Here is a 117,614-nt window from a genome sequence, read left to right as displayed (position 1 = left end):
ACATATATACGTGTATATATACATATATATACACGTGTGTGTGTGTGTATATATATATATATATTTTTTTTTCTTTTGGTAGAGATGACGTTTTACCATGTTGCCCAGGCTGGTCTCAAACTCCTGAGCTCAAAGCAATCCACCCACCTCAGCCTCCCAAAGTTCTGGGATTACAGGCGTGAGCCACCATGCCCGGCTGCCAAAACAAATTGCTTAACAGACAAAAACTACCAAAGTTTACCTAAGAAGAAATAGTCCTGAATAGCCATTATCTTTATTTTTTTATTTTTTATTTTTCTTTGAGACAGTCTTGCCTTTCGCCCAGGCTGGAGTGCAATGGCGCTATCTCGGCTCACTGCAAGCTCCGCCTCCCGGTTTCATGCCATTCTCCTGCCTCAGCCTCTCTAGTAACTGGGACTACAGGTGCTCGCCACCACGCCCCGCCAATTTTTTGTATTTTTTAGTAGAGACGGGGTTTCACCATGTTAGCCAGGAAGGTCTCAATCTCCTGACCTCGTGATCCGCCCACCTTGGCCTCCCAAAGTGCTGGATTACAGGCGTGAGCCACCGCGCCCGGCCCTGAATAGCCATTATCTATTAAAGAAATTGAATTTGTAGTTGAAATCTTCCCCCAGAGAAAATCTGTGTCAATACCTGCTGTACATAATCCTCAAGTCTATTTACCCTGGTAGATGGGGACAGCACCCAAACCACCTCCATCTGACATTAAAAAAACACTTCAACTCCTGAGCTAACTTTAAAATGTATGTTGTTATAAGAAAAGCTAAAAATAACATGCTACAAATTAAGAAAGTGTGCCAGCTAATTATGTTGGCACCAGAGAATTTGCTAAAAATGAACTCCAGGAATATTTTCAAAAGTGGGTCATCAGACTGACTGGACCCTTTAACATGTGGAAACTGGATCTAAAGAGCTGACTGAATTGCCTAGAAAAGAAACTACAGAATGATTGTATTTGTTGGGATGAAATAAAGAAATGTTAGCAGGCCAGGCGTGGTGGCTCACGCCTGTAATCCCAGCACTTTGGAGGCCGAGGAGGGCGGATCATGAGGTCAGGAGATGGAGACCGTCCTGGGTAACACGGTGAAACCCCATCTCTACTAAAAATACAAAAAATTAGCCGGGCCTGGTGGCGGGCGCCTGTAGTCCCAGCTACTCCGGAGGCTGAGGCAGGAGAATGGCGTGAACCCGGGAGGCGGAGCTTGCAGTGAGCCGAGATAGCGCCACTGCACTCCGGCCTGGGCGATAGAGCGAGACTCCGTCTTAAAAAAAAAAAAAAAGAAAAGAAAAAAGAAATGTTAGCTGGACCTGGTAGCATTCAGCTATAGTCCTAGCTACTTGGGAGGCTGAGGTGGGAGGATTGCTTGAGCCCAGGAGTTGGAGGCAGCAGTGGGCTATGATTGTGTCACTGCACTCCAGCCAGGGTAACAAAGCAAGACCCTTTCTCTAAAAAAACAAAACAAAAACAAAAACAAAAAAAACCTTTTTGACACGGAGTTTCGCTCTTGTTGCCCAGGCTGGAGTGCAATGGCGCTGTCTCACCTCACCGCAACCTCCGTCTCCCGGGTTCAAGCAATTCTCCTGCCTCAGCCTCCATGGGCCATAATTCTATGAAACTTGTAACGCTAATGCTAAATCAAGGGTTGTGAAAACACTGCCATCTTTATACAAAACCCAACCTCCAGCAGGGTGTGGTGACTCACACCTGAAATCTCAGCTCTTTGGGAGGCCGAGGCGGGCGGATCATCTGAGGTCGGGAGTTCCAGACCAGCCTGACCAACATGGAGAAACCCTGTCTCTACTAAAAATACAAAATTAGCCGGGCATGGTGGCACATGCCTGTAATCCCAGCTACTCAGGAAGGCTGAGGCAGGAGAATCACTTGAACCCGGGAGCTGGAGGTTGCTGTGAGCCTAGGCCACTGCACTCCAGCCTGGGCAACAAGAGCGAAACTCGGTCTCAAAAAACAAACAAACAAACAAAAACCCAACCTCCAAGTTCCTCCACTTAACATTTAAAAACTCTAGAAAGGAGGGTGGGTCGGCTGGGCGCAGTGGCTCATGCCTGTAATCCCAGCACTTTGGGAGGCCGAGGCGGGTGGATCACGAGGTCAGGAGATTGGGACCATCAGTTGGTCCCAATTGGTTAGATTGGGCTAACACGGTGAAACCCCATCTCTACTAAAAATGCAAAAAGTTAGCCGGGCAGGGTGGCACCTGCCTGTAGTCCCAGCTACTCGGGAGGCTGAGGCAAGAGAATCGCCTGAACCCAGGAGGCGGAAGTTGTAGTGAGCCGAGATCGCGCCACTGCATTCCAGCCTCCGCGACAGAGCGAGACTCCATCTCAAAAAAAAGAAAGGAGGGTGGGTCAATCAGGCACCACAACTCTGTGGCTCATCCCCCTCCCCTCCCCCTCTGTTATCAGCCACTCTCCCTGCTGCTCCTCTTCGAGTCCCAGGGGAACATCACTTCCTCCTTTTTAGACTCTGGCCCATCATTTCCCTTAGCATAGCTAAGATGGATTGGGAGATCCAAAAGGATGTTAGTTTAAATTTTTAAAGTACTGAACATACTCAGTAGCAATGAACACATCTGGTGCCTAGATTGGGTTTTCTAAATACTGTTCTCTGCTAAAAGGAATCAGAGCTTTCTGAAGACCTGGTTGATCTCAAGACTGGGGCAGACAAGGAGAAAGATTAGCCTGAAACATTTTTGTTGTGCCAGGAAATAAGGCAGTGCTGGGAAAAAAAAAAAAAAAAAAGTAATGTTGGCTGGCTACCGTGGCTCACGCCTGTAACGCCTGCACTTTGGGAGGCCAAGGTGGTTGGATCACTTGAGGTCAGGAGTTCGAGACCAGCCTGGCCAACATGGTGAAACCCCATCTCTACTAAAAATACAAAAATTGGCTGGGCGCGGTGTCTCACACCTGTAATCCCAGCACTTTGGGAGGCCGAGATGGGTGGATCACGAGGTCAGGAGATCGAGACCATCCCGGCTAACACGGTGAAACCCCACCTCTACTAAAATATGAAAACAAAAAATTAGCCAGGTGTGGTGGTGGGCGCCTGTAGTCCCAGCCACTCGGGAGGCTGAGGCAGGAGAATGGTGTGAACTCAGGAGGAGGAGCTTGCAATGAGCCGAGATCGCTCCACTGCACTCCAACCTGGGTGACAGAGCGAGACTCCGTCACAAAGAAAAAAACAAACAAGCAAACAAACAAACAAATTAGCTGGGCGTGGTGGCGGGTACCTGTAATCCCAGCTACTCAGGAGGCTGAGGCAGGAGAACTGCTTGAACCCAGAAGGCAGAGGTTGCAGTGAGCCAAGATCGCGCCACTGCACTTCAGCCTAGGCGACAGAGCCAGACTGTGTCTCAAAAAAAAAAAAAGAAAAAAAGTAATGTCAAAAGACATGGAAGTGCCGGGTGACTCATGTCTGTAGTCGCAGCACTTCAGGAGGCCAAGGTGAGAGGATCACTTAAGGGCAGGAGTTGGAGACTGGCCTGGGCAACATAGTGAGATCCTGTCTTCACACACACACACACACACACACAAAAATTTTTTAAAGGACATGGAAGCCAAATTAAAGGGGCTCCCTCTGGTCAAAACTGGAATAATTTGAGCATTAAAATAAGAACTGAAATTAATTATAATCTATTGAATAAAACCAAAGTCCATATTGATAATACACATGAATGAAAAAGGAGTGGGGAGGGCTCTTTTTTATAGTCTAATGCCAAATGACAAAAATGGAGGGAATGCTGGAGTTAGAAAATCAACATTGTGCAACCAATATGATAAAAATTGGCTAGGGGCCAGGTGCAGTGGCTCACACCTGTAATCCCAGCACTTTGGGAGGCTAAGGTGGGTGGATGACTTGAGATCAAGAGTTCGAGACCAGCCTGGCCAATATGGTGAAACCCCATGTCTACTAAAAATTAAAAAAAAAAAAAAATTAGCAGGGCGTGGTGTCATATGCCTGTAGTCCCAGCTACTCAGGAAGCTGAAGCAGGAGAATCACTTGAGCCCGGGAGGCAGAGGTTACAGTGAGCCGAGACTGCACCACTGCACTCCCGCCTTGGTGACAGAGCGAGACTCTGTCTCAATAAACAAACAAACAAACAATTGGCTAGGGTAAAATCATGAATGGATACTGATGCAGGGCAGGCAAGCCCCACAGTAGGGCTTAGCCCATGAGGGTCTGTGGCTTCACCCAGGAAAGAGGGCAAGCTGGTGGTAGGGTAGAAGAAAACAGCCTTATTGAAGTGGCAGTGTTACAGCTCTGTGACTGCTCTGCAGAGCAGGGCTACCCCATCGGCAGTGTGCTGACAGTAGCAGCTTAGGGCAGTTTAGCGGCCATATTTACACCTCCTTTTAATTACAAGTAGATTAAGGAGTGGTTTATGCAGAAATTTCTAGAGAATTGGTAGTAACTTTTGGGTCATCGGGTCATCACCATGGAAAAGGGTGGTAACTCCTAGGTATTGCCATGGCGATGGCACACTTGTGGGTGTGTGTCTTATGGAAAGCTGCTTCCGCCCCATTCCTGTTTTAGCTAGTCTTCAATTTGGTCCAGTGTCCAAGCCCTGCCTCTGGAATCAAGTCCCGCTTCCTACCTCAATACTAAATCTAGGTGGGGAAAGTATGAAGCTGGGCAGGGTTATTTGCATGATCTCAAAGTGTCTCCCCACAGATTGTTTACAAATTGTTACAAGTTCACAAGTTACAAAATAGTAACTATATATCATGGAGAAACCAGACAACATCATGAGCAAGTTTGACATTGATTAAATTAACATCACCAGTAAGGAGCAGGTAGACATTGTAGGGCTTGGGTAGGGCTTCCCCTTAAAAGAACACAACACAATTTATGTCATATTTCAGGTCAGATGCATAACCTAAACCCGGTCATGAGAAAACACCAGGAAAACACAAATTGATGAACATTCTATAAAATAGCTGGCCTGTATTTCTTTTTAATGCCAGTGTCATTAATGACAAAGAAAGGCTGAGGAACTATTTTAGATCAAAGGAGACAAAGAGCATGACAACAAAATGCAATCCATGCTCCTGAACTGGGCCTTGTACTGGAGGGAGGAGTGCTATCAAGGGTGTTATTGGGACAGTTGACAATGGTGGAATATGAATTTTATAGTGTCAATGTTAAATTTCCTGTATTTGATCATTGTACCATGATATACATTTTGTTAATTATAGAGACAGGGTCTTGCTCTGTTGCCCAGGATGGAGTGCAGTGGCTCAATCATAGCTCACTGCACCTTCAAACTCCTAGGTTCAAGCAATCCTCCCACCTCAGCCTCCAGAGCAGCTGGGACTATAGGAGCATGCCGCCATGCTGGGCTAACTTATTTATTTATTTTTTTATAGAAACAGGATCTTGCTGTGTTGTCCAGGCTTATTTTGAACTCCTGGAGTCAAGGGATACCTTGACCCACGTCAGCCTCTCAAAGTGTTGGGGTTGCAAGTGTGAGCCACCTTGCCTAGCCTGTACCATGATTTTTTTTTTTTTTTTTTGAGACGGAGTCTCACTCTGTCACCCAGGCTGGAGTGCAGTGGCATGATCTCAGCTCACTGCAACCTCCGCTTCCAGGGTTCAAGTGATTCTCCTGCCTCAGCCTCCCAAGTAGCTGGGATTACAGGCATGCACCACCACACCTGTCTAAACATGTACCATGATTATTTAAGAGAATATTCTTGTTGTTGAGAAATATGCATTATAGTATTAAGAGATAAAGGGTCATAATATATGCACTGACTCTCACATGATTCAGAAAAAAATGAGTATAATGCATTTAGAGAGAGAATGACAAAGCAAATTTGTCAAAATGTGAGAAATGGATAAATCTGGGTAAAGAATATATAGGAGGTCTCGGTAACTAAGAATAATGACAAGAATGCAACTTTTCTATAAGTTTGAAAATTTCAGAATAAAAAGGTTTTGACTATAGTCCTCTGCTGTACCAGCTGAGTTATTGAAGGATGCTATAAAAAAGGTTTTTAAAAGGCACATAAACAGAAGAGAAACAGTCAAATGAGGACTAGGGTGTATAAGGACAGTTCCAAGTGGCCAGTTGAATTCTGACTTTAGCTTGTTCTCTTTTATCTACTTTTTTTTTTTTTAGACAGAGTTTCGCACTTGTTGCCCAGACTGGGGTGCAATGGCACGATCTCGGCTCACCACGACCTCCACTTCCCAGGTTCAAGCAATTCTCCTACCTTAGCCTCCCGAGTAGCTGGGATTTATCTACTTTCTTAAAAGGGCTCTTACTCTCAACCTCAGAGAGCTGCTATGACATCATAGGTACCCCATCCAGCTTCTGACCTTCCCAGGTCCCGGCCTTCCTCCCTGTGAAGGGCAACATCTTCCTTCCCCAGTCAAGGGGAGGCTGGTCCCTGGATCCTAGAGACTAGGATACTTTGATTCCTTTGCTCTTACCGAAACCAAAACCAAATGACAACAAAAAACTATTCTAGAGTTTCTAAGGATCATGTCTGCGAGCCAGGATTCCTGATCCAGAGACAATGGCCCCGATGGGATGGAGCCCGAAGGCGTCATTGAGAGTAACTGGAATGAGATCGTTGACAGCTCTGATGACATGAACCTCTCGGAGTCCCTTCTCCGTGGCATCTACGCCTATGGTTTAGAGAAGCCGTCTGCCATCCAGCAGCGAGCCATTCTACCTTGTATCAAGGGTTATCATGTGATCGCTCAAGCCCAATCTGGGGCTGGGAAAATGGCCACATTTGCCATATTGATTCTGCAGCAGATTGAATTAGATCTAAAAGCCACCCAGGCCTTGCTCCTAGCACCCACTCAAGAATTGGCTCAGCAGATACAGAAGGTGGTCATGGCACTAGGAGACTACATGGGTGCCTCCTGTCATGCCTGTATCGGGGGCACCAACATGCGTGCTGAGGTGCAGAAACTGCAGACGAAGCTCCTCACATCATTGTGGGTACCCCTGGCCATGTGTTTGATATGCTTAATGGGAGATACCTGTCTCCTAAATACATCAAGATGTTTGTAATGGACGAAGCTGACAAAATGTTAAGCCGTGGATTCAAGGACCAGATCTATGACATATTCCAAAAGCTCAACAGCAACACCCAGGTAGTTTTGCTGTCAGCTGCGATGCCTTCTGATGTGCTTGAGGTGACCAAGAAGTTCATGAGGGACCTCATTCGGATTCTTGTCACGAAGGAAGAGTTGACCTTGGAGGGTATCCGCCAATTCTACATCAATTTGGAACGAGAGGAGTGGAAGCTGGACACACTATGTGACTTGTATGAAACCCTGACCATCACCCCAGGCAGTCACCTTCATCAACACCCGGAGGAAGGTGGACTGGCTCACCGAGAAGATGCATGCTCGAGATTTCACTGTCTTCACCATGCGTGGAGATATGGACCAAAACGAATGAGATGTGATCATGAGGGAGTTTCGTTATGGCTCTAGCAGAGTTTTGATTACCACTGACCTGCTGGCCAGAGGCATTGATGTGCAACAGGTTTCTTTAGTCACCAACTATGACGTTCCCACCAACAGGGAAAACTATATCCATAGAATCGGTCGAGGTGGGCGGTTTGGCCGTAAAGGTGTGGCTATTAACGTGGTGACAGAAGAAGACAAGAGGACTCTTCGAGACATCGAGATCTTCTACAACTCCTCCATTGAGGAAATGCCCCTCAATGTTGCTGACCTCATCTGAGGGGCTGTCCTGCCACCCAGCCCCAGCCAGGGCTCTATCTCGGGGGGCTGAGGAGCAGCAGGAGTGGGGAGGGAAGGGAGCCAAGGGATGGACATCTTGTCATTTTTTTCTTTGAATAAATGTCACTTTTTGAGGCAAAAACAAAACAAAACAAAACACTCTAACATTGCAACCCACTCAGGCGTTTCCAATGCCTTTATTTTCCTATTTGAGGGAAATATCATTTCCCCAGGCCAAGGGCAAGATGGGTGACTAAACCTGGAAATGGCCTCAACCTTCCTGCAAGTAGTAGATCCACAGCACATGGTTAATAATTTATGCTATTAAGGTTAGGCTACTAAGGCTATTAAGGTGTACGGTCCTAACGGACACACCTATGAATTAGATATACCTGTCAACAGAAGCCGGTCAGATCCATGGTTAAGAACCAGAATAAGATGGTCTGAGTTTAGTTTCTGACTCCACCACTTAGAAGTTGTGTGACTGGCTGGGTGTGGCGGCTCTGCCTAGAATCCTGGCCCTTTGGAAGGTTGAGGCTGGAAGGTTGCTTTGAGCCCAGGAGTTTGAGACCAGCCTGGGCAACATAGCCAGACCCTGTCTCTATTTTATGTAGGAGGCTGAGGTAGGCGGATCACGAGGTCAGGAGATCGAGACCATCCTGGCTAACATGGTGAAACCCCGTCTCTACTAAAAATACAAAAAAATTAGCCGGGCGTGGTGGCAGGCGCCTGTAGTCCCAGCTACTCGGGAGGCTGAGGCAGGAGAATGGCGTGAACCCGGGAGGCAGAGCTTGCAGTGAGCCGAGATCATGCCACTGCACTCCAGCCTGGGCGACAGAGCGAGACTCCAACTCAAAAAAAAAAAAAAAAAATGTTGTGTAACTGAGAGAAGGCAACTAGTTCCCGGAGCTCATGAACCATTCACTCAACAAAGTAACCACCTCATAAGCACCAGACACTATTTTGGGAGGTAGCAAAATGTAAGCTCTCTGCTCTCAGAGCTTACATTCCAGTTAGAGACAGAAACTTTAAAAATAAATAATTAAAATATAGCATATACTATTATTGAATCCAGAGATTCTGAGGCTGAATTTTGGGAAAGGAGGAAAATAAACATCAGTTTTCTAAAGTTAAAAGGAAAAAAAAAAAAAAACAGGTGATTAACTGATTTTATGTTCTGTTCTTCTGGCCTTCTCTTTAAAATATTTCTCAAATGGAGATTATTCAAGGAATTTGAAGATTTTATTTTTGTTTTTGCTTTCTGGCTTTGAGTTGAAAAGAAGCTTTTTTTTCTCTATATTTGAGACATTTTGCAAATACACAGAATCCTTTAAGAGTAGAGTTTGGAGTTTACATTGAAGGTCTCAAAAATTCTATTATTAGGGGAAATTAAAATACCATTCATAATGAGAATCACAATTTTATAGGGGAATTACTAGTAATTTATGAAAGGCTTTTTTTCTCCAAATGGTCAAAAGAATTGTGTCGGAAATTTGGATGTTCTTTTGCTATGGTTCGTACAGTCTGTATTTGCCTCTTCAAATAACTTTGGATGACTTTTACATGGCCACATTACTGTTTCCATAAATGATATTTTTAGGAACTGGAAATAACAGAAAGTTCTGGTAGACTTGCCACTTGTCCTTAATAACTTGTGTAGCTAAATATCTCTTTCCCAAAAAGTGAGTGAGAAGCAATACCAGCTAGGATTTTAAATGATAAATGGATGGGCTGGGCGCGGTGGCTCACACCAGTAATACCAGTACTTTGGGAGGCCGAGGCGGGTGGATCACTTGAGGTCAGGAGTTCGAGACCAGCCTGGCCAACATGGTGAAACCCCATTTCTACTAAAAATACAAAAAATTAGTCGGGTGTGGTAGCATGCACCTGTAATCCCAGCTACTTGGGAGGCTGAGGCAGGAGACTCACTTGAACCTGGAAGGCGGAGGTTGCAGTGAGCGGAAATCACGCCATTGCACTCCAGCTTGGGCAACAAGAGCGAAACTCCGTCTCAAAAAAAAAAAGTTAAATGATGTTTTTACGTAAGACAGTAAGAAAACCACAGGACATACAGTGGTTTGGTTGCTGGTTAGTTGTCTTTATTGTTAACTTTTCTATTGTTTAAATTTCAGAAGAAAAATCTTTGTGTGCATGTTAAGATTTTTCAAGATTGATAATTACATAAGGCTCTGGTCTCAAGATCCAATCAGTACCCATTTTGTTTCAATGTCACCAAAGTAAAATTGATTATAGGGTGACTCTGCTTTTTTCTTTTTTTTATATATACGTATTTTTTTAATTATACTTAAAGTTCTAGGGTGCATGTGCACAACGTGCAGGTTTGTTGCATATGTATACATGTGCCATGTTGGTGTGCTGCACCCATTAACTCGTCATTTACATTAGGTATATCAACTCTGCTTTTTTCTCTCCCATTAAAGGTTTTTGGGGAAAAAAAAATTGTTCCTCTCTTACACATGCTTTTTTATTTTACCTTTTTGAGACAAATTCTCACGCTGTTACTCAGGCTGGAGTGCTGATGCAATCACAGCTCACTGCAGCCTCAACCTCCTGGGCCCAAGCAATCTTACCACCTCCTCTGAGACAGCTGAGACCACAGGTGTGCACCATCATGTCTGGCTAATTTTAAAAAATTTTTCTTTTTTTAGAGATGGGGTCTTGCCACGTTGCCCAGGCTGGTCTTGAACTCCCAGACTCAAGCGATTCTCCCACATCAGCCTCACAAAGTGCTAGGATTATAGGCATGAGCCACCACACCTGGCCACATCTTGTTTAAAAAAAAAATAAAGATCCTCATTATTTGATTGAATGTTTTGTTTTGCTTCGTTTTTTGAGACAGAGTCTCGCTCTGTCGCCCAGGCTAAGGTGCAATGGCGTGATCTCAGCTCACTGCAAGCTCCGCTTCCTGGGTTCAAGCGATTCTCCCACCTTAACCTTCCGAGTAGCTGGGATTACAGGCGCCCGCCATCATGCCTGGCTAATTTTTGTATTTTTAGTAGAGACGGAGTTTCACCATGTTGGCCAGGCTGGTCTCGAACTCCTGACCTCAGGTGATCCACCCGCCTCGGCCTCCCAAAGTGCTGGGATTACAGGCGTGAGCCACCGTGCTCAGCCGGTTGAATGTTAATAAATTTTTAAAACATACCAAAAGAATGCAGTTGAAATTTTAACTTTATTATTTTCCTATTACAAAAGCAACACATATTCATTACATAATAAAAGGGAGGGAGCTCAAAAGATATAAAGAAGTCTATGGTTTTTTTCTTTTTTTGTTTTTTTAAAGGAGTCTGTTTTAAAATTGCCTATTATCCTATTCCAGGGAAAACTATTAACATTTTGCCATATTTCATTTTATCAGTCTTTTCCTATGTATTTTTGAACACAGCTCAAATATTACTCTATATAAAGACTTGTATTCAGCTTTTTCAACATAAATTACATTAAAGTTATTTTTATGTCAATAAAAATTATCTTTGTAAACATAATTTTAATGGCAAAATAACATTTCATCATATAGACATACTGTAATTTATTTAAACACTCTGCTAAAATCAAATATTTAGTTAGGAGAAAGTTAGTAGGTCAAAGCATATAAACATTGCGCAGGTCACTGTGGCCTAAAAAGGCTGTTCTTTTTTATTTGTTTTGGAACAGAGTCTCGTACTGTTGCCCAGCCTGGAGTGCAGGGGTGCAATCTCGGCTCACTGCAACCTCTGCCCCCTGCGTTCAAGCAATTCTGCCCCAACCTCCTGAGTAGCTGGGTTTACAGGCACAGGCCACCATGCTCGGCTAATTTTTGTATTTTTAGTAGAGACAGGGTTTCACCTTATTGGCCAGGCTGGTCTCGAACTCCTGACCTCAAGTGATCCACCCGCCTCGGCCTCCCAAAGTGCTGGGATTACAGGCGTGAGCCACTGCACCCGGCCTCAAAGGCTGGGAGGGAATGCAGTGACTCTGCGGGTGAGGGGTGGTATCAAGGCCGGCAGCAAGACAGAGAAGGCTCACAGGTCCTGGCCTAGCCGCTCCAGCTCGTTGAGGAGGAAGTCCATATCAGCACAGGTCAGTGCAGAGTTGGCCACAACCACACGGAAGAAGTTGCCCCGGGTCCCGTGGGGCTGGTAGCCAATCATCATGGAGCCCTCCTTCACCATGCGCTCCTTGAGCACGGGGGCCACCTGTGGGAGGGTGGAGAGGGATTCCAGCTGCAGCCTGGGTCGGCTGACAGGTAGGCTGGCTTCTTGTCCTGCCAGGCTTCCAGAGGTGCTTTTCCTTCCCACCCAGCCACCTTCTGGGTGTAGCACACATTGCTCAGACCTTGACCTTGGCCTCAGTTTACCTTTCTGTCATATCTAACCTGCTTGGCCTTCTCTATCTTCTGCTTTTCTCCCCATTTCTCCTGTCTCCAAGAAATCTGTCCTGTGGGACATTTTCTGCCAAATCTTGACTTTCTCTTGATTCCTAAGACTGCTTTAGTCTAACTTCAAGCCTTGGTCATCTAAGCCTTAGTCAACACCTTCTTCTCCCCTCTCTTAATTCCTGTAATATTTTTGATAATATTAATCTGTGCCCTGTGATCTAGCAAGTAATTTACAACACTGCCTTGAACACATTGCTTCCAAGTAGGTAACTCTTGCCTTATAATAACAACTCCATAAGGGCAAGAACATTTGTCCTTTCAGATCATCTGCAGCACCTAGTACCACTCTATCTTTAGGGACCAGGATATAACACAGCTCCTCGCCTCCAGATGGCACTTCTAGACTGGCTTTCTCAGGTTGCTGTGTCCCCAGCACGGGTAATAAGGCTTTTCCATGATCTTTCTGCCTCATATCTGTCCTGGGCCTGAGTTCCCAGCCCAATTGCCAGCACAAGGCTCTGTGTACTACACACTGGTAACTTCTCTGACTTCTCCTGTAACACACGTCGCTGCTTCTTACTTCCCAGAAACATACCTTCCTCCCCATCCCCACCCCTACCGAAAAGAGAGCGTCCACGCCTCAGAGCAAGAGACCAGCAAGGGGACCTGCCATGCCACTCCCAGCCAACAGGGGGCAGAAGCACATCAGTTGCATCAGCTCCCTAACGGGTAAGGAGAGCAGCACAGCACGCCTACCTTTGACAGCCTTTCGTGGTAATCTGGACTCTCCTGCTTCCCTCGCAGGCTGGGGGGTACGAACCAGAAACACACATTGACAAACTCAGGCTGAGAGGAATGAGAAAGAGGAAGGTGTGAGCTGAGAAAGGGGGACCGTTTTCCCTCTCCCTGCCCCTTTCCCCTCTCCCTGCCCTTTTCCCTCCACTAGGGCTTTAGTTGGGGCTTGGGGGCTGCAAAAGAGCTAGGCTGGGGCAGGGGCCACAAAATAGAAAGGGGTCCTACCTCCATGACTAGCTCAAACCCTTCCCGCTTCTTCATTTCCTCCACCAGGTACCTGTGAACAGAGAGTGAGAAACCATAGGCGGGGAGGAAAAGCAGAGATCCAGACAGAAGAGGCCCACGTAGAATGAGCCACAGAGAGACCGAGAGAAAAGTAATCCCGGGAGCAGGAAAGAGAGAGGGGCATGGACCCAGGAGAGGGGAACGGGGACGACCCCCCACCTCCTCCCGCCTACCGGGCAAGGACAAAGGCCTGGTCGATGCGCCGCTCCAGCCCTTGATCGCCCTGTGCCTTCCACATGAGCCACAGCTTCAGACAGTCCACACGGCGGCCACACTGCACCACCTTGTCTCCTGTGTCCAGAGCCACATCGTAGAACTTGTCCTGCTGGAAAAGGTAGCTGGCCTGGGACCCATGGCAGCGCTTGAGCAGGTTCTGTGTGGGGGTGAGGAGATTGTCAGACCCTACCCTCTCCACCGAGGCTTTCCTCCAGGGCTGCACTGTGGGGGTCTTAGCTCAGGATACCCTCTTCTTTCCCTGGCGCCAGATGGCACTGCTGGGACGGCTGCCTGCTGGCTCCAACCCCTTTCTTTGGGTTTCCTCCCAATACCCAGGGTTCTTCCCAAACTCTGATGGCAACCTCAAGCTAGAAACTCCAGGATACCTCTGACTCCAACTTCAAGCTGGAAACTTTTCCCTTTTAAGAGAGGCCCCTGGGGGAGTGAAGGAGCCTAATACAGGTTAGGGTGGTAGCTGAGATGCAGCTTCAGAAGGGATGGTAAAGAGAATAGAGAAAGGCCTGAACTTTATCTAAGGTGGGATAGAGAAGGCAGAGCTCCAGAGAGAGGTGGGGCTGGTGCAGGGGCAGGGGCAGACCCACCGAGGTATCCTGGAGAAGAAGTGCAGAGCATTGCAGGCCTGCTGCGAGGAGCTTGTGGGGATTCCAGGCCACAGAGTCAGCCCTGGATGGGGTGGAGCAAAGGCAGGTCAATGGCTCCTCCTCCAGCTGCCCAACCAGAGCCCTTCCTCCTTTTCCAGGTCCCCAGCAAAGGGGCTTTGGTCTCACCCTCACCCCAGCATCAGGAAGAATTGCCATGTCTGACCTCCCAGCTCCAATCAATCCTCTCTCCAGTCCCCCTCCCCTCAGCCTCCTACCCCAGCCATGTTAAACTCCCTAGTCCATGATGATTCTCTGGACCAATGGTTTGAAGGGCGGGATTTGGGAAGAAGGGGACTGTATGCACCTCTGGATCCCATCCAGGAGATGCCTGTGTGTCTGTGACAGCAGGACGCTCCCACCCCAGGCAGCCTGTGGAGCAGGAGGAACAACGTGGGCCTTGGCCTTGGCTCAGCCCACCCCACCGCACCCCCAAGCCGAAGTCCCACTCACATCCACATGCAGCCATAGCCCATGACGCTGGCACACATCAGCAATTGCCTCCAGGGGGTCAAAGGCCCCTAGCACAGTGGTGCCAGAGGTGGCACTGACCAGGAACGGCACAGCACCCTGTTGCCAAAATGTAGAGGGAGAAAGATGTAAAGTCATCTCAAAAGCTACTCAGAGCCTGATGCTGGGCCCAGCTCTAAGCTCTTTGCATGCCTAAAATGGCCCATTTCAACCTCACAACAATGTGTTACTGTCCTTTTTAATGTGTGGCTAGGGACACTGAGATTCAAAGATCCAAGCAGAAGCTGCAGAGATGGACTTCAAACCTAGGTTTTCATTTCCAAAGCTCATACTCTCAAAGAACTTGAATGTTTTACTGGAAGATCCAATGCTATTGAAAAAAATTTGAGTCAGGCATAGTGGCTCACACCTATAATCTCGGCACTTCGGGAGGCCAAGGCAGGATTGCCTGAGGCCAGGAGTTCAAGACCAGCCTGGGCAAAATAGCAAGACCCCATCTCTAAAAAAATTTTTTTGCTTAATTAGCCAAGTGTAGTGGGCATGCCTGTAGTCCCAGCTACTCAGGAGGCTGAGATGGGAGGACTGCTTGAGCCCAGGAGTTTGAGGTTACAATGAGCTATGATTTTGCCACTGCACTCCAGCCTGGGCAACAGAATGAAAGCCTGCCTCAAAAAATATAAACAAATAGGCCAGGCACGGTGGCTCACACCTGTAATCCCAGCACTTTGGGAAGCCAAGGCAGGTGGATCACTTGAGGCCAGGAGTTCAAGACCAGCCTGGCCAACATGGCAAAACCCCGTCTCTATTAAAAAATACAGAAATTATCTGGGTGTGGTGGTGCACGCCTGTAATCCCAGCTACTTGGGAGGCGGAAGCCGAGGCAGAGGCGTGAGAATCGCTTGAACCCGGAAGGCAGAGGTTGCACTGAGCCAAGATCACACCATTGTACTCCAGCCTGGGCAAAAGAGCAAGATTCTGTCTCAAAAATAAATAAATAGGCTGGGTGCGATGGCTCACACCTGTAATCCCAGCACTTTGGGAGGCCGACGCGGGTGGATCACGAGATCAGGAGTTCAAGACCAGCCTGGCCAAGATGGTGAAACCCTGTCTCTCCTAAAACTACAAAAATTAGCCGGGCACAGTGGCAGGCGCCTGTAATCCCAGCTACTCAGGAGGCTGAGGCAGGAGAATCACTTGAACCTGGGCAGCAGAGGTTGCAGTGAGCCAAGATTGTGCCACTGCACTCCAGCCTGGGTGACAAAGTGAAACTCTGTCTCTAAATAAATAAATAAATTTGAATAGTACAAAAGTTTATGCAGAAATTGAATTAGTAATTTTTAAAACTACTACAGCTGGATGTGGTAGCTCATGCCTGTAATCCCAGCACTTTGGGAGGCCAAGGCAGGAGAATTGCTTGAGCCTAGGAGTTCAAGACCAGCCTGGGCAACCTAGTGAGACCTCACCTCTTCAAACGAAAAAAAAAAACATAGGCTGGGCGTGGTGGCTTATGCCTGGAATCCCAGCACTTTGGGAGGCCGAGGCGGGCGGATCACCTGAGGTCCAGAGTTCGAGACTAGCCTGACCAACATGGAACAACCCTGTCTCTACTAAAAATACATGCCTGTAATCCCAGCTACTCTGGAGGTTGAGGCAGGAGAATGGCTTGAACCCGGGAGGCGGAGGTTGCTGTGAGCCAAGATCACGCCATTGCACTTCAGCCTGGGCAACAAGAGCAAAACTCTGTCTCAAAAAAAAAAAAAAAGAAAAAAAATAGACAGGTGTATAGGGGTGCACTCCTATAGTCCCAGCTACCTGGGAGGCTGAGGTGGGAGGATCACTTGAGCCTGGGAGATCAAGGCTGCAGTGAACCATGATTGCACCACTGCTCTACAGCCTGGTCAACAGAGTGAGGCCCTGTCTCCAAAAACAAACAAAAAAAATCTACCACAGTGGGAGTCTGAGGCAGGAGGATCACTTGAGCCCAGGTGGTCAAGGCTGCAGTGAGCCCTGATCGTGCCACTGCACTCCAGCCTCAGCAACAGAGCAAGACCCTGTCTCAATTTTTTTTAAGTTAAAAAGAAAAGAAAAGCCCAGGCAGAGATGGCTTTGCTGATGAATTCCATCAAACATTTAATGAAAAATTGGTAACAGATCACAAACTCTTCCAAAAGACAGAATATACAAAAATCAATTGTATCTTTATACACATTAGCAATGAACAATCTAAAAATGAAATTAAGAAAACAATTTCATTTACAAAAACACCAAAAAAGAATAAAATACTTAATCTATTTAACAAAAGAAGTATAAAGCATATACTCTGAAAACTACAAAACACTGTGGAAATTAAAGACCTAAATAAATGAAAATATGTTTCATGTTGATGAATGAACACAATTCCTATCAAAATCCCAGTTGCCCTCTTTGCAGAAATGGACAAGCTGATCTTAAATTCATATGGAAATTCAAGAAACCTAGACTAGCGAAAAACAATCTTGAAGAAAAGAACAAAGTTGGAGGACTCACACATCCTGATTTCAAAACATACTACAAAGCTACAGCTGAATCAAGACAATGTAGTCTACAGGATAGACATGTAGATCAGTGGAACAGAACTGAGAACCCAGAAATAACCCTCACATTTACAGTCAAGTGATTTACAACAAGGATGCCAAGACAATTTATTGAAGAAAGAATTGTCTTTTCAACAAATGGTGTTGGAACAACTGGATATCCACATGCAAACAATGCAGTTTGAATGCCTTTCTCACATCACACCCTCAAATTAATTCATATTGGATCACAGGCCTAAATCCCAGGGCTAAAACTATAAAACTCTTAGAAGAAAATATAGGAGTAAATCTTTGTGAGCTTGGATTAGGTTAAATATAACACCAAAAGCAGAAGCAACCAAAGAAAAAACAGATAAATTGGACTTCAAAATTTAAAACCTTTGTACTTCAAAGGACACTATCAAAAAAGTGAAAAGTCCAATAGCAAAGACATGGAATCAACCTAGGTACCCACCAACAGTGGATTAGATTTTTTTTAATGTGGCATATACAAACCATGAAGTATTATGCAGCCATAAAAAAGAATGAAATCATGTCCTTTGCAGCAACATGGATGCAGCTGGAGGCCAGTATCCTAAGTGAGTTAACACAGAAACAGAAAACCAAATACCACATGTTCTCATAAGTGGGAGCTAAATACTGAGTCCACATGGACAGAAAAAAAAGACAGTGGGGACTATAAGAAGCGGGAGGGAGGGGAGTAAAGGTTGAAAACATACCTATTGGGTACTATGCTCACTACCTGGGTGATGGGTTCAATCGTACCCCAAACCTCAGAATCACAAAATATACCCTTATAACAAACCTGCACATGTACTTACTAAAATAAAAGTTTCAAAAAAGTGAAAAGTCAACCTAGAGAATGGAAAGAACATATCTGAAAATCATATATCTGATAAGGGACTTGCATCTAGAATATATGAAGAACTCTTACAACTCAGTAATAAAAAGACAACATAATTTTTTTAATGGGCAAAGAATCTGACTAGACTTTTTTTCAATAAAGATATATAAATTGCTAATAAGCACATGAAAAGATGCTCAACCATCACTAATCATTAGGGAAATGCAAATCAAAACTACAATGAGTTACCACCTCACACCTATTAGGATAACTACTATCAAAGTAACAGAAAATGAGGGGATGCGTGGCTCATGCCTGTAATCCCAGTACTGTTGAGAGGCTGAGGTGGGAGAATGGCTTGAGCCTAGGAGTTTTGAGACCAGCCTGGGCAGCACAGCGAAATGGAATTTTGGTAGAGATGTGTCTCTACCAAAAATAATTTTTAAAATTGGCCGAGTGTGGCAGCCTGTGCCTGTGGTCCTAGCTCCTTGGGAGGCTGAGGTGGGAGAATCATTTGAGCCCAGGAGGTCGAGGCTGCAGTGAACCATGATCGCACCACTGCACTCCAGCCTGGGTGACAGAGCAAGACCCTCTCTCAAAAAAAAACAAAACAAAACAGAAAATAACAAGCATTGGCCAGGCGCGGTGGCTCACGCCTGTAATCCCAGCACTTTGGGAGGCCGAGGCGGGTGGATCACAAGGTTGGGAGATCGAGACCATCCTGGCTAACACGGTGAAACTCTGTCTCTACTAAAAATACAAAAAAAAATTAGCTGGGCGTGGTGGCGGGAGCCTGTAGTTCCAGCTACTCGGGAGGCTGAGGCAGGAGAATGGCATGAACCTGGGAGGCGGAGCTTGCAGTGAGCCGAGATCACGACACTGCACTCCAGCCTGGGTGACAGAGCGAGACTCCATCTCAAAAAAAAAAAAAAAGAAAGAAGAAGAAGAAAATAACAAGCGTTGACAAGGATGTGAATAAATTAGAACCCTTGTGCACTGCAGGAATGTAAACTGGTACAGCCACTATAGAAAACAGTATGGCAGTTCCTCAAAAAAATTAAATAGAATTACCATATGTTCCAGCAATTCCACTTCTGAGTATACACCCAAAACACTGAAAGCAGGGTCTCAAAGAGATTCCAAACAGCAACCCAAACAGATAAATGGATAAGCAAAATATGGCATATATGTACAATGAAATAATATTCAGCCTTAAAAAGGAAGAAAATTCTCACATGCTACGACGTAGATGAACCTTGAAGACATTCTGCTAAGTGAAATAAGCCAATCGAAAAAGACAAATACCACCAGGTGCGGTGGCCCATCCTGTAATCCTAGCACTTTGGGAGGCCAAGGCAGGCAGATCACAAGGTCAGGAGTTTGATACCAGCCTGGCCAACATGGTGAAACCCCGTCTCTGCTAAAAATACAAAAAATTAGCTGGGCATGGTGGTGCACACCTGTAACCCCAGCTACTCAGGAGGCTGAGGCAGGAGAATTGCTTGAACCCAGGAGGTGGAGGTGGCGGTGAGCCGAGATCGCGCCATTGCACTCCAGCCTGGGCTACAAGAGCGAAACTCCATCTCGAGAAAAAAAGAAAAGAAAAGAAAAGACAAAGACAAATACTGTGTGATTCCACTTATATAAGTACTTAGAGTAGTCAAAGTCATGGAGACCGAAAGTAGAATGGTGGCTGCCAGGGGCTGGAAGAGGGGGTAATGAGTTGTTGTTTGATGAGTATGGAGTTTCAGTTTTATAAAATGAAAAGAGTTCTGCTGGGTGTGGTGGTTAATGACTGTAATCCCAGCACTTTGAGACACCAAGGTGGGCAGATCACTTAAGGCCAGGAGTTCGAGACCAGCCTGGCCAACATGGCAAAACCCCATCTCTACTAAAAATACAACTAGCCAGGTTTGGTGGCGAGGGGCCTGTAATCCCAGCTACTCAGGAGGCTGAGGCACGAGAATCGCTTGAACCCAGGAGGCAGAGGCTGCAGTGAGCTGAGACTGTGCCACTGCCCTCTAGCCTGGGGGACAGAGTGATACTCTGTCTCAGAAAAACAAAACAAAACAAAACAAAAAAACAAGATGAAAAGAGTTCTGGAGACTGGTTGCAAAACAATGTGAATGTATTTAACACTACTGAACTGTACATGTAAAAATGGTTAAGATGGTAAATTTTATGTTACACACACAAAAAAACAAGTAGATCTGGCAGCAGATTCTCAACAGAGACTCTACTGGCATGTTGGGTGAGTCAGTTCTTGTTCATGTAGAGCTATCCCTGCTCATTACAAAAATGTTTAGGATCCCTCTTTCCCTCTCAATAAACACAGTAATGCCCTCTGGCTAGTGTCACAAAACAAAGCAAAATAAAACAGTTCCACACACTTCAAATGCCCACTTGATGACTAGGAGAGTGGGGGTGGATGGCAGCACCAGCCCCAAGCAAGTATCCATGGATGAGGAAGACTACAGGTGGGGTGGAAACAGTCCAGGCAAAGGAGGGAAGCTGCTCCAACTCCATATCTTCAATTCCAGAAATATCCCGTGGCCTCTGCACATACACAGAATCTTCTTGTCTACCCAAAGGGGCACCACCTAGTTCGTTTCTTTTCTCCCTTCCAGTCTCAGCTCAACCATCCCTTCTGAGGGAAGCCTTCCCTGACTCCTTCACCTCCTGATTAGGTCAATTCTCCTGTATTCTATGCTCAAAGAGCACAATGTACCTCACCTTCATAGCACATATGCAGCATTTTTACATATATTTATGAATGTCAGTCTTCCTTACTGGAATAAAAATTCTATGAAAAACAAAATGGGTGAAGGATCTGAATAGACATTTTTCCAAAGAAGATATACAAATGGCCAATAAGTACATGACAAGATGCTCAATATCATTAGTCATCAGGGAAAATCAAATCAAAACACAGTGAGATCCCACTTCACACCCACTAAGTGGTATAATCAAAAAAAGATATGACAAGTGCTGGTGAGTATGTAGAGCAATTGGAACCCTCATACACTGCTGGTGGGATTGTAAACTGGTGCAGCCACTTTGGAAAACAGTCTGGCAGTTTCTCAAAAGGTTAGATACAGAGTTACCATATGACCCAGCAATTCCACTCCTAGGTATATAACCAAGATAAATGAAAACGTATTTTCACACAAAAATCTGTATACAAATGTTCATAGCAGCATTATGCATAAGAGCCCCAAAGTGGAAACAACCCAAATGTCCATCAACTGATGAATGGATAAATAAATGTGGTATATCCATTTAAGGGAATATTATTTGGCCATAAAAGAAGTGAAGGGTTGATACACGCTACAGGTTGGATGAACCTTGAAGACATTATGCTATGTAAAAGAAGCTCATCACAAAAGGCATGCATAATATGATTCCAGAATTCAGAACAGACAAATCTATACAGACACTAAGTAGATTACTGGTTGCCTAGAACTGGGAGCTTTGGGAGAATTACAGAGGGATGGCTAAAGGGTATGGGGTTTCTTTAGGGGGTGATAAAAATGTTCTAATACTGATTGTGATGATGTTTGCACAACTCTGCAAATATGCTAAAACACTAAATAGTACCCTTTAAGTGGGTGAATTATATGTTAGGTGAATTATATGTTATGTGAATTATATATCAATAAAACTATTACCAAAAAAGTTTCTATAATAAAAAGAGAAACATCACTATTCTAATTGCTGCCCTTACTGCTACTCAGAGGTAACATCCATGTATCAATAATATATACTCTTCTAAATAACAAAAATTGGCTCATAGGGCTCATAATGTCCATTCTATACGGCAATTTGCAATAAATATTTAATATATACAGTGGAGATACTTTCATGTTAGTATATATATTCTCACCTATTCTTTTAAATGGCTACCCAGTACTCTAATAATAGTAATAAATAATAATAACAACAATACCAGTAGCTTGTATTTATACAGTGCATCTATGTGCCAGGAACTATTCTAAGTGCTTTACATATACTAATTCATTCAATCCTTACAATAACCCCATGTGGCAAATTCTATACTCTGTCCATTTTACAGAGGAAGGAACTAAGACACATAGATATACCATAATTTATTTTGTCTACTAATGGACATTTAAATTTTTTTAAAAAACATTTATGGCCAGGCATGGTGGCTCACGCCTATAATCCCAGCACTTTGGGAGGCCGAAGCAGGTGGATTGTTTGAGGTCAGGAGTTCAAGACCAGCCTGGCCAACATGGTGAAACCCCATCTCTACTAAAAATACAAAAATTAGCCAGGCGTGTTGATGCACACCTGTAATCCCAGCTACTCAGGAGGCTGAGGCATGAGAATCACTCGAACCCGGGAGGTGGAAGTTGCAGTGAGCCGAGATCGTGCCATTGCACTCTGGCCTGGGTGACAAGACGAGACTCTGTCTCAAAAAAGAAAAAAAAAATGGCCGGGTGCAGTGGCTCATGCCTGTAATCCCAGCACTTTGGGAGGCTGAGGCAGGCGGATCGCCTGAGGTCAGGAGTTTGAGACCAGCCTGACCAACATGCAGAAACCCCATCTCTACTAAAAATACAAAATTAGCCAGGTCTGGTGGCACACGCCTATAATCCCAGCTACTTGGGAGGCTAAGGCAGAGGAATCACTTGAACCTGAGAGGCGGAGGTTGCAGTGAGTCGAGATCACGCCATTGCACTCCTGCCTGGGCAACAGGAGTGAAACTCCATCTCAAAAAAAAAAAAAAAAAATTTACATTTATATTTATTTACTTATTATTATTATTTTTGAGATCACACCACTGCACTCCAGCCTGGGTGACTGAGTGAGACTCTGTCTCAAAAACTATTAAAAAATAAAAATAAATAAAATTGTATAGATGGTGCCAAAATGCCCTCCAAGGTGGCTGTAGCAGTTACATACCCCTCGAGGTAGAGGAGAGTGCTAATGTCCCCTCATCCCCACTACTCACAGCCTTCACCAGTGCCTCTCCCCTCCTCAGCCTCTCCCTGCGCAGACCCTCACAGCCCACAGGAACCTTCCACACTACAGCGCAGGCCCCCAGCACCCTCCCTGTGGTGCTGCCTGGGACTCGCTCCCTCACTCAGCCCTGCCTCTCAGAATCCAACCCGGCGTAGGTGTCTGGGCAGAGCCCCAGAAAGCAATGTAGTGTCCTCACCCCCAGGCTCTCCATGGTCACTTCAGCCCACAGGGGAGATGGGCATGGAGACGAGAGGGATGAAGGATGCCTTAAGAAAGGAGAGCCCAAATAACCCTCCAAGACAGTTGGAGGCTATATCACCCCAGCGAGCCTCACTGACTCACCTCAGCCTCGGCCATACCAATCTGCCTCTCCAGATCCTCGGGGACCATTTTCCCTCTGAAAAAGAAAATGCAGAGGGTAGAGCAGGGACAGGTTCTCTGTTGAAGGCAGGGTAAGGTGGGGTTAGCAATGCAGAGACAACAGTGCTAGTTTTTCCCTCAGGGGGTGAAACAGATCTCAGGGCAGAGGTGGGAGACGCTGGCAGGCTCTGGTAGACAGGAACAGCAATTCTACTGAATAGCGAGGGGAGAGAGGTCCACCAGCGGTAAGGGTCTGATGCCAGAGCTTTCTGGCGGCAGGAAGGTACGCTGTGCAAAGCTAGGTCACAGCCATGTGGGCAGAAGGACCTTCACCTCTCATCAGCCTTGACCACTCGGACACTGTCAGTGCCAAGTCCCAGAAACGCAGCTCCCTTCTGGATGGAGTAGTGACACTGCGGGGGAAGGCAGAGGGCAAGTTAGCACAACTTGATGGGGGAGGGGAGAGAAGGTAAAAGTCAAGTGTGAGCTCCATCAAATGGGATCCTGCAGACCCGGGCTTCTCAAATGTCAGCGTGCATACGAATCGCCTGGGTGTCTGGTTAAAATGAAATGCAGGTTCTGGTCCACTAGGTCTGGGGTCTAGGGTGGGGCCCAAGATTCTGCATTTGTTTGGTTTTTTTTTTTGGAGACAAGAGTCTCCCTCTGTCACCCAGGCTGGAGTGCAGTGGTGTCATCTCGGCTCACTGCAACTTCCGCCTCCCAGGTTCAAGCAATTCTCGTGCCTCAGCCTCCTAAGCAGCTGGGACTACAGGTGCCCACCACCATGCCTGGCTAATTTTTTGTATTTTAGTAAAGAGGTGGTTTCACTATGTTTCCCAGGGTGGTATCAAACTCCTGAGCTCAGGCAATCCACCCACCTCAGCCTCTCAAAGTGCTGGGATTACAGGCGTGAGTCACCGTGCCCGGCCAGATTCTGCATTTCTAACAAGCCCCAGGTCATACCAATGCTGCTGGTCCACAGACCACACTCTTGAGTAGGAAGAGTATGGACTGTGTCCACTGCACTCACGGCCCCTCCTCTGCCCCCAAACGAAGGCAATGTGAACAGGAGCAGTTACTTGACCTCCTTGATTGGAAGGAAGCACATCCGCCTGGGGGCAGGCTGGCCTTGGAGGATGTAGGGAGGGCAGGGAGAAGACCTGGAAGGTCTCTACTTAGCTGGCTGGAGATTAGAATCAGGAGCCCAGGGTTGGGCCTGTGCCTCTTCCCCACCTCCTTCGATGTGAATAGGGCCAGGGGCGGCAGTGTGCGGAGGCCCCTCTGCTTGCAATCCGGGTAGCGCTGATAGCGGGCCAGATTTACAGCATACATGTTGGAGATGGAGCCACCTGTCACAGGGAGGGGGCGGTGGCAAGAGGAAGGAGCAGTGGGTCAAGGCTGGAGCTTGCCTCCCTTTTCTACCAGAAGAGCTCATCAAAGAAGCAGGTATGACTGGCTCCCAGGCCACAATTCTCAGGATCATACCATCCCAGAATGGATCCAGGATCAGCAGATCCTCTTGACCACACCTCTCCACATCTGGGGCTGCCCCCAAGAGACAGCCCCCGTCTGGAGACAGCAGGAACTAGACCACTGACCCCAGGGAATGGTGACAAACATGAGCATGAAGGGACCAGGCAGCCGCCTCCCTGGCCTGGCCTGGGTCCAGCTGGAGAGGAATCAAAGAGGAATCATCCCTCCCTGCCAGACACTAGAGCAAGAGAACGGTGGGGGAGGAGGAACTCATAAAAAGGGCAAAGAAAGGTCCTCCTCCTTCTCACAAACCAGGGCAGAAGATTCCGTCCCCAGAGCTCCAGCCCACCAGGGCCCGCAGTTTCCTCAGCACCTCCTCTTCCATGAGCACAAACACGGGGGCAATTTCATATGTGTACCTGCCAGGAGAGAGAACGACGAGAAAGGAGAGATGGGGAGGGACTGCCCAGACAGGCCCTTAAACTGCACAGGAGTCACAAAAAGGAGGCAGTGAAGAGTGAGCAAAGCAACAGTCCAAGGAGAAGAACGAGTTGGTGACAGAACCAGGGAAGCAAGAAAGAGAAAACAGGGGTCAGGAGGCCTGAGAAAGTTTGGAGAAAGTGGGTCCAAAGGATATGAGGAAAAACTCTCTGCCGACAGGGATTCCCAGAAGCAGTAGAGAGAGGACAGAACCATTCTCCTCCCCTACCCCTCAGGCACCTCTCTAGCAAACCTAAATCCTTTGTGGGATGGTAGAGGGGCCTTGGGATGCTCACTGGCTGGTGTTGAGGCTCTCAGTGATAATGCGCCCGGCCAGAGCATGGGGATCCAACCCAGAGAAGAGCTGGTTGAAGAACCGAGGGTGACCTGGAGAAGGAGAGTAAGCCAGGGAGCTCAGAGTAGAGCTCAGGACAAACTCCCAAGTCTCCTCCTCACAGAAGCCAGGGCCCACCAGTCTTGACACTGTAGCGAATCACAGCCCGACACCGCTCCAGGATCTGCTCCTGTGACTCGCCCTGGCTCCGCAGCTCCAAATCCAGCAGCTGCTTCAGCTCCTCAGGCTCCTTCCACTCACAGACCTAGGAAGAGAGCCGGGGATGCTGGGGGCCTGGGATGCCTGTGGACTGGCTGTCAAACCACACCTCCACAGACACGAGACACGGCCAACCTGCACTAAAAACAACTTCGGGTTATTTCCAAAGCAAAACTCTGAAAATGAACAAGAGTAGTGAACACAGTAAGACCCAGAATGTAAATCCCTGAGGTACCCAGGGGGACAGGGATGAATTCTGGGGAGAAATCTTATAAAGTAGGAAAGTTCTGAGCCAGATTTGGAAAGAGAAAGAGAAGGCTTGGGCCGGGCGCGGTAGCTCACGCCTGTAACCTCAGCACTTTGGGAGGCCGAGGCAGGCAGATTACCTGAGGTCAGGAGTTCGAGAGCAGCCTGGCTAACATGGTGAAACCCCGTCTCTACTAAAAATACAAAAATTAGCCGGGCGTGGTGGCACATGCCTGTAATCCCAGCTACTCGGGAGGCTGAGGCAGGAGAGCTGCTTGAGCCCGGGAGACGGAGGTTGCAGTGAGCCAAGATTGTGCCACTGCACTCCAGCCTGGCCGATAGAGCGAGACTCTGTCAAGAAAGAAAGGAAGAAAGGAAAAAAGGAAGGAAGAAAGAAGGAAGGAAGGGGGGGGGAGAAAGAAAAGAAAGGAAAAAAGAAAAGAGAAAAGAAAAGAAAGCAAGCTTGATGGGAAGGAGGAGGAGGAAAGGACTCACCTTCTGGGAGACACTGGTTCCTTTCTGAATGGCCTCATCCACAACAACCCCAAACACGGCCCGGAGCAAGGCTTCCACAGCCACTGGGTCCCCAGCAAGGGAGGGGAGTGCTTCTGAGTCAGCCATCAGGATCTGTGGCAGAGCAGAGTCATTCCCTACTCAGCCTGTCAACCCTTCCCGGACCTACCCAGCAGGCGCCTCCTCTCCCAAACGGGCCTGAGGCCCAAACCCTGCAGCTCAGTCTCGGCCTCCAGTGCACAGACAAGGGCAAGTGAGAGTGCCCAGGGAGAAAACCAGTGGGAACAGGTGGGAGAGAAAAGGCAGTCAGTGCTGAGCAAGTGGACTCTAGTGGCCATTTCCACCTAAGGCAGAGACAAGCTTACCTCTCTGCTCAGGAGAGCCAGAGGCAGGGTGCACAGGTAGCTCCTCAGGACAGCAGGACCAAGATGGCAGAGGAAGTGGGGTGAAAACAGCAGTCACATGGCCATGACATAATTCTCATGACCTTTGCCCTAAAGAGAACTTTGACAGATTTGAGATAGGGACAACAGGGTGAGGCGAAGCTCCCTGAATAATCATTAGCTGACAGAAGATAGGAAATGAGATGAAAGGCAAAACCCGTGCTGCATTAACCCCAGGGTGGCGAGAACCAGAGGGCCAGCGCAGAAGAGGGGACCCGCACTGTGCATCCCAGGTCCCAGCATGGGGGTGTCTGGAGGGCAGACAAGGGTCTGAGAAACTGCCACAGGTGACCTTGGAGACCAAGGGGGAGGGAGTCTCGCTTTTAGATGGAGTCTCGCTCTGTTACCCAGGCTGGAATGCAGTGGCACAATCTTGGCTCACTGCAACTTCTGCCTCCTAGGTTCAAGCGATTCTCCTGCCTCAGCCTCCCGAGTAGCTGGGACTACAGGCGTATGCCACCACACCAGACTAATTTTTGTATTTGTAGTAGAGACAGGGTTTCGCCATGTTGGTCAGGCTGGTCTCGAACTCCTGACCTCAGGTGATCCACCTGCCTCAGCCTCCCAAAGTGCTGGGATTACAGGCGTGAGCCACCACGCTGGCTGACATAAAATCCTTTAGGCAAGCCTCAGAGGCCAATCTCTTTTGCATCCCAACCTCCAGTCTTTTCAGAACTGCCCTGCTTTCTAAAGCCCTCTCCTAGAGCAGGAAGGAAAGGGGTTATATTGAGGAAGCATTTGCTAAACAAGCGCGATCCTGTGCCTTCCGGGCTCAGAGTCTTGTTTGTAGTGAGCACCAACTGTGTTCGCCACATGGTGCTGAGGACTGAGAACGCCCCCTCACCCCACTGGGAGGACACAGACACATGTGCAACAGTTACAGACCAGGGCATGGCTGGATGCCAATCCTAGGTCTCCTCAGAATTCAGGAAAGAAGGAGATGGATGGAGGCTGAAGGCTGAGAAAGACCTGCAGTGGGACTGCAGCTGAATCCTAAAAGAGGGCAGGAGAAATGCAATGGGTGACTGGGAGGAAGAGAGGCATTCAGGGGTAAGAAGAGGAAAGCCTTGAGCTTACAGCAGGAATGAACAGGGCCTGTCCTGAGGTCAGTAGCAACACCGGGCTGGCGGGAGCATGGGAGTGAAGGCAGGGTGGGCAGAGCTTTGTGAGCACATAAGGAGTCATGAGTGCCAGCCAGGCCAAGGAATTGACATTTTATCCTGCAGAAAATGGGAAGTCACTGAAAGATTGTGTGGCAAGTAATAATGTAGTGCAATGGATGCTCTCAGAAGACCAATTTATAGCAGTAGGATGCAGAAGAATTAACAGGCTCTTGCAGTAAATAAGGCAAAAGGCAATCCACACTTGAATAAGAATGATGTTGGTAGGAAAAGACAGAGAGAACAATCTCTGCAGGCGTGCTCATTCCCTGGATTGTGCTGAATTCAACACTTAGGGGAGCTACGTTGCAGGAGAAGGAAGACTCAAAGATGACCCTGGGATTTCAAGCCTGGGAGACTAGAAAAATAATGGCACCCCTCAAAGAAACAGGGATGCAGAAAGGGGAAACTGGATAGAAATAAAGTGGTTATTGCTTGGAAATACTCATCTGAGTGGAGGTCTTCTGGGACTACAGATACTCCTATGGGAGGGGGTCAGGCCCACAGCTCTGATGAGATGCTAGAATGGAAAGCAGGTTTGAGAGTCAGGGTATAGCTGAAGCCTTGTGATGGGCTCCATTCCCTAAAGGAGAGAGCATTCGGAGAGATGGATGGGAGGAGGGAGCAAACACCAAGGCCTGGGGGACCCCCCAAATGACAGGGCAAGAAGATCAAGAAAATCTGGAAAGGGAGCAACCATCCTCAAAATGGGATGGTCTAATATAATCCACTGCCAACAGTCACTAGACCTCACACCACAGTCATGCACCACTTAACGACGTTTCAGTCAACAAGGCTGCAGTGAGCTAAGATCACACCACTGCACTCCAGCCTGGGCAACAGAGCGAGACTCTGTCTCAAAAAATAAATAAATATTAAAAAATAAAGTGTACAATTAAGTGTTTTTTTCATAAATTCACAAAGTTGTTGCAACCATCATCACTATCTAACGCCAGAACATTTTCATCACCGAAAAAAAAACCTCAGTAGCAGTCATTTCCCATTCTCCCCTTCCCCGACCCCTGGCAACTACTAATCTACTTTGTTTCTGTAGATTTGTCTAGTCTGGCCATTTCATGTAAAACGGGTCATACAGGCCAGGCGCGGTGGGTCACGCCTGTAATCCCAGCACTTTGGGAGGCCGAGGCGGGCGGATCACGAGGTCAGGAGATCGAGACCATCCTGGCTAACACGGTGAAACCCCATCTCTACTAAAAATACAAAAAATTAGCCGGGTGTGGTGGCGGGCCCCTGTAGTCCCAGCTACTCTGGAGGCTGAGGCAGGAGAATGGCATGAACCCGGGAGGCAGAGCTTGCAGTGAGCAGAGATCACGCCACTGCACCCCAGCCTAGGCGACAGAGCGAGACTCCATCTCAAAAAAAAAAAAAAGAAAAAAAGAAAATACTGAAAAAGAAGGAAAAAGACTTCAAAATATTCATTTGTGGCTATTTCTGGGTGTTGTTATTATGGATGATTTTTAAGTTTCTTATTTATACACATCTATATTTTTATAACTTTATACAATCATTTCACATTGCTTATGGAATTAAAATAACGGTTCTTTTTAAACAATATAAAAATTGTCCGCGTGTGGTGGCTCACACCTGTAATCCCAGCACTTTGGGATGCTGAGGTGGGTGGATCACCTGAGGTCAGGGGTTTGAGACCAGCCTGGCCAACATGGCGAGACCCCATTTCTACTAAAAATACACAATTAGCCGGGCGTGGTGGCAGGTGCCTGTAATCCCAGCTACTCAGGAGGCTGAGGCAGGATCCACCTGAACCTGTGAGGCGGAGGTTGCAGTGAGCCAAGATGGTACCACTGCACTCCAGCCTGGGCGACAGAGTGGGACTCCATTTCAAATATATATATATATATATATACACACATATATGGAGGAATTAAGGGGGTACAAGAATTCTAAAATATACAAATCATCAGGCTCAAGGAATGTCCCTTGCACATCATGTGGTTTCCCAACTCCTCAATCCACTGTTATCAAAGGTCTAATGGAAGGCAAAGGGAGCCACACACTGCTCATCTCTATTACGCAACCCCTCAACCCCCGCTGGCTCTCAGGGAAGGGAATGGGTTCAGTTTGTTCAGCAAACATTGACTGAGTGTTGTCTACTTCTGAGCGCCTGGCTGGCATTACCCTAGGTGCTGCATCTGCCTTGTGGGCTCCAGCTAACAGGCTGGCAAGAGAGACCTGCATGTAAAATAAAGGGAAATTGCCACAAGAGGGAGTTGAGAGGTCACCATGGAAAGGCAGGAAAGTTCAACTGGCCCAGGACAGGCTTCAAGGACAAAACACTAAGGCTCTCCTTAAGGCAATAGAGAGCTGGTGCAGGAAAAGACTCAGCAGGAGTCATTGCAATGCTATTTGAATAAGTGATGGAGTGGGCCTGAGGGAAGAGGGAGTTAGGGAAGGTCACACAGAAGGAGGCCTGCCTGGGGACAAAGGGATCTAGGCAATTGTCTCCTGAAGCGCTCTCAGCCAGGTTTATGGTTAGAAAGCTAAAGTACTCTGTGCTATCTCCCAATCAACAAACCCCAGTGGCTCCACACCCACATTAATAAAGGCACAAACTCTCCTATGTATACAATCTTTACTCTGCTTCTAGACTGTACTCTCCTGGGTGGAGAGAACTAAGTCTTTTCCTTCATTAAGTAAACTAATAGAAAACAGGGACCCCTCAAATGTTAGTTTCCATCTTCTTGATTATCCTCTCCCCTCCCCCAGGGACTTGCACAGAGGCATTACATAAACATTTGTTAAATCAATCAATGATTTGCAGGTACTGGAAAAAATGCTGCATTCTACTTACATTTGATTTGCATCAACCAAGAATCTGTAGTAATGATAATAGATTTGCAAAGGGTGTTTTTCCTTCTCATTTATTATCTTATTTGACCTTCACAATAGTATTAGAAATTAGCCTAAATAGGTATTTATTCATTCTTGTTTTCAAGATGAGGATTCTTAGCTGAAAGAAGGTGAACTAATTGTCCAAAATTACAAAGGTGACATGGGAACAAGCCTAGATCACTGACTTTCTGACTTTAGGCTACCTCTTCCACTGCATCACAGGTCCGTGTGGCATTTCTCACTATTTCTCACCATTGACAAAATTAACTGCAGCTAAGATAAAGACAGAAACTGAAAATATACAACCATAAGAATACAAGAAGGGGGGGTGGGGGGCGGGCACAGTGGCTCAAGCCTGTAATCCCAGCACTTGGGAGGCCGAGGTAGGTGGATCACCTGAGGTCACCTGAGGTCAGGAGTTCGAGACCAGCCTGACCAACATGGTGAAACCCTGTCTCTACTAAAAATACAAAAATTAGTTGGGTGTGGTGGCGCATGCCTGTAATCCCAGCTACTTGGGAGGCTGAGGCAGAAGAATCGCTTGAACCCGGGAGGCAGAGGTTGCAGTGAGCCAAGATCGCACCATTGCATTCCAGCCTGGGCAGCAAGAGTGAAATTCCATCTCAAAAAAAAAAACAAGAATACCAGAAGGGGCTGGAAGCAGTGGCTCACGCCTGTAATCCCAGCACTTTGGGAGGCCAGGGCGGGTGGATCACGAGGTCAGGAGATCGAGACCATCCTGGCTACTATGGTGAAACCCCATCTCTACTAAAAATACAAAAAATTAGCCCGGCATGGTGGTGGGCACCTGCAGTCCCAGCTACTCAGGAGGCTGAGGCAGGAGAACGGCGAGAACCCGGGAGGCGGAGCTTGCAGTGAGCCGAGATCATGCCACTGCACTCCAGCCTGGGTGACAGAGCGAGACTCCATCTCAAAAAAAAAAAAAAATTATTTATTATTTTAGAGAATAAGTTTTGCTGTATCACCCAGGCTGAAGTGCAGTAGCACAATCATGTCTTACTGCAGCTTCGAACTCTTGGGCTCAAACAATTCTCCCACCTCAGCCTCCTGAGTAGCTAGGACTACAGGCACATGCCAGCATGCCGGGTTAATTTTTTAATTTTTTGTAAACAGGGTCTCACTATGTTGCCCAGGCTGGTCTTAAACTCTTGGCTTCAAGCAATCCTCCCACCTCAGCCTCCCAAAGCACTGGGATTACAGGTGTGAGCCACCTCGCCTGGCCAAAATATAATGTTTTTATTGTGAATCAGATTATTTATTCTATGGTATTTTAGTGTTGGTTATATTCTTATATTTTATTTATATAATTTTTGTTTGTTAATCTGACATCTGGTCATGTTGCTGAAGTCCATAGTTTTGATACATTGTCAATCGTTTCTCTTTGTAAGATGAATATATATGAAATCAAGGAGGCTTTAGGGTGGCCAGGAGCTCTCCTAAAATCTTAGTTTTAGTAGTAAACATCCCTGGCTTGTTCCTATCAAAGACAGAAATGTTTCAAATATTTTCCCATAAAGCATGACTTTTGTCTCAAAAGCTGAAAGGTAAGTGAAAAAGAGAAAATATTTTAAATGCAGACGACAAAGAATAGTTATTATCCATAACACAGACAGGATTTCTACCATCAATAAGAAATATACAAATGATCTACCTTTTTTTAATGGACAAAGGATATGAACAGACAGTTTACAAAAACAATTAAAATGGTCAAAGAGCAATAAAATAGTCCCACCTATTTGGAAGGCTGAAGTGGGAGGATCACTTGAGCTCATGAGTTGGAAACCAGCCTAAGGCAACAAAGCGTGGAGACCCATCTATTTATTTATTTATTTATTTATTTATTTATTTATTTATTTATTTTTTGAGACAGAGTTTCGCTCTTGTTGCCCAGGCTGGAGTGCAATGGCACAATATGGGCTCACTGCAACCCCCGCCTCCCGGGTTCAAGTGATTCTCCTGCCTCAGCCACCTGGTAACTGGGATTACAGGTACGTGCCACCAAGCCCGGCTAATTTTTTTGTATTTTTAGTAGAGATGGGGTTTCTCCATGTTGGCCCAGCTGGTCTCAAACTCCTGGCCTCAGGTGATCCGCCCACCTCGGTCTCCCAAAGTGCTGGGATTACAGGCGTGAGCCACCGTGCCTGTCCAGAGACCCATCTCTTAAAAAAAAAAAAAGGCAATAAGAGAATATTAACTTCACTATTAATGACATGAAAATTAAAACAAATACTATTTTTCACCTATTAAACTAGTAACTGTATAAAAAATTCATAGCATACACTAAACATTGCCAAAGTTGTAGGAATAGGGAACATTCACACACGGTTCTGAGTAAACATGGGAGTTGTTACAAACTTTTACAATTCATTTTCACAGACTGTATTAAAATTTACATATCCGGCCAGGCATGGTGGCTCAATCCTGTAATCCTAGCACTCTAGGAGGCCAAGGCCAATGGATAGCTTGAGCCTAGGAATTCGAGACCAGCCTGGGCAACATGGCAAAACCCTGTCTCTACAAAAAACAAAAAAACAAAAAAAAACACTACAAAATTAGCCAGGCACAGTTGCCCACATCTGTAGTCCCAACTACTTGGGAGGCTAAGATGGGAGGATTCCTTGAGCCCAGGAGGTTGAGGCTGCAGTGTGCCCTGATTGCACCATTGCACTCCAGCCTGGGCGACACACCAAGACCCTATCTTTAAACAGAATGAAAATAGGGCCGGGTGTGGTGGCTCACACCTGTAATCCCAGCACTTTGGGAGGCCAAGGTGGGTAGATGACCTGAGGTCAGGAGTTCAAGACCAGCCTAACCAACATGGTGAAACTCCATCTCTACTAAAAAATACAAAAAAATTAGCCGGGCTGGCGGCAGGCGCCAGCTACTCAGGAGGCTAAGCCAGGAGAATTGCTTGAACCTGGGAGGTGGAGGTTGCAGTGAGCCAAGATTGTGCCATTGCACTCTAGCTTGGGTGACAGAGTGAGACTCCATCTCAAAAAAATAAAAAAATAAAAATAAATTTAAATAAAAGCACATATCCTATCTATAAATCCTTATAAATGCAAAAGGTAACTTTTTTTTCTTTTTTGAGACAGAGTTTCACTCTTATTGCCCAGGCTGGAGTGCAAAGGCACGACTCTCGCCTCACCACAACTCCCGCCTCCCGGGTTCAAGTGATTCTCCTGACTCAGCCTCTCGAGTAGCTGGGATTACAGGCATGTGCCACCACGCCCGGCTAATTTTGTATTTTTAGAAGAGACGCGGTTTCTCCATGTTGGTCAGGCTGGTCTGGAACTCCCGACCTCAGATGATCCGCCCACCTCGGCTTCCCAACGTGCTGGGATTACAGGTGTGAGCCACCCTGCCCGGAGCAAAAAGATAACTATTTAAGGATGTTCATTATTGTATTGTTTATAAAGCAAAAAAATCTGAAACCTAAATGTTCATCAAGATGGGACAAGGCACACACATAAACTGGAATACTGTGCAACAGTTTTTTAAATGTTAGCTGACTCAGATGTCTAAAATACACTGTATGGCGCATTACAGGTGCTCAATAAATACTGGTTGAAAAGATTTTTGTATGAACACAGAAAAAAGCCTAAAAGCATATATACCAAACTGGTAAGAATGATTCCCCTCAGGAGCATGGGATAAGTAGAGGGGGAGAAGAACCATTTTGTGTCTTTTATACTTTTGCGTTGTGTCGATTTGTAAAATAAGTAGGAGCTAATTTTCAAAAAAGATTTAAAAGACTTATTCCTGGTGATGTTTCTTTATCTCTCTCTTTCTCCATTTTGTCTCTATTTTAGAATGATCCTAAAACACAAAAAACGTACTTTCAATGGCCCAAATCATGGAGTGGCTCAGGGAAATGAAATCTGTCTACAAAAAAAAAAAAAGTTGAGAATCCTTGTCTTTTTTTCATCATAGAGTTTTTTTTTCTTTTGGTATCACCATTACTTCTCCTAAAGTCACGACATAATATCACCTACAGCAGAAATGAGGACTTAAGTGGAATTGACATCTCCTTCCATCAAGCGCATTTGCAGTCCACCTTTAGCAGGACCTCTCTCTAATGGCTAAGGCTAGGCAGAAGAATTTGAAGACAGTCTGGTTTCCATTTTCCTAATGCAGCCTGGCCCAAGAGCCAGGACTCCCATAAGACTAGTCTACTGTGGGAGTCAGGGTCTTTTCCACGTGTGGAGGCTAGTGTTTGATGCTGGACGGCCTGGAATAAAGGGCGAAGGGGAGAAGGTAACCAGGCTGGCCTCGGGATTCGCAGAGGAGGGCTGGGGCTTTGACTTCTGCAGGGAGGTGAGCAGTGTGGCCAAGGGCTACTCAAGGAACGCCTCTGCGAGAACACTCCTTTTCAGACTGTGGTTGAGCGCACAAGGCAAGAGTGTGCGAAGAAAAGTTAACGCCTCTCCCAGCTGACCCCAAACTTTGCTAATCTGGGCCTGACGGAAAAAATTCGGAGAACCACCTCGGCCGAGTTACGTGAAAAGGCTGGGTACGAACTACTCTGGCTCTACTTGGGGCGCCGGCTCAGAGCGATGGGCAGGACGTCCGCGACGAAGAAAGAGTGACGACGATTCTTCAAGGAGTCTGAACCAGCTCACCCAGCAAACCCTCCTCCCATCGAGCACCCAGCGTACAATCATCGAAGGGCCGAGGGTCCTGCCCTCAGTCTCGATGGCGGCCGGGGCGCGCCCCGGCCACGGCGCACGCGCGGGCCTCAGCGCTCCCTCCTCCAGGCCCTCGGCGCACGGCGCCGCCCACTCACCCAGCTGCACCTCTCCGTGCGTCCCCAACCTCACCCGCTCTGAGGCTGCCCCCACTAGTCTAGCTGCCGAGCCCGGAAGTGGATGCAGCCGCTCGGCGGAGAGGACGAGGGGGAGGGGGAAGTGCTTCCGGGGAAACGGGCCGGGGTTGGTGTTTGTAAACTTGCCTCGGTCCCGGTGGGGGCAGCCGCGGCGGTGGGGTTGGCAGGGTGTGCTGGGGCCTGGAGGAGGCGCCGCGCAGCCGGGGAGCCAGCGGGAGGCCGCGCCTGGCAGGTAGGAGCACGCCCCAAAGACCGCAGCGTCGTCCGTACAGACGGCAGCGCTTCTGTAGCTCGCAAGCCGTGGGGTGCCGCGCGGGAAGGGGGAGGGGAGGGGAGGAGGGGCGCGTGGCGAAGGGAGGGGGATCTCCGGGGGAGGGAGGGGAAAGGCCGTGCGCGCACACCGCCCCCTGCCCGCGCGTCCCGCCGCGTCCCCGGCCCGGGAGAGGGCTCTCGGAGGGGACGCGGGCGCGAGCACGCACCTCGCGCGCTTCTCGGCACTCTCCGGCTCTGCTCCCGGTTGGTGCAGCGGGTGCAGAGGCTGGCTGGCCGGAGCGAGGCGGGCGACACGCCGCGCCGGGCTTCGCCTGCCTGTCCTCCACCTCCGCAGCGAGTTTCCCTACCTTCGGGCGGACGCGGAGAACGCACACGTGTGGGCACTGCCAGTCCCGTTTCTGCCCGCCACCGAAGCACCCAGCGATGGCCCTTGAGCTTTCCTCCACCCTAGTCTTGCCGCCTCTGTAAAGTGCGAGCTTTTCGGGCCGGCCCACTGGGCACAAAAGCCCCAAAGGGTCTCCGCCCCCTTCTTCCATTCCTGAGATGGCAAATCCAAGCAACTTTCCTTTTGGCAGAGTTCCTCCATAGGCGGCCCCAATTACTTTTGCTCCTGTTGGCTTCCACTCCTTGCCCAGGAGACCAGTTCCTCCTATTGACCTAGAAAGAAAACTCTTCTTGACTCATGTCCTCGTTCTGAGCTTCACAGAGAGCGCCCAGCAAAAAAAAAAGTTCATATCGCACGTTGTAATGGCCTGAAGATGTTGCATTTAGCAGCCCCCCTCTTCCTTTCTGGTTTCAGGTTTCTGAAACAGATCGTGAGCTTCATCAAGAGAATTCAACTGGAAAACCAAGACTGGTAGACTCTCTTTTTCTTCAGACAATAGGCAGGAGCCAGGCAGAGTCCAGGGATTCTTGGAACACCTATCTTTTCTTCGGAGGACACTAAGTTCTATTTGAAAACAAAGTTCAATATGGCAACAGGACTGATGGGACACGAAGGAGTCGCTACCGTGATTTGGTGACAGTTCTTCAAAACGACAGTGTCTCAAGGAAAGGTGGACCTAGGAACTCCTGAACTTTTGGGTTGCCTTAAGTGAGAAATCAGCATGGCTCAGGTAAAAAGCTCTAGAGTCCTCCTCCAAGATAACTGGGAAGCCTGTTTGCAGTTTCACTCTTGAATGCTGCCTTAGTCAACATATTGACCAACCCCAGTGATCCAAGCTCTGTATTAAGCACCAGGGGCAGATCTAGAGGAAGGAAAGGAGACAGGCCACAGCCCCTGCCTTCAGGGAGCTTCCAGTCAAATGAAGGAGGTAGGCTATACTGCATCACAGGCACTGATGGGACATTTGCAAAGCAACGTGTACTCAGTTTACATTTAGTACATTAAGTGCTGAGGGGTGTAAGGGAGTGAATAGTATGGTGAATGCTTCTTTTGTTTTTTTCCAACAGGAATTTATTGAGTTCCTGTTGCATGCAAGGCATTGTGCTGGGAATACAAAGATGAATACGATTGTCCTTGTCCCCAGTGAGCTTCCAGGCTAGTTGGGGTCGGGAGAGGGATGGAAAGCCATTTATTTTTATATTCACAATGCCTTGTATAGTGGCTGGCTAGTAGTAGAGACTCTGAATCTGTTGATTGAGGAATGTGCAATAATAGGGGTATGTACATAGGAGAGAACAGTACTTCTGCTTGGATAGAAAAAGAAGATGAAGGTTGAAAGATGCATAGGATTTTGCTAAACAAGCGAGAAGGGTGTTTGGACAAAAGGAACAGCATGGGCAGGAGCTTAGAGTCATGGGAAAATGTGATGAGGTTCCGAGTACTGCAGGTTGTTTGATAGTTACGGAGTAAGGGATTTAAATGGGGATAGTTATGGAGGTAGTATTGACAGTGATAGGTGAGGAAGTTGTTCCCTGCAGTAAGCAGAGTGTAACCCAAAGGCCTTTTATGCCTCGCTAAGTTAAGCAGCAGAGTAGCATCAGATCAGTGTTATGTAGAAGGTCATTTTTGTGGAGGTAGAGGATGGACTGGAGAGACAGAATGAGCAGATAGGCTGTTGTAGTCATCTGAGTAGAATAGCTATGTGCACACATCTCCAGAGCTTCTCCCAGCTTGCTTCTAGGGAACCTCCCCTACCAGTCTCACCAGGATGGCAGTCTGATTGTAGTATAATTGGCTTTCCTCCAGCTGCTTCTGAATGCACAGCTTCTTCCTTTCCATATAGAATAGGAGCCTGTCAGTTTCTTCTTTCTTTGTTTTTTGCAACCCGCTTCTCAGCATTGTATTCAGTCTTCTGAGAATGCTGCCTTCCACTAAGGACTGAACTTTGTGCTAGACACTGTTAAGCGTTTTACGTCTTAGTTTACTTTTCATCAACCCTGTAAGGATAAGCATTATGACAGGCATTTTTCATGTAAGGAAACTAAGGCTTGCAAAGGTGGAATAACTTGCCCGAGATTATAGAGTGCAAACAGCTGAGCTAAGATTTTAACTCTGGATCTTTCACTCCAAAGTCCCAGAAGGTGGAGGGAGGGGTCCCAGAATGTACTGATCATCTAAAAGGAATTTCTTCATAAATTTGTGAGTTTGCTGACCAACGATTTCTTAAAATTTTTTTTTTCAGTAAGAAAAGTATTTTCTTTAATGCCGGCTAACCGAAGTCAGTTTGAAGAATGTAGCAGTTTTCTGGAAATTTACTTAAACATACCTTACTTAAGTAATTGTTTAAATTATATATGGAGCAAGGAATGTGAAAAAATGTGATCATACAAGCACACATATAAATGGCCTAAGAGGTCAAGAGAAATACTGAACTCCAAAAATCATATCAGTTGCAATTGGTAAATACTTAGGGAGTTTAAAATCTAAAGGGAGAAATAGCCTGTAGTCCCAGGACTTTAGGAGACTGAGGCTGGAGGATTGTTTAAGCTCAGGAGTTCCACACCAGCCTAGGCAACATGGTGAAACCCTGTCTCTATAAATACAAAAAAAAATAGCCGGGTGTGGTGGCATTCTCCTGAAGTCCCAGTTACTCAGGAGGTAGAGGTAGAAGGATCGCTTAAGCCAGGGAGGTCAAGAGTGCAGTGAGCCGAGATCGTGCCACTGCACTCCAGCCTGGGCGACAGAGTGACACCCTGTCTCAACCAACAAGCAAAAAATGAAACAAACCGATAGAAAATACAGTTGGCACCAGCAAGATCTGCCAATCAGAAGTGGGCTCTGAAGCTAAGGGGGGTGTGTGTGTGTGTGTGCTCTGAAGCTAAGGGGTGTGTGTGTGTGTGTGTGTGTGAGTGTGTGAGTGAGTGACGGAGGGAGTCTCACTCTGTTGCCCAGGCTGGAGTGCAGTGGCGTGATTTCTGCTCACTGCAGCCTCCGCCTCCCGGGTTCAAGCAGTTCTTCTGCCTCAGCCTCCCGAGTAGCTGGGACCGCAGGTGTGTGCCACCACACCTGGCTAATTCTTGTATTTTTAGTAGAGACAAGGTTTCACCTATTGTCCAGGCTTGTCTCGAACTCCTGACTTCGTGATCCGCCCGCCTCATTCTCCCAAAATGCTGGGATTATAGGTGTGAGCCACTGCACTCGGCCCAGCTGAGGGCTGTTGAGGGAGGAAGGAGGAAGGTCCTGAAGGAATCTCCTGTGTCAGTGGGTTAGCAAGATGGAACCTCATACCCACTCACAGTTAAGGCCTAGAAATACCTTCAAAGAAATATGTAGCCACACACTGCCTAGTGCTGATGACAAAGGTGTCAGTAATACTTGATTATTTACTTGATCTGTATTTAAATGCTGAAGGATGACAAGATAAGTCGTTCCTGGTGAGATGAGTTAGGGAGGACTCTTGAAGGAAGCAAGGCTTTGGCAGTGAGGAGGGACATTCCCTGGAGAGAAGCAGTTTGTAGCAGGGTGTAAAAGGTAGTTCTATAGAGGATGGCAGTCTGTTTTTGCCCTGCCCTGCCAGGTGACCTGACACCTCATCTCCTTTCAACTTAGGCAAGTCTCCTGGCTTGTGAAGGCCTAGCAGGTGTGAGTTTGGTTCCCACTGCAGCCAGCAAGAAGATGATGCTGAGCCAGATTGCCAGCAAGCAGGCCGAGAATGGCGAGCGGGCAGGTAGCCCTGATGTGCTGAGGTGCTCGAGTCAGGTACAGCGCTTGAGTCCATTGTGGCACCTGGGGATCGGGTGGCCCAAGCTCTCTGCCAGGAGATACCAAGCTCTGATTCCTTGATGCTTCCGCATAGGGAAGTGGGGCAAGGGGATCCAGCTGGGGAATGGATGAACATTGGTATTTCAGAAAGCTAAGGAAGGTCTTTTGTGTACCTTCAACTCTTTTAAGACCAGGTGCTTGGAGAGGAAATAGTTGTATACTTCCTCTAAGCTTTCGGGGCAGGTGGTTTACTCTCATTTATGAATTTTGTCTGAGAGCTGCATTGGGTCTCATCTCATGTTCCGAGATGGGCTATGAGTTTAGATTTGATTTGTCTTCAAAGGGTCACCGAAAAGACAGTGATAAGTCCCGGAGCCGCAAAGATGATGACAGCTTGTCTGAGGCCTCTCATTCAAAAAAGACTGTTAAAAAGGCAGGTAATGGGGTGATCCCCCAAACTCATACAGTTTGGTAATGGGGTAATATTCCTCCTTCTTCCCTCTACCATGTAACCTGGAGCTTTCCCTAGATGCTTTGATCTCTGATAGCCAGTGAGTGAGTCCCCCAGATTTCATCCAGAGACTGCCTTGGTAGTTGATCTCCTGCCTTGCTGGAACAGTAATGGTACAGGTTGGGGAGCATGAGATCCCAGATCCCGAGGCATGGGGGCAGGCAGGCTTCAGCTCAAGTCATACTCAGACTGCTGGGTTTGACAGGATAGACAGCTTACCCACTCCACCTCCTTCCCCAAAGGGTCTCTTAACCTCCATGGAGTACAGGAGATGGCAGCACCTTTAGACAGCATCAGAGAGGTTCCTTTCTCCAACAGCTGGAAGTGGACCCAGAGTAGAACAGTGTCTCCAGGAAGAGGGCAGTGGTGGCCTCATGACTTGCCTGATTATTGCCCCCAGGTGGTGGTAGTGGAACAAAATGGTTCTTTTCAAGTAAAGATTCCCAAAAATTTTGTTTGTGAACACTGCTTTGGAGCCTTTCGGAGCAGTTACCACCTAAAGAGGCACATCCTTATTCACACTGGTAAGTCTCTTGTTTATATTCAAAAGGGGGAGAATAGTCTATCGCTTGTATTCCATGTCTGTTTGTGGCTCTAGTTGGGTTTATTTTAATGGGTAAGTATTAGAAATGAAGGAAGAAGATAAGTCAATGAAGCAGAGAGATTGCATGGCTTTGTATCTGGTGTCACTGAGACCAGCACCTTTGGGGACCTCTCCCCATTTATGATCACTTAGGTGTCTACACATTACTAAGAGTTAAAATTTCTGAGAAAACTGGAATGAGGTCCCTACCGTACATACCTCCCCACATTCACTTCTCTGTCCACCTGGGCCAGGTGAGAAGCCATTTGAATGCGATATATGTGATATGCGTTTCATCCAGAAGTACCACCTGGAACGCCACAAGCGTGTGCACAGTGGTGAAAAGCCTTACCAGTGTGAACGGTGTCATCAGGTAAGGCTCATCCCTGCTACAATCCCCCCCACACACTTTTCCTTCCCCAAGAATCAGGGCCACCCTCCACTCCTGCCTGACAAAAGAGCCACCAGCGTTACTCGCCATAATAGTTAACACATCGGGGTGAAGTGCATCTGTCTGGCCTTATGCAGCTGATCATGGGGAGCAGCAATTAGAACATTGTAATAATAATAATAATAATAGCATTCCATGATCACTTACTCTATGCCAGGCACTGTGAGAGCATACTTTACATAGATGATTTTATTTAATCCTCACATTGACTCCCTAAGGTAGCTGTATTGTCCTTATTTCACGTATGGGAAAATTGAGATTCAGAGAAGTTAAGTTTCCCAGGGACACCGCAGATCACGAACAGAGCTGGGATTCAGTCCAACTTCAGAGCTAGTGCACTTTGGAGGAAGAGATACAATCTTTGCCCTGGGGGTCAGTATCTGATCTGATGAGAATGTAAGAGCTGGGGCCAAAACAAGACAAGAACAAGAGATGAGAAATGATAATAGCTAACACTTCCTGGACGCATTGCTAGGTCCCAAGCTTTGCTCTGCACTCTTACACTGAATCTTCAGACGCTAGAATAAAAGCTCCATGAGGGCAGAGACTTTGTTCCTCTGGTTCTCTACTCTGTATCTGCCTTGAGATAGATACTCAATAAATCTTTGATGAATAAAGCAGCTGTACTGTGAGTAGGTACTTTTAGCCTCGCTTTGCAGTTTTGCAGATGAGTATGCAGATTCTGGGCTGTTAGGTAACTTGCCCAAGGTCACACAGCTGCTGAGTGATAGAGCCAAGATTCAGCCCCAGGCGGTCTGGCCAGAGAGCTTGCATTCTCCACCACCGTGTGCTCCTGCTGTCTGTGCACGTGCTGAGGGGATGGAGAATGTGGTATCTGCCTCCTGTGAGAGGAATGAGTTAGCCAACAGGTAGCTGCGTTTGTCTGCTCAGGCACTTAACCCTCCCTTTCTTCTCAGTGTTTTTCTCGGACAGATCGATTACTCAGACACAAACGGATGTGCCAAGGGTGCCAGTCCAAGACTTCCGACGGGCAGTTTTCTCTATAGGCGCAAGGGGCCCTGGGTGGTGGGAGTGATCAGAAGAACCTGCCGAAGAGCACACCCCCTCTGGTCTGATGGTCCCACCACCGCCCCATGTGAACCTGTCCCACTCCTGGAGGAGTGGACCTAGGAGACCAGAAGAGTGCATCAGGGGACAGTGGCCCCAGAACCTCAGCTCTGTAAATAATCTGAGACTATGAGTATCTCGGGGAAGTTCTTACAGCATTCCTGGGTAGGGGAGCTAGTCCCTGGACCCTTGGCTGAGGTCATAGGTGGGGACTCAAGGTACAGGACCAAGACTGAAGTGTGGCTCCCACAACCTTGGACTCCAGCTGGCAGCTGAAATGGAAAAGATTGGGGAAGGGGATTTGTTTGTTCTGTTCTTGTTTTTGTTTATCCAAAAGCAACTTCAGCAGGTAAACTGTGGATACAGGTAATCCAGAGGCATAAGAGTCCTGGTCCAAAGTAGGGACTATAGCTGGTCCAGCTCTCCCCAAAAATTGGGTTTTTAGTTGCAGTAGCTCCTCAGTGTTTCACAATCCTGCACTTCGCCTCCTTTTTGAGGAAGAATAAGATCAGGAATGGCAGCTGAGCTTACTTTGGCTTCCTTATACACTGTAGGGACAAAAGGAAAAATGGGGTGGAGCAGACAAGGGCTGGATCCAAAAAGTGGATGGCACCTCTTCCTTCCTCAAGGGAAAAGGAAGAGTTGTGCCTGTGGGTGTTGTCATGGCCCATGTCACATTGGCACCTGATGGCATCAGCTCAAATGCCTTTAGGAGGAAACTTGGGTGAGAGTGGCCCATGAAGCCCTTTTCTTCTTTTTTTGGGGAGTCGGTCTTGGAGATGGTTTGTGGCTACCTCGCTGCCATTGACTCCTAAAGTGAGACAGATGTATTGAGCAAGGAGTCATGGAAGTCAAAGTGGGTTCTCTCTCCTTGTGCCCTCTTAGGAACAACCCAAGACTGGTCCCAAGTTGGCTAACAGCTGCTCAAGAAACAAAGGAATCTGGGGTCTTCTGACATGCCTGTTGAGCAGTAGGAGCTGTTCTCCCTCCCCAAGTCCTATCACTGTATTCAGGTAGAGGAGGTAGGGAGGGGTCTGTCCTTTGGTCCCAAAAAACAAGATCTCGGCTTGCTTCCTGATGGCCATCCCTACCCATCACAGTGTGGGGGATGGGGGTGGGGGTGCTGCAGAGAAAAGACTAAAGAAGAAACCTAATGTAGGTTCCATTCTTAACCATATTCTTTGCTCCTCTCTGCTCCAATACCACCACCTTGTCCACTCCCAACAAAGTAATCAGGGGTGTGTGTGTGTGTGTGTGAGAGTATGTGTGAGATATGAATGCATGTATTTGTATGCTTGCAGGAGATGGCATATTATTGAGCCAAACCCTTCTCTGGCCCTCACCTTCAGGGAGGATGAGTGGAAAATAGCCTCCTCTTGCCCAAACATGAAGGGTGCTTGAGGTCTCAGCAGGAGCTGAAGAACACAATTTAGGGAACAGAAGGGCTTTTGTTTTGGAGGGTTTTTTTTTTTTTTAAGATGAATTCAACAGCCTGGTGGTTAGGATGTTTCTAACCCAAGCCAGGGCTTGTGAACATGAATTTTCTAAGGTGAAATAAACTTTTTCTTTCTGCTAAAGAAAGAATCCTTATGGGAAGTTTTGGGGTTTGGTTGACCCCCCACTGTAACCTGACCTGACCTGTGGCGGGTACGGGAACTGTCTTAGTAATCATGGAGACTGGGTGAACCTGAGTGCCAAGCTGTCAGTAGGGTCTGAGATGGGAAACTCCTGGAAGTATGATTTCATTTCCCAGAAAATGTAAAGAGTGGATACCAGCAATGATTCCTGGCTGTTACCTATTCTGGAGGGGTGGGGTTGGGGAGGGGGTTGTCCATACCTCTGTGGTATGAGTATTTCAGGGAAAAAGAAAGCAGGCATGGCACCCATTCCATTTTCCCTGACAGCATCTGAGATCCTTTTGGGGAGACGCTGAGGAGTGTTTGCTGCCATGTACTCTTATAGCTCTATGCTGACACTCCCATTTGATGTGGTCCAGAACTTAGACCTCAGTCCTTGGATCAGCCCTGTGGTCCCTGCAAGCAGGAGCATCTTTCTGCATGTGAGCCAGCCCCCTTCCTGTTCAAGGGTTCTGCTGGATCTGGGGTTTTCCTGTCCTTCACTTCTGGGATGATTCACCCCACATCTTCCAGCACCCTGTAAACCATTTTAAAATATTTAGAAAACTATCCTCCCAAAAATGCTTTTGAAAATGAGAGGCCTCTGTCCCTGCCACTTACAGCTAGTCTCTTTGGGATAGGGGTGTATGTGGAGAGATTCATGTAAGTCTCACATGAGTGACCTGTGCCCCTATGTGTACTAATGTGTGTACTGGGTCAGAAGGTGCCCTGGGTTCCCACAGACCTTGGTTTCCTGCCTGGGTGGGTGGGAGGGAGGGAACTTCAGAGAGTATGTGCGAACAGCCATAGCAGAGCCACCCCTGCCAAGGACCCAGTGAGGGAAACTCAGGAGCAGGTGGTTGGTTCAGTTCCCGCACTGATGTCTGGGGCAATGCATGTGTGAGAAGAGAGGCGCAAAGCAGTGAAAGGAGTGATTTGGCATCCAGAGGGCCCGGGAGCCCCACGGATACCCCAGGGAAGCCACTGACTCACACTGTTGCAGAGGCTCCTGGGCCCAATGCCCCACCCCTGCTGGCCAGCATGGGGCCTAGCACTGGAAGATGCCTCAGGTGTGTTTGGAGTGGGGAAAACGGAAATAGGGCACGCTCTCAAAGACCAGGATAGAGAGTCAGGGAACCTGGGAAAGAGTAGTGCCAGTTCCGGGTAGGCTGCTGCACCAGGCCCTACCAGCTCAGGCTATAAACAGTCTGCTTTGCCCCAAGTCTTTTCCGTCCACCCCCAACAGCCTTGTCATCACTTAGCTACTGATCACGCCCATGGCTTGACATTGGAGGGTTACATTAGTGGAGTCCGCCACAGCTTCGAACCCTCTCCCCAGATGCCCTTTGCCTCTGCTGTGGCCCTGGGGTTTTATCAACTGTCCCCTTCCTATCCTCCTCTCCACCCTGTTTTTTGTTTTGTTTTTTTTAAATAATATACTTATTTTGCTATGGGGGAGGGGAATATCAAATGGACAAGATCACTTTTAAATGGTAGTTTTTATAAGATGTTATAAACTTGTATCTTTTTACCATTAAAGTGCAGTGTATGTTCCTTCGTGATATATTTAGGATATTTAAATAAAAGGAAAATGGGGCTTTTCTACATACTATCTCCTCTTTGGGGAAGCTTTTTCATACTGGTTTTAGTTGTTTTCCTTTTTTCTCCCTACATAATCACCCCACAACTTCCAGCACCCTATAAGCCATTTTAAAACCCCTTCTCCACAGAGGAACAAGCAAGTAGGAGCAAAAACAGGGCATCAGTTCTGAGCAAGATGAAAAAGCACACGCAGCAGGACGGAAGGAGGCTAGACACCAACAGATGCAGTGTCTCTGACCTGGGACCCCCCTGCATCCGCAGCACTTGAGAATTCATAGGCCCTTTCCAGACCTGGCTTCCTGGGTCCCAGGGTGCACCCCGGGAGTTTCCTGCACATTCGCGCTTGGGCACCTCTCCCTGCCCTCAGGTGGCAAGAGGAGGATGGACGAGCTTTCCCGAGGCCCAGGCTATAAACAGTCTGCTTTGGCCTTGATGAGGTAAAGCAAAGTGACAGCTGTGGTCTGAGGTAAGACTTTATTGTATACTTGGGTGGGGTAGCCCAGATGGATGCAAGGTTGCAGGCATGGGAAGCAGCCCTCTTGGGTGTCACTCTGAAAATGAAGTAGGGTGGTGGCTGCACCTCGCCAGTGAATTAGTCCCCTACCAAGGTCTTACAGACCCACCCTTCCTCTCACCCTCCAGTTCCCACTGTCCTCCAAGGAGAAGAGCCTTGGGTAAGTGTCCCTCCCTCCTTCAGAGAGTGGGACTGTCTGCCTCTTGAAAGCGAGGATTGATGGTGGTTGTGATGGCACTTTTGTAGAGAGGATTACTGTCCTGGAGAAAGATGTTGCAGATTATAAGCAAAAATCCCAGGATTCCTCGTCCCCTTTCTAGACCTAAGAGGCCAGCCTTGAGCCGAATCCTAGGAGCTGATGGAAGTTAGCAGAGGGGTTGGTTACATGTGCCAGGGGCTGGGGGAACCCAGTGGGAGGAATCAGGGCTGGTCTTGTGGTGGGGGAACAGCTAAAAAGGGGCCTAACCAGGAAGTCTCCTCACCTGCTTCCAGTTGAGTTGTTGCTGCTCCTTCTCAAAGCGACTGTATTCCCGGCGGTCATAGATTTCCACCGAGAGCCGGTAAGCCAGGACCAGCCCCAGCCCCACTGCCACGATGCCCCCTACGCAGCCCAGCACAATGGCCTGGGTGTGGTCTGCTCCCTCTGTGAACAAGAAACCAGACACACTTGGAGCTGGAGCATAGGGACAGATCATCAGTTGCTCACAGTGTGTCCAGCCTGTCCAACCCTGTCTGTCACTGAAAGCAAAGGGAACCCAGGGAGGTCCAAGGTTATCCTCACTGCCCAGGGCCTTAGCCTCGTCCACTTGCTCAATTGCCTCTGCCTTTGTCCTGGATTCACAGTTCTGCTTCAGCCCCCAGCCTGTTTCCCATTATCTTCACTCTGCATCCCCAGAGTTGAGACCCTGCCCATCAAACTTCCAGGGTTTGTGGCATCCCTGCCCACTTACTTTCTTGGGGTCTCACTCTGAGCACGACCGTGCCTCTGGCGTCATCCTCCACCAAGAAGAAGAACAGCTGGTTGTCCAGGGTCCTCTCTTTGCACCAGCCATCATCCAAGATAGGGGCCAAGGCCAGGGTCACATTGGTATGGGCACAAGCTGTACTGCAGTTGGTGGCCAGTGGGCCAGTCCCGAAGGCCCCACACTCTGCACAGTCCCTGTGTAGTAGATGCCAATAGGTTACCAGCTGGGCAGTTGTCACCCAATGCCCCTTGCCCAACTACAAGCAGGAAGGAGAGTAGGCAGATGGGAGTAGCTCAACAAGCCCCACTGTGCCCCTGCTCCCAAGATGCAAGACCTGAGGCCTCACCGGTGTCTCTCGCATGGTGTCTTGCAGCCTGGGCATTGGTCGCATAGAGCACCATAGTAGCCGTCCAAGCACTGGCAGCGGTTGCATTTGCAGCGTCCATGCCCACTGCAGAGCCCTCCCTCGGGACTGATGCAACTGTCCATGTCCCCACTGCATTCGCATGCTCTGCCCGTGCGGTTGGCATGACAGTGACATACTCCACATTGGCAGCGACCAAAGCCTGGGGTAGAGCCATGCAGAGGGTGACAACCATACTCCACACACACAGTTGGCCATCACGTGGCACGACAAGCCCACGCATCCAATCTTTTTGAAGTATGCCAACCACACCCTCTAACCCATACACCAGAATCTTTTGATATTTGCCTTCCATGCCAGGAGATTCCCAGAGCCTAAGTGCCTTGGGAAGGCCTCTCAGACCCCGCCCTTCTCCCCAAGGCTCCAGGTACCTCCGCAGAGGATGCCCTCATGTCGCTCACAGCTGGCATCATCACACTCGCACAGATGCCCAGAGCTCTGTCCACTGCAGCTGCAGCGTCCACATTGACAGTGACCCTTTCCACTGCACAGGGGCCCTGTGCCATTGGGAGCCCGGCACCCAGATTCCAGGTCTGGGGAGGACAGCTCTGCCACAGAGCACTCACAGAGCCGACCTAGGCGGCCAGGGGCACAGCTGGAAGGGGAAGGCAAAGGAGAGAAGTCAGTCAGAGGGTTTGATCACCCCTGAATTGTCTCTCCCAGGAACCTCTAAACCCAAGTTCTCAAAAGAGTTGGAGACAGACAAACAGCTGAAAGGATGTTGAGTATAGTGAAACACTGAGGGGTGAGAGAGTGGAGGGAGCCCCAGTCAGGGGGAGGGCCTGGACATATATGGGAAGCTTCAAGGGATGAAACTGAGTGGGGAGTCTAGGGATGTCGAGGAGACTCCTGTGGGGGGGGATGGAAAGCAGCAGAGGAATATGGGCCAGGGTTGGTTGGTTGTTGGGAGCCAGGTGGGTGAAGGGAAGAGGAGGCCCTCACCTGCATACACCACATTGTAGGTGTCCCTGGCCATCACTGCAGTGGGGAGCCTGGGGCTGGGTGTCACTGCAATTACAGTCACACAGCGTGTGCAACTCCACAATCAGCTCCTCTGAGAAGCCAAGGGCCCGGAGCCTCAGGAGATGGGGCTCTGGGAGGCAGTGGGTGGCTTGGAGAGAAACCCAGAAAGTCACCTGAGAAGAGGCAGGAATCAGGCCATGGTTATACACATGCACACACACACACACCCCAAACTCACCAATCATCCAGAACCTTACCCCTTAATAAATGAAGGGATGGGGTCATATTAACACCCAACTCCTAGAAACATGCCTGAGGAAGCCACTCAGACTGCTCCAGGAAGGATGGATGGAGGACTACCTCAGGCTCTCATGTCACTCCCTGTACCTGCCACCCATCTTTTCCTGCCTGCTTAATTTCCCACTCCCACCTCCCCCTGCCCGCCTTCTGCCTGTGCTTGCTGGCTCTCACCGTCTGGTTGATTCGGACGTGGTTGCACTGTCCTCGATCCTCAGCCTTACCCTCCCTCTTCTCAGGACCCTCACACTGGGATTCGTAAGAAATGTGGACCCCAGGAGGGAGTGAAGAGTGTTCAAGGGTCACGGTGGAAGACAGGCTCTATGGGAAGAGAGCGAGTGGATAACCACGTGAAGGCAGAAAAGGACTCCACCCCCACCTTATGTCCCCTCCAGGTGTTCCCAATTCTGCCAGCACCCTGCCCTCTGCCACCTGGGGCTCCTTCCATTCTGCCCAGTCGAGGCATTTCTGGAGGGAGGACCCGTGAGAACCTTGCATAGAACATACAGGATCCAGAGGCCTCTAATACAGCATTTCAGTGCAGCTGCCAGCAAGGGCCACTGAGGGTCACAGGCTGGCCAGGTGCTGTAAATGTACAGAGACCATGTTTGTGAAGCCCCACATCAGGACACATAACCTGGGTGCATGCCAGGTCTAAAGGGCAGATTCATTACAGAGTTTATCTTGGGAAATTTGATACTGTCTCAGATTTTCTTGCCATAGGTTTAGGAGATGCTCCCTGTTATCAAGAAGCCTACAGTCTAGTTGCAGAGGTAAGACCTAAACCACTAAGAATTTTTATGGTTCCTTCTACCTGTAAAATTCTATGGTTCTTGTGAAGAATAGCTCTGAATTATTTATAAACTTAGTGAAAGCAGGCTCCAGATCTCACATTGTTTATGTACAGACTGACTGGGGACAAATGCCAGCCCTTCTGTTTGTTATCTTTGTGACCTTGGACAAGTCACTTAGCCTCCTTGTGTGGGTTTCCTCATCTGTAAAATAGGGATGATAACAGTTATGAAGCAAGGCTTTTGGCAGGGTTAAATGAAGTAGCAAACAGTATGTACACCTAGGATGGTGGGCGCATGAAATAAAAGCTCAGTGATTGAAACTTTCCTTTCTTGCCCAGAGCAGAGCTCCATGCTGTCTGCATGTCAGATGTTTTAAGATTTATGAATGTAAGATTGAACAGTTACATGTTAATGACAGCCACATGCAGACTATAGGTAGGAGCTGTGGAATGTTAGACCAAAAAGTAACCATTTCCTCTTAGTTCTGCCACCCCACCCAAGGGCCCCTTTCCACCTTTCCCTAGTGCCCACCCTCACCATCTCCCCTTCCCCTGGCCCCTCACATTATAAGCATCCATGATGAGCTGTACCACGTTGCTGGAGTCCTCACTCAGCTCCCCAACTGCAGACTTAGGAATCAGCTTACTCAGCTCCTGAGTTTTGGGGAGTTAAGGGAAATGGTGGGTCACAGCTCTAGGAAAATGGGCTCCCAGAGGTCTGGAAGGAGGGCATATGGGGGATGGAGAATGTATCTTTGGGGGAATTGAGAAAGGTTGGGATGGGGCTGGGGGATCTGACATGTAGACAGCTCTCACCTGGTAGACAGGCAGTGCGGCACTGGTGACAGCAAAGATGGGCTGGATATTGGCTGCAGAGAGGGCCTGGGCTACCTGACCCACAGAAGGGTAGTCCTGGGGCAGGGAGCAGGGACAAGGTGAGCCCCACAGGTTTCCCCCACAACATGCAAGGTGCCCTCAGCCCAGGGAATCCAGGAACCAAGGTTCCACCAGCTGGAGGAGCCCTGGAGGCTTGCTATGGAATAGGAAGGAGGTAGGGAATGGGGTGACAAAGGTGTCCTGTCTCGGCAGCTGAAAGGAGGAACTGCTGGAGAAGATGGCAGGGTGTCTACAGGGTGGTTACTGGTGAGGACTGTAAGGCTGGGAGTGGGAGTCCTGGAAGGAAAGAGGTGTGGCTGAAATGGGGAGAGGCAGGGTGACAATAGGGACTCACAAACTCTGTGCTGCGACTGTAGAGGCCATTGCTGTCCAAGTGGCAGTGCCCATCACTGGGCATGAAAATGCCGCCCAACTTCCCGTCCCCAGCTGTATGGAATGTGTCATCTGAAGTGAACACCAGCAGCCGGGACACATTTCTCCAGCCAATCTGCTCCTGAGTTACAGTGGGGGTGGTAGGCTATGCACCTGGGCATGGCCCTTGAGCCACCCCAGCCAGCTCTGTGAGCCAAGAATGTGGCCAGCCTCACTCTGAGTCAGCTTGTCCATCCCCTTGCCTCCAGTACCTTGCTTCTCCCTGCTCTCTCCAGCCCCCTAAAGAAGGCTGCTGCTAGTGGAGGCTTACTTGTGAATTCGAAAAACGTGCCTCCTCCTCAAGATATTTTACTCCAACCCACCAGGTAATTGTTAAATATACAAACTACAGCAACTATGGTATGAATGGCACCCCCTAGAACTGTGCACTACACAACCATAAGGGGCAGTCCTGTTCCCAAACAGACCTCCAGGCTCAGATCCCCGCCCCACCTCCTCACCTGGCAGAGTGCAGCCTGCAGAATGGCATCAAAGCCACCTTCAGGCGAGTCCAGATTGCCGGACACACTCTGGCGCCCCACCTCCCGCTCGAAGGCTTGTGCGTCCCCCGTCAGGGACAGCACATGGTGAAAGCTGAAGGGTGACTGGCAGCGCTCCAGCCGGGTGGGGCAGGGGTGGCGCAGCTTGGAGGGTACTGTGCTCACAAAGGGCAGCACTGTTTTGTCCACAAAGGAACCAAAACCTGGGAGAGGAGAGGAATGAAGGTTGTGCCAGAAGTCGCAGGGCAGCAACAGAGGACCCATGAGAGCACTCTATGGGAAGTGGGGTGGGGAGGACGGTGATGGGAGAGGGTGCACCTAGGGGGCAGGGACCTGGTAACTGGCAAGCAAAGCAGTGAGACCACTGGCTCAGGGAAGTGGCAGGTAGAAGCCATTTAAGAGGAGGACACAACTTCCTGGGCAAATGGGAACTTCCAGAAGGCGGAAGAAGGCCCGGGTATAGGATATGGTAGCAGCATGAGGCAAAGGAAGGAAATTTGAATAGAGGAGAGTTGGCACAGAATGTGGAGCCAGGGACAGTGGCATCTAGGTCTTGTCCAGGGAGACTTGCATCAGGGCAGGTTCCAGGTTGGTAGGCCCAGGGCAGCTGTCCAGGCCCAGAGAGTGCCCGAGCACAGTCTCTCCAGACGCTGGGTCTCAGGCCTGTAAAACGGATAGTCTCTTGAGTCCTCTCCAGCTCTGACCTAGAAGATGGGTGTCTAGGGAGAGATGCAGGAACGAACCTGTGGCCTGGCTAGGCCTGTCAACAACTGGGAGGGCAAGTTGGGGCCCTTGTGAGTCCAGGATGTTGGCAGAGGCTAGGGCAGTGGTTGAATAGGCAAGGGCTAACAGGGCGGGAGGCAGCGCTCGGCTCACCAATGCGCACAGAATGGGTGACTTCCTGCAGCCGGACCAGCAGAGCGTGCCCGAGCTGGCGCACGCGTTCCAGGTCGTCCTTCATGGAGTAGCTCAGGTCCATAAGGTAGTACAGGTCCACCGGGTATCCCTCAGCACGAAGGAAGCGGACCTGGAGCTGCTGGGGCTCCCCTAGCGGGTGGGTGGCGGGCGGGTCAGCAGAGCGCATTGGAACGCCAGCCTAGACCTCTGGGCTGGCCCCGCCTCCCCTAACTCACCAGGCCGCAGCGTGACCCGGACCCGCTGCGGCGCCAGCTGGGTGGCACCCTCTCCGCGGGCGCCCTGGCTGAGCGGCTGGTCCTGAAGCACCTCCTGCTGGCCGCGGGGCTCCTCCAGCTCCTCCAGCGGGCAGCCTCGAGCCAGCAGCTCCTCTCGTCGGGCGCAGCGCCGCGCCTCCGCCTCTCCCGACGCGGTGAAGTTCTGCTCAGCAAGAAAAGGCGTGTCGGGACCCGGTCCTGCATAGGCCCTGGGCCCCGCTCCCAAAAACACCCTGCAAACCCGGCCACCTCTAATGCCCCCACCTCCAGTCCACTCCTTGAGTCCCTGATTCCCTCCCCTCTTCCTCGCCACAGCTACCCTTGAACTCCGGTCTTTTTTGTTGTGTTGTTTTGTTTTTGAGACAGAGTCTCACTCTGTCACCCAGGCTGGAGTGCTGCGGTGCTATCTCCGCTCACTGCAACCTCCACCTCCCGGGTTCAAGTGATTCTCGTACCTCAGCCTCCTGGTAGCTGGGACTACAGGCGTGCGCCACCACGCCCAGGTTTTTTGTATTTTTAGTAGAGACGGGATTTCCCCATATAGGTCAGGCTGGTCTCAAACTTTTGACCTCAAGTGATCCGCCCACCTCAGCCTCCCAAAGTGCTGGGATTACAGACGTGAACCACCACGCCTTTTTTTTTCCTACTATAAAGACAGGGTCTTGCTTTTTTGCCCAGTCTTGTTTCGAACTCCTGGCCCCAAGAAATCCTCCTGCCCCAGCCTCCCAAAGTACTGGGATTACAGGCATGAACCGCCACCGGTGGAACTCTGGTCCTTTCTTCCTTGTCAGAGCCCCACTTCCTATAGCAGTCCCCCACCCCTCCCCTATCTCAACTCCCCCTTGCCCCAGCCACCTACCCCTCTCCTCCCCAATAGAGCCACAGACTTCCTGTTGAGATCTTAGAGACTTCACTACCACAAAAAAACAGGGGCCTTGCCTCCTAGGCCAACCTCCCCAGCAAGCTCACACCAAACTGGGAAGGTGGTCAGACTAAGACCCACAGCTCCTTGGAAAGGAAAGGATAAGAACAGAAGAGGAGGCGTCCTCCCCACCAATATGTCTGGTATCCCTGGGACTGGTTGGGAAGCCACAGGGGAAGGAAATGGTTAGAGCGGCTTCTCAGCTGGCCCTAGGTGTCAGGGGACTGGAGAAGCCAGACACAGACCTGACCATCTCAAGAGCGCCAGCTCCCCAGCTCCAGCCTGGCACCTCTGTCTCTCTGCCTTGTGCAGACTCAGTATCTACCCTTCTTGTCCAGTCAGATTCACTGTGTGCCTTTCTCCTGGGTCCCTGTGTGCCTTTCTCCTGGGTCCTCTAAGCATCTGTAGCTCTGCTTCCATGTGAATTTGCCCCCATCTCTTATCTGGGCTCCCACACTGATCTAACCCTCCATCTTACCCTGAGAGAGGCAGACCTGCCCCCATCCCAGCTTGGGCACCCCTCCTGCTCTGCTGCTCCATGAGCTCTGTCTCTTTAAAGCATAAACAAACAACAGCTTTGTTTGAAGAGCCAGGGAGACACCTGCTCCCTAGCATCCTTCTTGGCCACTTAGGTAGCTCAAGCCTTTCCAATCCCCCTCAAGCCCATATGCTTCCACCCCTTCCCTTTCTACCTGTCCAATCATAGGCTACTACACACCCAGGAACAGAATGCCTCCACCCAAAACACAGACTTAGAAATCTAACCACACACTTGCTGCTATGGACTGAACTCTGCACCCCTACCCCACCCCACCCCCACCCCATCCTCTGTTGAAGCCCTAACCCTCCATGTGATGATATTTGGAGATGGAGCCTTTGGGAGGTACCTAGGCTTAGATGAGGGCCTAAGGGTGGAACCCTCATGATGGAATTAGTGCGCTTACAAGAAGAGAGGCAGTTCCCACCCCCATCCCCCAACCCCATCCCCACTATGTGAGGACACAGCGAGAAGGTAGCCAGTCTGCAAGCCAGGAAGAGAGCCCTAACTGAGGAACCAAATCAGCCAGCACTTTGATCTTGGACTTCCCAGCCTCCAACATTAGGAGAAATGAATTCCTGTTGCTTCAACCACCCAGCCTATGGTATTTTGTTATGGCAGCCCGCACTGGGTAGTACCTTTCTCCCATGTTTACATACACAACAGCTCCCTCTACCTATACACAAGCATGAATTCCCACAAGCACATATTTTCTCCCAATTCATGGTCACAAATTCTCTCCATATATACACAAGCAAATGGATACAGACATAATCCTAAGTGCACAGGAAACTTGCATGCATGTGTATGCACACACGTATATCCACACACAGGTGTCCTATGTGCACAAACTCAGTCACACATGAGACTGTGGAGTGTTCCTAGAAAATCATACATGTGCCCACACAATCACATACATATATCCAGGCTGCACATACATATACACATACACATACACATGGTTCAAAGACCATAGGCCCATCTTTACCAGTTGCTTGCACCATGCACAGCTGGGGTGTGAGAGGATGCACTTCTGGCAGGAGGGGGCTGGCTGGCAGGACCCCAGCATGGACAGGTGAGGATTCCGCCATTCTGTGGCATCCCCTGTGGATGGGATCTTGGCGTCCAATTCACTCTCACCTCTGCTCAGGACCAGCAGCAAAACAAAGACCATTGGCAAAGCCACCATGCCCTGTAATAGGATATAAAGGGAGACATGTGGGTCCTCAGGGAGGACCCTCAAGCTCTCAGTCCTCTAAACTTAGCTTGTGGTTATCACTCTCAAAACTCTGCCCCAACACTTTATCTCCCCTCATAGTTTCACTTCCCCTGTGGATTCAGCAGTTTCTTCAAAATGATGGGAAGGAGCAGGTATCACGCAAAGGTAGGGGCCTCCGGACGTGGTGGCTCATGCCTGTTATCTCAGCACTTTAGGAAGCCAAGGTGGGTGGATCACCTGAGCTCAGGAATTCGAAACCAGCCTGGTCAACATGGCGAAACCCCATCTCTACTAAAAATACAAAAATTAGTCAGGCATGGTGGCGTGCACCTGTAATCCCAGTTACTCAGGAAGCTGAGGCAAGAGAATTGCTTGAACCGGGGAGGCGGAGGTTGTAGTGAGCCGAGATCACACCACTGCACACCAGCCTGGGTGACAGAGCAAGAATCTGTCTAAAAAAAAAAAATAGGGGCCTCAGAGAAGATCTGTCCTTCCTGTGTGCAGACTTCATGTGGCCAAGGTGGGCAAAATGGCCTACTAAAGGATATGGGGACTGGGCCTGAAAGCACTAAAGTCTGCACCCAGTTCTATTTACCGAGATCCCAAGCCGTAGTGGTAGAAGAGCCAAACAGGAAACAGACCAGATTCTGGTGCTGCTGCAGTCACTCACTGGCTGTGGGGCAAGTCAGACTTTCTCTCTGGGCTTTAGTTTCCACATCTGCAAAGTGGAGAAGTTGAATAAATAGTCTGACATACTTGGCGGCTTTTACAATCTTGGATTCTAAATAAGAGAAGAGGGTCAGTGACTGGGAATTAAAGAAAAGAAAGCTGGAGCAGATGAGGGAGTGTGTGAAACAGTCAAGGAAGAATAGTTCTGCTTGGTTGACATGGTAGCAAGAGGAATGAAGATTAGACCACAAGAACTCTCTGCAGGTCTGGGATAAGGGGAGAAAGGCCAGTGTTGGCAAAAAAAATTTCTACTTTCTGTACTTTGCACAAAGATAATCTAGATTGAAGAAAGAGCCTGGAGACAGGGTAATACCTTGAGTGACCTTCAGGAAAGCCAAGCAAATTCCTGATTTTAAAAAAACATATTAATTTTTAAAAATGAGCAGGTAATTCATTTACCACGCTTCATAAGTCAAAAAGTTAAATCCCATTGGCCCTTTTTTTTTTTGCAGAAATGGAAAAGCTGATCCTAAAATTTATATGGAATTGCTCGGAACCCCAAATAGCCAAAATAATCTTGTAAAAAAGATACTGCAAAGCTACAGTGATCAAGACAGCATTGGCTGGTTGCAGTGGCTCATGCGTGTAATCCCAGTGCTGGTGGGAAGACATCTTGAACCCAGTAGTTTGAGGCTGCAGTGAGCTATGATCGTGTCACTGTACTTTGCCCTGGGCAACAGAGTGAAACCCTGTCTCTTAAAAAGAAAAAAAGAAGGCCGGACGCGGTGGCTCACGCCTGTAATCCCAGCACTTTGGGAGGCCGAGGCGGGCGGATCACGAGGTCAGGAGATCGAGACCATCCTGGCTAACATGGTGAAACCCCGTCTCTACTAAAAATACAAAAAATTAGCCGGGCGTGGTAGCGGGCGCCTGTAGTCCCAGCTACTCAGGAGGCTGAGGCAGGAGAATGGCGTGAACCCGGGAGGCGGAGCTTGCAGTGAGCCGAGATCGCGCCACTGCACTCCAGCCTGGGCGACAGAGCGAGACTCCGTCTCAAAAAAAAAAAAAAAAAAAAAAAAAGAAAAAAAGAAGACAGTGTGGTACTGGCATAAGGATACACATATATTATACATCAGTGGAATAGAATTGAAAGAGTCCAGAAATAAACTATGCTTCTGTGGCCAATTGATTTCCAACAAGGGTGCCAAACCATTCAATGAGAAAAACTGTCTTCAAAAAATGGGGCTGGGGCTGGGCACAGTGGCTCATGCCTGTAATCCCAGCACTTTGGGAGGCCGAGGCAGGTGGATCACCTGAGGTCAGGAGTTCGAGACCAGCCTGGACAACATGGTGAAACCCCGTCTCTACTGAAAATACAAAAACTAGCTGGGTGTGGTGGTGGGCGCCTGTAATCCCAGCTACTCAGGAGGCTGAGGCAGGAGAATCACATGATCCCAGGAGGCAGAGGTTGCAGTGAGCTGCAATTGTGCCACTGCACTGCAGCCTGGACAACAGAATGAAACTGTCTTTTTTGTTTTGTTTTGTTTTTTTGAGATGGAGTCTTGCTCAGGCTGGAGTGCAGTGGCGCCATCTCAGCTCACTGCAACCTCTGCCTCCCAGGTTCAAGCAATTCTCTGGCCTCAGGCGCCCAAGTATCTGGGACTACAGGCATGCGCCACCACACCCGACTAGTTTTTGTATTTTTAGTAGAGAGAGGGTTTTACCACATTGGCCGGGCTGGTCTCAAACTCCTGACCTCAAGTGATCCACACGCCTCAGGCTCCCAAAGTGCTGTGATTACAGGCATGAGCTGGGATTACATGCCCAGCTGAAACTCCATCTTTAAAAAAAGGCCAGGTACCGTGGCTCATGCCTGTAATCCCAACACTTTGGGAGGCCGAGACAGGCAGATCACAAGGTCAGGAGTTCAAGACCAGCCTGGCTAACATAGTGAAACCCCGTCTCTACTAAAAATACAAAAATTAGCCGGGTGTAGTGGCACATGCCACCACTTTTTCTCAAAAAATAAAAGGTGCTTTCAACATGCAAAAGAATGAAGTTGGACCCCCTCCCCACCTCACACCATATACAAAGGTTAACTGAAAAGAGATCAAAGCCCTAAATATAACTACTAAAACTATAAATTCTTAGAAGAAAGTATATAGGTAAATCTTCATAATCTTGGACTTGGTAATGGATTCTTAGCTGTAATACCAAAAGCACAAACAACAAAAGGAAAAACAGATACATTGGACTTCATCAAAAATTTAAACTTTTGTGCATCAAAGACAATGTCAAGAGAGTGAAGACAACCCACAGAATGGGAGAAAATATTTGCAGATTATATATCAGATGAGTATCCTTAATATATAACGAACTCTTACAATTCAACAACAAAAAGACAACCCAACTTTCAAAATGAGCAAAAGACTTAAAAAGACATTTCTTCAAAGAAGATAGACAAATAGCCACCCAGCATATGAAAAGATGCTCAACACTATTAATCATTAGGAAAATGCAAATGAAACCCACAATGATCTGGGTGTGGTGGCTCACACCTGTAATCCCAGCACTTTGGGAGGCTGAGGTGGGTGGATCACTTGAGGTCAGGAGTTCAAGACCGGCCTGGGCAACATGGTGAAACCCCATCTTTACTAAAAATACAAAACTTAACTGGGCATGGTGGTACATGCCTGTAGCTCCAGCTACTCGGGAAACTGAGGCACAAGAATCGCTTGAACCCGGGAGGCAGAGGCTTCAGTGAGCCAAGATCGGGCCACTGCACTCCAGCCTAGGCGACAGAGCGAGACCCTGTCTCAAAAAAAAAAAAAAAAAAGAAAGAAAGAAAGAAAAGAAAAGAAGAAGAAAAAAAAGAAAACCACAATGAGATTCCACTTCACTTCTACTAGAATGACTATCAAAAAATGAAAAACAATGAGTGTTGATGAGAACATGGAGAAATTTGGATCTTTATACATTACCGTGTAAGGAATGTAAAATGGTACAATCTCTGTGGAAAACAATTTGGTTCCTCAATAAATTGAGCATAGGATTATCCTATAACCTGGCAATTTCACTCTTAGGTATATACTCAGAAGAATTGAAAACAGGTGTTCAAACAAAAACTGGTACGGAAATGTTCACAGCAGCACTACTCACAATAGCTAAAAGGTGGAAAGAACCCCGATGTCCATCAACTGATGAATGGATAAAGAAAAGGTGGTATATCCATACAGCAGAAAGTTATTTGGCCATAAAAAGCAATGAAATGGGTCTGGGTACAGTGGCTCACAACTGTAATCCCAGCACTTTGGGAGGCCGAGGCGGGTGGATCACTTGAGATCAGGAGTTCAAAACCAGCCATACCAACATGGTGAAACCCCATATCTACTAAAAATACAAAAATTAGCCAGGCATGGTGGGGTCTCCTGTAACCCTAGCTACTTGGGAGGCTGAGGCAGGAAAATCGCTTGAACCCAGGAGGCGGAGGTTGCAGTGAGCCGAGATTGTGCCATTTCATTCCAGCCTGGGCAACAAGAGCAAAACTCGGTCTCAAAAAAAAAAAAAAAAATGAAGTACTGATACATACATGCTACAACATGGATGAACCTTGAAAACATGCTCAGTGAACAAAACCATTCATGAAAGGTCACATATTGTATGATTCCACATATGGAACATATCCAAACTAGAAAAATCCACAGAGACAGAAGGTAGATTAGTGGTTACCAGAGCTTGGGGGAAGGGGAAGTGGGGAATGACTGCTTAATGGGCAGTTTCATTTTAGGGTGATGAATAAGTTCTGGAATTAGTGAATGTACTTAATGCCACTGAATTGTACACTTAAAAGGGGTAAAAATGATAAATGTTTGTGTATCTTACCATTTTAAAAATCAAAAAGTTAAATAAGATGATGAGAAATCTCCTACTCCATATGCCATACCCAGTTCCCACACCTACCCTAAATAAATATCATTTACTACTATCTTTGTTTCTTTTTTCTTTACCTTTTTTTTTTTTTTTTTTGGCAGAGTCCCACTCTGTCGACCAGGCTGGAATGTAGTGGCGTGATGTACAACCTCTGCCTCCTGGGTTCAAGTGAGTCGTGTGCCTCAGCCTCCTGAGTAGCTGGGATTACAGGTGTGAGCCACTACACCCAGCTAATTTTTGTGTTTTTAGTAGAGACAGAGTTTCACCATGTTGGCCAGGCTGGTCTCGAACCCCTGACTTCAAGTGATCCACCCACCTCGGCCTCCCAAAGTGCTGGAATTACAGGCATGAGCCACTGTGCCTGGCCTTAAATTGTTTCTAGTTCCCTATGACAAATAATGCTGAAATGAAAAGTAATGTATTTATTTATTTATTTATTTATTCATTTGAGAGATAGGGTCTTGCTCTGTCACCCGGCTGTAGTGTACTGGCACAATCATGGCTCACTGCTGCCTTGACCTTGCCAGCTCAATCGATCCTTCCACCTCAGCCTCCCAAGTAGCTGGTACTACAGGCGCATGCTACCATGCCTGGCTAATTATTTTTGTATTATTTTGCAGAGATGGGGTTTCCCCATGTTGCCCAGGCTGGTCTAGAACTCCTGAGCTCAAGCGACCCACCTGCCTCGGCCTCCCAAATTGCCGTGATTACAGGCGTGAGCCATCACCCCCAGCCAAATATCATGTATTTATCATTTCACACGTCTGCAACTGAATCTGTAGGATAAATCCCTAGCAGAGGACGTGCAGGATAACTAGATAGGTATCATTTGTAATACTGGTGTGTATTTCATCTACATTCTCATGCTAAGAAATATATATATATATTGGTGGGTATTGCCAACATAAACTCTTCAGGACTTGTACTGGTCCACATTCCCATCAGCAATGTATGAGAAAGGCCAACTAACTCCTTGTCATAAACCATTTGCATCTTCTTCAGCCTGGGCCCAGAGTCAGGTCCAGATACTCTGCACAGAGTGTGGGAAAGGGGTGGGGTGTTGAGTCCTTGAATGTCCTGGTCCTGCTGCCCACCACCTGTGACCTCAGGCGCCATATATAACGGAGCCTCCACCCCTTGGGGAGAGGCCGGTCCCAGCTCAGCCTCAGCGTAACCTCAGCCCTGCTTGCTCTGCATGCCTGTGGTCAGGGAGGCTGGAGATGCTGCAACCCAAAGCCGGGTTTTGACTCATCTCTCTCAAGTGGAGCCCCGGCTGCCGCATAGGTTTTTCAGAGACCTTAGGCCCACTCATCTCCCCTTAAAGGGGGCCCTGGGACTTCCTGGACAGCCCTTTCCTACCTTTCTTTCCAATTATCCTCTCTTCTCCCCTCCTTGAGAATACATGTTCTGCCACCTATTTCTCTGTCTGCTTCTCTGTCTCTCTCTGGCTCTTTTCATTTCAAAACTTCTATTGCATCTCTCTGCTGCTTTTCTCTGCTCCACTTCTTCATAGGGCTATTTTACTTCCTTTTCCCCTCTGTTCCTAACTATAGAATGGCTGAATCTACTACTCCATCCCACTCTTTTTACAAATGGAAACCTAAATTCCATGAGGCCAGGGTCACCCAGTGAACTAGGGGCAGGGCAGGACAGGGCAGGGCCAGGCCTCTGCTGTGCTTTCTCCTTTCCTCCCTCCAACCCAGGCACTATCTCCATCAAAAGTTGTGTTCTCTCCCCACTAGCCCTGATGGGCTCTGCCTAATCCCATTTCTCTTTCCTTAGGGGTATTCTGCAGTCTTCCCTTCTCTCTCTGGGACCAAGTGGTTATTTCCATTTTTCTGGACTCCATTCTGACTCCAATACACACCCTGTGATCCCCCTCAGCAGCTGAGAAACAGAGCCTCTTCCAAACCCATCCCTACCTCCCAAATCAAGCAGAACCCTCTGCTGCCCACTGGGAGTCAAGAGGAGGGGATGGAACTGAGCTGCTGGGCCTCAGTGTCCCGGGACAGTGGAGTCTGTGACCAAGGTGCTGATTAGGAAGAAGTCTGAGCTGAAGGCAGAGCATTAGGGATAGCAGCTGGGGGTAATGTTGGAAGAACCCTCCCTCAGTATAATCGGTATACCTGCCCTACTTCGGTATAGTCCTTGGCACATGGCAGGCACTCAAATGACAGCACTCATATACATCCCTGCCTCCAGACCCACTCATGGGAAACTGATGCAGGAGAGATTGGGCTTTTGGAGAGGTGGGGGTGGGGGTACTGTGAAACTGGAGGAGGGAACCAGGTCAGGGGATCTTAGGAATGCAGAAAGGAGTTCAGAGCCTTTCTCAAGTCTGGACAGGACCCTCGGTATCCAGGTCAGAGCCCTCTTCCCAAGAGGTTGGGACCAGGTGGGCCAGGGCTTGTAAGGAGAGGAGGCAGAAGGGCTGGTGCCCTGGTACTCACAGGTGCGTGCAGAGCAGTCCTTCCTCTGGCAGCAGCAGCAGCCTTTGTGTACTGATCTGGGAGACGGCAGAGGAGGAAGTGACACTCCCCAGGGTGGGGAAGATTTGGGGTTGGTGGGGGTGACTGATCTAGAAGGTGGAGCAGATAGGGGTGGGGCTGAGCCAAGGGAGTGGACAATACAGAGATCTGGAAGAAAGAAGCCCATTTATTGAACCCCTGTCATGTGTTGAACGTAACATATTACAATTAACCCTCACAACAATCTCATAAGATAGGGGTTAATATTCCCCCAAGCCCCAATTTTACAGATGCAGAGATTGAGGCTTGGAAGCAGGAAATAAAGAATTTTGCCCAAGGTCCCACAGCTAGTAAGTAGCTAGTCTAGGATTTAAAAAAAAAAAAAGAAAAAATTTTTATTTTAAATTTTTATTATTTTATTTTTTAAATTTTAATTTAATTTAATTTAACTTTTGAGACAGGGTCTTGCTCTGTTTCCCAGGCACAATCTCAGCTCACTGTCCCATGGCACAATCTCAGCTCACTGCAAACTCCGCCTCCCAGGTTCAAGCGATTCTCCTGCCTCAGCCTCCCGAGTAGCTGGGATTACAGGGGTGCACTACCATGCCCAGCAACGTTTTATATTCTTAATAGAGACGGGGTTTCACCATGTTGGCCAGGCTGGTCTCAAACTCTTGACCTCAATTGATCTGCCCACCTCGGCCTCCCAAAGTGCTGGGATTACAGGTGTGGGCCACCATGCCCAGCCTGTTTTTTATTTTTGAGGCAGGGTCTTGCTGTGTTGCCCAGGCTGGTCTGTAACTCCTGGACTCAAGCAATCCTCCCACTTTGGCCTCCTGAGTAGCTGGGATTACAGGCACACTTGGCTGGTCTGGGATTTAAATCCAGGTCTGCCTGCCTCCAAAATTCATGATCTCTCCATTTACTTATATAGGAAGGAACATGATAGGAGGGAATAGGGGCAGTAAGTACTGTAGGGAGGCCAGAAATTACAGACTTGTTCACTTTGAAAACCCAGGATACATTATATTAGTGTGCTTGACTACATAGGCTCTGGAGCCAAGTTGCTAGAGTTCAAATCCTGGCTCTACTACTTACTAGTAGTAAGGAGCTTAGCTGAGTTACTTAAACCTGCCTGCAGCTGTTTTCTCATCTGTCCAGCAAGACTCACAGGATTGTCGTGAGAATTAAAAGAGATAATTCATATCAATTGCCTACAAGACTACCTGGCACATACTAAGTAAGGGCTTGATAAAAGAATTAGTAGGGATGAGAAGTAGCAGAGGTGAGAAGTGAAGAGGCTTTGAGAAATTCAAGGTCCAGACAACTGGAAACTTGGAAGAGAGAGGCATAGGGCCAGGCTCAGAGCATGTGATTGGGGAACCAGGAGCCAACACAGTAGTGGATCCTGGGAAAGGGGTGGAGGAGGTGAACTGGGAGAAGCAGAGAGTGCAGGAACAACAGCTGAAGCCAAGGCAAGGATGAAGCCCGTAGGGAGAGCAGGAAAATATTAATGGGATTTGCTCCTGGCCCATACAGATCACTAAGAGCTTTGAGAGGGAACTAGACATGAGGTCTGTGTTCACAGGTCAATCTCCCCTACCAGAAGGAGCACTCCTTGTAGGCAGTGACTGGCTCTACAAGGCTTCCCTGATGGAGCCACCACACCTAGCCAAGTGCCCATCTTATAGTAGGTGCTCAATAAATGTCAGATGGATTGCAGAGGTGTAGCTGCTAGGAGGGGACAATTGGAGAGGAGAGGCTCTTTCTCTGGGTGGGCTTGGCTGGCCTCAGGCTATGGGATAGCCAGGACCTATACCCTTCCCCCACAACCAGGGGTTACCACGGCAATGACCCTCCTTCCCCACAGGCCCTGTGGTTTCCTCTAGAGCTTCTTTCACTTTCTTCTTCTGCTTTCCGCCCTCCACTCTTCTCTCCCCTACTCCCACATCCTCAACTTTTTTGTCATATCCACAGGTCACCAATGAAGAGAGCCAGGAACAAGGTAGGCAAGGCACTGTCCCAGGGAAGGTAGGACACGGAGGAGGGGCTTGAGGGGAGTCACAGAGGGCGAAGGGAAGAGTACAGGGTGCAGCAGTAGAGGCCAAAGGCACTGCAAAGGCGTGTTGCAGAGGGAAGGCGTGTGGGAGCAAGGACAGATATTCGGAGAGAAGGTAACAGTGCAGGTGGCAGTGAGTGGAGGTCATGGGGTGAAGAGTGGGAACAGAGAGGGTGGGGGGAGTAAGGTATAAGGTGATAGCAGGGTGGTTGGGGACAGAAGGCCAGAGGGCTCCCTGGGTGAGGGGCTGGTGTAAAACAGTAACACTGTAGCTTAGATGCGGGCTTCTTCTCTTCTGGGGCCAGGAGCCCTCATGAGAACTAAATGAAACTTCAGGGCAGGCATGGTGGCTCACGCCTGTAATCCCAACACTTTGGGAGGCTGAAGTAGGTGGATCACTTGAGGTCAGGAGTTCGAGACCAGCCTAGCCAACATGGTGAAACCCCATCTCTACTAAAAATACAAAAATTAGCTGAACATGGTGGTGCGCCCCTGTAATCCCAGCTACTTGGGAGGCTGAGGCAGGAGAATCACTTGAACCCAGGAGGCAGAAGTTGCAGTGAGCCAAGATCACACCACTGCACTCCAGACTGGGCAACAGGAGTGAAATTCCGTCTCAAGAAAAAAAATAAAAAACAAAAAGATAAATAAAACTTCAATGGACTCCTTCCCCACAGAAGAGCAGATATGCACATATGCATAACTGGAGGTGGAGACAGGCTTACAGACCTCTGAAGTCCATTCATGCCCTCCCAGAGATCCATAGGATCCAACATAAGAACCCACACCAAGCTAGACGCAGTGGCTCACGCCTGTAATCCCAGCACTTTGGGAGGCCAAGGCAGGCGGATCACCTGAGGTCAGGAGTTCGAGACCAGCCTGGCCAACATGGCGAAACCTGTCTCTACTAAAAATAAAAAAAATTAGCCGGGCGTGGTGGTGCACCCCTGTAATTCCAGCTACTCGGGAGGCTGAGGCAAGAGAATTGCTTGAACCTGGGAAGTGGAGGTTACAGTAAGCCGTGATCACACCACTGCACTCCAGCATGGGCGACAGAGTGAGATTCTGAACCCACACCTGGTGGTTGTGGGAAACCCGGTCACTCAGGGTGAGTCCCCATGGGCTCCCTTTCCCCCATCTTGTCCCCACCACAATCCAGGCACATTTCATCCTGTTTTCTTCTACCAAGAAAGCTGCAAAGTCCAATCAATTACAAGCTTTCCCTCCTCACTCAGCTCCCTCACCAGGTCAGCTGGTCATTTCCCTACCACCTCCTAAAGGGAGCCACATCTCATGAGTTTCCATCACTTTATTTTGCAAAAATAGAAAACTCAGCAATATGCGATACAGCGGGGTAGAGGGGAGATGTAAACAGAGGGGAGGGGACAGCACCCTGACCCCCCAAGAGAACACAGGGAGCCAATGGGAATCTTATTTGGTAGCTAAATACAAACTGGGGATTGGAGGAAAAAAGGAGGGGTCACAGGGGCCCTGGGCTCCCCCACCCAAGACCCCTGGAGGAAGGGGTCAATTCCACGGTGTAAACAAAAGCTAATAAATAAATAGAGGCTTCCTCTGGGTCAGGGCGGGATCAGCTAAGCAGCATCCCCCCTCCCTGGGCCAAGCTGCTCTGGGGAGTAAAGGGTGGAAGGCACTAGGGAGAGAGGGATCCCCTGGCCCCTCTGTAGTGTAGGAGGGTCCCTGCCCCGATGGCTGAGATGGAGGGCAGGAGGAGCCCAAGGCACATGACAGGGCTGGGGGAGGGACTTATAACGGAGGGCACAGGGTGAACTCTGCACCCGAGCCAAGAGGTGCAGAATGGACCTGCATCTATCTGTCCCTTTCACCCTCTGTTCCTGCCCCAGAAATGCAGGGCCCAGCCTGCCCCCACCTTGACCTGGCACAAGGACGGGGCACAGAGGCTAGCACACACCCTGCAGGTGCATCACACAGCATTAGGCACCAAGGGTAGGGGCAAGAAGGTGGGCTCAGCCCTTCTCCTTTGTCCCCTTTTTGGTCTCTAGTGTTCCTGTTTGCTCCCAGAGAGCCAAGCACCTGGCAGAGGAAGGGGCTGTGGAATGGCAGGGTCTTCCTCTTGCCCTGGGAAGTCTAGGACCCATGGGGCAGTGCTGAGATTTTAGAGTCCAAACCCAGGCTCATCCCTCTGCCCTCTCTCCTGGTGGGAGCAGGGCAGGCCCCCAGGACTGGCGAGGGAGCCGGTTAGATCAGGAAGGGGATGAACACAGAGGCACCCCTAGAAACTTTGGCAAAAACAAGGAGCTCATTGGAAGGGGTGGGGAGAGGGCAGAGCAGGTCCTCCCCCAGTCACTGGCGGTCTGGGAGATGGTCAGTCTGCTGCCTGAAGCCCCAACCCCCACAGCGGGGAGGTCAGGGGCCCTGGTCAGGCTGGGGACTTCAGGCCCCCTTTGCCCTGGCCCCCAGGAACCTCATCCTCGCTAGAGGCATTGGGGTGGGGACCAGGCTGCGAGGAGTCATCCTCAAACATTTCAGGGTTCTCCAGCATCTCTCGGATTAAGGGAGGCATCGGGCCTGGAATCTCCATCTTCAGAGTAATGGCCCTTTCAGCTCCTACAATGGAGAGAGAAAGAGAGAGGCTCAGGAGGACAGAGGCACATGGCCCTTAAGGCCATCTCCCTAACCTTTCTCAACTGCCCCTGACTCCCCTCGGGGGCGCCCAGCACAGGCCCACCACCTCTCCGTCCCCAGCTCATCCTCTTCTCACTAGGCTTCCTGGGTGCCACTCCTCTGCCTGGAACCTCTACCTGGCCTTCTCTACCAGGCTTGCTGCCCATTCATCCCATTCTTTCAGGCTGTCTCTTCAGCGAGCGCAATGCACACAACTTCCAACCCCACTCCCCAAGTACCCCACTCTCGAATGTCCAGAGCTTGTCACTTGTTCCTAGTCCTGTTCTCTTAATAACATTTATTACAACAGCTAATATTTATCAAACACTATGTTCCAGACATCCTTCTAAGCCTGGACTGTCCAATAGAACTTTGCAATGATAGGAATACAGTAGTCATTGGCCACATGTGGCAATCTGAAATGTGACTACTGCAACTGCAGAATGGAATTTTTAATTCAGCACAATTCTAAGTACACTGTATATGTTACAGGTTTTTTTTGTTGTGTTGTTGTTGTTGTTGTTTTAGAGGCAGGGTCTTGCTGGGTTACCCAGGCTGGACTGCAGTGGCTATTCACAGGTACAATCATAGCTCACTGCAGCTTCCAACTTCTGGCCTCAACTGATCTTTCTGCCTCAGCCTCCTGAGTAGCTGGAACTACAGATGTGCACCATGGTGCCTGGCTTTACATTGTATATTAACTAATTTAGTCCTCAAGACAGCCTTACAAGGTACGTGAAGAATAGCCCAGTTTACAAACAAGATTAAAAAAGTAAAGCAATTTGCCCAAGACTTTGTCTCTAAATATATATATATATATACACACACACATACTTGGAATTGTGCTGAATTAAAAATTCAATTCTGCAGTTGCAGTAGTCACATTTCAGATGCTTAATAGCTACATGTGGCTAAAGACTATTGTATTCCCATCATTGCAGAAAGTTCTACTGGACAGTACTGGTTTAGAAGCAATTTGCCCAAAGTCTCCCACTACTATGTGGCAGAGCTAGGATTCCAGTGTAGATTGCCTGGTTCTCAACTACTCTGTTCTTGTCTCTGTGTGTCCTCCTGTCCGACCTGGGAGACCAACAGCCCTGGGAAGACAGAGAGGGGACACCCACTCATGACTCACCCTTAGTGCTGATGCCCCGGAGGTCGGTGATTTTCATCAGCATCCTTGGGAACATGTAGGGCTGGCTGGGCCGCCGGCGCCGGGCGTACAGCCTCAGGGCTTCCAGCAGTGGCTCCTGCAGCTTGTCCACTTTTTCGGGCTCCTCCAGGTCCATGCGGTCTATGGGGACAAGTATACTGGAGTGAGAGGGGAAGGAAGAGATGGGGAAGACACAGTGACAGATGGCTGATCCCCAACCGGCCTTTTGGGAAGCCTGTACAGGGTTTCAGAACTCGCTGGATGGGGCCAGGTGCAAGAATTACCAGCAGAAGAGACCACTGGGTCCTCCACGCCCCCTCCCAGACAGATCCCGCATGGAGTGGTGGGAAAGGAGACTGAGCACTGAGCAGACGCCAGGGGGCGCCCCCGCACCTCCGCAGATGAGGCAGATGGCGCTGAGCAGCCCTGTCTCGGTGTCATCCATCTCCAGGGGCAGGAGCTGCCCAGCAAAGGCAAAGACAAGGTCTGTGAGGGGCCCGAAGCCGGCATTGTGCATCTGGGTCCGGTTCAGGGTCAGCCCGTCGGAGAAGGTCATGGTGTCCTGCTCTGGGGTGTACCTTGTGCAGATACGCAGCATCTGGAGGTGGGGGGTGGAGGAGGGTTAGTGCTGTTTCTGGGGGATGGGGAAAAGAGGGAATGAGTGGAAAGTGAGGAGGTTAGGTCCCCAGTGAGTGCAACCTGAAGCAGGCATGGAGAAGGCAGAGGTGGAGGATCTGAGGCTTGGCAGGGGTAGTCCTGGGAAGTCAGGAGGAGACAGGGCATCCAAAAGTCTAGGATCAGGTCATAGGGGCAGAGGCTAAGACGAAAAGAGAGCTGAGGAGTCCCCACATGTGTGGCAGGGGGTGCAGGGTAAGGAAATCTTTGCATGGATCAAGGAATTGTTGAGGGTCCCATATGTGGGTCGGGCTGTGGCAGGACCCACATGGCCTAACTTACCAGGATATCTAGGCAGGCAGCCTTGAGCAGAGTGATCTGGTCAGCAATGCTGAGCCCTGTAAAGCCAGGCAACCGCTTGGCAAACTCCACGATCTTGATGATGCACTTGGTAGCCAGCTCACTGAACTTGTCCCACAGCCCCAGATCTAGCTGCACGCGGTGGTCTGCACTGGAGTTCTGCAGAGGGGAGGGGTAGAAGGTTGGAAGGCAAGCTAAGGCCCACCTCTGGGGGCTGTCTTCTCTCTACCAATATCCCAAGCTCTCTCCTCTGCATTCTGATGCCCTCCTTGTCCTCAGCACCAGTCGATGATAGCCTCCAACACAACCCAGCCCCATTCCCCAAAGTGAAGAGTGCCCTGCCCTCACTGGGCTCTGCCCATTCCTCACCGTGGTATACTTGCCCAGCTGGCAGAGCGAGGGGAAAGTCTCCTGATGGGCTTTGCTGACCTTGGTGATGAGCTCTTCTAACTGAGGGCTCAGCTCATAGCTGTCAGGTGACCCTTCTTCCTTCACCTCTTTCTTCTTCTTGTTCCGGTCATTTCGCACAGCTTGTGGGTGGAGGCGCAAGGAGAGGGTCAGGACCCTCAGAGCCTCCCTTTGGGTGTCCTCTCTCACCCTAATTTAATATGCTCAGTCCTTATCATGAATATCTATTCTCTGGCACTGTAATTACTGCCTCAGTTTCCCTATCACCTATATTAGCTCCTATTCCCAGGCTGGTTCTCCCCAGCCCCACCCAGGGCCTGCAGCCCCTGCTCCTTCCCCAGGCCATTCGGCTCCATCCTGCCCTTCCTGTCACCCTGCAGGAGCTGGGGGAGGGGGGGCAGGATATGCAGGCGGCAGGATATCCACTTATAGCCTTGGCAGCACAATGGGGGCGAGGGGGGGGTGGAGAGGAGGAGCCACCCCATATCCATCTCTGGCTCAGTCCAGGGGAGGGAAAGGGACTGGCAAGCCCACTGGCTTCATTTCCCCCATGAAACAGGGGGAATGTGAGACCCTACTTATTCACCCATTCAGAGGAAGAGTCAAGCTCCCTGAGAGGGAGAATGGGAAATGGTGGGGCCTCCTGGTTGAATGGAGCTAATCAAATAAGACTGGCCTGGGAGAAGGCAGCACCCCAGGGCAGGCCAAGTCTCAGAGGTCAGGGAAGTGGGAGTGGCCAGAGGAAAGAGGGCCACAGCCATAGGGTAGGACCGAAGTGCTCCTGCCCAAGCCAAGGATGGCAGCCTACCTTCCTTGGACATGCCCACTTCGAAGCACTTCTGTAGCCGGCAGTACTGGCAGCGATTCCTGGTCACCTTGTTGATGATACAGTTTTTGTCGCGGTGACACGTGTACACCATGTTCTTCTGGATGCTTCGGCGAAAGAAGCCCTGGAGTTGACGGAAAGAGAGAGGGCCTCTGAAGCACAATGCTGGGAGTACCAGCCTCTCACTGGCCTTGCAGGTTGCCCCAAGCCTGACCTAATCTATTAACCACCTATGTGCAAAGCAATGCTGCTCAGACACAGCATCTGTGTGCCTGGTCTCTCATCTTACTAGGGTAACTGGATCCCCCGTCTGCCCACCCCCACCATGTACACACCTTGCAGCCTTCACAAGAGCTGACCCCATAGTGGTAGCCAGAGGACTTGTCATTGCACACGAAGCATGGCTTGTAGACCCGAGGAGGCGGAGGGGGCGAGGGCGAGCTGGGCACCATCTCCTCTGAGCTGGTGCTCTGTGTCTCCACCGCTGGGAGGGAAGCAGTGATGTGAGGGTCAGGGGAGAAGGACCCCACAGACCTCCAGGCTTCCTCATCACACACACCCCATGTGCATTTGTTCCTTGGCCCACCGGTGACAGCCATCACTACCACAGTGCACTAGTCCCAGCAGTAAGCACTGTCAGAATCCTCTTAATGACCACTATTAACACAGCTTGTTGTGACCCTAGTTCACCCTCTACCCTCCACAGTCTAACCAACTTGTTCACAAGAATGCCAGCCCTCACCCTGTATGACATGTTTAATCCTCCAAATTCCAGACCAAGGCCATTCTGGAAATTGACTTCTCTGGGCCTGTTTCCCTAACTATCCAGGAGGTGGGTAGAAGAGTTAAAGCCCTGCAGCTCTGAGCTCTCTAGTCACTCTCTGTCTCTTTGGTATATCTTTGTCAGGTAGTCTACTTCCCACTGTCCTCCCTGTGGGGCAATAACTCTGGGGGCAGGTAGGCAATGACAGGCTTCCTGTAGCTGGTACTGGCCAAATGACCTGCTGGGATGCTTAGCAGGTAAACCAGGACCTCATTTCCTTTCCAGTAGTACAGGGGGGATAACTCCTCAGGCTTATCTCTCTCACACTACCCCTGAATAACCATCAGAGACAGTGGAGCAAATGGGGCAAAGGTCTCAGGGGAGTGAGTGAGAGGATGCACCACAGCCTTGGTTCACGCCTGAAGAAACTGAGGCCACGAGAGGGGAAGTGACCAGCTCAGTGCCACACCACCAGCAGATCCAAGTGGCTGTGAGTCAGAGAAGCTGGGGAAGCAGAGACTGAGGTGTTTGCTCAGTTTCTCAGGTCTGGAAGCCGTTGGAGGTGTAGCAAACTGGAGAAGTCAGGTGACAGTAGGTAAACAGGACTGATGGGGGAGGGAACCTGTTTCTGGACCCTCTCTGAGCTTATGTCTTCACTCTGAAAATACCCAATTGCAGCTCAAAAGGGGTCTCAGCCCCACAGTATGGGGAGGACATGCTCTGCTCTGTTCAAAAGGCTGCTGGGTAAGTGTGTGTGTGTGTGTGTGTGTGTGTGTGTGCACGCATGTGTGGTTGGTCTTCAGAGGCTCGGAAAATTTGTAAATTATTCAACCTGTAGGACCTGTTGCCCAAACCTGGAGGGCCCAAGTTAATGCAAAAAAATTCTTAAGACCCTCCCTAAGGTGTGTCCCACGCACCCACCTCATGAACACCTTCTCCCTTCTAACCCTCTGCAGCCCACCTGGTCAGAAGCCCGCCCCAACGCAGCCAGAAGGGCGGAAGGAATGCCCAGGATGCCAGGGTTCCACGCTAGCTCCACCCACCCCACAGGAGGGAAGCCCTACCCACCCCCAACACACATACAATCAATTAGCATAAGAATCCTGCCAGAGTGAGATTACCCAAAGAAAAAGGAGAGAGGAGAGGAGGGAAAGAAGGGTGCCTGGAGTCTATTCAAGACTAGGGATGGGGGCTCCAGGAGGGGCTGGTGCTGAGAGATGTGAGGAGGGCTGGAATGCCTTTCCCAACCTCTCCTCACTCCTCAGACCCACCACTGTGTCGTCCAAGGGCACGTGTTCTGCCCAAGGCCTGTGCGTGGGGTGGTGCTCACTCTGGCACTGACGCCCTCCCTGCCCGCAGAGCGCTGCCTCATTTCCTCTCTTGCGCAAGGGCCTGGGTGCGGTCAGACTGGCATGGGGCAGTGCCAGCCAATTATAAGACTGGGGGCCTTAGGGAGACAGGCCCGGGGGCAACTTTCCCGTCTAAGTGGTACTGTCACATCCCCACCCCCTGAACCCTAAAGTGCAGCCTAGTGGCTCCGAGGTCAATCTGCGAGGTCAAGGCCCCAGAAAGCTAACTGCGCCTACTCCAATCAGATCCCCTCCCCAGACTCGGGCTTAGACCCCACCATTGGGATGCAGCTCCTGGGTTAGGCAGGGGCCCCTGCTGGGGAGGATGGGGGTGGGCTCTGGGGTTTTCTCCTTTTAAAGCCCAAATTGCTGAAATTGAGGAAATTCCTGACCAGGCTGCGCGGAGCTTCAAACAAACTCTTTATAACCGGCTGTAAACGCTCCCAGCTGCGAGGCTCAGAGCTGAGCAGCCTGGACTCACAATCTAGCACACACCTCCTTGGAGACACACACACTCACAGGTTAACAACACACAGGGCACCAAAGCAGGCATATTACAATGGGATCCTAGAACCCTCACTAGATTCTGGCACAGACACACAGCCAGAATAGAGACAGACTCACTCCAGCTACACCGTGGAGGTAGATGTACCAGTCACAAGGCTGACACACAACACCCAGCACTTGGCCACACAAGGGAACAGCCCTACCACCAGACAAACACCCCAGCCTGCCAACGCAGCACCAGGACACCAAAGCCTCCAAACAGGCACACACACACACACACATCCAGCCCACCTCCACCCCCCAAGCAGCCTTCCCTCTGAAAGTGTGTGCGGGCAGGCCTGAAGCTGGCTTTGTGTGTCCACCAGGATCCCAGAGGCCAAAATTATTGGTCCCAATTAAAACTCAAAAACCTAGGGCCAGTCAAGCCCAAAGGGCTTCTTCCATAGGCCTGAAAAAAGACAGGGTCTCTGCCCAGCCCCCAGAAGCCCTTCCTGAAAGATTCTTTCCATCTCAGCACCCCCACAACATATAGCATACCCCAACTCCCTATCCCATTGGGCAATGAGAGGAAATTAAGAATTCACAGGGATTTGGTGCAAAGCAATAGTTCCATGCTTTCTGGGTTCTTTAAATGACACACTTTTAATTCTTCCCCCACCCCACCCAAAAGTAAAGTAAAGTCCAGTCTCCTGGTTTGCCATCTCCCTCTTCCAGCTTCCCAGTTGTTAAATTTGAGCAGCTCTGCTCTGGAACCAAAAAAAAAAAATCCGAACTTGTAAACAGCGCTGCCTGGTGCCAAGGAGCGAGGCGCGTTGGCGGGGGCTTGGTGACCTGGCGTGCGCACTCCCCCAGCGCCCGCCGCCCCGCCCGCTGCCCGCCCCTTCCCACCCTTCCCAGCGTGCCCCCAAGCCCCTCATCCCCGGGCCGTCCGCACCCAGGCAGCGAGCACATCCCAGCCCAGGGTAAATTTGGGGGGTGTTCCAGGCTGCGCTCCTGGCCCCTCCCCACACCCCACCCCCGCCAGGCACTGCGGCCCAAGCTTCAAAGCCGCCTCTCATCTGGACTTCATTTTTACTGCCTCTCAGTCCCCAGCTTTTTATTACTGCTCTGGAAAGGGGTTCCAGGGCCCCAGGCCTGGCATCTCCCATTTCACGGAGGGGGAAGATAGATATTTGGGGACCCAGTTAATGGTACTCGCCCTGCCGCTGTCAACTTCAGGCCACCCCCCACCACACACACAGACTTTGCTTTAAACTTTTCGCTTCCTGCTGAAGTTGTGTGTGTTGGAGCCATAGGAAAAAGTAATCTCTGCATATAACCGCATACACGTTTCCAAACATTTCTTTTTTTATATGGGGGTGGCGTACAAAACTCAGCCTTCTCCCTCTTGTGTGCACAACCTTTTCCACCCGGCATGAGAACACACAGGATGCACTCTCGAACACAGCACTTTCCAAAACCGCCCCCGCAGCCACGCAGGGGCACACGCCCTCCCGGCCTCACGCCACAAACATCCCTTCACAGACCATGTGGACCTGGCAGCTGTCGCAGGCGACACTGGTGGAGAGACCCTTGCTCCCACACCCACACCACCTAGGCAAGGCGCTGCACACTCCAGGGATTCACACGCTCTGCAAACGATATTTTTAACACTGCCAGCTTCCCACATGGGCTTTACAAACGCTACCCACGGTCCTGAGTGTCATATCCTTCCAGGGCCACGGACGTGAAGGCGCAAACTACCCACACACCTCGGTCTCTCCCTATCCCCAGGAACTCTGGAGTGGCATCAACCACAGGTTCGAGCTAAACACCCACCATAAAAACCACACACACTCCAAACACTACTGCACACACGCAAAGGAGACGCTGAGGCCCCCACGTTTAAAGGGCCAGTACCTTACATAGAAAGGGCCAGAAGCTCCTCCTTGCACCTCAGTTCCACTCTTTACACACGGAAAGAGTAAATCCCACCCTCTCCTGCACCCTACACCCCAGCCCCGGACTCCGGTACCTACATTGCAGGCTGGCGGGTTGCGGCCAGGCAAAAGATTCAAGTCCGGCGAAACAGGAGCCGCCGGTGGCTCTGCGCAGCAAGCCGGCCCCGGGCCCGGCCGCCCCGTACAGCCGTCGCGGACCCGGGGCAAACGTTTCCATACAGTCGTACATCGCGACCCGGCTTGAAGGGAAACTGGGTGCTGGAAACACCAAGGACCCGCAGCCGATTCCCCCTCCTCCCCCGGCGGCGCCCCGCTCCAGCAGGGGGGGAGGGGGAGGGCTAGCATAGGGCGCTGGGCTGCATGCGGGTAAGGGGTGGGCGGGGAAGAGGGGGGATCCCCAGCAGGGGAAAGGGACTGGGCGGGGCGCGAAGCTGGGGCTGCCGCTTTAGCCTCCGTCCAGCTCTTATCTGGGTGCTTCGGCAGCTAGCACTGGGGAGACCTTTTTTAAAAGCGAAGCCCGGAGGGGTGGGGGGTGGGGCTTGGAGAGCGAAGGGGGCCGGGCACCGAGATGAGCAAAGCTGAGAGTGGAGCGCACACATACACATACGTACACTCGCTCCGCGGCGCGCGCGCTTGCTTAGACACACATCCGTGCATGCATTTATCTTATCAGGCACCAAGAATTTGCAAATATGCAAGAGTGCACATACATGTGAGCACGCATATAAAATCATAGGTGCACACACGTTTGTGCAAACACACCTTGCTCGGGAGAATGCTTGCAGGCATACTCTCCACAGCTCATAGGCTTTGCATGCATTTGCACTGAGGCGCGTGCCCAGGTCGGGGTTGGAGGAAGGAGAGGAGGAACCAAGCATAAGCATTTCCTTTCAGAGTTTTCCCTCTCCCCAAACTCTCCCTTTTTCACACTAGTCAATACAGGGGTGTTAAGGATGACTGGGGAGAGGGGAACGTGGAGGTCCCCGCGCGCAGCTGCTCTCCTGAGGCTCGGGACCTGCACTACCTCCACCCCTCTCATTCCCAGGCCTGGCTCCGCCCTCGCCCTCCGCGCGCCCGCTTCTGGGCCGAAAAGTGCATTCCTGCGGCTCGGCGCGCGCTGCCTCCTCCTTCCTTCCCGTCTCCCCACCCGCGGTCCTAGGGCCGGAGCGCGCTCCCGCCGTGAACTCTCTGGGAACCCCCCTCGGGGCGGGTGGCCGAGCGCGCTCACCTCCTCCTGACCCGGCCCCGCCCCACCCCGCCCAGGCCGTCTCCAGCGCTGCCGCGGAGTCCCCCCGCCCCCTCCAGCGCAGCCAGAGTCTACCCCTCCTAGCCCGAGCGGTCCGCCCTCCGCCGCGGCCCGGGCCGCCTCCCTCCGAGTCCCCGAAGCCTTATCCCGCAACTGACGCCCCCTAAGCGCCTCGACCGTCTCTCTCGATGCTCCTTCCTCGAACATAACTTCACTTTTAGAGCACAAAACTACCCCATAAGCTGTGCCTGCCGTGCCAACTGCGCCTCGATGAATCTGCCCCTGATGGCCAACTCCCCTCCTCCAGTTTCTCACTGCCAAGGGCTCCCTCGGCAATAGGGGCGCTTCTGGTCACTGACTGTTCTCAGGGTCTTTAAATACCCTCTAGCCTAGGCATAACTGCCCTCCCTTCGGTTAGTGCCCCTCAGCTCTCCAAGGCCGCAACACTGTTCCCTGGGTTGCCCCTTCCGGCACTGAGCGCCCTCGCCCGGCGGAGAAGGGGGTGAGGTGGGCGGGGGGCTGGCCACGTCAGAAGTTTGCCCTGGCCCGGCAGGGCCGAATGGGGGGACCCTGGCCCCGGACAGCGCCAGCAGCGGCGACTCCCGGAAACCGCCCCCTCCCCCGCGCCCCGCCCTCAGCCGCCGGGCCGCCCGGCCTGCCTGCCCAGCCGGCTCTGTCAGCGCCGCTCACACGGGCAGCGCCGCGGAGCGGGAGCGGCGCCCGGCCCGGCCCTTCCCCCGCCAGGCGGCTGTGGCTGGGCCAGGGCGGGGCGCGCTTTTCTAAGAATCTGTTGTACCGGGTGGGGGGCGCACTGGGGTGCTGCAGGAGTGGGGCGCCTGTTGGAAGAATAAAGGGCAGGAAGGGGTGCCAGAGTAGGCGAGGGATGGCGGGCGCGGGGGAGGGGCGGGGGGCTGCCGGGGCTGGGAAAAGGCCTGACTTGTGGATGGCGAGGAAACCTCGGGGTGGCAAGGCTGACTAGGGGGCTTGAAGCAGGGATGGAGAGGGAATGCACTGCTCTTTCCAACCCAGTGTAAACTCCCTTCTCCTCCCCCAACCCCAAGTACCCATTTCTGAATCCAGTCACCCGAACCCCACAAAAAAAAGAAAGAAAGAGAGAGAGAAAGAAAGAAAAGAAAGAGAAAGAAAGAAGAAAGAAAAAGGAAGAAAGAGAAAGGAGGAAAGAAAGAAAGAGAGAGAGAAAGAAAGAACTTTCTGAATCAGAATCTGACCAGCGGCAAACAACAAAAACAGTTAAGTGCAAAATAGGGAGTACCCCGAAAACAAGAGGGAAAGAGCCTTGATTAGTCAACTTCAAGCTGTCAGTACCCCCCTTCCCCCTCAGAAATCTGAAAGGTCCCAATTAAGTCAGGCCTGCCTGGTTGGTAATTAGAACCAGAAGTGGCCAGGCCACAGGGAGGGGGGTTGGGAGGAGGGCACAGGAGGAGTTGGGGGAGGGCTCCAGGAAGCCATGAGTCCTCAATAGCCCCCGTTTCTCTTCACCAGATGCACCCCACTCATCACCCCATCTGTGTGTGCATCCCAGGCATTGCATGGAGGGGGTCCTTAGGACCAGGCATTACGGTGTCAGGCCCGCCCTCCCCATCAACCCTGACCCCCCCATTCTAGACAGACTTAGTACAGCCTTGGGGAGAAGGTAAGAGGGTGGGGGATCTAGTGCCCCCTCTTTTCCCCAAAGTTTCCCCAGCCCTTATTGCAGCAATTACACCCATTAGCCTTCTAGCATTTCATGGGAACCAGATGTTCTCCACCATCCTGGTGGGAGTATGAAGGGGGGCTGCTGCCTGACTCACCCCCTTCCCTATGATCCCCACCACCAGGGCATACCCCCCTCCCAGCTAGAGCCCCACAAAGGCATAGCCCTAGAGGCAAAGAGGAGAGTACCCCTTCCCAACTAACAAAGCCATTAACACTCAGATTCTTTTGGGGTCACCCCTTAGAGTCCCTGCCACCCTGGCAAGGATGAGTTTGGCCAGGACGAGGCAGGGCAGGGACAGCTAACTCCTCATGCACCCTGCCTTTCCCTCCTTGCCACCTTCTGGATGGGGCTTGAGGATAACTGGCTCTGAATTCCTCACGCTAAATTCTCCCTTTTTTCTAAAACCCTCCCTCGAAAAGCTGAAAAGGGGGCATTTCAAAGTAAAGCAGGCCCTGCCAGAAGGGTAAGTCCTGAGGTAGGAGTCCCACCTGAAGGGCAATGGGAGGGGGTCTCTGGAGGAGGGGGCAGCAGAAGAGCAGAAGAATAGGGAGGTGTGAATGAGAGTGGGGCCCAAAGCAGGGATGTGAGGCGCGTTGGGCAGGATGGGGGCTGGGACCGGGTAGGGGGCCAGGAGAGGGGGGTGCAGCCTGGGCCCTGGCGGCGGCGGCTTGCCCGGCTCCCCCCGCCCCCCCCCGCCCCCCCCTCCCCGCCCAAGAGGTTTCCTGTTGCAATCAAAGCCCCGTTTGTGTCGGCCTGGAGCTGGAGCCTGTGCCGGAGGAGGAGAGACCGGGGAGGGGAGGGGAAAAGAGGCAGTCGACTGGGGTTTTTTCCTGGAGGAGGCCTCACTGCCCTTACCCGCCTGCTTGTTCTCCTTGCTTCTCCCAGTGCCTGGCTTCTCTGTGTCTGCACCTTTGGGCCTGGGTAGCTGTCCCTTGTCTTGTCTGTGAGTCTCTCTTTTTCAGTTTCTTTTAAGCAAGACTTTCTCTGTGCCAACCTGTCCTCAGTTTCTCCATGTGTGGTGACTTAGTGTGGTGAAATCTGGGCTCCTTGCCCCAGGGACAGTGGCCCCATGGCCAGGGCAGCATCACCAGGTTCAGAGGACAAATTGGGCTAGGTCATCAGGACCACAGCTATCTGCTCAGGGGTGGGAGGACGGCAAGGCTTCCCTTCTCTTTCATCACACTCTGTTCCCTATAGAAAGCAAATCTAGAACACACTAGGATTCACAAACATAGAGATACATAGGGACACAGACACCTGAGGTTTCATGCACATGCATGAACACACACACACGCACACACACGTACACACACCCCTCTGCTTTCCATGAGCACAGGCCTGTGCTTGCCTCAGCAGCACGTGCTCCCTGAGCCTCCCCTCCACCACCAGGCAGTTCTGAGATGCCTGTCTCACCCCCCTTCAGACCCCGAGACAGCCCCAGGAAGTAGAGCAAGACTTCACTTCTCAACAAGGATGTTCCCAAGGTGGCAGGGACCCAGCAATAAGATCCAAGAGCCAGCCCCAGGGAGAAGTGCCAGACCTCTTCAAGGGCCACCTCTCTTAGTCTATGTGTGAGAGAGAATGTGTGTGTGTCATCCATAGAATAAGGGAGAGGGTGATGAGATGCACAAACTCAATGTGAGTATGCCTTTGGCATCAGATTTAAGCCTCTAAACCCTCTCCACTAGATGCTCCCAGCCAAAAAGGGACAGCAGGTCGGAGAAATGTGAGAGGACACTCTCTCATCCTTCTGCTACTCTCCCACTCTGGAAGGTTTCCCAGACTCCTGGATCTCTTCCTCTCCCCTATGTCTTCCTCTCTGCTACCACTAGGTGCTGCATGCCCCACCCCCATTAAAGCCGCATAGCGACCCACCCCCAAGCCTTCCCCTCCTCCCTCCTGCCACTTCCCTGCCCAGGCCTGTCCTTCCAGGCTAGCCGCACCCTCCCCAGCTACCTGCCCTGGCTCTGGCTCCTCCCTTGGATTTCTCCTTTCAGCCCCCTCCTTCAGCATGGCCTTCGAAGATGGAGCCCGGCCTGACCACTTCCCTACCTTAATCTCACTTTGAACCCTGACCTTGATCTCAGTGTGTCCATGGCACAGGGGCGCAAGGGGGACGTCACTGGGGACTGGGTACTAGCTCTAGCATTATCCCCACTACCATTCTCTCTCCTCTCCCTCTCCACTCCATCTCCTTTACTTGCCTCTCCCAGAACCTGGGAAAATCAAGTCCCAAGAGGCTGAGTTGTAGGGTTCTCTGCCAGAAGTACATTCATGTGGGGAGGGTGGTTCCTTCCCACTTCCCCAGGTCCCTAGGACAGATTCATGGGGTGAAAATGAAGTCTGGGGAAGCCCAGCTGTAGTTTCCAAAAAGGGTACTTTGTGCTGTCTTGTTCACCTACATGCCACTCAAATAACCCCTGTTGGACTACAGACATGCCACCAGCAGGCTTCACCAAACGCCAGCCACAGCGTCAGCAGCACTACAAAATCCCTCCTCACTCCTCACACTGACTCTTTGTTGCACACACTGGAATTCTGTACATGAGCAGAGGCCCAGGGAGATGCTGCGCACACACAACTGCATCAAGTCTGGAGGCACCACACACTCACCCCTTCTCCGATGAACACACTCTTTCCAGTGGAGCTGCCAGCCCAGCCTAGTCACCCCTTTCACATACAGACACACAACCCTCTGCGTGCCCCCTCCTGGAAGCAGGGCGCCTTCTCTTCTACCTCTGTCTCTGCGCTCGTGGAGCCATGAAGGATGTGCGTTTATCTTTTTGTCTTTTTCTCTCCAACTCTGTCTCTGAAATTGCTCTTTCCCCCGCCCTTCAATCACCTTCTCTTGTCCCCAGTTGAAGCCTTCTCTTAACCAGCTTGGAACCCCCACCTGTAATGGCCTGGCCAGGAGGAATGACTACCAACTGGGAGGAGAGGGGTCCCAGAGGGAGGAGGAGAGGAGAGGCCCAAGCCTTGGCTGCTGTCAGCACTCAAAGGCTTAACCCAAAGAGGGCAGGCCTGGGGAACAAGTAGGGATCTGCACAGCATGCAGGCTCTATGCCAGACCTGCAGGGAGAGGAGGAGCCCAGATCCACACTGCTAGAGGAGAGGATGCTTCTGGAACACCCCCTCTGCCTCTCTGGATTACTTATGGTACAAAAGCTACCTCCTTTGCAGTCATTTCCATCCTCCCCAGAACCAAGAAGCACAGTCTCCTGACCCCACACATCTTTGGGGACCTGGCACAGGATTTCTTTCCCCTTTTTGCAGCCTCCACGTAATTCAAAGCAATTTCACCTTTTTTCTCTCTCTCTGAGACAGAATCTTGCTCTGTCGCCCAGGCTAGAGTGCAGTGGCGCGATCTTGGCTCACTGCAACCTTCGCTTCTGGGTTCAAGCGCTTCTCCTCCCTCAGCCTCCTGAGTAGCTGGGATTACATGCATGCGCCACCACGCCCACTAATTTTTGTATTTTTAGTAATGATGGGGTTTCTTTTTTTATTTTTTATCTTTTTGAGATGGAGTCTCGCTCTGTCACCCAGGCTGGAGTGCAGTGGCACGATCTCAGCTCACCACAACCTCTGCCTCCCAGGTTCAAGCGATTCTCCTGCCTCAGCCTCCCAAGTAGCTGGGATTACAGGCACACGCCACCACACCCGGCTAATTTTTGTAATTTTAGAGACGGGGTTTCACTATGTTGGTCAGGCTAGTCTCGAACTCCTGACCTCAGGTGATCCGCCCTCCTTGGCCTCCCAAAGTGCTGGGATTACAGGCGTGAGCCTTTTTCTTTTTTTTTTTTTTTTTTCTTTTAGACAGATTCTCACTCTATCGCCCAGACTGGGGTGCAGTGGCAAGATCTTGGCTCACTGCAACCTCTGCTTCCTGTGTTCAAGCAATTCTCGTGCCTCAGCCTCCCAAGTAGCTGGGAATACAAGTGTGCGCCACTACGCCTAGCTAATTTTTGCATTTTTAACGGAGGGGGAGTTTCACCATGTTGGCCAGGCTGGTCTCGAACTCCTGGCCTCAAGTGACCCACCCACCTCGGCCTCCCAAAGTGCTGGGATTACAGGCGTTAGCCACTGCACCCAGCCCAATTTCACCTCTTGATCACAGAGCCAGGTGACTGGCCTCCCAGACTCTGCTTCCCAGTTTGGCTCCCTCCAACTCCCCACTGCAAGCAAGCAGCAGATTCACGCTGCACCAGACCCACCCCCAGCTGCCCACACAAAGGTATTCCCCTCTACTAGTTGACTGACCCAGGAGGCAGTTTTAGATACCCACCCCCCAAGTTTTAGGCCTGCTACCTCCCTATCCTATTTGAGCAGGAGAACTCTCATTTGCAAACACTTCCATTGAGTCCACATCCAAACTCCTTCCTCACCACCACTGCCACCCTCCATTATTCACTACTACTCCATTAGGCCAAACCCCTGTCCCCTGCCTGCCTTCCTAACTGGGGTGCCAACTCTTTTACCATCCACCCTCCTGATGCCTTCTTGTTAACATTTGCCTTCATTCCCCAAGATCCCTGAGACTCACACAGAGAGGCCATCTCCTTGGGGAGGTCAGGCTGGCCCAGGCCCCGGAAGCTAGGGCTCAGCATCTCGAAAGGCGGAGACCCCCTGAGTGCCCCTGGGAAGGCGAAGGGGAAACCTGCCCCTGGGTAGCCAGATCCAGGCCCCAGGGCACCAGCCGCAAAGAGTCGCTCCTTATTGGTGGCCATGGCAGCTGCGGTGTGAGAGTCCCCTGGGGTCTGCAGTGGGCGGGCGAGGTCTTCAGCCACAGCCCCTGCCCATGCCCACTGCCCCAGCCTGGGAGGCTCCGTACCCGCCCTGCCTGGCCTGCCCACTGGGCCTCCAAAAGTCCTAGGGAGAAAGAGAGAGAAAGGAGAGATGAGAGAATGACCACTCTGAGGTTCCAAGCCCTGTGACCCTCTCTCAGTTGCAGTCTTCTCCCTCTGTGCTGCTACAGTTTATCCTGCCCTGGCTCAGGGCCCTTGCAGTGTGGTAGAGAGGGCACGGCAGGGGGTTATGCAGGCTCTGAGAAACTCTCCAGAGGAGCTCCAGGAAAGGTTAAACTGAGGTCCCAAGGTGAATGATGGTCTGAGGACTTCTGGTGGAGAGAACTCCTAGATTGGGAAGTGATCATGAATCACCACAACTGGGCTAAGCATTTGACCTAAACCTCACATCAGTCCTGTGAACTGGGAGTTATGATTCTCATTTCACATATGAGGAAACTGAGGTGAAGTGACTGGCTTAAGGTCACATGGCTGCAAGTGGGGGAGCCCAGATTCAAACTCTTTACCATCCTGGAGAAGGCAAACATAACTCTGTTATAACCTGGGAGCCCTACAGCTCTCTGGAGAGGAGTACAAGGCAAAGGTTAGGGGGACAGACTCTAGAGCCAGACTACCTGGACTGTACCCCACCACTTGCTAGCTGTGGGACTTCAGGCATGTCACTTAATCTCTCTGTGCCTCAGTTTCTTCATGCGTCACTTGGGACTAATAATAGGGCCTACCTCATATGGTTATTGTGAGGACTAAATAAATTAACCAATGTCAAGTGTCTGGCATAATGTAGGGCACATAGGAAATGTGATGTAAATGTCTCATATTAGTTCTCTTTGTACCTTATTTTCCTCCATACTCTGCTTCAGTAAGCACTTCCCTCTCTGTTTTCCTCAACACTCCCTCTTCCAGTTTCCCCTCCCAATTCTTCCTGTCTCCAATTTTTCCTCACCCTCTAAGCCCTCTTGTACCCACTGCTTCAAATCTAAGGATGTTGATGGAGCCCCCACTTGTGCCAAGTGTATGATGCCAAGGAGCTGCTTCTTGGTCAGCTGACTTTACTTCTCTGCCTCCTTTTCTCTCTCTCTCTCTCTTTTTGTTTTGTTTTGTTGAGACAGCTAATGTTTATATTTTTAGTAGAGATGGGGTTTCTCCAGGTTGGTCAGGCTGGTCTCGAACTCCCAACCTCAGATGATCCGCCCACCTTGGCCTCTCAAAGTGCTGGGATTACAGGCGTGAGCGACACGCCCGGGCATTCTGCCTCCTTTTCTTTCTTATCCCTGGGCTCCCTGTTTCTAGGAAGTTCTCCCTGCAACCTCTCCTCCCCCAAAAGTAGGCTTCCCTCTAAGAGTTTAAACCTGAGCCCAGGGGAAGGGGAGGAGAAGGAGGTAGAGAGAGGAGATGGGAATCCTAGTGCTAAGTAGGTGGTTCCTATCTTCATCCCCTGACAAAGGAAAAGTTTGGCTTTCCTAGGAGCCCCAGAACTTCTCACCTCTCTAGGCAGTTAGTGGGCTAGGGAGGAAAAGTCACCCCAGCCTGTGTATCTCCACCAGTCAGAGCCATAGCAGACTGCTATGAAGGGCAGAGAAGGGCCAAGAGACTAAAATGCAGAGAGACCATGGGGTGGGCAGGCCCAGAGGTAGGGGATGGGTATATCTGCCTTTCTTTCCATCAGTATTTGCTTCTAGGATGTATAGCTCTCAGTCTTTATACCTCTGGTTTTTATTTTTGTTTTTGCTTGTTTTTCTTTCTCTCCTCTACCTTGGCCTTCAAGCCCTTGAGGGTAAACTGTCATGGAGGTTACAAGAACCCAGACCCCAACGCCATCACATTTCACTCAGCCCTTATGAATGAAGCATCCCCTGCCCCTCACCATGGCACCACCCATACACCCAGCACCCTCAAACTCTTTAGCCCAGTGTCTTCGCAGGCCCTAAAAGTCTGAGCTCCAAGCCTCCAGGGTCCCTCTCCTTTTCCTTCTCCTATTCCCCTCCGAAGTTCTCATCCCTAGTTAAGCCCTGATGGAGCCAGGAGTTTGGGGGCCCCTGAGCCACAGCTCAACTGGCCAGGCCACATTCCAGGTGGATTAACCCCTCCAATGACAAGGGTGAGAAGCTACTAGAGGACTCCCCCATCCCCATGTTCCCCAGACTTGGCTTAGACTGGGAACAGGGCTCTCTGCCTTAGCCCTCCTTGTCTTTGCTTCTCACCTACCAATGGGAAACACAGGCAGGTAGGGCAGTGGGGGGTCCCCACAGAGGGATGCTCAGCTCCTGATCCTCACCAAGGAATGATGCTGCATGTGAGCCAATGAGAGTTGTCCTTGGCCTTCCTCTTATTTTGCCTCAGAGAAGGAACTTGGGAGTTGAGTGAAGAGAGGAAGGGGGTAGAGATTCCTCCCATTTCTGAGCCTTGGTTCTGTCGTGGCTGGGAAGAGAAGGGGAGGGTCTTAAACCCAGGGTAGGAGAATGGACTAAGGAATTGAAGGCAGTGCAGAGTAAAAGGAAGTCCTAAACTGAGGCCCCAGGTGCCTTGGTTCTTTGGGGGACTCATGGAAAGTAGAGAACATTCTTCCTCTACTAAGATGCCATCTCAAATGGTGGGGCAGCGGGGATGACGGACTAGGGGAGAGGGGCTCTTACAAAGCTGCTTCTCTTAGAGCTGAGGTGGAGTTGAGGGGAGGGCATGGATGAAGGGGGCTGCCGGATGGAGGGGGGTATGTTTCCCTGTCGCCCTGCCCGCTCCAGAGCCTGGAACAAAGCTGCTCTTGTCGGCCACTCTCCACCCGCTGCCCCCCTCCCCTCTGTATAAACACGACCACCTTTTTCCATGACCCCATCTCCAGCCTGGGCAGAGAACCCAGGCATCCTCTGCTCTAGCCTGGGCCCCCAGCCTGCTCCCCAGGAGGCAGCAGTGGGCCAGGCTTCCTTGGCATTGTGCCATCCCTGGGGGAGTCCAGACCCTTGAGTCTCCACCTCTCATCTCCAGGTGCCCTCCCTCCACCCTACTAGCCCCAGGGAGGGGCAGTGCCCAGGAGGCAGGCAGGCAATGCCAGTGGAATGTGTGTGGGCATCAGAGGGCATGGGCAGGGTGGGGCAGAGGGGGGAACTGGAGGTGCCAGTTAGGTGGCTTTCTGAGCCAGGGGTGGGGGTGTGCCGGGGTGTGGGGGGGGCGTGCCCCATGCTGCCTACTAGGCTGTAGGCCACAGTGCGTATGTGTGTGTGTGTGTGTGTGTGTGTGTGTGTATGTCTGTCTATATGGGATACCCAAGCTCCAGGTACCCTGCACACACTACCCCCACTCCCCTGTCTTCTCTCTACTTGCCTCAAGGATATGAGATGCTGGCTATGGTCCTTGACCCCAACTCAGCATCTGACCCTAAGGGCAGAAGCCTCAGACTTGAGGACTGGGATTCCAGCTGCCCAGGACCAGAGCCCTAAAGCGGGACAGTCATCTCAGTTTCTTGCCCTGAAGACCTCCTACTCAGGCTCCCCTGCCCCCACCACCACTAACAACCAAGCATCTTCTTACCGGCTGGCCGCCTGCAGAGACTGGCTTCTACATACTGGGTCAGGTTGAGGGAACTGGGCCGTAGCTGCTAAAGACAGAGAGGCAGCGTCAGTGGAACTCTGGGACCAGCGCTCCTGGGTCCCTGTCCCGGTCTTCCTGCTCTTTCTTTGTTCCATTTGGGCTTCCCTCAAGAATACTCCAGAGGTGCCCCCCACCTTGGCTGGAGGGAGCCAAGGCTCGCACCTGGGCTGGGAACGTGTGGGAGGGAATCCAGCGCTTCAAGGAAAGTTCACAGATCCCTATCCTATGCACCAGTCCTTCGGAACTCCTGGGCGCGGAGGGCCAGGCTCACTTGCCTCTGGACGTTTTCCTTGCCTTCTGATGTCCAAGCTGTCCCATTCCACTGGGGAGGGAGGAACTTGGACCAGCATGGAACATCACATCTACCCCTCAGAGCCCGGGGGTAAGGGGGTGGTAGTCTCTCCCCGCGAGAGGAAACCCTGTCTTCTCTCACATTCCCAGCACAAAAATATAAGGAGGAATGCCCCCTGGCTGAAGACTTCCCCAAATGCTGTCCTCTGCTATGCACCAAAATGAAGGGCAGATGACCCAGCCCATCCTCAGCCTGTTAAAATCTTCCCCATTCCCTTCCCACAGCAAGACTGGCCCGGGTCGGGGCAAGAAGCCCCCCTCAAGCCCGGCGGCCAGCCTGGCCAGCCTCGGGAGGGCATTCGCCCGTGCAGCTCCTCCGCGCCCCCTCCCCCAGCCGCCTCGCCGGAGGACCCAGGCGACGGGGCGGGCGAGCCTGCTTCCCCGCCTGACTCACCTGGAGTGGGAGGGGGAAGGGAGGCGGCGGAGCCCCGAGGTCCCGGCGTCGGGCAGTCTCTTGGATGGAGCGTCGCAATGTCCGGGGCTCGCCGTACTGGGGGGCTCCTGGGGGGGCACGGCTCTAGGCTGGGACTGTCCCGGGGCCTCTCGGAGCCCGCCCGCCCACGTGACCGCCCCAAAATATCCGACACATTTTCTCCCAAACCGCACACTGACTCTGCAGGCGGGGACACGGAAAATATTTTCTTTCTTTTTCTCCCTCCCCACCCCCCCCCACCTCCCTCCCTGCCCAACTCCCTCCTCCCCCTCCCGCCCTCGCTCCTCCCTCCCCTGCCTGCCCCTGCCCGGCTCCCTCCTCTGTGCCCTGGGGCTGGGGGGCGGAGGGATGGGTGGGCGGGAGGGGGACTGGGCGGGGCGGCCCGGGACGCCTGGGTCTCTGCCCCTCCCATTTGCTAGGCTTCCGTGACTCCATCCTCTGGGAGGCCGGGCACGGCTGGCAGAGGAGGTCAGTGTCCTGGCCCCGTGATGCCAACCTTTTCTCTCTGGCACTTTTCTCCTTTCTGCCTTTTGGGGGGACTAGTTGAGTTGTCTGTGGCCAGGCTGTGACTCTTGCGAGGCCAGTCTCTGGCGCCTCCCCAGGGTAGGCAATGGGGCGGTACCCACTCCCTCCCAGTGCTGGATTGGCCGGGCAGGAGTATGCCAGATCTAGAATAGATGCTCCTGCCCTTACTCTTTGCTCAGCCTTCACCTGCAGATCCAAGTAGCCTCTCCCTTCCCCTAGCCCACCTCAGTCCTTTGGTCCCAGGAGCAAACTGGTTGACTAGTGGCTGTTGCTGGGGGTGCTGAGGCCAGGGCTCACAGACATCTTCCCTGTCATCTTGCCTGGAGTAAGCTCCAGGAGTTAGGGCGCCTGGGTCCCTGGCTGCCAGTTGTCCCTCACCTTTAGGCCTGGATTTGGAAGGGGAGAGGCTGGAGAGGAGGGCAGGAGGAACTGTGGCTGGGAGTGGGAGGAGCCTTGGGCTGGGTGTGAGAGAGAAAGCCCAGGCAGAGGGTGTGTGTCTGCCCTAGCCAGCACCAGCCTGCCTGCCTGCCTGCCTGGAAGATGTGCCATGAATGCTGTTGACTCCGGGTGTGTGTGTGTGTGTGTGCATGTGTGTGTGTGTGTGTCTGTGCACGCGCGTGCGCATGCCAGTGCCGAGAGTCAGTGTCTGTGTCTGATGGGGGCATTATCTGCTTCAACATAGACAGACTCTCAACCCTAGAGTGAGAACCCAGTGGTTTCACTCTCCATTCTACTGAGGACAGAGGGAGAGAAAAGAATGGCTCTGCAGTCCAAGCTCTGTGCACGGATCCCAAACACTCCCATGGGGACTGGAGTTGGGAGGGAGAAAGAGGAGAAGGGGAGAGTCTGAGCTAGGCTGATAGGCTGGACAGACATACCCAAAGTACCTTCCCCAGCAATGCTCGCAGGGTGACCAGGACCTGGGACACAGACTCCTGGGTCACGTCACATTTTCCGTACTGGAATTACTTGGCTTTGTCCTTGCTCCCCGCTGGGGGCCAGGTGTCCTCCCTCCTGGGAAAGGCTGCTTTTGGTAGCCAAAGTCAGGTGAAGGAGATGGGGGAAAGAAGAGGCATGCTGTGGGTTACCTCAGGGAATGGGAGATGGCAATGGGGGTGCAGACAAGCCCTCTCTTTCACTCCAGGGATAGGAAGAGCTAGGAATAGGTACTCCAGGGTCCCGTCCCCAGGTGGCCTAGCTGCTGTTGACTTTGCTTGGTTACCCTGGGAGCAGCTCTCAGCAGTGTGGGAGGGGCGGGTGTCAGGGAGTTGGACCCAGGCGTCCAGGCTGGGGTGGGATGGCGCCCCGCCTGTGTGGCAGGGCTCCTGCCAAGAGGCTGCAAAGTTAACCCCTCCTGCCCTGCCCTAGTGGTGGCTGGTGGGAGGAGGGCGGGCCCAGTTGTGGTTTGGGAATGTGGCCCTAATTTCCCCCTCCCCCTTCCAGCACATCTGTACTTGGTTTACAGTGAATGAGCCTCCTGTCCTCATGAACCAGGCAAGGGCACCACTCCCTCCTTGGCCAGGCATTCTGACACAGAACCAGGCACCACCCGTGACACTCTCCTCTCCCTGCTGAGTATCATCTCTCTGAACTCTTCCCTTCTCCTTCTGTAGAGGGGCTTAGGGTTGGTCCCAAAGATCTACAGCTGGAGCTCTGAGACAGTGCATCTAGGTAGCAGATGGGGCCAGGGAAGCCTAAATCGGGGGACAAAACACTTGGGGTAGCCTCTGAAGACAGAGGGAGTCAGAATTCCAACTGTCTCTGCCCTTCCTTTGTCTTGGTTTGTCTGTCTGTCTGCCCGGGTCTTTGTCTCTGGTGGGCGTTTGTCTATCCATCCGTCTTGGTAACTGTAGCTCCTCCCTTCTGGCGGCCTCCTCGTCCCCAGCCGACGACAGCAGCCAAGCAGCGATGCCCAGGAAGACCCGCCCTATGCCGGCCCCTCCCCTTGGGATTGCCACTGCTTCCACCCCCGCCCCCTCTACCGCCCCTCCCCAGGACCCAGTGACTGGGGTCTGTTCACTGCAGCAGTTTGGAAGTCAAACCAAACAGCAGCAGCAGATTGGGGGACAGGGAAGAGGGGCATTGTGAGGGCTTCAGATTCTTCTCCCCACCCTCCACTCCCCAGCTTGCAACAGAGCCAGCTTTCTGTCCAGAGATTCCAGGAGGAGGCTTGGGAAGAGGGCTTCCCACTCTGGAAACTGGTGGAGGGGGCTCCCCTCATTCCTCTTTCCCTTGGGTCATCCCTATTTCTAGGCTTTGCTCTGTTTGTGGCTGCTCTACTTTGTCACCCTGGCAACTTGGAGAAATGATATCTTGGGGGCCCTAGTACCAGGCTTTGTTTGCTCCCCTCATCCCAGAGCAAAGACCAAAAGGAGAGATTATGAGGAGAGGAAAAGGATGCAGATATCTGTCCCACCTGTCCTGAAAGTCATGGGGAAATGACTTATTCAGTGTCCTGATGCTGGGGGGCGGACAGTGGTGAGGATGAAAATTGCCCCACCCTAATTTTCACCCTCACCCCCTCCCAACCCTCCGGCATCAGGACACTGAATAGGTCATTTCCCCATGCCCAAATCTGGTGGTGTGGGGGATGTCCTATGCCATGCTCAGAGGTGTCTGGCAGATGACTATCGGGGGTGGTGGTGGAGCTGTGTTGCAGCCCCCAAAGACATCATTAAGGCATGGAAGTGCTGTCAGGGCTTGGGGACCAGGGCACCCAGGGAGAGCGTGATGAAAACATGTTTTGTACAACACATGTCCTCTCTTTTCCCTTCCTCCTCTCCTCTCCCACCTCCTCCCCCTAGGCAAGCTCTGTGCCAGTGCTGGTGCCAGCCCTGCCTCTGGTGCTTGCTCCACTCCATCCCTTGCACTAGGCCTATTCTGCTGCTTGCCAGCTCGTTGACTCTCCTGGTGAGGGAGTTTGTGTGTAGAAGGTCCTTACCAGCCCCAGTGCTGCCCAGATCCCCACATAGAATAAGGACTTAATTTTGAAGCTCAGGATTTTAGGATTAGCCTAAACAGCTCTGGGAATTTCTTCCCTGAACAGGCACCATGCATTAATTCAACAAATCTTTATTAGGCATCCACTATGTGATAAGCACTGTGCTAGGTTCTGGGAATATCCAGGTATGATCCCTGGCAAGTTCACAGTCGGATGGAGTCAGTTGTTAACCAAATAATCCACAAAACTGCAACTAGAATAATCAGTGTGGAGAGGCATGAGGGACCATGAGAATGGAGCAGAGGAGTATTTTCCGCCAAGGAGATCAGGAAAGTCTTCGGAGAAAAAATGAGGGAGATTAGAGAGAAGGAAGGGCAGCGAAATATATGTGCTGCTCAAGAGTATGTGCAAAGGCCCTGGAATTGATGTCCTGGCCCTCAGCCAGTCTGCTCCCCCTGCCCCCAAAAAAGAGAGGCCTTCCATTCCTGTGACGTGCTTGGATTTCAATATGCCAAAAGGGAGGGATGGTAAGTACCTCCTTGTGGTCATAGCAGGACGCTGAGATACCTGAATGCGTTCATTTCCTCCAGAAAGGGAAACAGAGACAGAGAGGGAAGACGACTCACAGGCTGAGACTTGAGATTATACTATGGAAAACAAGGCCCCATGCTGGCAAATCCTCCAGGGTGAGGGATTCCTGCATTTGCCCAGCTGGAGCCTCACCAGACAGAAGACTTTCTCCTCTGAGCCTGCTCTACCATGCCCCCACTCCCCCGATCCAGCCCTGACCTGTCCCACTCCCTGGAGCTAGCACGTCTGCCTCCACAGTTGCCTGGAGTGTGTGTGAGGCGAGTGCTACAGGTGTCTGCCAGCCAGTGTGTGGGTGGATGTAGCTGTCTGTTTTGCACAGAATCTCCATCCAGGGGATACGGGGTTCTCTTTCCCCTGTCCACTGGAGAGCTTCCAATTCCTCCTACCCAGACACAAAAGTTCCAAGTCTCTTCCTTTTGAAAAGGAATTGGGGGCCCTTTGAAAGAGGGAGCAGACCTCTTTGTGACTGTGCCTCCTCTAGAGCCAGCAAAGAGGTCATGGAACCAATGGGGTTAAGTCCCAGCCCTGCTGTGACCTACTTTCCTCCCTGTGCCCACATCCCCTGGGGCCAGAGTGTTGGGTGGGGCCAGCCTGGCACCCCCACACCCACACCTGGGACTTCCCCTGGATGGAAACTCCCAGAACCCAGGCATCCTGCTTCTCCTGCCAACTCCCACCAACTGCCTGGGTTCTATTCAGCTTCAGTTAGATCTCCCTGTCTGCCAGCCTTTGACCAAACTACATCTGTGCTCCAGCCCACCCTTTGGTGTCTGGCTGCCCCTTCTGGTGGACTCCTTTGAAGAAAAGATGTGGAGCTGGGGGAGGGGGCTGTGGAGAAGCCATCTTTTATTGAGCACCTACTATGTGCCATGTATTGTGCTAGACATGTACATTATCTCATCCCCACTTAACAGAGCAGGGAGTAAGAACTGGAGAAGTTAAGTGACTTGCTCAATATTGCACAGCTAGGAAGTGGCACAGCTAAGAGGAGAACCCAGATCTTGGTGGTCCTGAGCTCTCTTCACTATAGCAGCGTTCTTCCACTTCTCTTGCAGCTGCCCACCTCTCTATGGGATGAGAGACTTGAGAAATTCAATTTAATCCAATTCAGCAAACATTGAGTATCTGCTATGTGCCAGGTACTGACAGGTACCAGAAATAAAGAGATCACTGTCCTCGAGGTCTGGTGAGAAAGACGAGCATTTGGAAGTGCTCTAACATCAGCATAATGACCTGAACAAGGTGGCACGGAGCTGAGAAAGAAGCGGTACTTTTATTTCCTCCTTCTGTACAGAGTATATAAATATATTATGAACAGTATACAGAATAAATGGAATAAAGTCAATACCTACTTCATTGCCATCCAGGTCAAAAACTGGAGTATTTCCTATATTTCAGAAGTTCCCCATGCATCCCTTTCACAATTCCCTCAGTCTCCTAAAAAGGAACTACAATCCTGACGTTTGTAATAATCGTAAACACAGAAATTACTTGTTTTTCTTTATAGTTTTAGCACCTGTGTATGCCTTCATAAACAATACTGCTCAACTTTGCCTGTTTTTGAAGTTTCTATAAATGGAATGATACTCTATTACTTTTTGCTTCCTACTTGTTTTGTTCAACTTGTGAGCTATATCCAAGTTGTTACACATAGCTGTCTTCCTATTATTGCATAGTATTCATTGCATGGATATACCACAAGTTATTTTTTTCATTCTACTGTTGGTGAATGTTTGAGTTGTTTTTAGTTTGGACTGTTATAAACAATGTAGCCATGAACATTCTTGTACATGTTTCCCAGTACACAGATGCAGGAGTTTTTCTAGGATATAGAACTAAGAGTTAAACTGTATATACAGGTTCAATTTTATCAGATAGCACCAAATAGATTTCCAAAGTGGCTGTATCAATTATATAAGAAGCAGAACATTTTTTTTCTTTTTTCTTTTTCTTTTTTTTTTTTTTCCTTTTAGAGAGAGTCTTACTCTGTTGCCAGGGCTGGAGTGCAGTGGTGTGATTTCGGCTCACTGCAAACTCCGCCTCCCAGGTTCAAGCGATTCTCCTGCCTCAGCCTCCCAAGCAGCTGGGATTACAGGTGCCTGCCACTACACCCAGCTAATTTTTTGTATTTTTAGTAGAGACGGGGTTTCACCATGTTGGCCAGGCTGGTCTCGAACTCCTGACCTCGTGATTCACCCACCTTGGCCTCCCAAAGTGCTGGGATTACAGGCATTAGCCACCGTGCCCGGACTTTTTTCTTTTTCTTTTTTGTGAGACAGAGTCTCGCTCTTGTCGCCCAGGCTGGAGTGCAATGGCGCCATCTCGGCTCACTGCAACCTCTGCCTCCCAGGTTCAAGTGATTCGGCCTCAGCCTCCTGAGTAGCTGGGATTACAAGCACCCGCCACCACACCCAGCTAATTTTTGTATTTTTAGTACAGACAGGGGTTTCACCATGTTGGCCAGGCTGGTCTTGAACTCCTGACCTCAGGTGATTTAACTGTAACCGCCTCGGCCTCCCAAAGTGCTGGGATTACAGGCGTGAGCCACTGTGCCCGGCCAAGAAGCAGAACATTCTTTTATTTATTTATTTATTTATTTATTTATTTATTTTTGAGACAGAGTCTCGCTCTGTTGCCCAGGCTGGAGTGCAGTGGCACGATCTTGGCTCACTGCAACCTCCACCTCCTGGGTTCACACCATTCTCCTGCCTCAGCCTCCTGAGTAGCTGGGACTACAGGAACCCACCACCATGCCTGGCTAATTTTTTTGTATTTTTAGTAGAGACGGGGTTTCACCGTGTTAGCCAGGATGGTCTCGATCTCCTGACCTTGTGATCCGCCCGCCTCAGCCTCCCAAAGCTCTGGGATTACAGGCGTGAGCCATCACGCCTGGCCGAAGCAGAACATTCTAACCAGGAGCAGGCGCAGGGCCAAAAAGACCCACACAATTTCTTGCATAAAACCCTCAGAGGTTTTCTATTTATCTTATTTTTATTTTTTATTATTTATTTATTTTCGAGACAGAGTCTCACTTTGTCACCCACGCAGGAGTGCAGAGGTCCAAACACAGCTCACTGCAGCCTTGACCTCCTAGACTCAAGTGATCCTCCTGCTTAAGACCCCCGCTGGGACTACAAGCATGCGCCATCATGCCCAACTAATTTTTTGTATTTTTTGTAGAGACGGAGGTTTTGCCATGTTGGCCAGGCTGGTTTTGAACTTCTGAGCTCAACCTATCTGCTCACCTTAGCCTCCCAAAGCACTAGGATTACAGGCGTGAGCCACCATGCCAGCCTTTATTTTTAGTTTTAGTATTATCTTTTTTTTTTTTTTTTTTTTTTTTTTGAGACAGAGTCTCGCTCTGTCGCCCAGGCTGGAGTGCAGTGGCACAATCTCAGCTCACTGCAACCTCCACCTCGTGGGTTCACACCATTCTCCTGCCTCAGCCTCCTGAGTAGCTGGGACTACAGGAGCCCACCAACACGCCCGGCTAATTTTTTTGTATTTTTGGTAGAGATGGGGTTTCACCGTGTTAGCCAGGATGGTCTCGATCTCCTGACCTTGTGATCTGCCCGCCTCGGCCTCCCAAACTGCTGGGATTACAGGCATGAGCCACCACGCCCTGCCTAGTTTTATTATTTTTTGAGACAGGGTCTTGCTCTGTGCTCCAGGCTGGAGCGCAGTGATGTGATCTCGGCTCACTGCAGCCTCCGCCTCTTGCCTCAGCCTGCCGAGTAGCTGGGATTACAGGCTCATGCCACCAAGTCGGATAATTTTTTAAATTTTTTGTAGAGAATGCAGTCTCACTATATTGCCCAAGCTAGTCTTGAGCTTCTGGGCTCAGGCAATCTTCCCCTCGGCCTCCCAGAGTGCTGGGACTACAGGTGGGAGCCACCTCGTCTGGCTGGTTTTCCCTTTTTACTTGGAATAAGATCCAAGTCCCTGCCATGTCTCATAAGACCCTGCATGGTAGGACCTCTGCCTTACTCTCTGACCTGTGCCACTATGACTCTCCTCTTTGCTCCTGGCACTTGCTGTCCCCACTCTCTGGAATGTTCTCCCACTAGATAATTCCATGACTTGCTCTCACTTCTTTCAGGTCTTTGCTCAGTGACACCTTCCCTGACCACTGAATTTTGGATTGCCACCTCCAGCCTTCCTTATTCCTTTCTCAGCTTTATTTTTCTCCATAGCCCAGCCACTCGGGTTCCATTCAGCCTCGGTCAGCTCTGCCTCCTCTGCCAGGGTTTGACAGACTGCATCTCCCCCAAAGCCCTTAAGGGTGGTCATACCTGATTGGGGGCTGGTCTAACTGTCACTTCTGATGGAGTCACCTCTCCGAGTCACTTTTTATCACATCACCCTGGGATAAGAATAGCCTTTCTCAGGCTGAGTGTGGTGGCTCACGCCTGTAATCCCAGCACTTTGGGAGGCCGAGGCACGCGGATCACAAGGTCAGGAGATTGAGACCATCCTGGCTAACACAGTGAAACCCTGTCTCTACTAAAAATACAAAAAATTAGCCGGGTATGGTGGCAGGTGCCTGTAGTCCCAGCTACTCGGGAGGCTGAGGCAGGAGAATGGCGTGAACCCGGGAGGTGGAGGTTGCATTGAGCTGAGACTGCGCCAGTGCACTCCAGCCTGGGCGACAGAGCGAGACTCTGTCTCAAAAAAAAAAAAAAAATAGCCTTTCTCATGCTCTGAAATAAGCTTAGTTATATGTTTACCTGTTTGCTTTTTGTCTCCACCCCACCTCACCCCACCCCTCACTTCCTCATTTTTATGGGAACTCCATAAGAGAGGAAACTTAGCTATCTTGTCCACTACCAAGGCCAGTGCCTGATGCATACTAGGTCTCAAATAATAGTTGACCAGGCTGGTTGTCAATCTCCCAGAGACAGTTGGGCACCCCCCACACTCACACCTGGGACTTGCTCTCTCTGGAAATTCCTAGAACCCAGGCATCCCACCTCCTCTGCCAGCTCCCAACTACATCCCAGACTCCGTCTTTCAGAGCCCTCCTGTGGCCACTGCTATTGCCTGCTGCTGCTTCCCTGAGTCCCCTGTGGGAGCTGTTTGGGGTCCCTGAAGCAGCAGCTCTGGAGGTTAGTGTTGGAGAGACTCAGGCATCAGGGGCCTAGAGCTCAAGAAATATTTTGTTTGTTTGTTTGTTTTTTGGGGTTTTGTGAGACCAAGTTTTGCTCTTGTTGCCTAGGCTGGAGTACAATGGCATGATCTCAGCTAACTGCAACCTCCACCTCTCGGGTTCAAGCGATTCTCCTGCTTCAGCGTCCCGAGTAGCTGGGATTACAGGCATGTGCCACCATGCCCGGCCAGTTTTGTATTTTTAGTAGAGACAGGGTTTCTCCATGTTGGTCAGGCTGGTCTCGATCTCCTGACCTCGGGTGATCCGCCCACCTCAGCCTCCCGAAGTGCTGGGATTACAGACATGAGCCACCGTGCCTGGCCAAGAAATGCTTTTTGATTGAGTAAAGGAGAAGACTTCAGCGATGACAGGGTCTCGCCAGGTGAAGAAGGGAGCAGGGGCACTCAGAGCAGAAGGACCAGTGTGAACAAAGGACTGGAGGCCTGGGAGTACATGTCATATTTGAAGAAAGTGTTCTGATCTGGTGCTGTTGGAGGATTTTCAGGGGAGAGGGGTAGTAGGAGAGCTTTGCCGGCCTGGAAGGGGAGGGCTGGAAAAGGAGGGCTGGATGTGGAGGGCTGAGCTCCCTGCAGGATCAGCAAGGCTCAGCATGTCTTAGGTTTAATCCTGCCCCCCACCGTCCGCCCCTCCTACTCCATCCCTGTCCTCCCCTTCACCCAGCCCCCAGTCTGGCCACAACTGCAGCTGAATGGACTTCTCTCTGGGCCTACGCTTGGGGCCTAGGAATAAGAAGCCTGCCCACCAAGAGCCTCCTGCCTGCTCCAGGCATGGTCCACCTGCTGGCTCTCCTTGTCTGTCCTGTCCCCCATCTGCCTGTGCCTTCCCCTGCCATGGCTGTCCCCCACCCCCATGCTCCTGCACTGCCTGTCCCTCTAGTGCAGCTCCCTGCCCCGCTTGTCCCAGCCTCCCGGGCCCACCCTGCACCTGCTCTTGCCCCCACTGCCCTGCCTGTCCTCCCTTGACTTGTCCCCATAACTCCTGTGTCTCATGCTCCGGTCCACCCTTGACCTGCTGCCACCCCTCACCCTGCCCAGTTTACCCTTGCTCCATGAGCCGAGCTGCCTGTTTGAGCTCCCGTTTAGGCTGCAGTGATAGCTGTAGCTGTGGCCAAGGGGCTGCCTGGGGACCTCCAGGCTCCCTTGGCTGCTGTAGCTGCTGCTTCAGGGGACAACAACGCACTTCTCGGGGGCGCTGTCTGATCATTTAGGTGGACTGTTGCCCACCAGGAGACTGTCAGTTTCCTGGAGCACTTCCGTACTGCTGCCCTGGCAAGGAGGCAGGAGCTGGGTGGAGTGGGAGAGGGATCAGCTGGACCCCTCCCTCAAGCAGGTAGAGGCAGCTGGCTATCCCCAGTCCTGGAGAGGTGGCAGGGGGAATCTGCTTTGAAGTTAGTTTCTGGATGTGCTCCTGCTGGTTCCAGAACCTCTTCCTCTGCAACCTCTGGAATGGAAGGTGTTCTTCTCAGAGCCTCCCCCACGGCCCCTGAAGGTGAGCAAGTTGTCATTTCTTCCTCTCCACTGAGCCTCCATTGGAGTCTCCTCTGCAGTTCACATGAATAAATGGACTCTTCCTCTAGAGGAGCTGGAGTATCCTGGTCCAGAGGCCACTTCTTCTCCCTCTGACCTACACCCAAGATTGACCCAAGAGTCTCTGAATCCCTGACCTCTCACCTTGAGTCAGGCAGAGAGGGTCAGTGGCTTTTGGACCAGAAGAAGAGGCTGAGTGGAAGATATTTGGTTCCTCCCTCCACTTGGAAATCCTTGGCATCCTTTGTGGTCCTTTGTTTCTAGCCAGGAACCCTCTGCCTGGATGTCTTGTCTTTCAAATCTCTGAGAGCTCACTCAGCCTCATGACCTCAATCTTGCAGCAGTGATCCCATCTGTGACATCCAGGCTCATCTGGCATGGGGATGAGGGAGGCTGGGAACCCTTGACTCAGGCTCCTAAGGATGGCATCCACACATAGGTAGCTGTAAGTCTCCTGTCCCCAGGGATGGGACTGGGAGATGAGACAAGCCACCAAGAGATAGCTGAGAGCCAGGCTCGGTGGCTCATGCCTGTAATCCCAGCACTTTGGGAGGCTGAGGCAAGTGGATTGCCTGAGGTCAGGAGTTCGATACTAGCCTGGCCAATATAGTGAAACCCCGTCTCTACTAAAAATACAAAAAATTAGCTGGGCATGGTGGCACACACCTGTAATTCCAGCTACTAGGGAGGCTAAGGCAGGAAAATCGCTTGAACCCGGGAGGTGGAGGTTGCAGTGAGCCAAGACCGCGCCATTGCACTCCAGCTTGGGCAACAAGAGCTAAACTCTGTCTTAAAAAAAAAAAAGAGATAGCTGGAAGTGGGAGACTCTGGTATCTGCCTGGGATGAGCTCCTAGGCTGAGAGCCCCTGAGCACCACTCCACATCTCTCCAGTTTTCTGGCTCCTGTACTAATCTGTTTCAAGCTTCTTTTTCTTAGCTGCCTTCTCTAGGACTCCTTTCGTTCTTGTCTTTATAGCTGTTTGTGTTTCCTTCTGTCTTTCTACCTCACTCTCTTCATTTCTGTTTCCTCCTCACTCTCTGTCACTGGGACATTTTGCCTTCACCTAATTGTATCACCACATCTGTTTTCCCCACTGTCTATCCCTCTATTACTCTATCTAATTTGAAATCAATTTAACATATGTCTTCAGCACCATAGGAAAGGTTAAAAAAATTAGCATATGTGTTTTTCTTCCCCCTTCTCTTGTCTCAATCCTTGTCTTCATGCCTGTTTTCTTCCTTGGTCTTTCCTTTTCCCTCATATCTCTCTGCTTTTCTGTCCTGTTCTGCTTCTGGGTGCATTTCATTCTTTTTGGGTTTTGTTGTTAGTTTTTTGTTGTTGTTTGTTTTTTTGAGACAGGGCTCGCTCTGTTGCCCAGGCTGGAATGCGGTGGTGCAATCAGAGCTCACTGAAGTTTCTAACTCCCAGGTTCAAGCGATCCGGGACTACAGGCACGCACCACCACTCCTGGATAATTTTTTTTTAATTATTGTAGAGACAGGGTCTCACTATGTTACCCAGGCTGGTCCCAAACCTCTGGCCTCAAGCGATCCTCCCACCTCAGCCTCCCAAAGTGCTAGGATCACAGGTGTAAGCCACTGCACCTGGCCACATTTCATTCTTGATCTCTTCCATTTCTATTTCCCTTTCTTTGTCTCTCTTTCTGTCTTCTATGTCTAGCTGCTTTTTCACTTCCTATCTCTCTTTCTGCCTTCCCATATCTGGTTTGCTTTTATGCTGCCCCATCCCCCCATCTCCCTATCTCTCTGGGTCCTGCACAATAGAGCACACTATGCCTGTCTCATGTCTTTGTCATTGCTGCCCAAGGGCCAGAACACTGAGCTCTCCACCAGTGTCTGTCATGGAAACACAGTCCATGCCCTGGAGTGAGCCGGGGTAGACATGTCTACCAGAATAGCCCCTCCTTTCCCCACTCACTATCCAGGCTATTCATTCCTGCTCAGCTTTAAGCCCAAGCCTCTTTTCTGTCTTTTTTGTCTTTCTTTTTTAATGATGCTTCTCCCAAATTCTTATTCTGGAAGTTGGCAATTAAAAAAATAAAAAGAAATGGCTGGGTGCAGTGGCTCATGCCTGTAATCCCAGCACTTTGGGAGGCTGAAGTGGGTGGATCACTTGAGGTCAGGAGTTTGAGACCAGCCTGGCCAACATGGTGAAACGCTATCACTATTAAAAATACACAAATTAACCAGGCATTGTGGCGTATGGCTGTAATCCCAGCTACTTGGGAGGCTGAGGCAGGAGAATCACTAGAACCCAGGAGGCAGAGGCTGCAGTTAGCCGAGATCACGCCACTGCACTCCAGCCTGGGCAACAAAGTCAGACTCCGTATCAAGAAAAAGAAAAAAAAAAAGAATTAAGCACTTATGCTGCCTGCATGTATAAACTATATTTCAGGATAGCCAAATAGCTCTAATTGGTGAAGACAACTTCTTATTTACAGAATAATTCCAGCTAATGTGGAAGGAATATGGAATTAGAAAAATCACCATTTTGTAACTCCTAATTAAGTAACTGATCAAAGCAAGACTCACCTAATGGATGAAAACAAAGATGATGGGTGATGGAGAATTTTACAATGGGAAATTGAGCTGCCACAACCTAACCCCACGGATGAATCTTAGCTTCACTAAAAGTGACACAACCAGGCACTGTGTACCTCCTGATGTGATGCAATCTGAAGCACTCATCACCACCTATGAAGGAATCTTGCCAAAGAAACAAACAAACAAAATTGAACATAAACCTAATCAAACCTCTAGTGCTGACTCCCATTTAACAGGAAATACAGGGAATGGAGGAACAAATAAAATGACACAATAAGGAAGCAGGTAAACACCCCCAGAATGTGGGACATTCTAAAGGAAATCTGACCCCATTTCGTCAACTAGTGAATGGCTGGGGGAAAAAAATGAGAAGAGACTTAAGAAGACAACTATTACATGGAACATATGGACCTTGTTTGGTTCCTAATTTGGACAACTCAACTGTAAAGACAGTTGGGGATATGTAATTATGGACTGGGTATTCATGATAACAAGGAAGCAGTGCTAATTTTCTTAGATATAAAAATGGCTCTTGGGTTATAGAAGAGAAGGTCGTTATTTCCTAGAGATGTATGCTGAAGTATGGAGTGAAGTGACCTATTTAATTTTAAATATTTCAGCAGAGATAAAAGGACAGAAAGGAGCCGGGTGCAGTGGCTCACGCCTGTAATCCCAGCACTTTGGGAGGCCGAGGCGGGTGGATCATGAGGTCAGGAGTTCAAGACCAGCCTGGCCAACATCGTGAAATCCCATCTCTACTAAAAATACAAAAATTAGCTGGGCGTGGAGGTGCATGCCTGTAATCTCAGCTACTCGGGAGGCTGAGGCAAGAGAATCGCTTGAATCCGGGAGGCGGAGGTTGCAGTGAGCCGAGATCGCGCCATTGCACTCCAGCCTGGGCAACAGGGCAAGACTCCATCTCAAAAAAAAAAGAAAAGGAAAAAAGGACAGAAAGAAAGGAGTGACAATAATCAGTAATTGTTGAATTAAGAATATGGAAATTCTGGGCCGGGCGCAGTGGCTCACGCTTGTAATCCCAGCACTTTGGGAGGCCGAGGCGGGTGGCTCACAAGGTCAGGAGATCGAGACCATCCCAGCTAACACGGTGAAACCCCGTCTCTACTAAAAATACAAAAAATTAGCCCGGCATGGTGGCAGGCGCCTGTAGTCCCAGCTACTCAGGAAGCTGAGCCAGGAGAATGGTGTGAACCCGGGAGGCAGAGCTTGCAGTGAGCCGAGATCACACCACTGCACTCCAGCCTGGGTAACGGAGCAAGACTCTGTCTCAAAAAAAAAAAAAAAAAAAGAATATGTAAGTTCTGGCCGGGTGCAATGGCTCACACCTGTAATCCCAACATTCTGGGAGGCCGAGGTGGGTGGATCCCCTGAAGTCAGGAGATTGAGACCAGCCTGGCCAACATGGCGAAACCCCATCTCTACTAAAATTACAAAAAATTAGCCGGGCGTGGTGGCGTGCACCTGTAATCCCAGCTACTCGGGAGGCTGAGGCAGAATCGCTTGAACCCGGGAGATGGAGGTTGCAGTGAGCTGAGATCACACCATTGCACTCCAGCCTGGGTGACAGAGCAAGATCCTGTCTCAAAAAAAAAAAAAGAATATGGAAGTTCATAGAACTATGCTCTCTACCTTTGTGTATGTTTGAACATTTCCATAATAAAAGAGTTTTAAATGATGTTCCTCTGGTAAGCATGGTTTCCAGTAACTCCCAGAGCTTCCTCCCCACCTGCCCTGAAAGCCAGGACTTCCTCTTTGGCTCCCCACACACAGATCCCAGCTCTCTCTCCTCTCCACCCAGGCCACCCTTTATCCCCTGTAGTTCTCTGCTGGCGCAGTCCCCACATTTAGGACTTTCCCAGCCGTGCTTCACAGCTCTGAGGGGGCAGAGAGACCTTAAGGAGTATACATATTTTGAATAGGTCCTACAATAAACAAAAATAAACCAAAATAATATAATCTTGCTTTTGGTCCCTAGTAGGTGCTTCTGAGCAAAATGCAATGCAATAATGGTAGAAAACTGGCCTCCATCTTGTGAAATAGAAGGCAAGGGATGTAAGGTCATCCTGTCTCATCCACTGCCTTCATCCAGGATGACCTCCACCCCAAAGGAAATACCACTAAGAATTCAGGCCGGGTGCAGTGGCTCACACCTGTAATCCTAGCACTTTGGGAGGCCGAGGCAGGGGGATCACAAGGTCGGGAGATCGAGACTATCCTGGCTAACACAGTGAAACCCCATCTCTACTAAAAATACAAAAATTAGCCGGGCATGGTGGCACACGCCTATAGTCTCAGCTACTCGGGAGGCTGGGGCAGGAGAATCGCTTGAACCTGGGAGGCGGAGGTTGCAATGAGCTGAGATCACATAATTGCACTCCAGCCTAGGCAACAGAGCAAGACTCTGTCTCAAAAAAAAAAAAAAAAAAAAAGAAAGAAAGAATTCAGAGACTCACTGTCATGAGTTCAAGGGGCTGAAGCCCAGGACTGGGCTGGAGGGCACTTACTGAGTGACCCTGGGGAAATCATGACTTTTTTCTTTTCCTTTTTTTTTTTTTTTTTTTTGAGACAGTTTCGCTTTTGTTGCCCAGGCTGAAGTGCAATGGCGCGATCTCAGATCACTACAACCTCTGCCTCCCAGGTTCAAGCGATTCTCCTGCCTCAGCCTCCTGAGTAGCTGGGACTACAGGCATGTGCCACCCTGCCCAACTAATTTTGTATTTTTAGTAGAGACGGGGTTTCTCTATGTTGGTCAGGCTGATCTCGAACTTCCGACCTCAGGTGATCTGCCCACCTGAGCCTCCCAAAGTGCTGGGATGCTGGGATTACCGGCATAAGCCACCATACACTGCTTTTTCCTTTTTAAAAGACAGGGCTTGTTCTGTCACCCAGGCTGAAGTACAGTGATACCATCAGAGCTCACTGCAGCCTTGAACTCCTGGGCTCAAGCAATCCTCCTGCCTATGTCTCAGGAATAACTGGGGTTACAGGCACCCACCACCATGCCCAGACAGGAGTCTCCCTAGTTGCCCAGGCTGGCCTCAAACTCCTGGCTTCAAGAGATCCTCCCACCTCAACCTCCTAAAGTGCTAGGGTTACAGATATGAGCCACCAAGCCTAGCAGAAATCATGATTTATTTATTTATTTATTTATTTGAGACAGAGTCTCACTCTGTTGCCCAAGTTGGAGTGCAGTGATGCGATCTTGGCTCACTGCAACCTCCACCTCCCGAGTTCAAATGATTCTCCTGCCTCAGCCACCTGAGTAGCTGGGATTACAGGCATGCACCACCATGGCCCGGCTATTTTTTTTGTATTTTTTGTAGAGATGGGGTTTTGCCATGTTGGCCAGGCTGGTCTTGAACTCCTGGCTTCAAGAGTTCCGCCCACCTTGGCCTCCCAAAGTGCTGGGATTACAGGCGCAAGCCACCACCCCTGGTCAGAAATCATGATTTTCTATCTTAGTGTTTCTAGATGAAAGCATGGGAACCATCACCCCTTTCTACTTTCCACTAGTTTGCCAGCTAGGGATGAAAGCGCTTTGGAACTTGTAGGGCGTAAATCAGCTGTTTTATCATAAGAAAGTATTTCTCCAGGCTGGACGTGGTGGCTCATGCCTGTAATCCCAGCACTTTGGGAGGCCAAGGAGGGTGGATCCCTTAAGGCCAGAAGTTCAAGACTTTTTTGGGACAGGGTCTCACTCTGTCCCCCAGGCTGGAGTGCAGTGGCGTGATCTCGGCTCACTGCAACCTCTGCCTCCTGAGTTCAAGAGATTCTCCTGCCTCAGCCTCCCAAGTAGCTGGGATTACAGGTGTGTGCCACTATCGCCCAGCTTTTTGTATTTTTAGTAGTGATGGGGTTTCACCATGTTGGCCAGGCTGGTCTGGAACTCCTGACTTCAAATAATCCACCCACGTTGGCCTCCCAAAGTGCTCAGATTACAGGCGTAAGCCACCATGCCTGGCCAAAAGAAAGTATTTCTCCAGATGTAATCCCAAACCCTCCTACCCTATCTCTCAGCTTTAGTATAAAAAAAAAAAAAAACCAACAGGCCGGGCGCGGATCCCCTAAGGTTGGGAGTTCGAGACCAGCCTGACCAACATGGAGAAACCCTGTCTCTAAAAAATACAAAATTAGCCGGGGGTGGTGGCGCATGCCTGTAATCCCAGCTACTTGGGAGGCTGAGACAGGAGAATCGCTTGAACCCGGGAGCCGGAGGTTGCAGTGAGCTGAGATCATGCCATTGCACTCCAGCCTGGGCAACAAGAGTGAAACTCCGTCTCAAATAAAAAAAAAAAAAGACTTATCTGCTGCGCAAGTAGGTGAACTAGTATAATTGCAGAAACTATGTGAGCTTGGAACTGGAAAGATTGGGTCCTGCTTCTAACTGTCTTTTACTATGTAACTCTAAACATGTTACCTAACCTTTCCAACTCTGGTTAGTACCTACTGTATGGATTGTTGTCAGTCAGATGAGATAATTCACCTACAGCAGTTGGACTAAACCTTCTTAAAACTCCTTAGGTACATAATAACTGATAAGTGTTATTATGTTAATATGGGCCAGTACTGTTGATAGTAATTTACATAACTTATTCATTTATTCATAGACTATTTATGGAATATTTATGATTAATACTTATCAATGACTGCTTTAAGTATAGGGAATACAGGTGAACAAAACAGATAAAAATCTGTAGGGAAAGAGATAGTAAATATTTACTTATTTACTTAGAGACAAAGTCTTGCTCTGTCCCCCAGGCTGGAGTGCAGTGGTGTAATCTTGGCTCACTGCAGCCTCCGCTTCCCAGGTTCAAGCAATTCTTGTCCCTCAGCCTCCTGAGTAGGTGGGATTACAAGCGCGCACCACCAGGCCCAGCTAATTTTTTTGTTTGTTTGTTTTGAGACGGAGTCTTGCTCTGTTGCCCAGGCTGGAGTGCAGTGGTGCAATCTCGGCTTACCGCAACCTCTGCCTCCCAGGTTGAAGCAATTCTCCTGCCTCAGCCTCCAAAGTAGCTGGGATTACAGGTGCACGCCACCATGCCCAGCAAATTTTTTTGTATTTTTAGTAGAGACGGGGTTTCGCCATATTGGCCAGGCTAGTCTTGAACTCCTGACCTCATGATACGCCCACCTCAGCCTCCCAAAGTGCTGGGATTACAGGTGTGAGCCACCGCGCCCAGCAATTTTTTGTATTATTAGTAGGCATGGGGTTTCGACATGTTGGCCAGACTGGTCTTAAATTCCCGGCCTCAAGTGATTCACCCACCTTGGCCTCTCAAAGTGTTGAGATTACAGGTGTGAGCCACCACACCTGGCCAAGATAGTAAATAAATAAACAAGGAAAATACATAGTGTACTGTAGAGTAAAAGCAGCAGAGAGAATAGAAAATTGGAAGGAAAGTAGGTAGATTACTGTGCTGGAGGTGGTGTTGTTGCTATTTTAAACAGGAGGGCCATGGAAGGCCCCTCTGATCAGGTGACATTTTTTAAAATTTTATTTTATTTTTTATTTTTTTGTGAGACAGAGTCTCGCTCTGTCACCCAGGCTGGAGTGCAGTGGCGTGATCTTGGCTCACTGCAACCTCTGCCTCCCTGGTTCAAGCGATTCTCCTGCCTCAGCCTCCCGAGTAGGTGGGATTACAGGTGCCCACCACCATGCCTGGCTAATTTTTATATTTTTTTAGTAGCGACGGGGTTTCACCATGTTGGCCAGGCTGATCTTGAACTCCTGACCTCAACTGATCGGCCTGCCTCGGCCTCCTAAACTGCTGGGATTACAGGCATGAGCCACCAGGCCCAGCCAAGATCAGGTGACATTTGAACAGAGAACTGGAGGAGGTGGGGGGGGGAAACCACGTGGATATCTTGGAGAACTGTACAGGGAACAGTGTGCAAAAGCCCTGGTGGTAGCCAACATAGATGGGAGGGAGAGGAGCAGGGGATGAAGTCAGAGGAGTGGCAGAGGGTCAGAGGACAGAGGGTCTTGTAGGCCATTATAAATATTTCGGCTTTTACCCTTAGTGAGATGGGAAGTCATTGGAGGCTCTTGAGGAGATAATACGGAAGCTGTAGAGAGGTTAAATAGTTTTTCCAAGGTAAAACAGCTTGTAAGTGGCAGAAGGTAGGGAGTTAAGCTCCAAGGCTGAAGTTCTTAACCCCATGCTGCCACTGAACTTTAGCCTTCTTTATTTGGGCATTGCTCTCCTGTGACTTCAAAGAAACTGGGACACTGGGAAGTTATGCGGCTTGCCCAAGGCCACACAGCTGGTAAGTGACAGGGGCAGGACTGCGCCTTAGTCTGTCTGCAGCCCGACTCCAAGTTCTTTACACCACACCGCCTCCCTCAGGTGTCTGGACCATACTGGCTTCTCTTGCATGGAGGTCACTGCAGTGGGAGAGGAGGCAAACCAAGGAGACCGTCTCGGCTTCGGGCAGCGGTGCTGTTCCTTAGGAAGCTCCAACCCTTGGCTCTACCGGACTGCGGGCATCTTTCCCGAGCACTGCACGGAAGAAAAGAAAATTGGCCCTTATTTCAGGGTGGCCCCTCAGGCATCCAAGAGCCAGAGGAGCAGGTGTCACGGGAGGGCAGCGAGCGAGGCCAGGCCAGGAGAAGCAACCGCAGCCTCCTATGGTCGCCCCTTCCCGACCCACCCCAGGCGTCAGGAGTTCCGCGCCCGCGTAAGGGAAGGAGGGCGGGCGGGCGGGGCGGGGTTTTGGCGCCGCGCCCCCGTCACGTGACGAAGCCATCATGGCGGCGGCCAGAGGCCTGCCCGGCTCCCGGAAGCAGGCTGTGAGGGGCGGGAGCGCTGCTGGAACCCGAGCCGGAGCCGGAGCCACAGCAGGGAGGGTGGCCTGGCGGCCTGGAGCCGGACGTGTCCGGGGCGTCCCCGCAGACCGGGGCAGCTGGTGAGGCGGAGTCTGGGCGAGGTGCAAGTGGATGTGGCAGGGCTGGGCAGGGGCTAGGGGGCGCAGTGGGGTGCCAGTGACCTGGAGGAGTGGGCATCTGAGATGCACACGCATGACCCTGAAGCAACTCGAGAGGCCTGCGCGGGTGGGAGGGATGCCCGGGACAGAGGATGAGACACTGAGGGCAAAAAGAGGCTCCGCAGCGAGGACGGGAGGTAATAGAAGGAAGTGTGCGGGAGCTGCTGTGGGAAAGGGCAGTAGAATTTGCGGGAGCGGGATTATTGAAAGGGACTCCCTCTTCACAGGCAAGGATGGGGTGAGTGCCCAGTCCTCTCCCCTGTCTTCTTACCCCTCCCTGCCCCACAGTGTCCTAGGAGACAGCTTTGGCGTGGCCACTCCTCCCACCCACCCAACTGGTCCCTCCGGTCTGAGATCTTGGGGAGTGGAGTTGGCAGCCGGGTTGGGTGGAGCTGCCATCTGCTTAAGACAGCCCCTTGACCGTGCTGCCCGAAGGATGGATATGGCTCTGACTCCCACCTCTCTTCCCAGGTCGTCCGGGGGCCCACCATGCTGGTGACTGCCTACCTTGCTTTTGTAGGCCTCCTGGCCTCCTGCCTGGGGCTGGAACTGTCAAGATGCCGGGCTAAACCCCCTGGAAGGGCCTGCAGCAATCCCTCCTTCCTTCGGTTTCAACTGGACTTCTATCAGGTCTACTTCCTGGCCCTGGCAGCTGATTGGCTCCAGGCCCCCTACCTCTATAAACTCTACCAGCATTACTACTTCCTGGAAGGTCAAATTGCCATCCTCTATGTCTGTGGCCTTGCCTCTACAGTCCTCTTTGGCCTAGTGGCCTCCTCCCTTGTGGATTGGCTGGGTCGCAAGAATTCTTGTGTCCTTTTCTCCCTGACTTACTCACTATGCTGCTTAACCAAACTCTCTCAAGACTACTTTGTGCTGCTAGTGGGGCGAGCACTTGGTGGGCTGTCCACAGCCCTGCTCTTCTCAGCCTTCGAGGCCTGGTATATCCATGAGCACGTGGAACGGCATGACTTCCCTGCTGAGTGGATCCCAGCTACCTTTGCTCGAGCTGCCTTCTGGAACCATGTGCTGGCTGTAGTGGCAGGTGTGGCAGCTGAGGCTGTAGCCAGCTGGATAGGGCTGGGGCCTGTAGCGCCGTTTGTGGCTGCCATCCCTCTCCTGGCTCTGGCAGGGGCCTTGGCCCTTCGAAACTGGGGGGAGAACTATGACCGGCAGCGTGCCTTCTCAAGGACCTGTGCTGGAGGCCTGCGCTGCCTCCTGTCGGACCGCCGCGTGCTGCTGTTGGGCACCATACAAGCTCTATTTGAGAGTGTCATCTTCATCTTTGTCTTCCTCTGGACACCTGTGCTGGACCCACACGGGGCCCCTCTGGGCATTATCTTCTCCAGCTTCATGGCAGCCAGCCTGCTTGGCTCTTCCCTGTACCGTATCGCCACCTCCAAGAGGTACCACCTTCAGCCCATGCACCTGCTGTCCCTTGCTGTGCTCATCGTCGTCTTCTCTCTCTTCATGTTGACTTTCTCTACCAGCCCAGGCCAGGAGAGTCCAGTGGAGTCCTTCATAGCCTTTCTACTTATTGAGTTGGCTTGTGGATTATACTTTCCCAGCATGAGCTTCCTACGGAGAAAGGTGATCCCTGAGACAGAGCAGGCTGGTGTACTCAACTGGTTCCGGGTACCTCTGCACTTACTGGCTTGCCTAGGGCTCCTTGTCCTCCATGACAGTGATCGAAAAACAGGCACTCGGAATATGTTCAGCATTTGCTCTGCTGTCATGGTGATGGCTCTGCTGGCAGTGGTGGGACTCTTCACCGTGGTAAGGCATGATGCTGAGCTGCGGGTACCTTCACCTACTGAGGAGCCCTATGCCCCTGAGCTGTAACCCCACTCCAGGACAAGATAGCTGGGACAGACTCTTGAATTCCAGCTATCCGGGATTGTACAGATCTCTCTGTGACTGACTTTGTGACTGTCCTGTGGTTTCTCCTGCCATTGCTTTGTGTTTGGGAGGACATGATGGGGGTGATGGACTGGAAAGAAGGTGCCAAAAGTTCCCTCTGTGTTACTCCCATTTAGAAAATAAACACTTTTAAATGATCATTGATTTGATTTACTCATCCTTACCTGTAGCCTTATCAGTAGTTTCTGGTGAGTGGGCAGCTAGAGGTTTTTTTTTTAGTTTTCTTTTGTTTTGTTTTGTTTGTTTTTGTTTTGAGACAGAGTCTTGCTCTGTTGCCCAGGCTGGAGTGCAATGGCGCGATCTTGGCTCACTGCAACCTCCGCCTCCCGGATTCAAGCAATTCTCCTGCTTCAGCCTCCCAAGTAGCTGGGATTACATGTGCCTGCTACCATGCCCAGCTAATTTTTGTATTTTTAATAGAGATGGGGTTTCACCATGTTGACCAGGCTGGTCTCGAACTCCTCACTTCAGGTGATCCACCCACCTCGGCCTCCCAAAGTGTTGGGATTACAGGCATGAGCCACCACGCCCAGCCCAGCTAGAGGTTTTGAGGTGGGATTATCAGCAAAAGTTTTCTGTTTCTAACTTCTCCAAGGCTGTCTCCAGTTCAAACTGAGAACTATGGAATTGCTCTCAGCAGAGCTGTGTGGGAAGGGCCTGAGGCTTCTAGGTCCTCCACATTCCTCTGTTGTGGGACAGGCACTCCCCCCAGTTGTCAAGCAGAACCCTTGCTTACATCCAGGGTAAGATGATCTCCAGAGCACATGGCGTAGATGCCCAATATGCCAGGCCACTGAGCAAAGATTCCAGGGGCTTGGGCTGCTGCTGTGACCACTCCTTGGGCAAAGCCAGGGCCCTTCCTACCAAAGTAAGCTTGCAGCTCAGCACAGGCCTGCTGCCTCCCTTTTGCCTCTGTGGCTATGAATGCACCATGTGTCCAACATCATCTGGGTCTACCAGATCCTGTATCCCTGTGTGAAACCGAAGTGAAAGGCTGCCAAGGGGACAGAGTGGTGCATGGCTGAGGGACTAGGATGTCTTATCTGTACCTGACTCTCCCCAACCCAGCCTGAATGAGGGTGAGGGAGCCATCAGGGCAGGAAACAGTACTAGTGAGCCAGTTCTGTGGGTGCCTCCCTGCCTCACCTGTGATTGTATCTGCCTTTCCTCCTCCCACCAAAACCTGGGCTTCTCAGGGGAAGCACAGCCAGCTTTAAGAAGGGTGGGGAGGGAAGGAGGGTAGGCTCAAGGATGTGTCCTGGAATGTGCTTGAGATGGGCATGGGGGACACGTACCCTTTCTGGAAAGGGGTTAATGACCTTTCCTTGGGTCCCAGACTACTCAGAAAGATGCAGGATGTTCCAAGACCTGCAGGTCCCAACCTGTGTGGAGAGATAGCATCAGCAGGTGCTGGTGGAATGCAGGGTGGAAGGGCTTCTGCAGGGTGAGGCCAAGGGGAGGAATGGGTGGTGGTCTCAGCTCCCTACTCAGACTAGGAAAAAACATGTTCCCCCACCCAGGCTTCAGGGAATAGAGGTTGAGGTTAAGTAAGAAAAACACGTATCAGCCAGGTGTGGTGACTTACACCTGTAATCCCAGCACTTTGGGAGGCCCAGGAGTTTGAGACCAGCCTGGGCAACACGGCGAAACCCCGTCTCTACAAAAAATACAAAAATTAGCTGTGCGTAGTGGCATGTGCCCATGGTCTGAGTTACTTGGGAGGCTGAGGTGGGAGGATCAATTGAGCCTGGGAGATCGAGGCTGCAGTGAGTGATGATTGAGACACGCCACTGCACTCCAGCCTGGGCAACAGAATGAGACTGTCTCAAAAAACAAAAAAAAAGAAAAGGCATCTTTTCTACTACCCCCCTACTCCTACCACCCATCATCTCAAGACTAAAGACAGTCTTGCAATAACTCCACTTCCTCTTTCTGCCCTGTTGGGCTAGACCTAGATATACTTTATAGTTATTTGTAGATGTTCCGTCTCAAGATCATGCTATGATCTTGAGGGGAAGAGGAAACAGTCTTACTCACCTTTATCTCCTGCATATATACACACAATTGGATGCTTTCCCCATGGCTGTGCTCAGTACATATCTGGAGAGGAGACAGGCTAGCTCACACCTGGCTTTTCAGGAGACACTTGGTGATTTGTTGTTTTGGATGACAATATCATTATTATCGGTTTTTGTTTTATTTTGTTTTTGAGATAGGGTCTCGCTCTGTCGCCTAGGCCAGAGTGTAGTGGCAGGATCATGGCTCACTGCAGCCTCGACCTCCTGGGCTCAAGCGATCCTCCCACCTTAGCCTCCCAAGTAGTAGGGACTACAGGCAGCACCACCATACCCAGCTAATTTTTTAAAAATTTTTGTAGAGACAAGGGTCTATGTTGCCCAGGCTCATCTGAAACTCCTGGGTTCAAGCCATCCTCCCTTCTCAGCCTCCCAAAGTGCTGGGATTACAGGTGTGAGCCACCACACCTGGCCTGACAGTAATTATTAGTGGCCCTCACATTCCTAAGTGATATGGAAATAGAGGGGTAGGGGAGACTAATGAGATTCCTTTAGCTTTGCCCCTGATGAGCTTGCTTCAAAGGGGCTGGTGGCAAATAGAGTGGAGAGTGTTCTTTCCTGTCAGACTCACAGCGTGTTAAGAGCTGGAAGGCATCTTAGAGATTATCCATTTGGCCTTAAACATTTTTTATTGAGCACCTGCTATGCCGTGTGTTTTACCGCTAGGTACTGGTGATATTTTTATTTATTATTTTATTTTATTTTATTTTATTTTTTAAGATGGAGTTTCGCTCTTGTCACCCAGGTTGGAGTGCAGTGGCACAATCTCGGCTCACCACAACCTCTACCTCCCAGGTTCAAGCAATTCTCCTGCCTCAGCCTCCCAAGTAGCTGGGACTACAGGCGTGCACCACCACGCCTAGCTAATTTTTGTATTTTTAGTAGAGACAGGGTTTCACCATCTTGGCCACGCTGGTCTCAAACTCCTGACCTCATGATCCACCCGCCTTGGCCTCCCAAAGTGCTGGGATTACAGGCATGAGCAACCGTGCCCGGCCTATTTATTTATTTTTTTGAGATGGAGTCTCGCTGTATTGCCAGGCTGGAGTGCAGTGGCACCATCTCGGCTCCGAGGTTCAAGTGATTCTCCTGCCTCAGCCTCCCGCGTAGCTGGGACTACAGGCACACCCCACCACACCCAGTTAATTTTTAGTAGAGACGAGATTTCACCATGTTGGCCAGAATGGTCTTGATTTCTTGACCTCGTGATCCACCCGCCTCAGGCTCCCAAAGTGCTGGGATTACAGGCGTGAGCCACCACACCTGGCCTTATTTATTTATTCATTTATTTATTTATTTATTTATTTTACCCAAGAGGAAAATCCACTTAAAGAAAGCAAATAACTTGCCTAAGGGCATGTAGCAAGTGAGTGATAAAACTAAGACTAAACCTTGCCTCTTTTTGCCAACCCAGTGCCCCCTCTATGACACATGCTGCCTCTGTCCCATGGGCCTTCACTTACCTGTTTTTTTAGCCTCCAGCCCTGCTTCCCCACCCAAAGCTCTGTCCCTGGAGAACAGCAGGTGAGTAGGAGCATTTGGCTGTCTGATCCACTTAGGGGTATCTATCCAGATTATTCAAATGAGGGACTGGTTCACCAGGTGCATACTCCCTGCGAAATGCTGCTCATGATGCTCCACCAAGAGGCCCCATAGGGAAGTGATTAAAAATGTGGATCTGAGGGCCAGGTGCGGTGGCTCACACCTGTAATCCCAGCACTTTGGGAGGCCAAGGCGGGCGGATCATGAGGTCAGGAGATCAAGACTATCCTGGCTAACTTGGTGAAACCCTGTCTTTACTAAAAATACAAAAAATTAGCCGGGAGTGGTGGTGGGCGCCTGTAGTCCCAGCTACTCGGGAGGCTGAGGGAGAAGAATGGCATGAACCCGGGAGGTGGAGCTTGCAGTGAGCCAAGGTCGCACCACTGCACTCCAGCCTGGGCGACAGAGGGAGACTCCATCTGGAAAAAAAAAAAATGTGGATCTGGCCGGGCACAGTGGCTCACTCCTGTAATCCCAGCACTCTGGGAGGCCAAGGCAGGTGGATCACCAGAGGTCAGGAGTTGAGACCAGCCTGGCCAACATGGTGAAACCCGTCTCTATGATAATACAAAAATTAGCCAGGCATGGTGGTGGGCGCCTGTAATCCCAGCTACTCGGGAGGCTGAAGCAGGAGAATTGCTTGAACCCTGGAGGCAGAGGTTGCAGTGAGCCGAGATCATGCCATCATGCCATTCATTGCACTCCAGCCTGGGCAACAAGAGTGAAACTCCATCTCAAAAAAAAAAAAAAAAAAAAGCCCAACTGCCTGGTTTGAATCTGGCTCCACAACTCTGTGCCTCAGTTTCCTCATCTGTGAAATGGGGAGGATAGTATAGTTTCAACCCCTAAGGGTTCTTGTGAGGATTAAATGCGTCATTGTACTTAAATGCTTAGAACAGTATTTGGCCCACAGTATAAGCACTACATAAGTGTTTGCTTTTATATTTTATTTTTTAACTTCTCCAATCCAGCTAAGCCTATCTCGATTTGAGTGTGGGAATGAGTGGACAGGACTGTAATGGGGTGTAGAACTTTCCAATGCGTCTTAGTGATTGGGGGATTCCCAGCAGCGTTTATCCTCAGTACTGGCCCAGATGGAATTATCGAGCTATTTGAGAAGGCTTCTACTCTGGGATATGTGAGCATCTGAGCTGGGTGTCAATGTGTTCCACTTGAACTTATTTCCTCTTCCTCTAGTGGGAAGGTCAGCTTGGGGTTAGACTGGATACAACCACCATCTTTCACTAAGAGGCTCCTGATTTTCTGAATTTCCATCCAGCTGGAAACATGATTATTTGATCTGGAGCTTTTAAGCGATCCTGAGGAGAAAAGAGAAACATCCCGGGGACCCAGGAGCCAATGAACGAGGAGGCAGGAGGACTGGGGCAGGAAGACAGTACAGGGTTCTGAGGCCTGGAGGATGACCTCTTCCTGGAAATTCAGTCCCTGCCCTGGGAGGGGAGGGGGCTGTTCCCAGCTAATGCTCAGCTGAGTCTAGGTCCTCTCCTCATCGCTCTTCCCCTAACCCCAATCCTGTGGTTTTCCTGCCCTTTTTATTATTTGCTGCCACTACCTCCCCATAGAACCACAGATTGGAAATGTAACACAAACAAATGTCATGCTTGAGATCAGATCTGACGTTATAAAAATACCTCACATTTACTTTAACTGTTTTTTTCATAAAGTTATATGGTCTCATTGTAAAATGGTCAAATGCAAATACAGAAATGCATATTTTATATACATATGTGAATATCAGTATGTGCTAATTACGTTATAGTAGTATATTAAAATACATATATTTGTATTGCTATATAAATATATAGTTGACGCTTGAACAACAGCAAGCCGCTGACCCATGGCGCAGTTCAAAATCTGAGTATGGCTTTTTCTTTTTTTTTTGGCGGGGGGGACAGGGCCTCCCTCTTTCACCCAGGCTGGAGGGCAGTGGCACAATTTTGGCTCACTGCAGCCTCAGCCTCCTGGATTCAAGCAATTCTCCTACCTCTGCCTCCCCAGTAACTGGGACTACAAGGTGTGCGCCATCATGCCTGACTAATTTTTGCATTTTTAGTAGAGATGGGGTTTCACCATGTTGGCCAGGCTGGTCTCAAACTCCTGATCTCAAGTGAGCCGCCCATCTTGGCCTCCCAAAGTGCTGGAGTTACGGGAGTGAGCCACCATGCCCGGCTTTTTCTTGAGACTGAATCTTGCTATGTCACCCAGGCTGGCCTCCAACTCCTGAGCTCAAGTGATCCTCCCACCTCCACCTCAGCCTCCAGACTGGCTGGGACTACTCAAACACCACCGTGCTTGGCTTTTTTTTTTTTTTTTTTTTTTTTTTGCCTTCTGTTGCTGCCTCTGAAAATAATTCATTTTTTTTCTTTTTCTTTTTAAGACAAGGTCTTATGTCGCCCAGGCTAGAGTGCAGTGGCACGATAACAGTTCACTGCAGCCTCGACCTCCTGGGCTCAAGCAGTCCTCCCACCTCTGAGTAGTTGGGACTACAGGTGCACACCACCACACCTAGCTAATTTTTTTTTTTTTTTTTTTTGTAGAGAAGATGGTCTCACTATGTGGCCCAGGCTAGTCTCGAACCCTTGAGCTCAAGCAGTCCTCCCACCTCAGCCTCCCAAAATGTTGGAATTACAGGTGTGAGCCACTGTGCCTGGCCTGAAGATAATTCTTTAAACTTACTTTAATTTTTCACTTTTTTTTTTTTTTTTTTGAGATGGAGTCTTGCTCTGTCGCCCAGGCTGGAGTACAGTGGCCCGACCTTGGCTCACTGCAAGCTCCGCCTCCTGGGTTCTCGCCGTTCTCCTGCCTCAGCCTCCTGAGTAGCTGGGACTAAAGGCGCCCGCCACCATGCCCGGCTAATTTTTTATATTTTTAGTAGAAATGGGGTTTCACCGTATTAGCCAGGATGGTCTCGATCTCCTGACCTCATGATTCACCCGCCTCGGCCTCCCAAAGTGCTGGGATTACAGGCTAATTTTTACATTAAAAAAATTTTTTTATTTATTTATTTTTTTGAGACAGTCTCACCCTGTCACCCAGGCTGGAGTGCAATGGCATGATCTCAGCTCACTGCAACCTTCACCTCCTGTGTTCAAGCAATTCTTCTGTCTCATCCTACCAAGTAGCTGGGAAAACAGGTGCACGCCACCACGCCCAGCAAAATTTTTGTATTTTTAGTAGAGATGGGGTTTCACCATGTTGGTCAGGCTGGTCTCGAACTCCTGACCTCAGGTGATCTACCTGCCTCAGCCTCCCAAAGTGCTGGGATTACAGGTGCGAGCCACCGCTCTCAGCCACTTTAATTTTTTTAGAGATGGAGTCTCATTCTGTTGCCCAGACTGGAGTGCAGTGGCAAGGTCATAGCTCATGGGAGTCTTAAACTCCTGGGCTCAAGCAATCCTCCCACCTCAGCCTCCTGAGTAGCTATGACTACAGGCATTGGAGCAACCATGCCTAGCTAAGTTTTAAATTTTTTATAGAGATGGAGTCTTGCTATGTTGCTTAGGTCTCAAACTTCTGGCCTCAAGTGATCCTCCTGCCTCTGCCTCCCAAGTAGCTGGGATTATAGATGCAAGCCACCATGCCCAGTGATTGTGTATAACTTTTTTTTTTCTAAGACAGAATCTCTCTCTGTTGCCCAGCTGGAGTGCAACGGTGTGATCCTGACTCACTGCAACCTCCACCTCCCAGGTTCAAGCGATTCTTCTGCCTCAGCCTCCCGAGTAGCTGGGATTACAGGTGTGTGCCACCAAGCCCGGCTAATTTTTGTATTTTTAGTAGAGACGGGGTTTTGGCAAGTTGGCCAAGTGATCCACCTGCCTCAGTCTCCAAAGAGCTGGGCTTACAGGCGTGAGCCACCGTGCCCGACCTTTTTTTTTTTTTTTTTTTTGAGAGGGAGTTTCACTCTGTCGTCCAGGCTGGAGTGCAGTGGCACAATATTGGCTCACTGCAACCTCCGCCTCCTGGGTTCAAGTGATTCTCCTGCCTCAGCCTCCCAAGTAGCTGGGATTACAGGCATGCACCACCACACCTGGCTATTTTTGTATTTTTAGTAGAGATGGGTTTTCAGCATGTTGGCCAGGCTAGTCACGAACCCCTGACCTCAGGTGATCTGCCCACCTCGGCCTCCCAAAGTACTGGGATTACAGGCGTG

The 117,614-nt window shown here is 50.4% G+C and overlaps 6 protein-coding genes and 1 pseudogene across 29 annotated transcripts; 4 read left to right on the top strand and 3 right to left on the bottom strand.

Annotated features, from left to right (window-relative positions):
- Positions 1-5,000: 5,000 nt before the first annotated feature.
- Positions 5,001-7,882, top strand: LOC100991598 (eukaryotic initiation factor 4A-I-like; annotated as a pseudogene).
- A 3,039-nt stretch (positions 7,883-10,921) lies between these two features.
- On the bottom strand, positions 10,922-36,936 carry CSAD (cysteine sulfinic acid decarboxylase). Of its 15 annotated transcripts, none has more exons than XM_008956428.6 (15): positions 36,520-36,936; positions 26,562-26,693; positions 25,740-25,866; positions 25,564-25,654; positions 25,100-25,206; positions 24,548-24,663; positions 23,648-23,727; positions 23,297-23,351; positions 14,534-14,650; positions 14,388-14,452; positions 14,024-14,105; positions 13,379-13,578; positions 13,146-13,197; positions 12,882-12,971; positions 10,922-11,943 (listed from the first exon to the last, which is right to left on the bottom strand). In XM_008956428.6, the coding sequence occupies exons 1-15, from the start codon at positions 36,706-36,708 to the stop codon at positions 11,770-11,772; spliced, it is 1,677 nt and encodes a 558-aa protein (XP_008954676.1). In that variant the 5' UTR covers positions 36,709-36,936; the 3' UTR covers positions 10,922-11,769. The 15 variants fall into 15 exon arrangements, with proteins under 15 accessions (XP_008954676.1, XP_034791668.1, XP_008954679.1 ...); XM_034935777.3 differs by lacking the exon at positions 36,520-36,936 and adding an exon at positions 36,026-36,208; XM_008956431.3 differs by lacking the exon at positions 36,520-36,936 and adding an exon at positions 35,861-35,951.
- ZNF740 (zinc finger protein 740) lies at positions 35,995-46,160 on the top strand. 2 transcript variants are annotated; one of them, XM_034935791.3, is made up of 7 exons: positions 35,995-36,131; positions 36,972-37,287; positions 40,167-40,316; positions 40,663-40,752; positions 41,231-41,354; positions 41,668-41,786; positions 42,782-46,160. In XM_034935791.3, the coding sequence occupies exons 2-7, from the start codon at positions 37,279-37,281 to the stop codon at positions 42,869-42,871; spliced, it is 582 nt and encodes a 193-aa protein (XP_034791682.1). In that variant the 5' UTR covers positions 35,995-36,131; positions 36,972-37,278; the 3' UTR covers positions 42,872-46,160. The 2 variants fall into 2 exon arrangements, with proteins under 2 accessions (XP_034791682.1, XP_034791683.1); XM_034935792.2 differs by having other exon boundaries at positions 36,972-37,485.
- Positions 46,161-46,610: 450 nt separating this feature from the next.
- On the bottom strand, positions 46,611-62,899 carry ITGB7 (integrin subunit beta 7). Of its 5 annotated transcripts, XM_003831030.5 has the most exons (16): positions 62,815-62,899; positions 56,361-56,483; positions 55,535-55,738; positions 53,048-53,249; positions 52,791-52,961; positions 51,876-52,117; positions 51,338-51,496; positions 50,923-51,018; positions 50,671-50,760; positions 49,488-49,634; positions 48,996-49,189; positions 48,425-48,648; positions 47,976-48,195; positions 47,615-47,823; positions 47,147-47,307; positions 46,611-46,924 (listed from the first exon to the last, which is right to left on the bottom strand). In XM_003831030.5, exons 3-16 carry the CDS (start codon positions 55,733-55,735, stop codon positions 46,844-46,846), a joined length of 2,397 nt encoding a protein of 798 aa, XP_003831078.1. In that variant the 5' UTR covers positions 55,736-55,738; positions 56,361-56,483; positions 62,815-62,899; the 3' UTR covers positions 46,611-46,843. The 5 variants fall into 5 exon arrangements, with proteins under 5 accessions (XP_003831078.1, XP_057155435.1, XP_063449556.1 ...); XM_057299452.2 differs by lacking the exon at positions 50,923-51,018; XM_063593486.1 differs by lacking the exon at positions 56,361-56,483 and having other exon boundaries at positions 62,815-62,891.
- Positions 62,900-66,185: 3,286 nt separating this feature from the next.
- On the bottom strand, positions 66,186-88,508 carry RARG (retinoic acid receptor gamma). The gene is given in 12 exon segments (XM_003831024.5): positions 66,186-67,306; positions 67,308-67,480; positions 68,673-68,831; positions 69,084-69,288; positions 69,648-69,824; positions 70,035-70,195; positions 70,882-71,023; positions 71,235-71,383; positions 82,962-83,287; positions 86,746-86,812; positions 87,551-87,769; positions 88,493-88,508. Coding segments are annotated over 9 exon segments (1,377 nt in total). The 5' UTR covers positions 83,146-83,287; positions 86,746-86,812; positions 87,551-87,769; positions 88,493-88,508; the 3' UTR covers positions 66,186-67,279.
- An 8,668-nt stretch (positions 88,509-97,176) lies between these two features.
- Positions 97,177-98,301, top strand: LOC129393593 (keratin-associated protein 5-6). Its single transcript, XM_055096506.3, has one exon. The coding sequence runs from the start codon at positions 97,502-97,504 to the stop codon at positions 98,018-98,020; it is 519 nt and encodes a 172-aa protein (XP_054952481.1). The 5' UTR covers positions 97,177-97,501; the 3' UTR covers positions 98,021-98,301.
- Positions 98,302-106,282: 7,981 nt separating this feature from the next.
- On the top strand, positions 106,283-109,966 carry MFSD5 (major facilitator superfamily domain containing 5). 5 transcript variants are annotated; one of them, XM_055095624.2, is made up of 3 exons: positions 106,283-107,189; positions 107,270-107,600; positions 108,378-109,966. In XM_055095624.2, exons 2-3 carry the CDS (start codon positions 107,298-107,300, stop codon positions 109,746-109,748), a joined length of 1,674 nt encoding a protein of 557 aa, XP_054951599.1. In that variant the 5' UTR covers positions 106,283-107,189; positions 107,270-107,297; the 3' UTR covers positions 109,749-109,966. The 5 variants fall into 5 exon arrangements, with proteins under 5 accessions (XP_054951599.1, XP_054951598.1, XP_008954663.1 ...); XM_055095623.2 differs by having other exon boundaries at positions 106,283-107,600; XM_008956415.4 differs by lacking the exons at positions 106,283-107,189; positions 107,270-107,600 and adding an exon at positions 107,647-107,828.
- Positions 109,967-117,614: the final 7,648 nt, after the last annotated feature.

Source organism: Pan paniscus, chromosome 10, assembly GCF_029289425.2.
Source record: "Pan paniscus chromosome 10, NHGRI_mPanPan1-v2.0_pri, whole genome shotgun sequence".
NCBI classification, from domain to species: Eukaryota; Metazoa; Chordata; class Mammalia; order Primates; family Hominidae; genus Pan; species Pan paniscus.
This window is presented reverse-complemented; position numbering and strand designations above follow the sequence as displayed.

What these genes read in the sequence shown, in the direction of transcription:
- ZNF740 (XM_034935791.3), top strand. An exon ending in TGCTGAGGTGCTCGAGTCAG is followed by an intron (nt 40,317 to 40,662) that starts GTACAGCGCTTG and finishes TTGTCTTCAAAG; the next exon opens with GGTCACCGAAAAGACAGTGA. An exon ending in CAAAAAAGACTGTTAAAAAG is followed by an intron (nt 40,753 to 41,230) that starts GCAGGTAATGGG and finishes TATTGCCCCCAG; the next exon opens with GTGGTGGTAGTGGAACAAAA.
- CSAD (XM_008956428.6), bottom strand. Translation starts at nt 36,708, where the DNA reads ATGGAAGAAGGGGGCGGAGACCCTTTGGGGCTTTTGTGCCCAGTGGGC. An exon ending in GAACCAGTGTCTCCCAGAAG is followed by an intron (nt 25,867 to 26,561) that starts GTGAGTCCTTTC and finishes CTCTCTTCCTAG; the next exon opens with GTCTGTGAGTGGAAGGAGCC. An exon ending in TTGGTATGGCCGAGGCTGAG is followed by an intron (nt 14,651 to 23,296) that starts GTGAGTCAGTGA and finishes TTTTGGCAACAG; the next exon opens with GGTGCTGTGCCGTTCCTGGT.
- ITGB7 (XM_003831030.5), bottom strand. Translation starts at nt 55,735, where the DNA reads ATGGTGGCTTTGCCAATGGTCTTTGTTTTGCTGCTGGTCCTGAGCAGA. An exon ending in CCGGGTCACGCTGCGGCCTG is followed by an intron (nt 52,962 to 53,047) that starts GTGAGTTAGGGG and finishes CCCACCCGCTAG; the next exon opens with GGGAGCCCCAGCAGCTCCAG. An exon ending in CAGAGTGAGACCCCAAGAAA is followed by an intron (nt 47,308 to 47,614) that starts GTAAGTGGGCAG and finishes TCTTGTTCACAG; the next exon opens with AGGGAGCAGACCACACCCAG.
- LOC129393593 (XM_055096506.3), top strand. Translation starts at nt 97,502, where the DNA reads ATGGACTTCTCTCTGGGCCTACGCTTGGGGCCTAGGAATAAGAAGCCT.
- MFSD5 (XM_055095624.2), top strand. Translation starts at nt 107,298, where the DNA reads ATGGAGGTCACTGCAGTGGGAGAGGAGGCAAACCAAGGAGACCGTCTC. An exon ending in GTCAGGAGTTCCGCGCCCGC is followed by an intron (nt 107,601 to 108,377) that starts GTAAGGGAAGGA and finishes CTCTCTTCCCAG; the next exon opens with GTCGTCCGGGGGCCCACCAT.